At 45.8% G+C, this 142303-nt stretch overlaps 5 protein-coding genes across 9 annotated transcripts in view; 4 read left to right on the forward strand and 1 right to left on the reverse strand.

The window, feature by feature from the left end:
• Positions 1–36440: 36440 nt before the first annotated feature.
• On the forward strand, positions 36441–47680 carry CDC42EP1 (CDC42 effector protein 1). Its single transcript, XM_051961843.1, has 3 exons — positions 36441–36762; positions 40898–41697; positions 46009–47680. Exons 2-3 carry the CDS (start codon positions 41238–41240, stop codon positions 46668–46670), a joined length of 1122 nt encoding a protein of 373 aa, XP_051817803.1. The 5' UTR covers positions 36441–36762; positions 40898–41237; the 3' UTR covers positions 46671–47680.
• A 914-nt stretch (positions 47681–48594) lies between these two features.
• On the reverse strand, positions 48595–92186 carry LGALS2 (galectin 2). 5 transcript variants are annotated; one of them, XM_051961850.1, is made up of 4 exons: positions 92088–92186; positions 55035–55117; positions 49849–50008; positions 48595–48818 (listed from the first exon to the last, which is right to left on the reverse strand). In XM_051961850.1, the coding sequence occupies exons 2-4, from the start codon at positions 55109–55111 to the stop codon at positions 48672–48674; spliced, it is 384 nt and encodes a 127-aa protein (XP_051817810.1). In that variant the 5' UTR covers positions 55112–55117; positions 92088–92186; the 3' UTR covers positions 48595–48671. The 5 variants fall into 5 exon arrangements, with proteins under 5 accessions (XP_051817810.1, XP_051817806.1, XP_051817805.1 ...); XM_051961846.1 differs by lacking the exon at positions 92088–92186 and adding an exon at positions 73110–73226; XM_051961845.1 differs by lacking the exon at positions 92088–92186 and adding an exon at positions 63197–63511.
• Positions 92187–92289: 103 nt separating this feature from the next.
• GGA1 (golgi associated, gamma adaptin ear containing, ARF binding protein 1) lies at positions 92290–103649 on the forward strand. Its single transcript, XM_051961844.1, has 17 exons — positions 92290–92536; positions 95208–95292; positions 95419–95494; positions 95829–95927; positions 96357–96480; positions 96607–96707; positions 97001–97081; positions 97383–97520; positions 97608–97689; positions 98156–98263; positions 98504–98653; positions 100672–100736; positions 100962–101122; positions 101358–101539; positions 101829–101998; positions 102220–102330; positions 102518–103649. Exons 1-17 carry the CDS (start codon positions 92506–92508, stop codon positions 102626–102628), a joined length of 1875 nt encoding a protein of 624 aa, XP_051817804.1. The 5' UTR covers positions 92290–92505; the 3' UTR covers positions 102629–103649.
• A 13073-nt stretch (positions 103650–116722) lies between these two features.
• SH3BP1 (SH3 domain binding protein 1) lies at positions 116723–136631 on the forward strand. The gene is made up of 18 exons (XM_051961874.1): positions 116723–116985; positions 119691–119733; positions 120170–120274; positions 122524–122600; positions 122833–122944; positions 124799–124875; positions 126552–126687; positions 127855–127923; positions 128285–128375; positions 129311–129456; positions 130470–130581; positions 131429–131510; positions 131773–131853; positions 132014–132130; positions 132675–132772; positions 133728–133866; positions 134902–134999; positions 135680–136631. The coding sequence occupies exons 1-18, from the start codon at positions 116924–116926 to the stop codon at positions 136108–136110; spliced, it is 2076 nt and encodes a 691-aa protein (XP_051817834.1). The 5' UTR covers positions 116723–116923; the 3' UTR covers positions 136111–136631.
• Positions 136632–138636: 2005 nt separating this feature from the next.
• Positions 138637–142303, forward strand: part of PDXP (pyridoxal phosphatase) — a 10955-nt gene continuing 7288 nt past the window's right edge. The window contains exon 1 of the mRNA XM_051961875.1: positions 138637–139284. Within this exon, the coding sequence (XP_051817835.1) occupies positions 138732–139284 (553 nt within the window). The 5' untranslated portion in view covers positions 138637–138731. The remainder of the gene's footprint in view (positions 139285–142303) is intronic.

Raw genomic sequence — 142303 nt, forward strand, 5'->3', positions numbered from 1 at the left:
GAACAACTGGAAGGAAAGCTGGAGCTTCCTAAGAAAGAAGGTAGAGAATAATAGTTTGAGGGAATGGCTGGGCCAAGTCAGCGGCAGGGGAGGGTGTCGTTTGTTTGAAGACTGATGGAGACCAGGGCATGTTTGTAGATGGCAGGGAAGGAACAGTGGATAAAGAGAGATGAAAGATGAGATGGGAGAGAACAAGCTTCAAGAGGAAGCAGAAAGAAATGGGATCAAGGACACAAAGAGAGGGCTTGGTCTTGGCAAGAAGAAAGGTCAGCTCTTCCTCAGAGCAAAGAGGACAATGGGGAACAGGGAAGATGTTTTTCTTTTGTGGAGTCAGGGGAAGACTAGGGCTCACAAAGGATGAGCTTGATGTAATCAACAAAGTTGGAGGGGAAATCCTCTGCCAAGGGTGACATCAAGACTTAGGGAAAGAAGACAATGATTGAAATAACTGCTCCACACTTACTATGTCTAAAGCTATCAAATTGAGTGTACCCTTTGATCCGGCAGTGCCTCTGTTGGGTCTGTATACCAAAGGAATCATATAAAAGGAAAAAGGACCCACGTGTGCAAAAATTTTTATAGCAGCTCTTTTTGTAGGGGCAAAGAACTGGAAACTGAGCCCCTCAATTGGGGAATGGCTGAATGAGTTATGCTATATGAATTCTATAGAATATTATTGTTCTGTAAGAAACGATCAGCAGGCTGATTTCAGAAAGGTTGAACTATGTTGAGAGAAGTGAGTAGAACCAAGGGAACATTGTATACAGCAACAACAAGATTATGTGAGGACCAATTCTGATGGATGTGGCTCTTTTCAACAGAGATCATTCAGGCCAATTTCAATAAAATTATGTTGGAGAGAGCCCTCTGCATCCAGAAAGAGGACTGTGGGGAACTAATGTGTATCACCACTTGTTGTTATTGTTATTGTTTAATGGCTTTTTTTTTCTTTCTCATTTTTTCCCTTTTGATCTGATTTTCTTGTGTAGCACGATAAATGTGAAAATATGTTTAGGAGAATTACACATATTTAACATCTATTGAATTACTTGCTATCTAGAGAAGAGGGGGAGAAAAATTTGGAACACAAGGTTTTTCAAGGGCAAATGTTAAAAACTATCTTTGTATATATTTTGAAAAATAAAAACTATAATTATAATATTTTTTTAAAAACTTCTCCAATGTTGGATAGAATCCATAAGACAAGAGTAAAGAATTACCCTGAAGTAGGGTCTCCAATGAAGCTGAAATAACATGCATTGGTACAAGCTGAACAGGGTTATATGGTCTCTTCCATCATTAATCAGAAGTATAAAAAGAGGAACAAAAGTGGGGTGACGACTTGTTGGGCCACTTCTAACAGAGACGTAGGGATTAGTCCCTAGGTGCTTCTCACCTCACCTCTCCAGACCTGTGATTCTTCAAGAAAGGAGGCAGTTAAGGGAGAAAAGATGAAGGATAGTGGAGCTGATCAAATATGGGTCATGACATCAGGGAGGAAAGGAGGGGCCAGAGCAGGGTCTGTAGCCCAGTTAAAAAAAAAAGTTGGATGGAGGTTGAAAAGAGGAAAGACTGAAAGTTGCAGGAGAGGTAAAGAATAAATTTATGAGGAGTAAGGGAAAGGAAGAGAGGGAAGAACAGATTATTATTAGACAGGACTGTTCATCATCATCTCAGGTGAGGTAGTGAGATGATCATCCTGATGCAAGAATGGAAGATAAAGATGTTGGGAGTTGAAGCACCTGATAAACTCTAAGCACCCTCCCAGTTCTGACATTCCAACAACCTCTTCTAAGGCCCCTCCTAGTTCTGACACCAGTTCTAAGCTCTCTCTCAGCTCTGACATTTTGGAGTTTTTTTAACTTTATTTTCAGTAATTATTTTCTCTCCATCTCACCTCTTCTCCCACATCACAGAAAAACAAAAAGAAAACAAAACTTTTATAATAAATAAGCAAAACAAAATCCCGCATCATTCACAATCAAAAATCTACATATGTCCCATTCTGCACTTGGAGTCTATCCCCTCTATCAGGAAGCAGTAGTAAACATCATGATTAGTCGGCTGGATTTGGTCATTGAATTAGCCAGAAGTCATAAATCAGATATTTTGTTCTAAGAGTCTAACCAGCTCCCCACATCCCTCAGGTTTGACCTTCTGTATTTTGACACTTCCCCTGGAGGAACAGCCTACTTATAGAATTGAATACTAGATTTGGAGTCAGAAAGACCATTTACCAGCTGACTGCCTCTGGGTCTGAGTTGAATAGATCCCTATAGAGAAATTTATAAGAGATGTGTAAGCAGGTATATTTGGATATAATTTGATCAATGGAATAACTATCCAAGTCAATGGTATCATAGATCCATTTGAATGACTTTAATCAAGTCCAGAACACCTGTATTTCCTCATCTGTAACATGGAATTAATACTAGCACCTACCTCCCAGAATTGTTGCAAAGATCCAATAAGTGAAGAGCTTTGCAAATCTTAATTTTTTTTTGTCAATGGGAGTTATTTTTTAGAAGTATAAGATAGAAAGTGAGTCCTGGTGTCAGAAATACACATTCAGGTCCTGCTTCTGACAACTCAGCCATGTGACCCGATTAAATCACTGAAACTGTCAGAACCCACTCCCACCCACCATCAGCCAACTATTTTATCAGCAAGGTGATCCAGCGTATTACTCAAGGGAATTTCCCTCTCTAGAGTGACCTTCTTCTTCAATGAAACCTAACTTAAAGCAAATCCTAAAAAGAACCTCCATGTTCTGACATATAATCGTGAGAGCTTAGCTTAGGGAAGACAGACAATAACTCTGTCAAAAACCCACATTGGTTTTTTTTAAGGAAACTCAATGTTGAGCCTTACAGCACTCTCTAAAGAGATTATTATCATGCTATCATTAACATAATATCTTAATATATCGAATTATTACCAATAGTTTTGTTTTCATCGAATAGGCAAGTGTTTTTTTTAAATTATTATATCTCCAAGCAACAATCCTCAAAGGGTCTTTTCTTTGATTCCCCATCTTTTCCCAAAAGTTCTGGAAAGCTGGAATGGATGAGAAAAAATATCAACTTTAAACGAAAATAATAAAATTTTAACGAGGAGTTAACAAGTAACAATTTAACAAGTAGAAAGAAAACTGGATTTGGAGTTAGAATATGGAAATTTGAGCCCTAGCACTATCATTTATTGCCCATGTGACTTAGAGCTAGTTATTTGCCCTCAGTTTCTTTCTCTGTAAAAGGAGGGGATGGGATTATTCCCCTGAAAGAATGTCTCACTTGGAACCAATAGACCTGGGACGATCCCAATCTGGCTGTCAATTATACTCTCCCGATTTGGGAATTCTCAACTCTAAAGTGAGTTTATGTGAGTGGGGGGGGGTGTAGGGGTATGGAGAGTGTTGGAAGTGAGGTTCCCCAAGGCTGAGAACCCCAAGATTCTTTCCAGTTCTAAATCTACGGTCCTTTGGGAGAGGTCCCCATCTGAAGGCTAAGGCTCATGCTTGCACTTACCCAAATCGGCCACAAGGTGACAGTCTCCCAGCATGCTTCGAACAGTTCCCCAAGTCCCAGGTTGGCTTCTGAAAGCATTATTTGGATTTTTGGAAGAGACACAGATTGATGAGCAGTGATTATATTAGGGTGAGGAAGAAAAGTGGAAGTTTGACCAATAAGTCTTTGAGTCACCCAGGAAAAGTCACTCAGCTGAACATCACTTTCTGTAAGGATTGGGCAGCCTTTAATCATCAGACCAGGATGATCCCTAAAAAGCTAGTCATCAAATAGGGCAGGAGAGACCTGAGTTCTAATATGGCCTGGCTACTTTAAGTTGCCATGTACTCTGAATCTCAGGTCCTGCTTCTGACAACTCAGCCATGTCACTGAAACTGTCAGTGAAATCAGTTGATTTCAAATCAAACTTTCTATCTGAACCCTAGTTCCCTCATATAGCAAAGGAGAAAAAAGTGATTTGTTAGACACAGCCCTAGTTCATGCCTTAAGTTCTCCATCTCAAAAATGAGAGTTAGAAATCCTAGAATGTCAAAACCAAGGGAAAGCTAAGTAGAAATCCAAGGGTGGTAGTTTGGGAGCTGAAAGGACCACATCAAACTCTAGTCTAAAACCTCTAATTTTACTGTTGGAGAAACTGAGGTCTAGTCAAGGAAGTATCACATAGTTCATTACCTTCAGAGACAGGATTTGAATCCTGAACCTCAGATCTTAATTCTTTTCGATCCAAAATTCTCTCCTCATTTTACAGATGAAGAATTTTATCTGAGTCTGAGGAAATTATTTATTTCTCCATGGTCAGCCAAGTAATGAGACACAATCCCAATAACAGTCTGTTACTATATCCCTGCCCCTTTGAGACAGCCCCTTTGTTCTTACCTCTATGCCTCCAGAGTAACAGAACAATATCTTTCTTTTCTTTTCTTTTTTTTTGGGGGGGGGGGCTTTAAAAATAATAGCTTTTTATTTTTCAAAATATATTTTAAAATTTTGATATTCACCCTTGCTAAACCTTGTGTTCCATTTTTTTCTTCCTCCCCCTTCCCTAGACAGCAAGAAATCCAATATGGGTTAAACATGTACAATTTTTCTAAACATATTTCCACATTTATCATGCTGTGCAAGAAAAATCAAATCAAAAGGAGGGAAATGAGAGAAAAAAAGAAGCCAGCAAACAAACAACAACAACAACAAAGGTGAAAATACTATGCTGTGATCCACACTCAGTTCCCACAGTCCTCTCTCTGAATGTAGATGGCTCTCTCCATCACAAGTCTATTGGAATTTCCTTGAATCACCCCATGACCACATCTTTCTTAGTAAGTAACTCATATAAGCCTGGGTAGATTTCAGATTTGCAGAGTCTTAGCCTCTTAACAAGCCTTGCACAAATTATATAAGGATTATTATCCCCATCTTACAGATGGAAAAACTAAGGCTCTAAAAGGTAAGGGCTGAGGTGATGTTTTGTGTCTTCAGCCACCTAGGTAGAATTCCCCCTTTTATAAATTAGTCTCATGAACAGAGGAAGATAGCCATGAGGAGGAGAGAGCAGGGATCACAACCAAAGGGGAATAACTAAGAACATTGGCCCTGGAATCAAAGGACCTAGATTCATATCCTAAATCTGATGGCTACTGCATGTGTAACCTTGAACAGGTGATCTGACTTCCCAGAGCCTCAGTTTCCATGTCTTTATAATGAGGGAACTAGATTAGTCCTTCCACCTGAGATTCCTTCCAGCTCTGGCCGTATGACTCTATAAGTAGAGAAGTCTAAAAATGGGATGAGGCTACCTTGTGAGGTAGTAAGATCCCAAGCTCTTGAAGGAGTTCAAGAAGAAACTAGTAGTCAAAGGATATGAACAGACAATTTTCAGATGATGAAATTGAAACTATTTCCACTCATATGAAAGTGTTCCAAATCACTATTGATCAGAGAAATGCAAATTAAGACAATTCTGAGATACCGCTACACACCTCTCAGATTGGCTAAGATGACAGGAAAAAATAATGATGAATATTGGAAGGGATGCAGGAAAACTGGGACATTGTTGGTGGAGTTGTGAACAGATCCAACCATTCTGGAGAGCAATCTGGAATTATGCCCCAACCGTTATCAAACTGTGCATACCCTTTGATCCAACAGTGCTACTACTGGGCTTATACCCTAAAGAGATACTAAAGAAGGGAAAGGGACCTGTATGTGCCAAAATGTTTGTGGCGGCCCTGTTTGTAGTGGCTAGAAGCTGGAAAATGAATGGATGCCATCAATTGGAGAATGGTTGAGTAAATTGTGGTATATGAACGTTATGGAATATTATTGTTCTGTAAAAAAATGACCAACAGGAAGAATACAGAGAAGCTTGAAGAGACTTGCATGAACTGATGCTGAGTGAAATGAGCAGAACCAGGAGATCATTATATACCTCAACAACGATACTGTATGAGGATGTATTCTGATGGAAGTGGATTTCTTTGACAAAGAGAAGATCTAACTCAGTTTCAATTGATCAAGGATGGACAGAAGCAGCTACACCCAAAAAAAGAACACTGGGAAATGAATGTAAACTGCAATTTGGTTTTTCTTCCCGGGTTATTTTTACCTTCTGAATCCAATTCTTCTTGTGCAACAAGAGAACTGTTCGGTTCTGCACACATATATTGTATCTATACTGTGACATATTTAACATGTATAGGACTGCTTGCCATCTGGGGGAGGGGGGAAAGAAGGGGGGGAATCAGAACAGAAGTGAATGCGAGGGATAATGTTGTAAAAAATTACCCTGGCATGGATTCTGTCAATAAAAAGTTACAAAAACAAAAACAAAAAAAGAAGAAGAAAAAATCAGTAGGTGACTTTCTGCCAGAAAGTGCTATACAGGGTTGGAAGTTAGACTAGATAACCTCAAAGATTCCTTCCAACCTCAAATCTACAATCCTGTGATGGCCCTAAAACCCTTCTGGAATATTCAGGGTTTGGGCCAAACTGTAGCCATCTCTCTCCTTCCTTAAGCTTGCTCCATCAAGCTCAAGTTCCTGCCCTGCTGTGCCCTTTCCCCTACAATGGCATTACCCAACCAGACTCCCTCCTCAAAATCAACAATAGATTTCACTTCACACACTCTCAACTGTACTTTCTACAGTTTCCTGGAATGAAATCTCTCCTAGCCCCTAAATACCCCAGGATCCCCTGGGATAATCTGTAGGTGGTACCTGGAACCTACTGTTCCTGGTTTCCCTCCTTCCTTTTGTCTCTTTCTCCCTCTTTCCCAACCTCTCTTGTATGTCTTCATCTCTCTGTCTCTGTCTCTATTTTCTGTTTCTGTCTCTCCCTGTCGCTCTGTCTTCTGTTTATCTGTCTGCGTATGTTTGTCTGTCTCTGTTTCTGTCTCTTTGTCTCCCCCCTTCTCTCTCTGTCTCTATCTCTGTCTGTCCCTCTGTATCTCTGTGTGTCTCTGTCTCTGTCTTTGAGTGTCTGTCTTTGTGTGTCTGTCTGTCTCTGTCTCTCCCTCTCCCTCTCTCTCTCTCTTTCTTTCCCTTTTCTCCCTCTCTCTCTCTCTCTGTCCTTCTGTCTCTCTCTCCCTCTCTCCCTCTGTCTCTGTGTCTCTGTCTCCCCCTCTCTCTTTGTCTCTTCCTTCTCTCCCTCTTTCTCTAGCTTACTCTGTGTCTCTGTCTATCTCTGTCTCTCTCCATCTCTGTCTTTCTGTCTTGTTGTCTGTCTGCCTCTCTCTGTGTCCTTCTGTTTCTCCCTCTCTCTATCTGTCTCTGTCTCTCTCTTTGTGTGTGTCTTTCTTCCCCCCCCCTTCTTCTGTCTCTCTCTCTCTGTCTCCCCCTCTCCCTCTTTGTCTCTTCCCTCTCTCCCGCTTTTCTAGCTTACTCTGTGTCTCTGTCTCTATCTCTGTCTCTCTCCATCTCTGTCTTTCTGTCTTGTTGTCTCTCTCTCTCTCTCTCTCTCTCTCTCTCTCTCTCTCTCTCTCTCTCTCTGTCCTTCTGTTTCTCCCTCTCTCTATCTGTCTCTGTCTCTCTCTTTGTGTGTATCTCTCTGTCCCCCCCTCTGTCTCTGTGTCTCTCTCTGTTTCGTTGTCTTTGTCTCTCTATTGCTCTGTGTCTTTCTGTTTCTCTCTCCCTCTGTCTCTATTTCTGGGAGTATGTTTCTCCCTCTGCCCCTCCCTCTGTCTCTATGTCTCTGTGCCTCTCTCTTTCTCTCTGTGTCTCTGTCTCTCTGACTCTCCCTCCTTCCCTCCCTTTTTCCCTTTCTCCCTCTGTCTCTGTCTCTGTCTCTGTCTCTCTTTCTCCTCTCTCTCTCTCTCTCTCTCTCTCTCTCTCTCTCTCTCTCTCTCTCTCTCTCTCTCTCTTTCTCTCTTCTCTCTCTCTCTCCTTTTCTCTGTTTCTCTCTCACTGGAGGATAAGCTCTAGGTGGGAGCGGCCCTGGGGGGAAGGGGGAGGGGGACCTCTAGGTGCGTCATTTGTTCTAAGAGATTGTAAACTAAACCCCAGCAAGATTAAAAACTTGGAACCTGGGGTGAATCAGAGCCCAGGACGCCACCAGAACCAGACATGTCAGGGGAGGCAAGCAAGCCTCCTCTCCCTCCACCCCCACCCTGACGCCTCCAGCACTGCTGGTTCCAGATGCTTGCAGCTGCTCTGTTCTGAGGGCTGTTGCAGCTTCTGGCTCTGGGGAGGGCGTCTGTCTGTCTGATGCAATTAGAAGGGAAAGGGTATCACCCCATTACCACCATGGGTAAAGACCTTGGCTTGGAGTAAAATAGAGCCTCAGGAAGCTGGAGGGTGAAAATCAAGTCCAAATCAGCCAAAAGTAGGGGGGTGATTCTAATGAGATCACATTAACTGGACGGGACCTTTCTGGTCCCTCATTTTACAGATAGGGAAACTGAGGCTCAGGGAATAGTGACTTTTCTAACAGTTAACACATAGAAGAGAACTAGAATTTAAACCTGCATCCTCTGACTCCGAATCCAATGTACTTTTCTTTATATACGACTCCATCACTCACCACCTCCATCTTCATGCTTTCAGCCTGGTTATCCCATTTGTCCGGAGTCTACTTGCTCTACATCTTTGCCTCTTGGAATCCCTGTTTTCATAAGATTCCGCTCTAGCCCCACTTCCTTTTCTGAGGCCCCTCCAGATCAAATGGGGGACTTTTCTCAAACCTTACATAAATGCTAGCTTTTGTTATTAACATCATCATCAGGAACTAATGGCCTCCCTCCCAAACAACCATGTTTTGTATATTCAGTTTATATCTGACATTTTGTTTCTGCTGTTAGAATGTACGTCCTTTGAAAATAGGTTCATTAATTTTTATCTTTTCATCCCCAATGTCTAACTAGTACTGTGCCTTCCATGCAGGAGGACCTCAATAAATGTTATTGAACCTCATGGGCCCATAGGAGAAGTAGAATCCTTGTCCCTGCCTTCAGGGCTTCCACGAGTCAGTTTGAAAGTGGCGTTTAATGAGGACCAGGATGTTGGGAGGGATGCACTCAGGAAGAGAAGCATGGGTAGAGAGAGCAGGACCTCTCACCTTTATCTCCCCCTGGTTGTCTGTCTCTTAAATGGAGGTAGGTTGGTCCAAAGGCTCCAGTCCTGTAACTCTCTTTTGTGGAATGGGAGAAAGGGAGAAGAGTTACCAGCAAAGCTTGGAAGGAGGGTAAGTCCTCCTCTGGTGTCTTCAGAGTGATCTCTATCTTGCCATTGGACCCAGATGGCTCTGGAAGACAAAGTGAGGCTAGTGACTTTGTACAGCCCACCCTCACTTCAATCCAATCCACTTGCAAGTCATGGTATCAATTCCCTGATATCATGGGTCTCTACAAGAACAGAGGGCAAACAATAACAACAAAGATTCTTAGTCTCTCCTGGATTACCTGCTTCTCTGTCTTTGAAGCACCATAAAAACAAATAAACAAACTCACTTTCAAGAAAGGCTCTGATACACTCATTTACACTCCAGTATAAATGACTGAGGATGGTCTGAATGAATAAATTAGTCCTCCCAGCTTAGGACTGAGTAAAAACACTGGGATTTGGGGTAAAGCCATAAGGCAAAGGAATGGCTAGGGGCTATAGACAACAGGATCCTGTTATTCAGCTTGGATCTACAGACAACTCTGGTTGTTCTAGGGGAGAAATGAACATCAAACTGGATCCATTTCCTGCCATCAGGTAGTGGAATATAGGACTATAGTTGGATACTTACACCTGTTTGACCTTGGGCTAGTAGCAGTAGCAGCAGTAATAGATAGTAATAGTAATAGCAGCAGAAAAAGCAGCAGAAGCAGCCAAAATACTAGTAGCAGTAGCAACAGTAGCAATAGTAGTAGAAATAACAGCAGCAGCAATAAAAATAGTAATAGTAGCAGTAGTAAGAGTAACAGCAGTAATAGCAGCAGCAGTAGCAATAGTAGTAGAAGTAGCAGCAGCAGCAATAAAAATAGTAATAGTAGCAGTAGTAAGAGTAACAGCAGTAGTAGCAGCAGCAGTAGCAATAGTAGCAGCAGCAACAACAGTAGCAGTAGTAGTAGAAGTAGTAGCAGCAGCAGCAGTAGTAATAGTAATAGCAGCAACAACAGTAGCAATAGTAGTAGAAGTAGTAGCAGCAGCAGCAATAAAAATAGTGATAGTAACAGTAGTAGTAGCAGTAAAAATACTAATAGCAGTAGCAGCAGCAACAGTAACAATAGTAGTAATAGTAGTAGAAGTAGCAGCAGTAGCAGTAAAAATAGTAAGAGCAGTAGTAGCAGTAGCAGTAGTAAATAGTAGCAGCAGCAGAAGTAGCAGTAGTTTAGTAGTAGTAGTAGCTAACTGTACTTTTACAAATATCATCTCATTTGATCCTACAACCCTACAACATTTTACAGTTGAGGAAAATGAGGCCAGAAGAGATTCAATGACTTGCCCAGGATCACACAGCTAATAGGTATCTGAGGCTAAACTTGAATTCAGGTCTGTCTGACTTCAGGCCACTCTATGCACCCTAGCTGCCACCCTTCTGGATCTCAGTTTTGTCATCTGTAAAGGGGGTCCGATAATATTTGCATCATGCACCTCACAAGAATTATGATGAAATTAAGAATTAGAACTTTCAAATAATATTTCTATTTGCTCTGCAAAACTTAAAACATGGCACAAATGTGAGCTATTGTTATAGGAAGAATAAGACAAACACAGATAAAATATGAGTTATAGTAGCATGGGTACTGGTTTATATATTTCAGATGCCAAATAAATTTGTTGAATGAATGAATGAATAAATGAATGAATGATGTAGTGGTTGGAGTGCTGCACTGGGAATCAGAAATTCTTCCTGGAACTCTTATTAGCTGTGTCTCCAGGCAAATCATTGAACTTCTGTCTGTCTCAGTTTTCTCACCAATAAAGTGGGGATAAAAATAGCACCTACTTCACTGGATTGTGTGAATCAAATGAAACACTATAGAGAAAGTTTGGCAACCCCCCAAGCACCATATAAATGCTAGCTATTATTATTATTCTCATTATTATGACCCTTAATGAATGCTCCACCAGCAGGTTGGCTAACCCGTTTCCTCGCCAGGTCCCAGTGCCCCCAGGGCATCAGGAGAGTCCCTCCCCTCACTGATCCTCAGTTTCCTTTTTTTTTTTTTTTTTTTTTTTAAATAAGCACTAAATGGCTTCTGAGATCTGAAGTAGTAAGGGAGGGAGGGTCCCAATGCAGATAAGAGGTTCAGGGAGGGAGAGATCACTCACACCTGGGAGCAGAGAAGGCTTCACGGTGAGAGAAGATCTGTTGGTCTGGGAAGAATTCCACCAACTGGGGAGAGTCGATTCCAAGTATGAAGGATGAGCAAAAGGAGCAGAGAGAATGTGGGGGGTGGGGGTGGGAGGAGAACAGAGAGGAGGGAAAGAAGGAGGAGGAAGAGAAAGAGGAGAAGAGGAGGAAAAGAAGAAGAGGAGAAGAGGAGGAGCAGAGGAGGAGGAGGAGCAGGAGAAGGAGAAGAGCAGGAAAAGAAGAAGAGGAGCAGAAGAGGAGGAGGAGGAGGAGGAGTAGAAGAAAACCAGGAGGAGGACCAGGAAAAGGACCAGGAGGAAGAGGAGGAGGAAAGGAGGGGGAAAGAGGAAGAGGTGGGGAGGAGAATAGGGAGGAGGAAGCGAAGGAGAACAGTGATTGGCCCAATTTGACTGGAACACAGAGCATGACTCAAGGGATAATGAGATAAGGCTAGAAGGATGGGCTGGAATCTGCTCTGAGAGGGCCTTGAATGCCAAACTCTGGGAAGCTGCATGGGGTGTTAACAAGAGCACTGGACTTGGCATCAGAGCCTCCCCACCCAGTTTCCAGTCTGGGCCTTGATCCTTAAAATTGGAAGGATGTGTTGTGCACGTTTGTCTCGCTCCTCTCTGAAATGGAAATAATTAATCACGTGTATATATACACACTACCTCCCCCCCAGGGCTATTGCCAATCACGTGATCTATCAACAATAATTTATAGAGTGCCCACTAAATGGCAGCCATCGCACAGAGAGCTGGTGATGCTTAGACAAAGGTGAAATTAGTCCCTCTCTTCCAGAAGATTGTACTCTATTGAGGCCATATATGAGCAGAGGCAAAAATCATTTGCAATCAAGAGACACCAGCCAGTTTGTGTGTGTGTGTGTGTGTGTGTGTGTGTGTGTGTGTGTGTGTGTGTGAGAGAGAGAGACAGAGACAGAGAGACAGAGAGACAGAGACAGAGAGAGACAGACAGACATACACACACACACACACAGGGAGAGAAGGAGAGAGAGAGAGAGAGAGAGAGAGAGAGAGAGAGAGAGAGAGAGAGAGAGAGAGAGAGAGAGAGAGAGGTCTTGTGTGCTCTTGGCCCAGAATAGGACAGTGGGACAGCACTGGGGGCGTTAGAGCCAGGGGACCTGAACCCTTCTATTACTGGTGTAATCTTGAGTAGACAACTTCACTTTTTGAGCCTACATTAAAATTCTGTTTTAGACACTAACTAATAGTGTGGCTTTGCTAATAATAATAATAATAATAAGTAATAGGATGCAAATAGTATTTTAGGACTTTGTGGGAGCAGCAAGATAGTGCAGTGGATGGACCATTATGCCTGGAATCAGAGAGATTCACCTTCATAAGTTCAAATATGGACTCAGACACTCACTATTTCATAACTATTGTTATTCAGTCATTTTTCAATTGTGTCCAACTTTTCGTGGTCCCTGGAGCTGGACACAGGACAGGATTGGGGGGGAGGGGGAATGTTCTCAGGGAAGATTGCTTGAGCTGAATTCTGACTGAGCAGATGATTCTAGCAGGCAGAAGAGAGCGAGGAGTGTGTTCCCAGCATTGGGGAGGTACCACATATTAGGAACCTCATGAAAGGCGGCTTGACTGAACCCCAAAGTGTACATGGAAGCAAGGGAAGTCCAATAAGACTGGGAAAAGAGGCGAGGACTGGGTGGGGAATGCTTTTAAACTCCAAACTCCAAACATCCAAATGTTGATGTTGTGGGATGGAGGCTTTGTAAATCAGAGAGAAAGAAAAAAAAAAAAAAAAGGAGCTGACGTCATTATTGGATTTCACAAGTAATTAACAAGGCAATGGCGACACTCCGGGCGTACAAGTGATGTGGCTTCCATAGCTTACAACTCATCAGACAAATAGAATATTCTCATAAAGGACCAGCAAAGGAAGCGGGTAGTAGGAGGATCACAGAGCGAGACAAAACCACCCAGAAGCTTTCAAGGGCATCAAGGAGGAGCATCTTTCAAGCTCTGTTCCCCTGCCTCCTCTCCTGAGAAGCCTTCCAGGATTCTGCCAATTGGGCTCTCTCCTTGCTCACCCATTTATTGTTCCATGAAGGAGAGATGCCACAGGGCCAAGTGGGCATTCAAATTCTTCCTATAACACAGCCTGACTGTGGGATCTTGGGTGGGTGAATTAACCTCTCTGATAACTGTGAGAGCATCAGTTAGAGATGAAGTGTCAGTCTGCCTCTGTGGATAGATATTCCAACTAAGGAGTTCTTAACACTGATGAAATCACAGATTTCTTCCCTCCCAAAGTGTCACTTAGCTACATAAATATTGTAGCATCTCCCCTCCAGGACAGAGACTTGTCACAGTGAGTTTCATTTCAACTTCATCTGGTTCTTAGCTGAGAGATTCTGGACAAGTCACTTTAGCCTGTTTGCCTCAGTTTCCTCATTTGTAAAAGGAGCTGGAGAAATGACAAACCACTCCAGAAATCATGAAGAGTTGGACACAACTGAAAAATGACTGAATGATAATAGTTATGGAACAGCTAGAGAGTGTTTGAGTATAGATGTGAACGTATGAAGGTGAATCTTCTTGATTCCAGGCATGGTGGTCCAACCACTGCACCACCTTGCTGCCTCCCAGCAAGCTTTAAAATACTGTTGACATGCTAGTTATTATTATTATTTGCAAAGCCAATTATTAATAAGTATCTGAAACAGAATTTTAACCTAGGATCAAAAAATGAAGCTAACGACCCAAGATCACGTCAATAAGAGCAGAGATTTGAACCCAGGTCCCCTGGCTCTAACTCTAGTGGTCTAGGAACCCAATGGTGTCCTGCCTCTCAATATCTCACTGTCCTATTCTGGGCCAAGTTCACCCAGGGAACAGTCCCAGACTAAGACCAAAGTGTGACCACAGAATCATACATTGCCAGAGTGGGATCTTGGGAACTATCCCCTCTCCATTTGACAAAGGAGGAAACTGAGGCACTTCAGAGCAGGGAGATGATTTTCTATGGGAAGAGTACTGGGTTTGGAGACAGGGAACCTTAGCAAGTCATTTCGACTGTCTCAGACTCAGTTCCCTCCTTTGTACAATCGGGATAAAAATCTTGAACACAACTCAGTGTCCTCATGAGAAAAGATGGTTCAAAATGGACCAATGAGGAGTCTTCTATGGCTGGCAGGCTTGAATCCCAGATTACAGTAAACATAAATCTTTCTCTGTGTGTATGTGCGTGTCCATCTCTGTCTCTTAGACTTTGTTTCTGTCTCTGTCTCTGTATGTCTCTTTCTTTCTCTGTCGCTGTCTCTTTCTGTGTCTCTCTGTCTCTTTCTGTATCTCTCTGTCTGTGTGTCTCAGTCTCTGTCTCACTTTTTCTTTGTCTCTGTCTCTCTGTCTCTCTCTCTCTTTCCTGTGCTCTCAGTCCCACAAAAATCAGGCTAAAACAAGGTTCTGGGACTGAGAAGGAGTCCAGAGAGACGAAGCAGGAAGGCCTCTTGTCTCCAGGCCTAGTGGGAGGACTAAGCCTCAGAGAGCGGAGAGTCTGGGGGACTGCTTCCTCTAGACATTTGACTCCCACATTCCTGACCATTCCCAAGGCGTCTCCTCATTCCTGGATTCCCAGCCAACATACCCGTCCATCCCTCCTCCCCCCCTCCACCATCCTGCCCACAGAGATGGCTCAGGCCAAGGACAGAGACAGAGAGGCCCAGTGGGAAAGGGAGAAGAGTCCCCAGACTCCAAAAAGAGGAGGTGTAGATACCCCCACACACACACGCACACCACGGGGAAAGGTAACTGAGGCTGGAGTACTCTAGGGCGAGGGGCTGAGGAGTGGGGAGATGCCTGGCCCAAGGGGCCCAAGAAACAACCCATCCCCCAAGACTTCCCCCTTCCCTCCCCTCTAGGGGGTCTGTGAGTCTGATAAACAGGAAGAGGCCACCCTCTCCTTCTCCTCCACCCCCCCTCCCAATCTTTCACTGCTGGCAGATGAAGTCCTTGTGTTGTGCAGACGCCCCGGGGGAAGGCGCTGCTGCTGTCCAGCCCCTGACCTCACTGGCTCGGTTTCCTGTCCCTCTGGAACACGAGCGAAAGAGAGGAAAATGGGAATAAGAGAGATGGGAAGAGAGTGAGCTTGGAATCCATGCTAGAGTACTGATAGTGAGGAGGGGCGGGGGTGCCAAGGAACTGACCCCCTGGGAGGCGGTCAGCTTCAAGTCCTAGCTAGAGAGGAAGAGATGAGAGAGAAGGAGAAAGAGAGAGAAGGAGAGAGACAGAGAGATGGAGAGAGAGAAGGAGAGAGACAGAGAGAGAGAGAGAGAGACAGAGACAGAGACAGAGACACAGAGACAGAGAGGGGGAGAGACAGAGACAGACAGACAGAAATAGAGAGTGTGCATTAAGATAGCATTTTCTATGTATCAAGCACTGTATTAAATGCTTTTACAAATATTGCAAATAATAATAACTAGCATGTAAATAGTATTTTAAAGCTTGTTGGGGGGCAGCAAGGTGGTGCAGTGGTTGGACCACCATGCCTGGAATCAAGAAGATTCAACTTCATACGTTCAAATCTATACTCAAACACTCTCTAGCTGTTCCATAACTATTATCATTCAGTCATTTTTCAGTTGTATCCAACTCCTCATGGTTTCTGGAGTGGTTTGTCGTTTCCTTCTCCAGCTCATTTTACACATGAGGAAACTGAGGCAAACAGGCTGAAATGACTTGTCCAGAATCTCTCAGCTACAAATTTCACAACAATACTAGGGGATAAATGCTATTATTATTCCTCTTCTACAGTTGGGCAAATTGAGGCAGAGGTTAAGCGAAAACTCCAAGTCCAGCACTTTATTACTCATTGCCCTACTAGCTGCCTCAGAGAGACAGAGAGAGAGAGACAGATGGGTGATGGGGCTGGGATGAATAAGCAGAGTAGAAAAAAGAGAAGGGGAAGAGATGATAGAAATAGAAGAATGGGAAATAGATGGAGAAAGAGGAATGTAAAGGAGAAATGGAAGGAAAAAGAGGGACAGCTAGAGAGGGGTAAAATGAGATGGAAAATAGAAATGTAGGAAAAGATGGGATGAGAGAAATAATAGAGAGAAAGGAAGAGATTGCAATGAGGATAAATGGAGAAAGAAGTGGAAAGCCATGAGAAGAAAGTGAAGGGGGAGGGTCCAAGAGTAAAGTGAGAATAGAGAAACATTTGCATCTGTGGAGACAGTCCATGCTGGGAGCCCCTGGCTTCCTTCAAAGAAATGCCTCCAGCCTATCTCCAAGTTGTTTGTGCTAATGAACAAGTAAACAAATGAATTAATGAACGTGTTAAAAAGAGAAAAGATTTGCACTTAATCTATACCTCAGTTTCCCCAACTATAGAAAGGGAATAATAATAGCATCTACCTCCTCGGGCTGTGGTGAAATGTAAATGAGATAATGTTTATAAAAGCATTTAGAGCAGTGCCCGGCACATAATAGGTGCTTTATCAATGCACATTTTCTGTCTATCACTCTCTATTTCATCTCTTCCTCTCCAGCTGAGACTTGAATAGATTTTGAATCTACTTACCTGTAGAGGTGAGGTTTCCTCCTAGTAAAGGCCCTCTGAAAACAGACTCTAGGTCCAGTGCTTAGTCATTTCCCTACCAGCTGCCTCAGAGAGACAGACAGAGATGTTTAGAGATAGCAGTCCCCCAGGCTTTGCATGCCCAGTCCTACTATAGGTGCCCTGCCCATATTACCTGCAAATCAGTTTATATGTTCTGGTTAAATCGAATCAATTAATAAGGAGGTAGACCAGCAGCCTCAGAGGCACCCAACGCCTTCATTTGATGGAGGAGAAAACTGAGGTACAGAGACATTAAGGGATTTGAGGCAATCAGATAGTGCTGTGGACCTGGAGGCAGACCTGAGTTCAAATCTAGCAACAAGGAAGCAGACACACACACACACACACACACACACACACACACACACACACACACACACACAAATGGGAGCTTTCAGAGATCCCAAGAGCAATTAGAGGCAAATCTATGTCAAAGAGGTAAGCCCCATTGTCCTTTCTCCTGGGCACCCCAGTGGCTTCTTTCTCTAGAATGAGGTTGCTGGGAAGGGGAGAGGGCTGCTAGAGTGGGGATTGAGGGGGACTTGGGGTAAGCTCAGGGCACACTGGAATATCAGATTCTCCTCCCCCACCCTGCCTCAGACCCCCCACCTACAAGATCTTGTGGTCCAGGCTCTGCCTTAAGGCCCTTTATTTTTAAAATCCCTGTGGGTTCCCTCCCCAAACCAAAGACCACACTATGGTAACCCTGGCCTTGGGCCCAGGAGACTGGGGTGGGGCATCCGGCCACACCACCCCCTCCCTGGGGATGGCCGAGGGCCAGCAGAAGGGCAGGGAGGCGCCTGGTCCCAGCCTCCGGCAGCTCAGCTGAGAGCCCTGGCATGGCCCTAGCGAGGCGTAGGGAGGACTACATTAACCCTCCCCTGCAAAAAATAATAATAATAATAATAAAAGCATTTATAGAGTTCCTAGTCAGCAAAATAGTTTACATGCATTGTCTCACTTGATCTTCACGACATTTAGAGGGAGGTGCCATCATCCTACCCTTTTTGCAGATGAGGCAGAGTTTAAGTGACTTGTCTAGGGTCACACAGTGACACAGGTCTTCCCGACTACAGACCTATAGGAATACAGGGTCCCTATACTCTGGGCCCAGCTCCTTCTCTTGACTAGCCTGTTTCCCCTGTCTGTGTCCCTTGCTTCACATATTAGTGTGTGCCTGGGCAGAATCACACAATCTGTGATTCACGGAATCATAGAACAAAAGATCCTTAGAATAGAAAATATTAGAAAATGGGATGTCAGAGCTGGAAAGGAGCCCGAACCTAAAATATTAGACTGTAGAATGCCAGAGCAGGGAGGGGCCTTAGAACAGGGGATGCCAGAGCTGGGAGGGGCCTCAGAACAAGGGATGCCAGAGCTGGGAGGGGCCTTAGAACAGGGGATGTCAGAGGTGGGAGGGAGCTTAGAACAAGAGAGGTCAGAAGTAGGAGAAGAGGAACCTTGGGGATCATCTAATCCATTCCCTTCTTTTAACAGGTTAGGAGTTATAACTGGGTTATAACTAAACCAAAGGGTTGTAAATCAAACCAGTTTATAAGACCACGGCCTGGGAGTGCAAAGATGAAAACACTAGAGTCTCCTCTCCTTAGACTGGATGGGAGAGATGATGGATCAAGAGCCATCTTCAAAGTCAGGAAGGCCTAGAAACAAATCCTACTTCTGACACATAATGTTTGTGTGACCTTGAGCAAGACACTAACTTGGATCTCTCAACTTGTTTATCCAAAATATTGTGAAAATGCTATTAATTAATATGATTGGTTCCTTTCTAATTTTATATCCATCGTCCTCAAGAATTGAAACTGTTGACTTTCTTTGTATTTCTAGGGCTTAACACAGAACTGTTTTCTCAACAAAGATACTGTAGTGGTTTATCATTTCCTTCTCCAACTCATTTTACAAATGAGGAAACCGAGGCAAACAAGGTGACCTGCCCAGGATCACACGTCTGAGGCTAGGTTTGAACTCAAGAATTGTATCTTCCTGATTCCAGGTCCAGAGCTCTATCCATTATGGCGCCACCTAGCTGCATTTTGACACATAACAGTTGTTTAATAAATATTGCCCAACAGACCATTACTCAATATTTAAAATATTTTGTTTTATGTATTTAAAAGAATATTCCTTTGAGAAAACGCCCGTAGACTTAAGAATTCCCGATTTAATTTCACAGATCCCTCAAGCAATTCCCTGAAGACATGTTCCAAATAAGGTGCTAACCTTTATTGGTGGATCGAGTTTCCTCACCTGGAATTTCCCTCTCCTAATGAAATCCCCAGTCTAGTCCCTATGTCTCTTCTTCCTCCTTCAATGAACTCACAGCGAAGTGAATAATCATTACCTCCCACAAATACTCAGGCATGCTCGTACATGCATTTTTATTTTTAGGGGAGCAGACAGGTATGATACATATTTTTCTAGACAAGATTTACTCACATGAGGGATACTTGGACTGCCACATAGGAGGTGAGAGAGATTTCCCTCAAAGCAGACCCCGTCAGGTCAATAGAGTCAAGTTCCCTGCATTGACCCTCAAAACCCTTCCCATGCTCACCTGGAAAAACTGTCTTCAAACTGTCACGTGCTTTTCACTTTCAAAAGTATTTTTTCCCATCATTCCCTCCTCTGAACCAATCTGCAAAATAGCAGAATGAGTATTAATATTCCCACTGACCAGGTAAAGATGCTAAGACCTGGGGAAGGTCACAGAACAAATCAGTAACAGAGTTCCTATTGCTTATTTTTTGGGGGGGAGGTGTACCCACAATCTGGAACCCCAAATATAACAGCCACAAAGACAATAAGTAACACCCGATCACAACAAGGCATTTTTATCCTTCTCTATAGTAGTCCATGGAATATTAAATATAAAAGAACAGCAAAATGTGGTGTGTCTCAAGACCATTTCTATGTCAATACCATCAAAATAAACAGAGAGAGAGATTGAGAGAGATAAAGAGAAAGATTAAAAGAGTATGAGAGAAAAGAGAGCGATTAAGAGAGAAAAGAGAGATTAAAGGGGGAAGGAACAGAAGGAGGGAGGCAATTACCAACCACAATAGTAATTATAATAGCTTGTACAGGATTTTAAGTTTTACAATGCATTTTCCCCAAAAAAATTCTGTCTAGATCAACAGTCAAGCCTTATTAAGAGTTTATTATGTCCCAGACATTTGTTAAGTATGGAGGATATAGGGAGAAAGGTAGCAAATCTTATTGCTATTTTACAGATGATTTAACGCTGGCTCAGAGACAGGTTATGCTCAAGGTCATAAAGGGAATGCCAGAGTCAAAATAATCTTTCATCTGAACAGCTTTGGACATGTCACTCTGCTCAGAAATCTTCAGTGGTTTCCTATCGCCTCCCTCAGTAAAGTTCCATTTCCTTTGTCCAGTATTCAAAGCCCTTCAGAATTGGATCTTACCTTCCATTACTGCTCTCCTAGGTTCTACCCTTTTCATGCTGAATCTGGCATCAGAAAACCCTGAGTTCAAATGCAGCCCCAGATTCATGCTAGCCGAGTGACTTTGAGTAGGTCATTTCAACTCCACTGACCTCAGTTCCCTCCTCTGTAAAGGGAGAATAATAGCAGCACCTACTCCCCAGGGTTGTTGTGAGGACAAAATGTGACCATGTTTGTCAAGTTCTTGCCAGCCTTAAAACATTATATAAATATTAGCTATTATAATTCTGTACTCCCAGGAACAGGTTTTGTCCCTGGAATGTCTTTGTCTCTCTTAGTCTGTGGCACCCATTTTCTCTCCCTTTCTTTTTCTTCTTCTTCTTTTTTATTTTTTTAAAGACCAGATTATTTGCGATTTCATTTGATATGGGGAACATCAATCTGGTCTCTGGGTAGGTTTCCATACCTTTCCTCCCCAGTTCCATCCATGCTTTATACGGTTACACGACCATGTTCTCAAACATAGATCTGGAGGTCACTCCTCTTCTCAAAAGTCTTCAATGGCTCCCTATTGACCATGGTTGGTACCAATCTACCTTTCTAGATTTATCTCTTCTAGGCAACCCAAGGTGGACATCCAGCCTGAGGTCACAACTCTATATTCCCCAGAAGAAACCTAGTTCCTCCTATCTCCATGACTTCGTTCACACTGCTCCCTTTACATGGAATGCCTTTCTATCTTTTCAAGTGAAATGCAGCCTCCTCCAGGAAGGCTGCCTAGATCCCAAATCAGGAACGGCCTCCTTCAGACATAATATACACTCGGTTTGCACCTTTCTAATGTATTTTGTAGGAAGAACTGGTCAGCTAGACACCTACTTTTTTAGCCTGGGCAATTTACCTTAATCCACTAGACAAGGAAATGGCAAAGCACTCCAGGGTCTTTGCTAAGAAAACCCCACACAAGATCATGAGGAACAGGACACAACTGAACAACCACAATGTCCTCTAGGCAATAGAGTGGACAGATGACTTGGACCTGTGGGTTCAAGTCCCTTTTCTGGTTGACATATTGAGCCTGGGTAAGGGGCTTCAACTCTCAGTGATCCAGAGAACTCCCCAAAATGAAAGTTTTGGAGAAAATACTGCCCTACAGCAGTGAAAGGACATTTCTCAAAAAAAGTTCCCTCTACCAACGAGATCACAGGGTCAGTCTATCAAGCCCCACCTCCCATCCCAATAAATCTGAAATGTGTCAACATAGTGGGTGTTTGTTCTTTATCTCCTAGCACTCAGAAAAGCACGGACCCCTGCTATCTTATCTCAGTTTCGTTGCTCCTTGTACCTAATCCCATTCTCTGGCTAGCGTTTGGTGACTGAATAACCGAGAAACAAAGGCAGTATTCAAATTCAGAGTTTCTGCTTCCAGCTCCAATGTTCATCCCCCAGGAAATGTTTCCGTGGATGGACTCAAACCCAGTCTCTAGTCGCTAGGTTAATCACCCTTTCTATTAGGGAAAAGATCTGGTCTTATCTAAACTTTGGGTCTCCCCCAAGAGATTCTCTGCACTAAGTAATCAATGCTTATTAGGCAAAGAGCTTCCAAGAACCACCCTAGCCCAGAGCCATTGTAGGCCCTTTCTTCTAAAGGACACTAAATGGCTCTTAACTCTCACCCTGCTCAAGGGCATCCTGGCTTGCTCTCCAACAGAAGGGAGCTCCAGGGTGGTGTTAGGGTTCCAATAGCCTGTGCTATTGTACCACCCCCTCCCTCCCTCAAAAAGTGACTGAAAATTACATGTGGAAACTCAGGGGCGGCAGGGACCTTGGACATGTCAGCTGCCAGCTAAGTAAACAAAATGACTCTGGCAAGCTTTCCAGCTTCAGTGTCAAAGACCTTGAGAAGGGCCCAGCCCCCCTCAATGCCCTGTCCCAGCCTGTCCCAGTTCAGCATACACATTCACCACCGAGACTGCCCTTCCTCTAGGGAACATCAAGCCTGCTTAACTCCTTCTGGCAGGACTGGGAAGCGACTCTAACATTTATCAGACTTAGAGCTGGAAAGGATCTCAGAGGTTATAAAGTTTAATTTAACAAAGGAAGAAACTGAGGTCCAGAGAGGTAACCCATTTCACACCAAAAGTAGCAGAGCCAGATTTCCAGCACAATCCCTAAAATCCAACTTTCTATCCCCTTTGAGCAATAGATTACAAACTCCCTGAGGGCAAAGATTTTATTTTACTTGATCTTTTAGTATTCTCCAACTCTTTGAAAAAGAAAAGTAGCAAAGGATTACCTCACAGAAAAGTGGAGTGTATATATATATATATATATATGTATATGTATATGTATATGTAAAAATAGTATATACATGTGTCCACATTACGTGTATATACATATGAATACATGTAAACTGTGTCCATATGCATACATCTATAATCTAAACATATATACACATTATATGTATACGTGCATATACATATATATTACAGATGTGTACATGTGGTCGTGTGCCTCAGTTTACCTATTACAGTTGGGCAGTTTGAGAGAGTTGCCTTGATATTTTCTCTGTATCCGAGGAAGAGGAAGGATGCTTCCAGCACTTTAGGCAGACCTCGTCAGTGGTGAATTTAATGGGAGGACGAGTACAGAGTCCACAGAGATTGAATAAATGTGGGAGAGTTGAAATATCTCTTCTTGAAGGGAGTAATCAGCTTGCTGGAATATCTCCCTCTACATGGAGCACGGGGTTCTGTATGCAGAACTTTGGAATTGATTACATGACCTGGGAGATACCAGCAAAGCACCGCCCCCATCAAAGCCCACATTCTGTGCCCAGTGATCGAAGCAGAATTTGCAGTAGTTCAAAAGAAATTCAGGAGGCACAGATCCAGACACATGTCCACTCCAAATGCCCTGACCTGTCGTAGCCCCTTCCAAGCTCCTATTGGTCTGGTCAGCCACAGTCAGACACACAGTGATGTCATTTTGATTCTCTTTGAGAACAAAGGACAGCTTCCATAAACCACCAGAAGAAGCCAAAAATATCTTTATTGAATGAATGAATAAATGAGTGAATAAATGCATCTCTCTGTTTCTTACCATTGCCAATATCTGTGTCTGATTCATGGAGATTAAGATGAGCTGATAACATGTGTGATAATATCCATATCTTCTCCGGGCTATTAGCATCTTATCTAGATGTTTATAGCCCGGAGAAGATAAATGGGAGGGATATGTTCAAATAGCTGAAATAGAGTGTGGAAAGAAGAGTTAACTTCATTCTACCCAGTCCTAGAGAGCAAAGTAGAAGGCCAGGAGGCAGTTACAGAGGTGGATGTCAACTGGACATGAGCCGTTTGCTGCTGATTCAAGAAAAATGAGCAGAAGCATTCAAGGCTTGATGATCACTTGTTTAGGATGCACAAGGAGGTTGGGTATCAGGGACCTCTAAATCATTTGTAAAATGCCTTAACACAGAGCCTGGCATTCAGTAGGAGCTTAATGTCTCCTTTCCCTTCTGCTCTAAGGAGATTCCACTTCTTTTCTAAAATGCTATGAATCTGATATTAAATCACATACCCTGATAAAGCTAGCTTAAAGTCCAACTAATCAAGCATTTATTAAATGCCCACTGTATGCCCGGGACTAGGAGATCCCAAACCAAGTCTTTGCCCTCAAGGTGTTTCGATCCTAATGGCTCAGTTTAGGATTGCTCTCTGCCAAGGGGGAAGATCCATTTGGTCTCTTTGGGGAGCCCATACTCTCCTTAGCACTAATGATACCTAGACTGGAGACTGAAACACACATACACACTACATTGGGTGAGGTTAGGCAAGAAGTTCTGTAGAAATTCAGAGGAGGGGTAGATCAGTGTGGATGGGAGGAGCACCCTTCCTCTGAGACTATCTAACAATTACTCCCCATATAATACCATCTAATTAGGGTTGCTAAGAGGCGCCATAGTGCACAGAGCATCCGCTCCTAGTCAGGAAAGCCTGAGTTCAAATTTAGCCTTAGATACTTTACTGTTTGCCTCAGTTTCCTCATCTGTAAAATGAGTTGGAGAAGGAAATGGCAAACTACTCCACTATCTCTGCCAAGAAATGGCACGAACACCGAGTTATTTACTAGAATTCTCTAAGGGCAGGGGCTCCTCCCCTACCTTGTGTGTTCAGTGATTAACACATAGTAAGTGCTTAATAAAAGTTCGGTGATTGACTGTGGGACTGAATACTAATCCGAATCTCCCGGAATCTTGATAAATTCCTGGTAACTTAATGACTAGCTTTGTAATGTTTATTCTCCTTTGCCACACAGGGCTAAAGAGGATCAAGATATTCCCTAGTCCATTCCATATCTCCCATTCTCATTCTTTTAAGAATTAAGACCTTATTGGGAAAAGATATAAAACCAGGACATGTTTGGGAAAGAGGGTGATGTCAGAACTGGGAAGGGGCCTTAGAACAGGAGGCAGACCCTGAGTTGGGAGGATCAGATGGGCTAGGACTGTGGAGTCCCTGGAGAGAAAAGATGGGAGACTGCCAGAGATAGAAAGGCCCAGAGATCACCTAGTCCAATGTCTCATTTGACAGAAAAGAACATTCAGTGCTTTGTTTACAATTATGCAGAATTCTCCGAGGTCATCTCAGCCCACCCTTGACTAAAGTCTGATTCCTCCAGCAAGAAGCGCCATCTTGATCTCAGAGATTTTATTGCACATTGCTCCCCTTCCTATGCTGCATGGTCCCACCAAATGGTCCTTCTCAGTGTTCCTCCTCTGCACTGGCTAGCCCACATTTTTCCACCGCCACACTTTAGCCCAGGCTATCCCTTATGCTGGATATACACACACCCCCATCCCGGGCTGGGTATTCCCTCCTAGGTTCCACCACATTACATCTGATTCTTCACATCCCCATTTGAGGTTTTCTTGGGGAGACTAGATGGAGTAGCTTGCCATTTCCATTGTTAGCTAATTTTACAGAGGAGGAAACTGAGGCAAATAGAGTTAAGTGACTTACCTAGGATCATACAGCTAAAAAGATGAGTCTTTCTGATTCCAGGCTCAGCACCCTATTACTGCTCTGCCTAACTACTTTAAAAGGCTTCCTTCAAAGCTCAACTGGAACATCTCTTCCTAATTCCCAGTGAATGCCTCCCCTCCTCCTCACCCCCATCCTTGGTATCTCTCTTATATATACTCACACAAGTACAGCTTGCTTCCTCAGAAGAATGCCAGTTTCTTGAGGGCAGAATTGATATTTCTGATTTAGCATCCCCAGTCTCTATCATAGTGCTGGCATTTAATAAATTTTAATTTATTTAATAATTTAATTTAATACATTTTAAAGACTGGAAGATTGAAGAAGTTGTCCATCCTTTACTTGGAGCCCCCATCAGTGAAGGGGAAAGCAGCTATCCAAAAAGACCTTTCCACTCCAATTGCTGGAAAATAAAATCGTTCTCATTGTAACTTTCCCCAAATTGGTCCTAGCTCCACTGCTTAGGGCAATGAAGACTAACAGCCAATCAATAAGCATTTATTAAGCACTTACTAATCCCACATAAGTAGCTGGAAGGGGAGAGAGTTGCAAAGAAAAGCAAAAATAAGGTACTTGCCCTCAGGGAGCTTGGGAGATGGGAGAGACAATACACAAAAACTATGTTCATGCAAGAAATAAAAATTAGAGATGAAAGGCATTTTCAAAGGAAAGTCACTAATGGTAAGGGGATCAAAGAAGGTCTTTAGAAGAGGTGGGATCCTAATTGAGTCTTGAAGAAGGACAGGGAGGCTAAGAGGAGGGGATTAAATCAGGCTCCAGGCAGCCAATGAAAAGGAATGAAATTAGGAAATGCAAGTTAATGGAAGTAAACTAGGTTATAAAGGGCAGCAAAATAGGACAAGACTGGAAATAAAAGGAGCAGGTTGTGAAATGAATTGAATACTGATCAGATTCTAGAGGTAATAGGGAGCCACTGGGATATTTTGAGTGGGGCAGGTGACAAGATCAGACCTGATCGCTTTGGAAGCTGGGAGGAGGGTAGACTGGAGTGAAGTGAGATCCAAGGGGAACAGATCCCCCAGTAGCTATTGTACTAATGCAGGTATAAGGTGATGAGGATCTTCACCAGGGGGAAAGCTGGCCAACTGATAGACAGTGAAGGGAGAAACAAGAACGTTTGACAATGGATGGAACATGGAGGGTGACTATGAATCAAGAGTTGAGAATGGTCCTGGGGTTTAAGCCTGGGAGACTGATACCCACAATAGTAATAAGGAAGTTCCACCAGTCGGTTAGTCAATAAGCACTCTTTAAATTAATTAATTGCTATGTGCTAGGCACTGTGCCAAGTTGAATGGTTGAGTGCTAATGGAGCCATTCTGGGAGAAAGGATAGCGAGCTCCATTTTGGACATGCTGAGATGCCTACGGGATGCTCAATCTGAGGTGTCTAACAGGAAGTTAATGATGCCGGACTAGAGCTCAGGAGGGAGATCTTTTTTGTCTTTCAGTCATTGCGGTCACGCGGGATTCTTCGTGATCCCATTTGGGGTTTTCTTGGCAGAGATACTGGAGTACTAGAGAAATGGGCACAGTATAGATCCTACCCAAATAAGGATCCAGCAATGGAGATTGAGAGGTGGTCGAATGGGGAGGAAGGGAACCAGAGAGAGCAACGCCATGAAAACTAGAAAGAACAAAGAATCAAGGAGAAGATGGGGATTGACAAATGTTTAAGACTGCAGAGAGGTCAGGAAGGATGAGGAAGGAGAAAAGGAACTTAGATTTATGGAGTCGCTCTTCTAGGAATTATGTGATCTCCACACATGGGCTTTCTGTCACGTTGGGGTGGGAGGTACCCACATGCCAGGGCCCACGTCAAGGTCAGAGAGGAGGGTCTTTGTCTTCTTGTCCTGGTCCCCCGGACCGAAGGGGTCCTGGAGGTGCTGAGAGCTCTGGCCCGGCCCCTGGCTCCCCGCCCACCTCCCTATCACCGCCTGACAGGCCCAGACTGGACAAAATGACCCATTGTTCCTTAGCTCTAACACTCTTCCTGTCCCCTCGGGGGACTAGCCAAGAACAAAGGGCAAGAGAGTCCAAACCCTGAGTCAAGGACCCCCTCCTCAAGCAAACCCCTCCCCCCACCATTCCCCAACCCCCGGCCCCAGAATAGCTCCCAGAAAGCCAACTCAGCTAGAAATACAACCTCTCGGCCTCAGAGCAGTTTCTGCTGAACCTTCCTGCTCCACCACCCAGCTGACCAAACCAGAGGTGCTGACCCTGCCTGGTGCAGGACGGCTCGGCCTGACAGGCAGTAAGGGGGGTGGGGGAGAGAAAGGTATTAACCCAGTTTCTTTTCCTATCCCCAAATCAATTGAGAACTATAAATGGGGTCAGAACTGAGAAGGGCCTTGGAAAAGGGGATATCAGAGCAGGGAGGGAGCTTAAAATAGGGGATGTCAGGGCTGGTAGGGTCCTTAAAACAGGGAATGTTAAAACTGGGAGGCAGCTTAGAACAGGAAATGTTTGAGCTGAGAAGGGTTTTAGAAGAGGGAATGTCTCCAAAGCAATCCCAATAAACTTTGGACAGAAAATACCACATGCATCCAGAAAAAGAATTATGGGGACTGAATATAAATCAACACATTGCTATATTCACTTCTTTTTTCTATTTTATTTTATTTTTTAAAATTTTCTTTCTCATGTTTTTCCCCTTTTTTCTGATTTTTCTCTCCCACCATGATTCCTAAAGCAATGTGTATTAAAAACAAATAAATTCATAAAAGAAAAATAAAGAACAGAGAATGTCAAAGCTGGGAGGCAGCTTAGAACAGGGAATGTCAGAGGGGTCTTGGAACAGGGAATGTCGGAGCTGGAAGGGACATGGAATCTCAGAATTGGGTGATCTTTAGAACCTGGAATGTCAGCGCTGAGAAGGACCTTAGAACAGAACAGAGTCAGGAAAGATGTCAGCAATTATCTGTTTCGATTCCTTCTTTCAGGGGTGAAAAGACTGAGCCCCACAAAGGAAGACTTTGTCCAGCTAACCTGTGACAGAGTCAGGACCACCTCCAATTCTCTGACTGGCTTAGGAATCCAGGACTTCCCCCTGCCCCATCACCCTGACTCCTTTCTTAGCTGTCCTTCTCTAAAGGAAGACAGTAGCTAAAGGAAAGAATCCCTCCCAAGCGCACCCTCCCCCACATCACTACTTCCCTGGAGCCACAAAGAAGCTTCTGGGACTGATGAAGTCAGACTCGGAGTTCAGGTCTGAGCAAAAGCTTCCCTCCCGGCCTTCCTTCCCCAGTGCCTGGACGTCCAGGGACATTTCCGGTCCCTGACAGCTGTTCCTGCTCCAATGGGTGTCTCCTGCAGAAGCTCAGTCGGTACAAGGCCCCCTCCCCACTGATGTTTACAGTTGGCCGCCCACTCTGACCCTCCCTCTCCCAGCCGCACACTCACACTCCATCTCACACACTCACTACACGCTTCATTCCATCCCCACAGGCCTTTTGAAAGTCACGGCCATCTATCTTCATCCCTGCATCTCTCATTTAGTCTCAGTTGTATCATTCTCTGTCTCTGTGACTTCAGGAAAGAGGTCTTAGTTTCCTGGTCTCTAAAATGAGGCTATTTACAAAAACAAGACCCATTTCCTAGTAGATAAATGGTAAGAGAATATGAACAGGCAGTTTTTAAAGAGAGAAATCCAAGTGATCAGTAGGCAAATGGGAGACAGAGAAGAATGCTCCAGATTACTAATAATTAAAGAAATGTAAATGAAAGCAATTCTAAGGTGATTTTTACCTCATACTACATCAGACTGGCAAAGCTGGAAAAAAAGAAAAAGGACAATTGTTGGAGGGGCTGTAGCAAAACAGGCACGTTCAATGCACTGTTGGTACAACTGTGAATCGATTTAGCCATTCTAAAAAGCAAATTTGAAGCTACCGACATGCCTCATTTTATAGTGCTTCACGGCTAGTGCATTTTTGTTGTTGTTTTGTTTACTACTTGAAGGTTTGTGGGAACCCTGCATCCAGCAAGTCTACTGACACCATTTTTCTAACAGTGTGTTCCAATAGTTGTCTCTGCATCCCATTTTGGTAATTCTCACACTATCTAAAACCTTTTCATTATTATTATAATTGTGTGTGACCGGTGGTCTTTGATATTACTCTTATAATTCTTTTGGGGGTCCAACCCTAATAATTACCCATGCAAGACAGTGAGTTTAATTGATAAAATGTTGTGTTCTGTTTCACTGATTGGTCATTCCTCTCTTTCTCTTTGGGTGCCCCTATTCACTGAGACACAATAATATTGAAATTAGGCTACCTGATAACCCTACAATGGTTCGAGTGAAAGGAAGAGTGGCAAAGTTCATTATTTTCTTGTTTTAAAAAATTGTGGGGCAGTTAGGTGGTAGAGTGGATAGAGCACCAGCCCTGAAGTTAGGAGAACCTGAGTTCAAATCTGACCGCAGACACTTAACATTTCCTAGCTATATGACCTGGGCAAGTCACTTAATCCCAATTGCCTCAGCAAAAAAAAAAAAAAAAGAAAAAGAAAAAGAAAAAGAAAAAAAGAAAAAGAAAAAAAAAGAAAGAAAGAAATTGCTACATCCACCCCAGCCTTCAGCAACCATAAGCCTGGTAGTCAGCAACCATCGAAGCAAGACCCTCCAACACCAAAAAAGATTATAACTTGCTAAAAATCCAGATTATGGTAGCTTTTTTTTTTTTTTAGCAATATTTTTTTTAAATCAAGGCATATACATTGTTTTTTTTTTAAGACAATATTTTGCATGCTTAATAAACTACAATATAGCATAAGCATAATTTTTATTATCACTAATTATATGTATTCTTTGATTGAATGATATCACTACTTGGCTTATACTCTTCAGAACTCAAATGAAGAAGAAAGATAATAAAATAATATTTGTGGCAGCTCATTTTGATGTACTAGAAATTAAGACAGGGCCCATCAATTGGGAAATGATGTTGTATTATAATATAAGAATACACTAGAATGTTAATGCTCTATGAAAAAAATGATAAACCAGTTGGTGTCAGAGAATTTAGGGAAGATGTGGGCAGGTAGTTGGTACAGTCAATAAGAGTGCTGGGCTTGGAAGACCTGAATTCAAATCCAACTTCAGAAATTTCCTAGCTATCCTATATATAGGATAGCTATTATCCCTGATTGGCTCAATTTCTTCATCTGTAAAATGGGGATAATAGTAGTACTTACTACCCAAGGTTATTGTGAGGATCACACAAAATGCTTTATCGTGTAAAGCATGCAAAACTTAGAGAACAAGATAAGGGTTAGTTATCATTAATAGTAGTAGTTAATAGAAAAACTCTTTTGAGTATTTACAGTATTGATTGTATTAAGTACATTTGATTGTGCTACGTATTTGCCTTCCTGCTTTTACTAGCTCAGGTCCGGCCTCCAGAAAGCTCTTAATCCTAATTCTGGACACCTTTTCCTTAGTTCATCCGAGAAAAAGGGTGTGTTTGGCAAAATATCTTCACTGATTCTCAGGAGAGATAGAAAAGCAATGTGCCAAAGATAGGCTTATGAAGTGACTGGGGATAAGGGAAAGGGGAGCCACCTCTATTCTCTAGAATAGGACCTTACACATAGCAGGCAATTAGTGAGTCCTTTTTGGTATAATAATGCCTGATATGTATTTTACATATATTATCTTATTGGAGTCTCAAAACAAAACCAAGATGGAAACTCTCCAGTTATTATAACCAGTTTATAGATAAAGAGTTAAAAAGAAAACAACTAAAGTTCAATTTATCACACACAATTTATCAGTTGTGACTTACTGAGATCACACTGCTGGTAAGTAGCAGAGCTAAGACTCAAAGCCAGTCAATCAATCAACACTCAGTCAATAAATGTTTATTAAGTACCTACTATGTGTTAGGTGGGCAGTTGGGTAGTACGGTGGATAGAACACAGAATTAGAAGTAGAAAAAGAGAGAATAAGAATGGTTTCATGTAGAAGGTATCACTCACAATGAGTCTTTTTTTTAAAAAAAGAATTCTAAGAGGTAATGGTAAGAAGGAGTGCATTCTAGGTATGGGGTATAGCGTAGGCAAAGGCAGGGAAGTGGGAAATGGAATATTATAAATGAGAAATAGCTAGTAGTCCCCTGGTACTGAATCATGGACTACATTTAATAAGCATGGAAAGCTAGTCTGGACCTCAGAATCCCATTCAATCCTTGTTCTGTTTCACCACAGGAAGGGAAGGGATTTAGGCAAGTCCTTGACAGCAAAAGGGATTTGGATACACAAAGAAATGTGGGAAAGCATTCCAGGCTCACCTCTCCATCACAAGGAATTGTTTACTAAGTCCTTCAAAAATCAATCAAAACTATATATAGAATTCCTACACATTCAGAGGAGATAGCCAATATTTCATATTTCAATATTTCAAGAATGTTGGCTCTATATCCAAAGGCCCTGAGTTCAAATCCTCTAGTTCTGATGCTACTTGTGTGATCTTGGGCTAATTATTTCTCTGAACCTATTTCCTAGATGATAAAATGAGGAGGAAGGTCTAAATAGTCTCTGAGGGCCCTTTCAGCTCTGGATGTAGCTTCTCATGACAATTCCTTCACCAGCTTTTCTCAAGGCAGGCTTCTAAACAGAGAATGTCCCAGTGTCCTCCTCTCCTAACCACACCTTTTCCTGCTTCCCCCCCTCAAAAAAAAAAAGGATAAATGTCCCATTGTTTCAAGGCTTAGCATCTTTCCCACCAGGCTGCACAGGCTCAGGTAAAAACTAAATCAATATAGCAAACCTCCACAGACAAAGAGGGGCACGGGTACTCCCCCTGCTCTGTCCCACAAAATAATAATCATAATCAAAAATTATCAACCATTTACTGAGCATCCCCTGGGAGTCCCAGTGGCAGTGGGTACTATAGAAGAAGATCCCATCCTGCCCCGGGAGAATTGAACAATGTGATGGCCGAGACAGGAAGCAATACCAAATTATGGAACAATAGCAGCTGGGATAGAAAACAAAAGCCTTGAATATAACCATCGAATGTTAGAGCTATAACTGGCCTTGGAGAATGGACTGTCACGCCTGGGAGGGGCCACCTTAGAACAAAGGATGGCAGTCCTAAGAGGGACATTAGAAAAGACGCTGTAAGAGCAAGGGGAGCATAGAATGTCCGAGTTCTGAATATCAGGATTTTTATAGAAATAACGTGAGAGTTGGGAGAGATCTTAAAATAGGTGATATCAGAGGTGAAAGAAGTCTTAAAGCAAATAATATCAGAGCTGGAAAGGAACTTAGAATATAGAATATTGGAGCTGAAAAAATGTCAGAGTTGGAGAGAACAGGGAATGTCAGGGCTGGGAAGAACTTTAGAACAGGGAATGCCAGAACTGAAAGAGAGCTTAGAACATGGACTGTCAAAGCTGGGAGGGAGCTTAGAACCGGGAATGTCAAAGCTAGGAGGAAACCTAGAACATAAAATGTTAGAGCTGGGGGGATTTTAGAACAAGAAATTTCATCACTGAGAGGGAGCTTAGAACAAAGAATGTCAGAACTGGATGGGAGCTTAGAACATGAACTGTCAAAGCTGGGAAGAAGCTTAGAACCAGGAATGTTAGAGCTAGGAGAAAACCTAGAACATGGAATGTCAGAGCTGGGAGGATGCTTAGAACAAAAGAATGTCGGAGCTGGGAGGGGCCTTAGAATTTGGGGTGTCAGAATTGGGAGGTGACCTAAAGCCTGGGCAATCCAACCTGTTCAGTGATGTAATTACAGAGTCTAAGGGCTGTGACCATTGCAAAAAGAGACAAGATTGAGGACAAGAGGTGGAGTGTAGCAGAGGGGAAGTCTTCCCATTATCCCAGGTCCTTCTGTGATTTTCTAGGCAACAAAAACTCTCCTCCTCCCTTCCCTCTCTCTCTCCTACTTCCCTTTCCCAACTGTTTCCAGAGTAGGGAGGGCCTGAGCAGCCCAGCAGCTGACTTCACGTGGGTATGATGGGGCGAAGGCAGGCCTCCTGCCAATGGCCTCTGTTGACTATCACTGGCCAGAGACAAGAAGTTTTTACAGGCAGGGAGACCAAGGGCTGGGCCTATAGGTTGACCAAATCCAAGAGCAACTTAATGCCTAGGGATTCGTGTGAGTGTAAGTGGATGGATGGACAGACAGGCTGGTGAACGGAAAGCTAGATAGAAGTAGGTATAGACAGGCAGAGAGACAGAGGCACCTGCCACCAGGTGAGCTGACAGACGGATGGAAAGTAGAAATAACAAACGCTACAGTAGAGGGACAAAAGTGGAAGAGATGAACAGCACCCTACTTTTAATTAGAGGCCACACCTGAACTTCTTCATGGGTGGCCATCAGGGTAAAGAGTTGAACACTAGCATTGAGGAGTTGAACAGTCCCATCTCCAGCCCCCATGTTCATTCCCTGAGTCCCAAATCCCTCCCATACATTCCCTACTTTGAATCCACCTGGTCGAAGACATGGAAGCCAGCTAGCCAGGGGAGTCAATGGCCACTGTCTGAAGGGAGGCCCCTCTTTCTTTGGAGAGGAAAGGGATGGTGGAAGTGGGAGCGCAGGCAGCTCTTATCCCAAGGTAATCTCCCCCTGCCCCCATCTGGAAGGGATTCGTTCTGCATTCTGCAGTCCAGGGATAATGACTGTGCAGCCCACATTTAACCCTTGGGTTGCACCCAGACTGCTGGCAAAGATGTGCTGACGATCTAGCTGGTCTGTCCTTATTCTAACCCTATTCAATTAGATTGTTTGGAAGAGGATCATTAGTAAGACAGGTTGGACCTGCCATATTCCCTTCTACCTCCTCCAGAAGGAAAAAAAAAAAAAAAAACTAAGAGAGAAAAACCTAAAACAAAAGTATATATAGATGCCATCCCACAAGCATTTTTACATGCCTACCACAAATACTGACAAACACTGATGAGAGAGACAGAGAAAGAGGGAGAGAGAGAGAAAGAAGAGAAGAGAAGAGAAGAGAAGAGAAGAGAAGAGAAGAGAAGAGAAGAGAAGAGAAGAGAAGAGAAGAGAAGAGAAGGAAGAAAAGTAAAAGAAGAGAAGGAGGAGGAGGAGAAAAAAGAGAAGAGAAGAGAGAGAAAAGGGAGGAAGGAAGGAAAGAAGGAAGGAAAAAGAAAAAGAAAAAAATTCATTTCTTGAAAGTGTTATATTTTAATTAGGGAAGCCAGTATGCATAGGGGAGCAGTGCCCACATGAAATGGTAAGTGGGACAGTCACGTTCAAGAGGTAAAGGAATTAAAACCCAAGGGTATAATCTCTGGTTTAGGTAGCAAAGCAATTGGCAAGAATATGTTCTGGATCAAGGAAAGAAGGATAAATGGATGGAACTAAGGGTGAGTAGGGAGCCATCAACTTCTTCCCCAATCATGGCCATTCTTTTATATATATATATATACATATATATGTATATATATACATATATATATATGTATATGCATATACATATATATATAACTTTTTATTTACAAGATATATGCATGGGTAATTTTTCAGTATTGACAATTGCAAAACCTTTTGTTCCAACGTTTTCCCTCCTTCCTCCCACCTCTTCCCCCAGATGACAGGTTGACTAATAGAGTTAAATATGTTAAAGTATAAGTTAAATATAATATATGTATACATGTCATGGCCATTCTTTATAATAAAAGAAAAAAAAATCTGAAAAGTTATCCCATTCATATGGTATATTCAGTGCTCCTCACTCAGAGACCTCCACAGTCCTAAGACACATTCAGTGCTCTACATCCAGAATACTTCACTTCTGCAAAGAAGGCTGAGAGAAGGCTGTCCTCTGGTGTTTCCTCCTCCCTGCCTTCCTCTGCTCCATCTCCCCCTGCTTCTCTCTGTTCTTCATCTTCTTGCTTCCTTCTGGTGCAGTAATATTCCATGACACACATGTCCCACAATTTGCCTAACCATTCCCAATCAATAGGTATCGACTTGGCCCCCAGCTCTTGGCTTACTACAACAAGCACTTTAAAGTTGGCCACTTGAGCTCTTCCTAAGTGCTGGGTGGAAATAACAGGGTCATCGATCTGAAACAGAAAGCATCCTTAGAGAGCATCTCATCTAATCTCAGCTTAAAAAGCAAGAAACTGAGTCCAGAAAGGACACACACACACACAAACACACACACACACACACACACACACACACACACACACACTTTATTTGAGCTCCTCTACAAGTCCTGAATAGAAGTCACAAGATCCTTTCTCCTTTTGTACCCTACTCCTCCCCATTTCCCTGCAGCTCTCTTCCACCCAGCCACTCTCATCCTAGTGGCCCGGGGCATACAGGAGGGATGGAGTCACTCCTCTAAATCTGTCCCCAGATTCTACACACACACACACACACACACACACACACACTTCATCCCTCTTCCAAGTTCTCCAGGTGACAGAATCATTGATCAGTAGGATCATGGATCTTAGACCTGGAAGAGTCTGAGCCTCTGATTTTACAGAAAGGACCACTGAGCTTCAGAAAAGGCAGCAGTCTTAAGGAAGTGGCTAAGACCGGATTCTCGTTCCTGATTCCAAGATCTACCAGGTCCCACATCGCCTTCTCTGTGACCGAGGAGGAAAGGGGAATGGGGGGGGGGGGACTTCTACCCAGAAGAAGTATCACGGGAGTAGGGGTTCCACGTCAGGGTGCTGGCAAATGGGAGGTGGCCACCCCAGGCCCGCTTGTTGCCACCCGGCCACTACCGTCTGTACCACGGGATCGGAGGATTATATTTTTAGAGTGGGAATAGATGGTAGAGGTCAGTGAGCAAGCCCTGGCCATTTTACAGATGAGGAAACTGAGGCCGAGAAAGGGATATCGCTAGCAGAAAGGGACGCTTGTCTGATGTGTGTTTGGAGAAAGGAGACGACGGACGGAGAGTAAAGGCCCGAATTCCCCTCCCCCGGACGGCCCAAGCAAATTCTTGCTGTCTCAGTTCCTCGGAAGGCATTGGCCACTAGCGGCTGAGATCCCGCCCCGCCCTCCACGCCCCCCTCCCCCTTTCCCTCCTGCGCCCTCCTTCTCTCCCACCCCTCTCGCTTGAAAGCCAGAACTTCGGGTGGCCGGGGGACTGTCCCGGACAGACGGCCGGCCGGCCGCGAGAGGGCTGGGCACTGCCACTGGAACGGAGCGGCCCAACCAGCCGGGGAGGAAGGAGCTTTTAGTATCCCCCGCCCCGCCCCGCCCCACCCCACCCCCAATCCTGCCTGCATCTGCCTGGAGTGCCCGGGGGCAGGGCGGCCGAGACTCGCTGGGGAGGGAAAGAAACTGCAGCCGCTCCAAAGTTTCTTTTCCTTTTCTGCCGGGAAAACAAACCGAGAGAAAGAAAGCCCGAGACGCGGACCGAGGTAAACGTGCACGTTGCCGCGGGGCGCGGAAGAGGGGCAGCCGTCTAAGTGGGGGTCGGTGTGCCCACACGGGGAGGCTGGCCGGCACTGGGCCGGGCGCTCCGGGGGGAGGCACTGTGCCCCGAGCAGCGTTTGTGGGAGCTGCCTGGGAGAGGCAGAAAGTTGGGGGGGGGGGAAGTAGTTACTATGGGTGAAGGGGTGGAAAGGCGAGTGAATTAGCGGGAAGGAAGAACAGACGTAAGAGAGAAGAGAAAGGGGGAGCCACGGAGAGCTGGGCATAGGGCTGGAGTCTGCTCCCCACCACCCCCCGCTCCTCATTCCTGCGTCTCAGACAGGAAAGGGAGTCGCTGCGGGGAGGGGGGGGGAAGAAAGAGGGGGAGCGAAGGTTGTGGGAAGGCGGGGGAGAGGAAAGTGTTGTTCGAAGACTTTGTCTGCTACTAGGAGTCGGCGGCGGACAACACCCCCACACCCCCATTCTTAGAGTCGGCCCTGAGAGCTGGAAGGAAGGGGGGGAACACAAACCTAGAGGCCAGCCCTAAAACTTCGCCCCCCCTTAGTTCTTCTCTCTCTCCCCGCCGACTCCCTGTCCCGACTAGCAGCCACCGGATTTGGGGAAAGCCGATGAAGTCATCTCCCGTCCAGTCCCGTCCCCCCATCTCTGGTGGGGATCTCCCTAATTCTAAAATCTCCTGAATTTATTCCATCTCCTAACACACAAGAAGATCTTTCCTTGTTGGGGTCCCCTCTCCCCTTCCCTGCCCACTCCCCGGCTAGCAGCTGGATAGACGGACCCTTTTCCGAGACAAGCTAGGAAGGAATTGGGCGGAGAGGGGAGGAGGGAATAGGGGCAAGGGCGGGGGGAGGGGAGAAGGCTTCTTTGCTCTAGGTGACAGGAAAAGAGAAAGGGTGGGACGGGACTGCACGGGACTGGACCGGACGGGACGGAAAGGGAAGGGAAGGGGAAAGAAAGGCAGGCTGGGGAGGGCTGGCCAGCCGAGCTGGAGATGGAAGAGTTAATTCCAGATGTCGGTGAGGTTCTTGTAACTGCTCAGGTACAGTTAGGGATGTCTGGGAGTTCTGAGCTTGGGGCACAATCGACGCTTGCTTCCGTCCTAACTGGGGAAGGGGGGGAGGGGGGGAAGGGGTCTCCGACAGACATGGCAAGAAGTTTGAAGTCTTCCGAAAAGTCCCCGTGCGGGAGCTAGAGATCAGGAGGTGCTATCAGAAGGCCCGGATTCGAGTTCTAGCTCTGAGACATATTCGCTTTGGCAAAGCATCTCTGAACCTCAGTTTCCCCGTATGAAAATGGCGGGGGTGGAAGGCTAGAGAGGAAGGCAGGAATAGTCTTTGCATTACCTGCCTCGCTGGGTTTACATCCAGAAATATGAAAGGGCGAGGAAGGACGCCTCTTTCATCCCCATTCTTCGGGACTCCGGGGGGGCACTCTCCAGACCTCCCCAGGGCTGGCCCATTAGGCCTGTGCGCGTGGGGGTGGGGCAGAGGGGTGTAGGAGGGAGGGCTGCCCTGCCCTGCCCTAACTGCCCTCTCCCCGCCCCCCTCCCTAACCCGCCTGCGGAGCCCTCGCGCTCCCTGGCACCCTGGCACCGCGCTCTCGAGCTCTGCCCGGCTAGCGCTGGGGGCCGGAGCCGTCTCCAGGCTATGTGCCCTCTCGGCCCGCGGCCCGAAGGACACGTGGCGCCCGGGCGGCGGCTTGACCCATACACGGCCGGGACAGCGCCCAGGCAGAGGAGGCGTGGATGCATTCGCCCGGCTCTCCGCGCTGGGTGAGCCTGGGCAAACCGCCGCCCCTCTCTGAGCCTCAGTTGCTTCCTCTGTAAGTGATTTCCCATGGACCCTTCTAGCTTTTGGTCCGAGGATCCCGAGGGTATTTTGGTCCAAGGCAGTCCTGGAGACCCGCTTGGACTCTTCCCCTTGTAGTGGGTCCCGCTGCCCAAGCCCGACTAGCTTGGAGCCCCCAGCTCGGCGTTAACAAGTCTCGGCGTGGCACAGGCCCCCCCTGCTGGCGGCCTGGGCTTCTAGCTTGGGATTTCGAGCTGGAAGAATCCCCTAGTTCAAGGTTCTAAATTAACCTGGGTCGGGGGACCTTTTAAAAAGATCATCTTTATAACTGGTTTCCTGTGCAACCAGTCCACCACCACTTTTTTTTTTTAATTAACAAAAGAGAAAACCAATTCAATTCGATTCAACAAACATTTACGAAGAGCCTACTGTGTGCCAGGTATTGTGTTAACTTAGGTTCAGGGAGTTTGTAAGTTACTTAAGGTCACTGTTGCTCCTGAACTGAAGAATTACAAAGCACTTCTAATAATAACCCTGTGCCAGGCTTCTCATGTCCATTTTGCAAATGAGGAAACTGAGGCAGCGAATGCCCAGCGTTACATGGCTGCTCACTTAGAAATGCAGGATTTGAAACTAGGTTCAGTCCCTTCTCTTATTCCTTCTGCCTCTCAAGGGGAGACAACCCTGTAGGCAAATAAGGGAAAATAATAACCCCTCTTAGGTATATACTTAAGGCACTTTCCCACCAGTTATCTCATTAGGTCTTTGGGCAGGGCAGGGCTGATTATCCCCATTCTACAGGTGAGTAGATTTGAGGTGATTTTATCAGAAGTCACTCCACCAGAAAGTGGCAGAAAGGATTGTGGGAATTCAAAGGAGGTCGATGGGAACTGAAGAATTGGGGGGGGCTTCATTTGAGTAGGGAACTCCCCAGGGAGAAAACAAAGACCATCTCCTGCTTGGCAACTTACATAATGACTGCCCGGGTCATTATGATCTCACCCATTCTAACCCTGTCATTTGACAGATGAGGAAACTGAGGTTTAGAATGACTCATCCTGGACTCAAATTCCGGAAATAGTGGGCTAAGCTCCCCATCAATGATCCTGTGTGTCAGAGGCATATTCTGAGACAGACTCTCTAACCACTGCACCACAAGAACTCCTAAAGGAAGAATTGGGGCTTATATAGTGGAGAGTAAGGGAGCTGGCCACACAGAAGGATCTTTAGGAAGGAAAGTCTTAGAGGGCTGCCTGGGACTGAGACACTGAGAAATTACTTGCCAAAGTCAAAAAGAGTCAGAGGCAGGTATAAATAGGTAACAATTTATAAAGCACTGACTATGTGTTATGCACTTTATAATGAGCTTGGGAGGTGTAATCGGCTCTATTTTATGGATGGGGAAATGTGAGGCAAATAGGTCAAATGACTTGCTCAAGATCACACAAGGTCAGACTCCAGCTCAGGACTTCTTGATCCCCCAAGCCCATCACTCTATTCATTCCACCACCTCACTGTCTCAAATGTTCTGACTTGAGAGGCTGAGGGCTCTTCCTATCTCAGGAAATGACCCCTAGATGACTGATTGACTTCAGGGAGATCCACCATGAAAAGGGGGATTGGAAACAGTAAAAACAGCTGACTTTAGAATCAGGATCAGGAATCAAATCCTGCTTGGATTTCCTCCCTTTTTCCTACATGGGCAAATACTGATATTCTCTGGATCTCAGGTGCCTCATCTGTGAAATGATGAGATGATGAGATGGAGATCCTTCATGAAATGGGGGATTAGAAGCGGAGCAGTATGGTAACAGTAGACACAGCTGACTTCAGAGTCAGGATTTGGAATCAAATCCTGCCTGGATTTCCTCCCTTTTGTTCTCTAGTCTCCGTTGCCTCATCTGTAAAACGAATGAGTTAGAGAGCTTCCAAGGGCCCTCTGCCTCAGTTTCCCCATTTATAAAATTGGAGGGAGGTGGAAATTGGGGCTGAGGATCTCTGAGATCCCTTCTAGCCCTAAATCCATAATCTTGGGATTTTAAAAACTAACATTTTCTCGTGTTCTGGATAGACTAGCTCACTGCCTCCTTAAAACAAGGTGAGGTGGGTGCTGTCAATATTTCCATTTGATGGAAACTCTGAGAGATGAGTCACCTACCCTTAGGACTCAGGACCTCTAGAGTCCAAGAGCCTGGGTTCTCACACCTGGTCGTTCCCTGTTCTGAGGCCCCTCCCAGCGCTCCCATTCCCTGTTCTCAGCAGCTGGGTGACCCGAGGCAAGTGGTTGTCCATGACTGAGCCTTGTCTCGTCGCTTTCCACTCTGTCCTCCTTCAGGTCTCCACCCACTGGAATCGGCCAGCTCGTCCCAAGCCAACCCCCCAGGAAGAAAGAATCTGGCAGACTAGGCCGCTAATCCCCCAGTCAGACCTGCTCCAGCTACATCCGGGAGAGCTGCATCCCGAGGCCTTCCAAGGCCATGGCTCCCCCACAAGCCACACCCTCCAGGGCGGCACCTGTCCCCTAAGAGAAGGCCAAGGAACGAGAAAAGGGGACTGACCGCTCCCTTCCCCCAACGCTCCGGGACAGCCCCTAGCCCGGAAAAGCTGAGGTCGGTAGGAGGAAGGGGGTCGTCTCGCCCCTCGACCATCCATCGCCCTCCAAGAAACAAGTCAGCATGGACATGAGGAGGGTCGAGCAGCCCAAGGCCGCCGGGCCAACCCTCGGCTGGATGTCCGGCTCCCACAGGAAAAGGAGACCCATGAAAGCCGAGCTGACCACAGACATGATCAGCCCGCCCCTGGGAGACTTCCGCCACACCATGCACGTGGGCCGAGGCGGGGACGTCTTCGGGGACACCTCCTTCCTCAGCAACCACGGCGGGGTGGGCCGGGGCGGCGGCCGCTCCCCCAGAAGCTTCCTGCTCCGGACCCTGCGGCAGGTGCGGCGCGGGGGGCTTCCTTCCCGGGGCTTCAGCTCCTCGGCGGCCTCTCCCGACCCACCCGCCATCTCGCCCATAATCAAGAACGCCGTGTCCTTGCCCCAGCTCCACCAGGCGGGTTACGACAGCGTGGTGGTGAGCAAGCTGAGCTTCCGAGACAGCCCCCGGGGGTCCCCTGATGGGCACCATGGCTACGGTAAGGGAATTCTCCGCACCCACCCCATCCCTTCTCCTGGCCCCCTCCAACGGCCCCCTTCTCTCATTTCAGCTGACTTTGCTTGCTCCTCGAACCCCTCTGAGGCTCGGTGCCCGGCCCACCAGATGGGCTTAACAGATACTTGTTCAGTTTGGGGGGAGCGGACAGGGATGCTAAAGATTTTGGAGCCCCAAGACCTGGGTTCAAATTCAGATTTTGTTCTTTCTTTAGGAAGGGGCTGGAGAGGCAGGGTCTTGCCTGGTCTGGAGACAGTCATGGAGCCATGCTGCCATCTTGTGGCCAAAAAAAACCATAACCCCACTGAAATTAGGCTCATTTCTCCATAACTGGAAAGTATTTTTAGTCCAGTCCCCCCTCCCCCATTTTACAGATGAGAAAACTGAGATTTAACAGGGTGGAGTATTTGTCCACAGGGGGAGTAAGCATGAGGGGTGGGATTTATACCCAGGTTCCCTTCCTCTAGAGCAGTGGTCCCTTACCAAGTACCAGGCAGAGAGACCTTGGGATCTAGGTTTGATGACCTGACCTAACCAAGGACAGTAGTCCCCCGTTTCTCCATTGGTAGAAAGTAGCTCTCAGTGACTCAGATGAGTCAATTCAATTCAATGGTGATAAGACATGGTCCTGATGACCTTGAGTAATCGTCAGTCCTTTTTGTCTGCTTTCTAAATAATCAGCTAATAATATTTATTTAATAATAATAAATTATTATAAAATAATTAATAATAAATCAAATTTCTGTGAGGGCAGGGCATTATCTTTTTAATTTTGTATTCCTAGGTCCTCTCACATAGTAGGTGCCTAAAGAAACTCACTGAGTGAATGTTGAATGTGTAGGTCATTAGTCTGGTCTATAAGCAGACAGTACCCATAGAGCATTGGCCCAGAGCCAATCCATTTGAACTCAGGAAGACTCCAGGCTTAACGCTATCCACCTTGCCACCTAGCTGCTCTTGGCAGATTCAAATGCAGACTTAGGCACTTAGCCGTGTGATTCTATACAAATCACTTCACCCTATTTGCCTCAGTTTCCTTATCTGTAAAATGAGCTGGAGAAGGAAGTGGCAAACTACTCCAGCATCTTTGCCAAGAAAATCCCAAATGGGAGCACAAAGAGCCAGACATGACTTAAAAAAATGGACATAATAATAGCACCTTCTTCTTAGGTTGTGGGGAAGATCAAATAAGAAGTGTGTGTGTGTGTGTGTGTGTGTGTGTGTGTGTGTGTGTGCGTGTGTGTGTGTGTGTATGTGTGTGTGTGTGTGTGTGTGTGTACAATGGTTTGGATAGAGAATAATATCAAAATAATCTGGGTACCTAGAATTTGCAGTCCACAAAGGTCTTAGAGAGAACCTTTACTCCAGTCTCATTTTATAGGTGACTTGCCCCTATACAGTGCTTTACAACTCTTAAGATGCTCTATAAATGTCAGTTCTTTTCCCCCCTTTTTTATTGTTTTTTTTAAACTGGTAAATCATTATGTCCATTATTATCATGTCCATTATTATGTACATTAATTTTTTCTAACTACACATTTCTTTATGAACCACATTGGGAAAGAAAAATCAGAACAAAAAGGAAAAACCACGAGAAAGAAAAAAACAGAAGAGAAAGGGGGGAAAAGTGAACATAACATATGTTGATTTACATTCAGTCTCCATAATTCTTTATCATCATCATCTCTGACCTGTTCCATACATATGGGAAGTGGAGGCAACATAATATTAAGGGTGGATGATCAGCTTCTTGAGTTAAGAAGTTGTGGGCTTGAGTCCCACTTCTGACTCTTCTTGGTTATATGACTCTGACCAAGTCACTTATAAGTGTCCAGGAGAGAGAATTTCCTCACTAGGAATCTGAGGAAATCACAGATGTAGTCTAAAAATAAAATGAGTCGGAAGCACTAGACTAGGAGACATGGAGTCCTTGGTTCAAGTTATGTTATCTCTCCTTAATAATTATGTGATCTGAGAGGAATTATTTAATTCCCCAGTTTTAGTTCATTTATTTATAAAATGTGGCTCCAAATGGAAGGTCCATCTGCCTCTCTGGAGGTATTAGATGAGATTAAGTACTTCATCTCACGACTCCATGCTTCCTTTACTCTGGCTTTGCCCCATGCCAGGACCTCTGTCCCTCTTCCATCTTTCCCTCTGGCTTCCTTGGCTTCCTCCAGTCTCAGTAAAGGCCCACCTTCCACAGGAGCCTTTTCCTGAGGCCTCTGAACCTCCAGGGCTCCCTCCCCCCCTTCTGATTAGCTTCAGTATCCCCTGTCTGTGTTCCCCATGGGACTATGACCTGGAGGTCAGGAATTGTATTTGCAGACAATTCCGGGTACATTTGTTTTTAGTCAGGACCCCACTGGAGTGGTTTGTCATTTCCTTCTGCAGTTCATTTTTCAGATGAGGAAACTGAGGCAAACAGGGTGAAATGACTTGCCCAGAATCACAGATAGCAAGTATCAGAGGCCACATTTGAACTGAGATTTTTCTGACTCCAGGCCTGGAGTGATGTGCTCCAGAGCACCATTCAGCTGCCCTGCCTGACCCTAATGTCAGTAATTTCCATAGAACTCTGAATTCATTGGTGTGAGTGATAATAATATACCCAAATTTCTAAGATTTTGAGGTTCACAAAGGGTTTTCTCTCCAAGTATGAGGTAGGTAGTATCCCCATTTTAACAGGTAGGCAGACTGAGGCTCAGAAAGATCCCAGATCAAACAATTAGAAAATAGATGCTTGGGCTGCTGCCCACAGTGAGTCCTTCATCATTTTTTCATTCATTCAAACTTCTAGTCCAGCCCTGGTCCCACTCTAACTGGGAATTTCTGCCACCCACATAGGCAGGCCACAAAGCCTGGCTTTCTTCACCCAAACAATTGAAGGGACACCTTCCCTGGTGACCAGGACCAGGCCTCTGACCTTTCCACATCCATCGCTGGCTGGACTGCTTAGCCGGGGCCTCTTGCCCACACAGTAAAGGAGTATGGGAGGAGCTCCAGTGAAAGCTGAAAAGCCTCAGGGATTGGGACTCTTATTTGCAGGCTCAGTGGAAGGCAATGTCAGGGGACCTAGATTCAGATCCTACCCTGCCTATTGCAGGCACCCAGATTATTTTGACATTATCCAAACTAATTCTAGCTTAGAAAGAATCAAAATCCTCCCTCCATCTCCCGCCATCCACCGCGACTCTAACCCACAGAAAACTCCAGCTAACTTTTGTGGGGATCTTGACCAAGGCAAAGAGATTTCAAAATGCAGCTTGGGTTATTATCAGTCCAGAACTGAGCAACCGAGTCACTTTCTCAATCCACCTCTCCTCTGGAGGTCAACAAAGGGACCTTTGTCCTTCCACTGATAGCCTGATCCTTTCTCTAAGGAGAAAGAAGAGTGTCAGCCTGCCAATTGCTTCCCGGCAGGGGGCAGGCAGAATTGCTTCTGCCCTAGCTGGATCAATCGCCCCATTGCAGCCTGGAAGGCAAGATTATGGTTATCACCCATAATCCTTTAAGTAAAGAACCTTTTAGTCCCTTCCATTTTTCCTAGGGGCTCTTCCAAGTCTGGGAAGGACTTTGGAGGAGTATTACTGTATTTCATTATGGGGCAGTTAAGTGGTACAATGGTTAGCGCACAGGGTCCCGCCTCAGGCACTTAGTAGCCGGGCAAGTCACCTCACCCTGGTTTCCTTTGTTTCTTATCCGCAAAAATGGAGATATATTGGAGAAAGAAATGGCAAAAGCCATTCCACTAGCTTTCCCAAGAAAGCCCCAAGGACACGGTCTTGTAGGATCAAACACAACAACCCCACCACCATTTTTTTTTCTTTTTCTGAGGCAATGGGGAGTAAGTGACTTGCCCAAGGTCACACAGCTGGGAAGTGTTAAGTATCTGAGACAAGATTTGAACTCGGGTTCTTCTGACTTCCGGGCTCGACTTTATCCCCTGCGCCACCAGTACTTTTGCTTCCTTACCTGAAGGAGTCATTTTTAATCCCCATTCTAAATCGGACTTCTTCTAAGACTGCTTCACGGGTTCTAGGTCCCCTCTGCCTCTCTCTCCAGATGGCCTCAGTCCTAGCTCTGAATCTGGGTCGTGGAATCCAATCATACCCCTACTATGGTTCCACACTAGGTGCCCGGGGAAGAATGAGTGGCTGCCTGCTCTCCAGGTGCGCAGGATCACCTCGGGAGAGACGGCAGCCACGGGGAGGAGGGCGGGGCTGGGCGGAGGCTGATGGACCGGAGCGGCCCCTGGAGCTCACGCAGAGCCTGTCTGGTCTCTCCCTTCCAGGCCTGGATTCTGGATTCTGCACCATCCCCCGCCTGTTAGCCCCCGAGAGGCCCCTGGACAAGGACAGCTCCTTCCCTTCTGAGTCCGACCTGCCTCACTCCAACTCCCTGCCTCGATCCGATTCGGAACCCGAGCTGCTCCGCTCCGATTCGGAACCCAAACTCCATCGCTCCGACTCCATGCTCTCCTTCCGCTTAGACCTGGGTCCCTCCCTCCTCAGCGAGCTCCTCAGTGCCATGAGCCTGTCCGAGGTGCCTGGGAAAGAGTCGGGGCCGGCCCCGCCCGCAGAGCCCCAGCCCCCGGCCCCAGAGCCCCGACCTCAGGGACACTGCCCCAACGGGGTGTCGGTGTCAAAGGGCCCCACCGGGGAGAAGCCGGCCGAGAAGCTGAGGGCAGCCGTCAGTCTGAACCCAGCCAGGGGACACTGGGTGGGCAGCTGGGGTCCTAGGCCCCACTATAGCGAGGCGACCGCCCGGCAAGAGCTAGCGGGAGTGCTGCCTCAAAGCCGGGCCTCGTGGGAGAGCCAGGATGAGGGCCTGGGGGTCTCCCCTTGCTGGACAAGGAGCGGCTCAGAGAGGGAACCCAGGAGGGTCCCGGTCCCAAGCACAGTCCAGGCATCCTCGTTCCAGTTCGCGGATGAGGATGATGAGGTGAACATGTGAGGGTGGCCCTCCTGGGCCCTCAGCCCAGCACCTCCATTGAAGTCCCCCCTTTCCCACCCCGCCTTGGAGGGCAGAGGATTTGGGGTAGAGGGGAGTGATCTGCTTGACCCAACAGGACAAGCAGCAAAGCCAGGAGCTGGAAGGAAATGGAGAGTGGGGGAGGGATGAGAAAAGGAACTGGCAGTGCTTCCAATAACCCCCCCCCCACTCACCCCCAGGCCCTGTCCCACCACCTCATTCTCCCTAAGCCAAAGCAGTCAGGGGAGTGGGGGGGGGGGCGGCCCCCAGAGACTTGGCAGGAGTCGCCTCCCAGCCCATTCCACTCTCCCACCCTGAGGACGATGGGGAGCAGGACAGGCTCGCCCCCTCACCCTCCTCCCTTCCATGGTCAGATGAGGCTTCCCAAATAGGGGCAGCTAGGTGGGTGCTGAAAGAGGAACAGCTGAGAGGGATTTGTTCTGGGAACCGGCTACCCAGTGTGCCCGACAGCCCGCCCTGACCCCTGCCAGCCTTGGGCATTAGATGCCCAGCTCCCCCCCCTCCCCGCCACACCCACAACCCAGCCGGGGCCATACAGTGGAGCCTTTGTGACGGGGAAAAGAGGAAAGGGAGGACAGCACAGGAGCCCATTGTCTTCACCACCAGCACTTTGCAGGCCAGTCCCAGGGGGTCCATTCCAGGCTGTGGGAGGGGGCCTCCCTCATCTCGGTGGGTGCCTCCTGCCTGCCAGTAGGAGTCCCTGCTGGGCACCGGCGTGGGCTCTCTTAGCCCCTGCCCCCTGGGATGATGGACCCTCTCCTGAATCCCGTCCGACATTGCCACCCGCTCCCATCTCTGTTCTAGAAGCCATAACCAAAGGCCCCCATGACCTCAGCCGGGAGGAATGCCCACCCCCGGCCTTCTGGCCATCCAGAGTTCTCTGTCCAGTCTGATTAAAAAAGGAGGGTTTTTTTGTTTGATTTTTTATATATATACACAAATGTCCCTCAAGATGATGCCGGAAAACTGTCTCTTCTTGTCTGTGTCTTGTCTGAATGGTGGAACATCCATCCTTGGCCCCTACTTGTGGGTGGATGTCATGGGGGCAGGGGCTCCAGGTGCTGCTCCCCAAAGGTTGGGAACAGGTCTCCCCAGGTGTGGGTGTTGGGGGCAGGGGGAAGCGGATAGGTAATGAATAACAAGGCTGGAATGTTCCAACCGATAAAGGTGCAGGTGTGTGCCTGTGTGCGAGAGATGGGAGAGCGAGCCTTATCTCCCTTTCCCGGAACATGGGGCTTAGACCCTCCCCTGCCTGCCTGCCCCCAGGTGCCTGGCACAGGGTGCTGCCAGAAATAACAGCGGCTCACATTACTGGAGAACTTCAAGGCTTACAAAGCTCCCTGGGAGACAGGAGGGAGGAGTCGTCCTTTTTACAAAGCAGGAAACTGAGGCCCAGAGAAGTGATGAAGTCACTCACTCAAGATCACAGACCTCCCCCAGCTAGAAACAGACCAGCTTCCTCCGCCCGCCTTCCCCCCCCCCCCCTTTCCTCCTGATCCCTTAATCAGAGCAATGGAGACCTCAGGGGCGAGAGTCTTAGTTCTAAATCTGGCTCCAGACCTGGATATTTCACCTTTCTGGTCACTTGTGCTCTTGAGGAAGCTGTTCTAGATGAGTTCAAAGCATCCTACTAGTCTCGCCTTCTAAGATCTTTTCCAGATTTGTCATTCTAGATAGGAATTCTATTGCTCTTGCATTCCCTGTCCTAAGGCCCCTCTCAGCTCTGACATTTCCCTATTCTAAGCTCCCTCTCAGCCCTGACATCCCCTGTTCTAAGTTCCCTCTCAGTGCCCATTATTGGCTATGATGATCCAGGGAATGGAAAAGAACCAAGGTGGAGGTTGGCAAAAGCAGACATGCCAGAACTGAAACAGCAGAGTCTGGGTGCTGAAAAAAAAAATCTTTATTAAAGTCATGACTTCTGTGGGGCTAAGAGGGGAGGGGGAAGCTGCCCCGTTGTCCTCACTCCAGCTTCAAGGAGGTGAGACTGAAACCGCCCTTCACGCAGCAGTAGGAGACGTGGTAGCAATTATCCCGGTTGGGGAATGTCACCTGGTGACCGTCAGGAAGCTTCACCTGAAATTCATCTTCATCAAAGGTCACGAGAAGCTGCAGGGAGGAGGAGAAGGTAAGGAAAGCCAGGGATCATCCGAGAACCCCAAACAAGCAAAGGACCATGGGTAGATTATAAATCTGGAGCTCGAAGGGGGCCATCTGAGTCCAATCCATTTATTTACAAATGAGGAAACCGAGACCAGATGAAATGATTTGTCCAAAGAGTACACAAAGGGTAAAGTCGGACATGGCTCAGCTCCAGAACCTGTGCACTCTACCATGTGACTCACTGCACCTGTTGGGACTGGCGGGTAGAGGTGGGGTCTGGCAGATGAGACAGGAGCCATTTCCTCGTAAGTAACAGAGGAAAACTCTTCTTCAATGTGACCTCAGACACTTTCTGGCTACCTGACCCTAAACAAGTCACTTCGCCCTGTTTGCCTCGGTTTCCTCATTGGCAAAATAGGAGCAGGCGATGGTGTCCAAGTCTCCTTCCATCTTTAAGAACTAGGATCCTAATAGCTCAAAATTCTATGGGGCCCTTTAGATTTATGAAGTAGTTTTCCCTCATAAGCATTTATTTTATGCTGGGGGTGATCCCGGCCCTCAGATAACTGATATTCTAACTGTCTGGACAGATAACTGTCCAGAGAACATAAAAATTATATGGATCTAATCCAACTCCCTCAATTTTATTGATAAGGGAGCTAACGCAAACAAGTGTCACAAGCAAGTAAGTGATGGAACCCGAGTTGGAGTTTGGTCTCTCAGGTTCTAAATCACGGACTCTTCACACTATGTCCTTTGTTGCCCGAGTCACCTGATCTTCATCTTTGATAATCTTATTAAGACTTGTTAGCACTTGAAGGTGTCTAAAGGGTTTCACACACTGCCCTCCCCAGTCATCCTATTGCAGAGGCATCATGGGTATTATCCTCCCTGTTTAACAAAACTGATTCCAAAGTGAAATAACCCAGTGTGAGGGGTGGGATTGCAAAGCAGGCCTTTTTTGCTCCTAGATCCACAGCTCTTATCATCAGCCTTTCCTCCTGGACCTACCCCTACTTCCACTCCACGTTCTCACCTTTATCTCATCCCCTGGTTCAAAACACAAGTGATCGTCTCGATGCTCCTCCTGCCACTTGCCTAACAGCTGGGAATTGCAGACGATGGTGTCCTCCTCAAATCGGGGGTTGAAATGCAGCGCTAGCTCTTTGGGGCTGGTGCCCAGATTGATCACGAAACTGTCGAGGTGAAAGGACAAGAGAGTGAATGATCAGTCTGAGCCCTGAGAATAGGATAGGAGAAGTGGTTTGTCCTCAAGAGATCCCAGAGAGTCAAAGCTTAAAGGAGGCTTGAAGGCCGAGTGACAGCAGTTTCTTTTACATGTTAAAGAACCAAGTCCTAGCGTGCTGCTTAAGTAGCTTTCCTAAAGCTATGCAAACATAGGATTTGAACTCCGGTCTTCTGACTGGGAAGGCCTGGCACTGACCAGAGACTTTCTCCAACCCAAAAGAGCCTGAATGGTCTTTGGCAAAGGAGGAGAATCCCAGACAGATTTACCTTTTACTAAAAGTTGAAAGTTCACGGACTAGCTTTTCCTGTAGCTGATGGCATTCATGGGGAAAAATCAGCGTTTAGTGCCAGTCTGGATGGGACAAGCATCAGCAATGTCAGGAGTCTCTCTAGACAGCCCATGCCAAGAGGCACGGGCACAGAGGAAATGGGGGACAGTGGGGGAGACAATGGCAGGTCTGCAATTATGAGAGATTTTTGTATTTTTTGGGGGGGTAAAGTGATTGGGGTTCAATGTCTTGTCTAGGGTCACAGAGGTAGTATTAACTGTCTGAGGCTGGATTTGAACTCAGATGCTCTTGAGGCTAGTGCTCCATCCACATTGCCCTCTAGGCGTATGGCCTTCAAGTCCTTAATCTTTCTGAGCCTCGGTTTCCACATCTGGACTTGTACTCCCCATCTGCCATGATTGGTCCCCCTAAAGGGACCTGGGATTTCCCTGAGAAAGGAAACTCGGGGCTTCCTGGATACTCCCTCAGGCTGGCACTTCTCCTACAACTCAAGGTCTCAGAGAGTTGTCCAGAGAACTAAGGTTAGTGATTTGCCCAATGTCAGACAGTCAGTAAGTATCATCAAAGATGGGACTTGGACCTTGGAGGCCTGCTCTGACTACTATCCCACACCGCCACCTGCAGGGGCTCTAGAAATTAGACTCTCAATATCATTCATTAGCAGGTTTGCTTTTCCCTTTGAGGAGACACAAAGCGATGAGTTGCAGCAGTCTGTTTGATGGGCAGAAGGCAAGGACCAGAGGGTTAACCAAGCCAATCCCACCAGCTTGGGGGAAGTGCCCTTCTACTAAGGGCTAAAAACCAATGTCTGCCCTCAAGGAGTTTTGGTTTTTGGGGAAGGGGGGGGGAGGGAGAAACCATGCACACTCTGTACAAAATACATATCCTCGTTCCCCTTTCCTCCTAAACTCTCACCTCTTCTCAACTCTACTAATTATGGCCAATGGCACAGCCACCTTGCCAGTTCCTCAGGCTCATCACCTGGGTGCAATCCTTGACATCTCATCGGTGCTCATTTCACAGTCGATACCTTGCCAGATCTTAATATTTCCATTTCTACAAATCTATTTTTACAAAGGGGCTCTCGTTACTTCTACCCCAGCTATTGCTCATCCGTTGGTCTCTCTGCCTCACACCTCACCTCTCCGATTTATCCTCTCCTCACCAACCAACATGGTTTTCCTAAAACCGGGTGGACCCGGCCACCCACCTGCTCAGCCTTCAGTAACCCTCAATTACTTTAAAGATCAGTTATAGAAATCTCTATGTGGCACTGAAACTCTTCCCACCTGGCCCCTACTGCCTTTCTGGTCTTCCAACACTTGGAAGATTTCCCTCCAATCCCCTGGAGGTTATTTTGTCTTCTTGCTGCTCTGCATTCTATCTCCTATGAAAAGTAGCAAATGTCTCTCAAAGCTGGACCCTCAGCCTTTGAGTTCCCTGGTTTTCTTCAAAATCCAGATCAGATCCCAGGATTGAGAATTTGGACCATTCTTTGTATCCCCAGAACTTAACACATTAACTGGTACATAGTAAGCACTTAATAATTGCTCACTGAGTAACTAGATCTCTACATGTACACATTGTTAATCCATCTCCCTCTCCCCAGTAGAACTCTTTGAGGTAAAAATTTTTAGTTTCATCTTTGACGTCATAACCCAAGTTCATAGGCACATATCAAATGTCTGGCTTAAATAGCATCTATATCTGTTCATATATCTATTATATAATTGGTTTGTTGATAGCTCAGTTCCAAAGTCATAGCATTCTTTTTAAAATAATTATTCATTTTAACAGCTTTTTTTTTTTTTTTTTAATTTTGAGTTCCAAATTTCTCCCTCCTTCCAATACCTTCCCCACCAAGCAAGCAAAAATATGAGAAGATTCTAAGATTCCAGAATGGTCAGATTCTAATGATCACAGAACTAAAGAGCTGGCAGGGACCTTGATGGAATCATTACAACGCACCCAAATAATGGTCAGCCAGCCAGTCTCTGTCTGAAAATCTCCATGAAGGGAAAAACTTTCTGTCTCCAGAATCATTCCACTTTGGGATAACTTAGTACTCAGGGTTAGAAAGTTTTTCCTACATTCAAGCCTAAATGTGTTATTTTGACATTTCTATTCAAGGGGATGGATTCCATTCCACAAATCTAATCCTTCTTTCACATACTAAATGAAGCTGTTCCTGGAGTCAAGAAGAGCTGAGTTCAAATCCAGCCTCAGACACTTGCTACCTGAGTGATCCTGGACAAGTCCCTCAACTTTTATCTGACCCAGTTTCCTCAAATAAAATGGGAATGATAATAGCATCTACCGCATAGGGTTGCTGTGAGGATCAAATGAAAGAATATAAGATTCTTAGCATAGTGCCTAGCACATAGTAGGTGCTATATAAATGTTATTAATATTATCTAGAAGCCGAAACACCCGATTTGAAATCTAATCCCAGATACTCATTAGCTACATGACACTAGACAAGTCACCTAATATTGGTCTCAATTTCCTCATTTGTAGAAATTGGGACTTATTCTCATTTGACCCCACAAAAGTCCTGAGAATATCTGTAAAGTGCTATAAAGATGCTAGCTATTACTGAAGACAACTATCCCATCTTTCATTTAGACATACTGCAATGGACATGGACTCTCTCCTGGTTACATCCTCCATAATTTTTGAATGTCCTTCTTAAACTATGGTGTCCAGAACTGACTCAGAATGCTCCTGAGGAAGTCTAATGAAGCACAGTATATTAGGGCCATCACTTCCCCATTCACAGAAGTTGACTCTACCAATGTTTTATTAGCTTTTATTGTTGTCTGACTTTACGTAACCCTATGACAAAGTCTATGTGGTTTTCTTGGCAATGTAAATGGAATACTTTACCATTTCCTTCTCTAGTGTGTTCCCATTTTACAGATGGGGAAACTAGGCACATAAGGGGGTTAAGTGACTTGCTCAGGATCATACAGCTAAGCCAAGTGTCTGAGGCTGGATTTGAACTCAGATTTTCCTGACTCCAGACCTAGGGCTCTATGCACTATACCACCCACTGCTGCATTAGTTTTGGGGCTGCTATATCACATTGCTGACTCTGAGAGCTTACAGTTTACTCAGACTCCCAGATGTTTTTCAGAATGTCTAGCCTCCATCTCACACTTCTGAAGTTGATTTTTTTTTACCTAAAACTTTGTGTTTATCTCCATTGAATTTCATCTTATTACATTCAGTCCAATGCTTTAATCTATCAGGATCTTTTTGGATCTTGACTGCCATTCATTGTGTTAGCCAGCTCTCCCAGCTTTGTGATATGTGCAGAACTAATACAGTCTGTACCTTTATTCAGGTCATTGGTAACAAAACAAAACAAGTTAAACAACACAGAACCCCGGAGTCCTTCATTGGAGATTTTTTGTCATATTGACAATGACTTTCACCCAAGGTCTGTTTCCATCTGACTACTGTCTAATTCTACATTTATAATTCCATTTTCTTCACAAGAAGAATAGGAGTTATTTTTATGACTTGATTAAAAAATTGGTTAAAATTTAAGTAAACAAGATTTTCATCTCCCGAGTTCAAAATCAGCCTCAGACACTTACTAACTGTTATCCTAGGCAAGTCACTTACCCCTGTTTGCCTCACTTTCCTTATCCATCAAATAAACTGGGGAAGAATATGGCAAATCACTCCAGTGTCTGCTGGTAGAGACTGGTAAGAGAATCCCAAATAGAGTCATGAAGAGGCAGACATGACCGAATGACTAAACAATAATACCAAACACTATTCACAGCTTTCTACAAGTTTAACAATTAATAAATACACTTTTTTTTTTTTAAAGCAATGACTTTAGCCTGGCATGACGTATTCCCGATAAACCCTACCCTAATCCTGCTGGCTTGTTGTAATCATCACTTCCTTTTCTAAATGTTGTCAACCATCTCCTTCATGATCTAAGATTTTCCTAGGTATCCAAGTCAGTCTCAACTGGGCCAGAGTTTGCAAACACTGTTCTCTTCCCTTTTTCGAAAATCAGGACTAGCTTTGTCCTCCGATCTCACAGTCCTTTTCTTGTTTCTCATAACCTTTTCAACATTTCTGCCAGTGGCCCCATTATCCCACCTTTCAGTTCTTTCGGCACCCAAAGAGGAAATTCAACTGGGCCAGGCAAATAGAATCAAGGACAGGTGAATATTTCCTGATTTATTGTGGATATAAACACCCTGTTAGTTATGTCATGTCATTTTCTTTTCCTTCCTTCCTTTTTTTTTTTTTTTTTTGTTAATGCCATTGGATTAAGTGACTTGCTCAGGATCACACAGCCAGGAAGTGTTAAGTGTCTGAGAACAGATTTGAACTCAGGTCCTCCTGACACCAGGGCCGTTGCTCTATCCACTGCGCCATCTAGCTGCCTTTTGTCGGATCATTTTCACCTCCTTTGCAGCAAAAATTGAAAACAACACTCTGAGTTTATTGTTCTCTGATTTGTGGCATTCTAAGAGTCAAACATTCTATTATTCTGTCACTTAGAATTCTAAAATGAGTATAATATTCGATGATATGCCTCGATTCTGCCACCCACCCCAAAACTGAGGACCTTCCTTGGCAGGGATTCAAGTGTGCCCTCTGAGAATTCCCAGCTAATCCCCAGCTCGCCATCCCATCCCCCAACCCATATATTTACCCCTCCGAATCTTCAGTAATTTTCCCCTTCACCTTCAGCGTCATTCCCGGCATCATCTCCAGTTGGTAAGCTTCCATTTTATCCTGCCCCAAAGAGGAGAAATTTGCACTGATCCAGCATCTTTAGTTTCCCTGCCATGTCCCCAGCTGTCACCACCCATGGTCCCCCCAACCTCAGAGGGCAAAGGAAAGCATTCAGGGGCCAATATGGACCCAGGTTTTTTTTTTTTTTCAATCACATCCTCGTCTTCTCTCTTTGCTGACTTCTCCATGTTCACCCCCAGAGATCCTTCTGCTTCCCAGTAGCGAGAAAATGGATCTCCCCATAAAGACATTTTCTACCTGGGTAACCTGGGGCAGACTTTAACTCTCTGAATCTTGGTTTGTTATCTATAAAATGTATATAATAACATATATACTAGCTACCTAGCATCCATTAAGAAGCCTTTCCCCATCCCCTTAATGCCAAATGTCTTTCTCTTTTGATTACTTCAAATTCCTCCCATCTACATCTTTATTGTACATAGTTGTTGGCTGTTGCTCCCCCAACAACTTGTTCTTGAGAGCAGAACCCATTTTTTGTCTCCCAGTGTATCCTAGTAGTTATTTGTTATTCATTTTCAAAGAGAACAAATAATGTCATGGGTCATATCTTGACTTGTGTGTGAATGAGGGAGCACAAGGTCATCAGCCTCCCTCTCTCTTCTACAATCATCAAGATCCAGCGGTAAGACAAAAGTCAATGGGCCAGGATGCAGGGATGACACTGGAGTCCTCAATGTCTGACCAAGCTCTAAGCACTCCCCATTGCCTGCTTCAACTGCCTTCGTGGCCAGTGGAACAAACTGTTCTTATCTACACGTTCTGTCTGGGAAAGTCTAGGCACTTCCCTAACTCACCAATGGGTGCGAGATCTGTCGGTTATTTTCAACCCGGTTTAGACCATCTGCCAAAATGACTTACTAGGGTGTGGCTGCAGTGAATACAGTTTTTGGGGGTCATAGGTAAGGGCTGAATGAAGGTGGACACCAAAAGTCAATGAGCAGCCGTCCCAGCCGAGTTGCTAATCCTCCCTGAACACCCCATACACCCCTTTAAAGCAGTATCTGGTAAATAGTAGGTGTTTAAAAAATAAATACTTAGTTTAAATCAACAAAAAAAATCAACTAAATAAATTTTAAATCAATAAATTAAATCAATAAATTATTGATTTAAATCAAGCTGGGAGGATATTTTGAGATCTTCTAGTCCAATCTTATTTTAGAGATGAGAAAGACTCAAAGAAATGAAGTGATTCACCGCAGATCCTGCACCCTGTACCGTAAGTAGCTACTGTGAGGAAGGCACAAGGAAACCACAAGGTGCCTAGCATTGAGCTCCTACAACAGACATAATGTTGAACGGATTAAAGTAGCACAGTAAGCAATTGTTGTTATGATTATCTTATAGAGCTAATCGTTATAAGGTGCTGTGTACTCCCTCATGCTTCCTCCTCCTGGGGGCCTTGATATTTTAAATGAGAAGGCTAGGGAAGGCAATCTCTAGAGAAGGCAAAGAAATTAAGCACTAATGGTGAGATTTCAGGCATGCTGACACATGAGAAGGGAAGACTGGTTTGTTTTCCTACCCTAAATGTACACAGACATCCCAGCCTAGACATGAACTGTCCGTTTTCCACTCAACAGCCTGGCACAGAACAGTCAAAACAGCAATGGATTTGAAGTCAGAGATGTTGGGTTTGAAGGCCACCTCTTCCACCTCCTATTTCAGACTAATCACCCTCTCTTGCTCAGTTTTCTCATCTGTAAATGAAATGGGGTTGACCTAGATGACCTCAAAAGAACTTTCTAGTTCTACATCCTTGCTCTTGTGAGGATCTTTGTGCTCTCCCTCTCTCTGTCGGTGTATATCTCTCTCACACACATCCCAATCACAGAATTTGAGAGTTGGAAGGAGCCAGAAAATCTACAGAATTCTGCCTATAGTAGAAGAAGAAATGGAGGGGGGAGTAGAGTCCCCCAGAGAAGGTCTCCATTTGTCCAATGGCAATTTTGGGAGCCAAGAGCAGAGAAATTAGTAAGGACCGAATTAACTAATCAGTGAGAATTTAACACTTGGCATATACATCAGGGGGAATAACATGTACACATACAGCCATGTACAGAATTTATACAAAAAAAGCTGCAAGGTAATTGCTGACATTTACTAGCTGTGTGACCTTGGGCAAGTCACTCCACCCTGTTTGCCTCACTTCCCTGTCAAATGAGCTGGAGAAGGAAACGGTAAACCATTCCAGTGATTTTGCCAAGAAAACCCTCAATGGGCTAATAAAGAATAAGACATGACAGGGGGCAGCTAGATGGCACATTGGATAGAGTACCAGCCCTGGTACAAATCCAGCCTCAGACACTTAACACTTCCTAGCTGTGTGACTTTGGGCAAATCACTTAACTCTAATTGCTTCATCAAAAAAGAAGGAGAAAAGACTGAAAACAATTAAACAATTACTGAGGGGGGACATTAGCAATGGGGACACCGGGAAAAGTCTCAAATGGAAGGTAGTGTTTAAATTGAGCTTTGAAAGAAGTTGGGTGTTCCAAGAAGCAAGGATGAAAAAGGCATGCATTCCAGGAATGAGGGGGTCAACATTTTGTTGCATAAAGCAGAAGGGTCTGATGAAAAGGATCCCGGGGCCAGAGTCAGGACCTGAACCGGAAGAATCCTAATTGCTATTGAATCCTTTGGGTGAACTGAGTTCTTTCTCGGAGTCTCATTTTCCTCATCATTAGGTTCAATAATCAGAGCCACTTTCTCGTCCCTTCTCCCACTGGGCCTCACGACCCTTTCTTAGAGACAGGTTTGGTAGGGGAACAGGGGTTTCCATATAAGGAAACTGCAGCTCACAGAAGCTCTATGACTTGTCCACCTCACAAAATGACATTGAGAAGGACTTGGACTGTCACCCAGGTGTCCCGATGCCAAATCCAGGGTCCTTTCCGTGATCTCATTCCCCAAGAATTGGCAGAGTAGGAGCGGGATAGGGAGACCCAAAGGAAGATAGATAAACAAGGCAGAGGAAGAGTGGGAGAGAGCCCTCCCCACCCCAGCTTTGAGGTTACCTCCAATACCTTTCTTACAGATGGAGTGTCAACTGCCGGTCGCTGTTTATGGTAACTTGGGGAGATCTTTTCTAAACTCCAGAAGAAGCATGGAACTTACAGCTCCCAATTGTCCAGGTAGAGGATTACACATTAACTGGGGGAAGGTTACAAACTTGGGGACTTTGCCCAAAGAGCCTGAGCTTGCCAAGACTATATCCTTTTCCCATCTTTATCTCCTGCCTCTATCTATATCTATATCTATGCCTCTTCCTTCCCACATGACCTTGGGTCAGGTACTTTCTGCTCCCCTCCCTCCCATCTGCCTGTCAACAATGGAACTAGAATCCCATAGGATTAAATTATTTAGTTTCCAAGTAATGTTTAATCCATCTTTCCATGGCCCTTTATTACATGTAATTTTTATTATATTATCTGAAAATTATGCTTTTAATATTTCTGCCTTCCTGCATTTGATCCTGAGGTTCTTATGGTTTAATATAGAATCATTTTTTTAAGTAGGAGCCATGTACCACTGAGAAAAAGATATATTCCTTTCTCTCCTCATTCCATTTTCTCTAGAGGTCTATGCTATCCAAATTTTCTAAAATTCCATTCATGTCCTTAACTTCTTTCTTGTTTATTTTATGGCTAGATTTATCTAGTTCTAAGAGTAGGAGATTGAGGTCCCATACTAGTATAGTTTTGCTGTTTATTTCTTCTTGTGATTCACTTAACTTCTCTGAAAATTTGGATGCTATATCACTTTTTTACATATATGTTTAGTATTGATATTACTTCATTGTCTATGGTACCTTTTAGCAAGATATAATTTCCTTAATTAGATCTATTTTTTCTTTTGCTTTATCTGAGATCACTATTACTACCCCTGCTTTTTTTTTTTTTTTAAACTTTTACTAAAGCATTATATTCTGTTCCAGTCTTTTACCTTTACTCTGTGGGTGTGTCTGCTTCAAATGTGTTTCTTGTTAATATATATATATATATATCATAAGAGCCTGTTTTATCCACTCTGCTGAAGAACAAACGCAATATCTATTCCTCTTCCTTCCCACATGACCTTGGGTCAGGTACCTTCTGCTCCCCTCCCTCCCATCTGCCTGTCAACAATGGAACTAGAATCCCATAGGATTAAATTATTTAGTTTCCAAGTAATGTTTAATCCATCTTTCCATGGCCCTTTATTACATGTAATTTTTATTATATCATCATCTGAAAATTATGCTTTTAATATTTCTGCCTTCCTGCATTTGAAGGCAACCTACAAGGTTGTTTTCATGTTTTCTCCCACATTGGGACTATGAGTTCCATGAAAAACAAGAACCTCTCTTTGTATCTCCATCCTTAACATGGTACTTACCGTGTATACAGTAAGTGCTTAATAGATATAGTGGCCAGATTACCTCTCTGGAGGATCTTGGAACCAGATGGTGGGCTACAATTGTTAGAGATAGACTGAGGAACTGCCCCGAGGCAAACAGATGGGAGATCAGTTTAATCTTATAGCCCTAGCTTGTTGTGTCCAGCTGAGAAATCCAAGTTATGACAAACCCCGAGATCCACCCTCTGTGGGAGTCATGGACAGCCTTTTCTTGCACTGTCCTGTCAGAAATCCCATGATTTCTGTTTGCAAGGTTAAATTTCTCCTATAAATCTCTCTATGGTCTATGCCATCTTTGCTGAACACCTTTGGGTCAATCCAGCATGACATTCTGTTCATGGCGTCTTTCCTTTTATCACTCCCCCACGCCATATGGCGTTTCTCCACTCAAATCCCACCATGCCGTAAGGTGTCCTTCTTATAGCTAACTAACTCTCTTAGGGTGCTGCCATACTCCGGTCTCATGGGGTATTTCCTTTTTCCCAGCTAATTGTGAGTTCCATTAGGGAACTTGTTTTTTCCATCATTAATTATTAAAACCTCTTTCCTTACTCTGTGCTCTCCCAACTCTATTTTTGTAAACCCATTCTTCTAAATAAAATGACCTTTTGCCAAAGAGAGTGGCTATTGTGAATTCATCGCATGACCAAACCCCAACATTTGGTGCTCTCCTAAATCACATTATTTGGCGCCTAAGCCTACATTATTTGCTATATCAACCACATCATCATGGAGGCTAAGGCAGTGTGGTATGGAGGAGAGACCTCCGGATTAGAAGCCAGAGGATCCAGGTTTGAAGCTCACCTCTATCACTTGTTATCTCTATGATTTTGGGAAAGCCCCCTTCTCTAGACCTGCTTTAAAAATCAGCCTAGAGCATCCCTAAAGGTCCTTCCAGCTCAAAGCCTGTACTAATGCCAATTCCCATGTAAGAAGTGCTCTGAGGATTACAAAGAGCTTTCCTACCTACTACTCAGTGAGCTAAGAAATCCAAGTGTTATCCAATTCAGTTCAGTTGTTTTTCCCATTGTGTCCCACTCTTCATGACTCCATTTGGGGTTTTCTTGGCAAAGATACTGAAGTGGTTTGCCATTCCTTCTCCAGCTCATTTTACAGATGAGGAAACTGAGGCAAACAAAGTCACCTACCTAAAAAGTGTCAGAGGCCAAGTTTGAACTGATGAAAATAAGTTTTTCTGACTTCAGGCCAGGCACTCTATGCACTAGACCTCCTGGCTGCCTTTTAAGTGTTAGTTACTACCATCCCTATTTGAAAGATAAGGATTAGAAAGAATAGAGCAGAAATCAGCTGGTTTGCAGAAAAAGGATCTGAGCCAGGACTTGAAAAACAGGTCTTCTGATTGCAAAGCCCGCACCCTTCCCCATGTTATCTCTCAACCAAGGCACTCTCTACAAGCAAAACAAATCTGGAGGCCACTGGACTTATCAGCTCTGGGGGCAGAATTCTTTCTTTTTAATAAATTCACAGGATCCTACACACAGAGCTAGAGAAGACCATCTAGTCCAATATGCCTCATTTTACAAATGAGGAAACCGAGTCCCAAAGAGGAAAGTGACTTTCCCAATGTCACATAAGTAATAAGCAACAGAACTTCTAGATCAAGTCCTTTGACTTCTTCCTTCAGAGCTCAGATACATCCTCCCCTTCTCTGAGGAACTTTTTCCAATCCTCCTTAACCTTAGTGCCTTCCCTTAGAGATCGCCTCCAATTTATCTTATGTGTATCCTATTCATGCTTCTGTAAGAATAAGATAAATGTCTTCCCCCTTAGACTGAGAGCTACTTGAAAAAAGGGATTTCCCCCCCCCTTTCTTTGCATCCCAGTACCTGACACATATGGTGGATACTTAATAAATGCTTTTGGATTTGGCCGGTTTCCTCTCGAATAAAATCCTGTGCCCTTTCCATGGTGCACTCCCACTTTATTCATTCTTTTCATCTTTATAACTATTTTTGGAAATAGCGACCCTCTCTGCTCCTCTCCAGATTGAGCTTTCCCTTGTAATAAAGAAAATAACTAAGAAAAATGGACCTTGCCTAACAACGTATATAACATTTTGATCCAATAGCCACCTTCCGCCCTCTCCTGAACAGACTGGGCATTTTCTGTAGAATATGTATGGGAAACAACACACTGCCCCTGAAATGGCCTTGGATTGGGTATCAAGAGAAATGGGTCTTTACCTTACCCCGTCTCATTAACTCTGTGGCCTAGAAAAATGATTTTTCTGGGACTCATCTATAAAACGAGATTGATTCTCCATAGACCAGTATTAGGATGAAAGGAGAGGACCTGCCATCACCTAAATGTAAGCTGTAGAATATAGCTCTGAATAGGCTGAATATAGATCTCTAAAATGAGATCTCACAGGCTCCCAATAATAAGAGCTAAGATTTATATAGTGCTTACTATGTGCCAAGCACACAAGTGCTTTATAATTATTGACGTATTTGATCCTCACAATAACCCTGGGAGAGAAATGCTATTGTTGTCCCCATTTAACAGTTGAGGTAACTGAGGCAGAAGATAAGTGACTTGCACAGGATCATACAGCTAAGAAGTAGCTGAGGTTGGATTTGAACTCGGGCCTCCAAAAGATAGAAGGTATTATTAGAGATCATCTAGCGCCAGCTTCTGTAACTATGACAGAGACAGACGGGGTAGAGGGGAGAGAGTCAGACAGATATAGGATAGGAAAAAGAGAGACAAAGACAGAGTGGAGGGAGAGACGGAGACAGAGACAAAAAAAAGGGAGAGAGAGACAAAAAGAAGGGAGACAAAGGCAGAGATAGAGATGGGGGAGAGACAGAAAAACACAGAGAAAGGGAAGGAGAGAGGGAGAGACATGCCCTAAAAAAATGACTCCTCATAGGCTATACTTGGATTTTGGAGCAAGTAGCCCACAATTTCAGTGACGACATTATGTGAAAGCCTTTGACCAGTACAAAGAGTATGGTCTTATTTTAATGATTGAGGGGGTAGGTAGCCCTAGCACAGTGCTAAGCACCATGGGGGAGATAACAGCAGCACAGGGCATGGAGCTAAGCAAGGCTTTTGAGGAGATGAGACGCTGACACTCAACAACTGGAGAGGAAATAAGCCACTAGCAGGAGTCACTGCTCAAAAGGGCTACAGGAAGCTGGGTCTAAGGACAGCGCAGGAAGGGGAGCTAGGGTCTCTCCATCGTTTTGAGGATGAGCCTTAATTGTAGAATAATGATGGTAGTTTTAGTTGTTGAGTTATCGATTTTACCTTTTGCACCTGACCTCCTGTCACTACTCCCGTAGCCACTACTCTAATTCATCCTCCTCCCCCTAAAAGAATCTTCTGAATGGTCTTCCTACCTCAAAGAAGAAGGGGAAGGAGAACATCAGAAGGCTTCTGGGAAAAGGTGGGATTGAGCTGGGCATTTAAATCTAAAAAGGGGGGCAGCTAGATAGCACAGTGGATAGAACTCCAGCCCTTAAGTCAGGACGACCTGAGTTCAAGTCCACACTCAGACACTTAACACTTCCTGGCTGTGTGACTCTGGGCAAGTCACTTAACCCCCAATTGCCTCAGCAAAAATTAATAAATAAAATAAAATCTAGGATTTGGAGGAGACATGCCCTTTGAGGTGGGACAGAAACACTGGAAACTTACCGCCCTAGATGATAAAATGGGAGAAGCTGCTTTGTTGGAATTCACAGGAGGGCTGCTGACACAACAGGGAACCACTTGGTTGCTGGAGATCCCTCCCAGAATGATACAAGGAGACTGAGAGGCAGCTGCTGTTCTCTGACCTTTCTGACCAAAAGGCTGTTGCGTTGTCTGATCTCCCTTCTCTTCCCCAGCCTCCAATTTATCTGATTCAACATCTACGTCAGCAAAGGCTGCCCCTCCTTTAGATGCTATGATCCACAGCTGTGGAGGCTCTCGGAGAATTGACCTGCTCCTTAACATTGCTTTCCATAGAAAGGCTGTCCAAGTGTTAACCAAAGGTCATCATAGATGATAAGAAGAAGCTGACTGGCACCTAGAACCTCACCAATCTCAGGAGAATGGTGCCCACCAAGCTCCGTTAAGTGACCTCTGAAACCTTATAGGATTTACACTTGGAAGTAATCGTAGGCCTTCAAAGTCAATGCCTTCACAGAAGCAGCTACACCCAGAGAAAGAACACTGGGAAATGAACGTAAACTGCTTGCATTTTTGTTTTTCTTCCCAGGTTATTTCTACCTTCTGAATCCAATTCTCCCTGTTCAACAAGAAAACTGTTCGGTTCTGCAAACATATATTGTATCTAGGATATACTGCAACCCATTCAACATGTAAAGGACTGCTTGCCATCTGGGGGAGGGGGTGGAGGGAGGGGAAAAATCGGAACAGAAGCGAATGCAAGGGATAATGCTGTAAAAAATTACCCTGGCATGTGTTCTATCAATAAAAAGTTATTAAAAAAAAAAGTCAATGCCTTCATTTTAAGGAGGATTTCCTAGAGAGAAGAATCAATTGGCCTCCATCATACAGAAAATAGCAGAGCTGAGACTTGAACCCAAGCCCTCTGACACCCAAGTCGGTTTCTACACTAAGCTCGCGATGTGCTGGGCACTATCCTGGGAGACAAAAAGATAGAAGGTACATTTTGCATCTCAGACCCATGTATGCCCTGGGAGCACCCATGCATAGGGAGAGTGAAATCCATCCAAGCCCACGATTCTCTTCTAGGCCTTCCCATGAATTTGCCACAGAGTCCACCCAAAGTTCTGGGAGCCTTCCCTGATATTACATTGTGGCTCTCCGTGGAACCCTGGGACTCTCCCCAAGAGGATCTTTCAGATTTACAACAGGACTAGCCCATTTTCTCCTCCCAGCATACATTTCTCTCCACACCACTCCTTGGCATATCTTCCTGGTTATAGGTTGCACCCGTTCCCACCCACGAAAAGCCTTTCCATTGCCCTTGGGATGAGCCTTAACTTCAGTCTGATAATAGTATTTTACAAACAGCTATGGAATCTTATGGATTTTATCATTTGCATGCAATCCCTTATCACTACTCTCATAGCCACCACCCGGATTCAGCCCTCATCCTCTCTCCCTCGGGTTACTGAAAGAACCCACTCTTCCTGCCTCCAGTCTCTCCCTGCTCTAGCTGATCCTTCCTTTAGTTGCCAAAGAATTGTCCCAAAGGGCAGCTCTGACTAGGTCATGCCCTAGCTCAAGAAGTTGACTGGATCCCTAAGGCCTCAGGCATATCACATGTAAAAGTCTTTCATAATCTGGCTCCAACCTGTTTTTCAAACATTTCTCATGAATGACTTTCACATATTCCACGTTTCAATTATACTGATATACTCACTTATGTACCCAACCCCACCACACACAAATCACACTCTACCTTCAGACTGGGTGTTTTGTCTCCCACGCCAAGAACACCCTCCTTTCTCTCCAACCCTTGGGATTCTTACCTCCTTTTAAGGCTCAGCCTCTCAAAATTTCTATATATGCATTCCAGATTTATCTGCACTTATCTCCTCCCTCCCTTTTCTTAGTAGAATAGAAGCTCTTTTAGGGTAGGGATAATTTCATTTTTATTTTTATGTCAGTACTATATAGCTCAAAGTGGGTGCTCGATAACTACTTGGTAAATTAAAGAGAAATTCCAGAGCATCCTTGGAATGATAAGGACATTAAAATCACTTAGCTGGGTCATAGGATGGTGATTGAGGTCTTCTAGACCATTGAGTTCACCCCTTTTATTTTTCATAGCAGGAAACTAAGGCACAGAGAGATTAAGTGATTTGTCCTGTGGTCACTTAGCCCATAAGTAGCTGAGATATGAAGCTAGATCTTCTTGACTCATCCTCTTTGAGGGAAAGAGTTGGAGGCCCTTCTTTCCCTTATTCATAATGCAGATACCCATAAGACACTTGGATAGCCTCAATGGGATGCTGGCATAAAAATAAGACCACCTTTCAGGACAGTTCCAATGGTCTTATGATTGAGAGAGCCATCTGCACCTAGAGAAAGTACTGTGGGGACTGAGTATGGATCACAACATAGCATTTTCATCTTTTTTGTTGTTGTTTGCTTGAATTTTGTTTTCTTTCTCATTCTTTCCCTTTTTGATTTGATTTTTTTCTTGTGCAGCACAATAATTGTGGAAATATATATAGAACTGCACGTGTTTAACATATATTGGATTACTTGCTGATGAAGGGAGGGGGTGGGGAAGGGAGAAAGAAAAAAAATTGGAACACAAGGTTTCGCAAGGATGAATGTTGAAACTTTCTATGCATATGTTTTGAAAATAAGAAGCTATTAGGAAAGGACCCCCATACCAAGATAAGATCAAAATGGGTCCATGACCTAGGCATAAAGAACGAGATTATAAATAAATTAGAGGAACATAGGATAGTTTATCTCTCAGACTTGTGGAGGAGAAAGAAATTTGTGACCAAAGATGAACTAGAGACCATTACCGATCACAAAATAGAAAATTTTGATTACATCAAATTAAAAAGCCTTTGTACAAACAGAACGAATGCAAACAAGATTAATAGGGAAGCAACAAACTGGGAAAACATCTTTACAGTTAAAGGTTCTGATAAAGGCCTCATTTCCAAAATATATAGAGAACTGACCCTAATTTATAAGAAACCAAGCCATTCTCCAATTGATAAATGGTCAAAGGTTTTGAACAGACAATTTTCAGATGATGAAATTGAAACTATTACCACTCATATGAAAGAGTGTTCCAAATCACTATTGATCAGAGAAATGCAAATTAAGACAACTCTGAGATATCACTACACACCTGTCAGATTGGCTAAGATGACAGGAAAAAATAATGATGAATGTTGGAGGGGATGCGGGAAAACGGGGACACTGATGCATTGTTGGTGGAGTTGTGAACGAATCCAACCATTCTGGAGAACAATCTGGAATTATGCCCAAAAAGTTACCAAATTTTGCATACTCTTTGATCCAGCAGTGTTTCTATTGGGCTTATACCCCAAAGAGATACTAAAAAAGGGAAAGGGACCTGTATGTGCCAAAATGTTTGTAGCAGCCCTGTTTGTAGTGGCTAGAAACTGGAAAATGAATGGATGCCCATCCATTGGAGAATGGCTGGGTAAATTGTGGTATATGAATGTTATGGAATATTATTGCTCTGGAAGGAATGACTAGCAGGATGAATACAGAGAGGCTTGGAGAGACCTACATGGACTGATGCTAAGTAAGATGAGCAGAACCAGGAGATCATTATACACTTCGACAACGATATTGTATGAGGATATATTCTGATGGAAGTGGATTTCTATGACAAAGAGACCTAACTGAGTTTCAATGGATAAATGATGGACAGAAACAGCTATACCCAAAGAAGGAACACTGGGAAATGAATGTGAACTATTTGCATTTTTGATTTTCTTCCCGAGTTATTTTTGCCTTCTGAATCCAATTCTCCCTGTGCAACAGGAGAACTATTCGGTTCTGCAAATATGTATTGTATCTAGGATATACTGCAACATATCTAACATATATAAGACTGCTTGCCATCTTGGGGAGGGGGTGGAGGGAGGGGAAAAATCAAAACATAAGCGAGTGCAAGGGATAATGTTGTAAAAAATTACCCTGGCATGGATTCTGTCAATATAAAGTTATTATTAAATAAAATTAAATTAAAAAAAAAAAAAAAGGAAATAGCTGAAAGTGCTTTATTATTCCTATTTTGGAGAAGTGTGAGTAGTATGGATCTGGTTCTCCCTTTTACTGATTATGTATCACAGAAGTTCTTGCAATAACTTCCTGAAAATAGTCTTTCCATCTTCAATTTTTTCCACATTTTAATTAATCTTGTACTTAGTTACCAAATTAATGATCAATCTGCTAACAAACTTTAATGCTATTACCTTTAAAATAAAACTTTAAAACTATTGCTTTCAAAAAAAAAAAAAAAAAGAAGCTATTAGAAGAAATAAGATCGCTTAAACCAGATTTTCATCTTGTGTTCCAGCCCTGCTGGGCACTCTGGTGAAGGACTGCTTCTTATAATGGGGTTTTTAAAAGTAAGAAAATAAAATACATAGAATTAGAATCCTGTCCCATCATCATACATTGGAAGAAACTGGGTCTGAGAACAGGGCCTTGCCAACTAAAGATCTTCCAAAGAATCACAAGTCCTATTCCTTGCAGAGGATGTATTAACAATGGGAATGGAAGCTCCAAATGCCCCAGGCTCCAGGGTGAGGGGTAAAAATGAGGAATGGAGGGAGGGATCCTGAGAGCAGATTCAGCACCAGTCGGGGTCTCTGTAAGCTCATTCCTTGACTCCCCCTCCTGCTCTCTTGCTTTCCCTCTCCCAAGAGCCCCCCTCCTCCTACCAGCTCCTCCAGTCCTCAGGCCCAGAAATCACAGTGGAGTGTTTTTGTCCTCCATCTGCATCCTGGCCTTGAGGGAAGAGACCCGGGAGAGATTAAGGCACTTGTTTCCTAGGACGATGCTGGATACATTTTTACAAGTATATCAAATTTTACAGGGAAAAACACTTGGAAAATTCATTCCCAATGCCAATTTCATTTTTAAAAAAATTTTTGAAAGCCCCAGAACACAGCAGAATCACCTAAATGATATCCAAAAGTGCTCAAAATAGTACCAACTATTTGAAGACAGGACAGTACATGGGAGACAGGCAGGGGCCATGATGGAGGTTGAAGTCTGAGGTTCTGGATGTGAATCTTGATTCTGTCATTTACTCTGTATGACTTTGGGCCTTCACCTCTTTGACTCCGTTTTCTGATATGTGAATGACACGATCGTCAGGGTCCCTTTCAGTCTAAATCCTTGAGCTAAATCATCAATCAGAAATCAGATCAATGCTCTTATCTGCACAGGAAAAAGTGGACAAATCAAAGAATTGTAGAATTTTGAGTGTTGGATGGTACCTCAGTGGCCAATGAGTATTTTTTTTAAAATTTTTATTTAATAATTACTTTATATTGACACTCGTTTCTGTTCCGATTTTTTTTCCCTCCCTCCCTCCACCCCCTCCCCTAGATGGCAAGCAGTCCTTTATATGTTGGATATGTTGCACTATATCCTAGATACAATATATGTTTGCAGAACCGAACAGTTCTCTTGTTGCATAGGGAGAATTGGATTCAGAAGGTAGAAATAACCCGGGAAGAAAAACAAAAATGCAGATAGTTCACATTCGTTTCCCAGTGTTCTTTCTTTGGGTGTAGCTGCTTTTGTCTGTCATTTATCAATTGAAACTCAGGTCTCTTTGTCAAAGAAATCCACTTCCATCAAAATATGTCCTCATACAATATCGTTGTCGAAGTGTATAATGATCTCCTGGTTCTGCTCATTTCACTTAGCATCAGTTCATGTAAGTCTCGCCAGTCCTCTCTGTATTCATCCTGCTGGTCATTTCTTACAGAACAATAATATTCCATAACATTCATATACCACAATTTACCCAGCCATTCTCCAATTGATGGGCATCCATTCATTTTCCAGTTTCTAGAGTGGCCAATGAGTATAACCAAGACCACAAAGAAATCCCCTCTATGATCTACTGTTTTGCCAAAGTTCCCTTTTAATGTCGTGACCCAGTTTCTCCAATTGTCCTATTTAGTTATTCTGCCTCAGGTTATAACCTTTCCCTCTTAATGTTTGATGAGATAAAGATCTATCTCAGTTGCTCTGCCCCCAAACCCCAGGCTTAAATGGTTGATGAGATGAAGATTTTATATCTTTAGGTTATAGACATTCCTTCTTAATGTTTGACAGGATAAAGGTTTATCCATTTTAGATGTCATTAGAATATCAGTAATCCCCCTCCATTGCATCATTCTAAGGGCCTCCCCCACCATTAGGTTATCCTCATCTAGGTATGTTCCCCATTATGTCACTGTTCTTGTTATCCTATAAAAGAGTCTTGCTGTCTAATGCTCAATGCTGGATTCTTTGAGATGCTAGTCTCATCCAGCCCTGGGACCAAGATCCATCTGGTCCCAATATCTCTCTCCATTTAATAAACTATTGAATTGGTCTCTAACCTCTGTCTTGCTCAGTTTCTTTGGCATTACACTACTACACAAGTCATCATCTCTGCTTTGGTGGAATTTATGACTTCTCAAGGGAGGCAACCCGTTACACTTCTACCCAATCGAAATTGTTTCCTCATTGTCATTCAATCATTTCTGCTTGGACTCATGATCCCATTTGGGGTTTCCTTGGCAGAGATAATGGAGTGGTTTGCCATTTTCTGGTCCAGCTTATATTACAGGTGAGGAAACTGAGACAAACCTGGTTAAGTGATTACCCTGGGTCACGGTTGGCAAGTGAGACCAGATTTTCTTCCTAACTCTAGGTGTCCAGTGCTTTAACCACTGTGCCAACTCTAGTTTAAACTGGTCTCTTTTCAACTTCCACCCACTATTCTTGGTTCAACCCTTTGTAGCCAAGCAGAAGGAAGAGTGATTCACATGACAGCTCTTCAGATACTTAAATCATAAAATCAGGTCACCTTGAGGCTTCTCTTCTCCAGCCTTTCAATTAATCTTCCCATGACATGGTATCCCACTGCTGTTCTAATCTATATCTATATCTAATCTATATTATATCACGGGACCCAGATGGCTCTGGAGAAGAAAGTAAGACTAGTGATTGTGCACAGTTCTCCCTCAAGACTAGTGATTGTGCACAGTTTCTCCCTTGCTTAAATCCAATTGCTTGTAAGTCATGGTGTAACCTCCCAGATGTCATGGTCCTCTTCAAGAGAGAAGGACAAAGAACAACAACATGACACAGACTTGAGCCTCTTCATCAAACTGTTCTCCCAGAAGAGAACACTATTCTACATGAGGTCTGACTAGCACATAGTACAATGGGACTATCCCTCCTTAGTTCCAAGAAGTCAGTGATTCTGTTTCCACATTGTATTACTGTCGCATTGGGTTCAATACTGTATTTACAGGACCATGACAGTTTTCTATTTGTCCTCTTACTTGCCTTTTCTTTCATCATCTATATAAGGATGAAATTATCATTCAGGTAAGTCAAGAAACTATTGTCTCCTTTGTTCTTGGCACAGAGAGCTCCAGAAGAGGTCTGGACAGTTCAAATTGTTCAATTATACATCATATCTTTCTGCTAGACTTATGATCTATTCCCATCCCCACCCCCAACTCCACATCTATAACTGCTTTCTGTCCTGGTGGTCTGTTGTCTATTTTAATGACAAAATGACTTTTTCTTTTTCCATTGATCTTCACTCAAATGTTCTGCACTATGTTTTCCTGCTCTGGTGCCTGAATTTCCTCATATACAGTAACATATACATACACATTTTAATATACAATACAACCTCTCCCTCCTCTCTCTCTCTCTCACACACACACACACTTTTTTAAAAAATCAATCTCATTTCTTTTGAATAAGGTTTACTTATTTACAGCCACATTCCAAATGTGGATTTCATTCTATCAAGTCTCAGCAATATCTATTAGGTACGATTTGCTTTTTTGGAGGTAAACCTGTTTCCTCTCCTTTATTGCCCAAACTTTGGAAGAAGAATGACCATTCTTTTCAACAGTGGGGTGATTCAAGCCAATCCCAATAGGTTTGTGATGGAGAGAGCCATCTACATCCAGAAAGAGGATTGTGGGGACTGAATATGGATCATAACAGTGAAAAAAACTGTTATGTTTGTTGCTTTTTTTGTTGCTATTTTCTTGCTTTGTGTTTTCTTTCTCTTTTTTCCCTTTCTGATCTGATTCTTCTTTGTGCAGCATGATAAACGAGGAAATATATATAAAAGAATTGTACATATTTAACATATATTGGATTGCTGGCTGTCTAGGAGAGGGGATGGGAGAAAGGAAGGAGAAAATTTTGCAATACAAGGTTTTGTAAAGGTGAATGTGGAAAATTATTTTTGCATATGTTTTGAAAATAAAAAGCTATCATTTAAAAAAATAATGACCATGTCCACTTGTGATATAATATAATGATATATAATTATAACAGCTGTCATTTATATAGATTTTTTAAAAAGTTGTGAAGTTCTTTACATATTATCTCATTGGATCCTCAAAACAACTTTGTGAGTTAAGCATTACAGATAGCCTAGCTTATTAGGGAAGGAAATAAGCATTTACATTAACTTACTATGTGCCAGGAACTGTGCATTAACTTTGCAGGAGTTAATTAACTCCTTTGATTCTCACAATAACCCAGGGAGGAAGGGGCTTTTATTATCCCCAACTTACAGGAGCAAAAAGAAGCAGAGAAAGTTAAATAACTTTCCCAGGATCACCCAGTTATAAATCAGAAGCTGGACCTGAACTCAGGTTTTCCCAACTCTAAGCCCAGGGCTCTATCCACTACTTCACCTAGTTGCCTTGTATATAATTACTATAAATTCCCACTCTCAGTGAAGAATGGGACAATTGAGGCTCAGATTGTCTGGTCATTCCAAAGTCAGGGGCAAGATCTGAACTCAAATCTTTCTGACCCCCAAGTCTGGCACTCTATGATGCAATTGCTTGAGTGACCCATAGAACTGATCCATTGATTCATTCTAGAGCAAAGAACCTGAGAAATTGAGCCTCCCCTTCACCAAGGAGGAGTGACAAGACAAAAGAGTCCAGATAATACCTACTGACTTCCCTCTCAGGCATGTCTGGATTAATGGGGCTCTATTGAAATAACACAGTTGTATTTAGCAGACAGAATTTTCTGCTCTCTGCTCTCAATTTTAATAGATAAGAGAAAGCTTGATTTATAAGTGAGACAAACAGCCTCGGCTCAGTAGCAGAAAGTGACCTCCCTGGGATTCTGGTCCATGATTATTATTTATGGTCAATTCTGAATCAGTGCTGACAGCCTCCTCCTGAGGCAACATCTGGAACAGAGCTGTTACTCCCCTTGGCTCCCCACCACAATGGGGGAGATCTGCAATTCTGAGAAAATAAAATACCCATCACAATACAGACCAGGAAATAGTACTTGTGGCTGAACGCGAAGGGGGAGGGGAGGGAAGATTAGGAGAAGCAGAAGAGGAAAGTTAGATAGAGACAAATGGAAGAGGGGAAGAAGGAAATATCCCTAATTAATTGCTACTAATCACTAATTAAATTCATTAATTCCTAGGGATGGAGGGTAGTCCTCTCAGAATCTGAGAGTCAATTGTGTTGAGCTGAGAGCCACTGCTCTGAATCCTTTGAAATTAAAAAAAACCCTTGAAATGAGGCAGGGAGGGGAAGCTACTAGCCATACTTTTTTGTCTAAGTGTTAATAGTTGAGGGAAGAATGTAAAAGGGGAAAAGCCAGACTCTAACAGAAGAAACTATGACCTTCTCAAGCCAGGACAGGTTTCAAGACTCGGCCTTTCCTTTCTATGTCAGTGTCAGTAAGTGGTCATCCCCCATCTTCCAGGCTTGCGCCACAGGAGAGAGATTAGGCTCCCAGGGGAGTGAGGTCTCCAACCCCTCCCAACCCTCATGTTACAGAAGAGGAAACTGAGTCCCAGGGAATGTCAGGGACTTTTATAAGGTCATACCGGTAATGAGAGAAGTGGGATTCCAGCCCCGGTCCTCAGAAGTCAGAGCCAAGATTCCTTCCAACGAATCTTTTATCCCCCAAGTCTAGGAAAAGCGAAAAAAGAAAGCCGACTAGGCTGATCTGAGCATGCTCAGGAGGTGGTGAGCTGGTTACGCAACATTTGCAAGGCTGGGGCCGCTCAGGCCGGGGCCGCTCATGCCGGGGCAATGTTGACAACTCAAGGCTGCAGCACCATCTGGTGGCCCGTGACTGTAATGCACCCCGATCAGTTTCTCTAGCTGTACCTCTCAATGCGACCGTATCTGAAGGGCAGTCCCCTGTCTGGAGGGGTACACGCCTTCACTTTCTCTTTACTCTAATCACTCTCCTTCTAACTCCAATCTTTCTGCCTATAGCACCTCCATTTACCCTGGCTCCCTCTATCTTAGTCCTGAGGTTAATGGGTTTTTTATTGCCAGCTTTAGATACATCCAATTGGGCCTTTCTGCTCATAATTCGAATCCCCTGCAAAAATAAAAAAATAAAAAAAAAAATAAAACCAACTTCCAGGCAACATGAAATGTTTTCCTTCTCCATTTTGGCATGTAAGTCCATTTGGACTAACCCTCCAGTAATTTGTCCTTCCCTTACAGGAAAGACTATTTCAGAGGGGGAAACTGAGGTCCAGAGAGCTAAAGTCATGTTAGAATATTATAAGATTTGAGAAAATGAAGACACCTGAGAAGTCATTTAATCTAAATCACATCAAGAAAGGAAACCTCACTATAATATATTTGGAAAATAGTCATCCAATTGCATGTTGAAGATCTCCAGTGAAGAGAAACCCCCTGCAGGCAGCCCATCCACTTTGGAACAGCCCCAATCGCAAGATTTGTTCAGGCTTCAAGTCTAAATTGCAATTTCCACTTAATGCTTCAGATTCTTGCCTTAAGGGATAAAGAGAACAAGTCCTCTTCCTTTCTAAAACCTGAACGTAGAAATCATGTTCCTCTCTTCCTCACCCCAAATCTTTTCTTCTCTAATCTAAGGCTTCTTTAACTTTTCCCACTCATGACCCCTTTTTGCCTGAGATTTTCACCGAGATTGATTCCAGGTAAATAGATACATAAAATAGGTATGCAAATCAAAATTTACTGATAATAAATCATAATTTTGCAACCCTACATTATTACATAACCCCAGATGGAGTTGCAACCCATAGTTTAAGCTTTGATTTAAAGAACAGAATGAGAAGAGAGTCTTTAAGATATATCTACCTTTAGGGAACTGGACATGGGCAATGGAGTCAACAAATCCATTGGAGACAACTTGCCATCTAGGGGAAGGGGTGGGGAAATTGGAGCACAAGATTTTGCAAGGATTAATGTTGAATAATTATCCGTGCATGTTTTGAAAAATAAAAAGCTTTAATAAAGGAAAAAAATTTAAATAAAAAATAACAAATCCATTTGAAAAAGAGCTCTCGGAAGCAGGAAAGAGTACTCAAATGAGCAGTTAAATGCAACAGAAGATTGAGAAAAATGAGAATTTCAAAGTTATTATAATTTATTCGACAAAGATCAATTTTCTCTCGCTCTTACCTCCTCCTTCCCTATCAAAGAAAAAAAAGAAAAACAAAACCCCCATTATAAACATGTTTAATCAAACAAAATACTCCTCTACTGACCATGTCCAACAAAATATGTTACAATCTGTACCTCTCTGTCTACAGGTGGATAGCATGTTATTAAAAAAAAAAAAAAAAAAAGGAAGAAAATGTTGAACAAGATTTCATATTGGGGATTGAGAGATAAGTGGTTGTCTTGGAGAGAGAGGTTTCAATTGAGTGATGAAGTCAGAAGCCAAACTGAAAAGGGCTGAGAAATGAGAGGATAACTAGAGGCTTACTACACTCATTAGTGTAGTCGACTCTTTCTAAGGAAGGATAGGAAGGAGCCAGTATTTACCAAGCACTCTTTGTGCCAAGTGCTTTATAAACATTATCTCCTTTCATCCTGACAACAACCTTGGGAAGAAATGCTATAATTCATCTTCCCCCACTACCACCAGGATCCTTTATTGATTATATTCAATGTATTTGGCTCCTTACTTTAAGCAAGGAAAGCATACCCAAATCTCATCTGGTTGCCAGATATAGTTGATCTGCCCATTGTAACTGCTCTTTATCAAAGTGGATAAGGGAAGCCTGGGATGGTCTAGGAACTTCCTTCCTTTTGCTTGCCCTCCTAGCACAGGGTGGGCAGGCTGAGCAGAGAGCAGTTTCCTGAAGGAAGTGTGGGTAACCTCCCAAACTCAGATGGATATCTTCCTTCCCCTCCCCCCCTACTCCTATGTACCTTGAACTCGGGGTCCCAGGACCCTGAAAGGTTGAGGAAAAAATGTTAAAGGATATTGAAGAATGGGGAGAGAAGTACATTTGATACCAAGAGACTAGATGATGGTTCAAGTAGAGAAGAATAAGAGATGTTCAGTTTGGGGCTTGGCATATAATTTTATTACACATATGTATACAGACATATGTGAGCATGTGTGTATATATGTATCACACACACACACACACACACACACATATATATATATATATAAGCAGCTAAGTGGCTCGGTGAATAGACGCTGAGCCTGGAGAGTCAGGAAGGCCTGAGTTAAAATCCAGCCTCAGACACTTACTACCTATGTGATCCTGGGTAAGTCACTTAACCTTGTTTGTCTTAAACTAATAGAGAAGAAAATAACAAACCATTAGAAGACCTTTGCTTTAAAAAAAAAACTCCTGAACATTATTGGTGTATTGTGGTCCCCAGAGCCATGAAGAGTTGGACAACTATACATGTGTATATGTGGATGCATGGATATATAAAGGTATATATTATGTGTACATATAATATATATTATATATATACATATATATATACATACACATATATATATATATATATACATACACACACACACACACACACACACACACATATATATATATATATATATATATATATATCTTGGAACCAAGCAGAAAGATAGGCCTCTAAGAATCTAGCTATCCGGACCCAAGGAAAGAGACAAGACTTGGAAGGAGAAATAAACATTTGTATTTTTACCAGCTGGCTGCATTTGGGGTAATTATTGATCTGAACTGATACTAAAGCTGCCTCCAAGAAAACCTCCCCAAGAAACCTGTACTCGCTCCCAGAAAGAACCATCTTTTATATAAAGAAGAAAAAGAATAACCACAGTCTAGCTTAAGTTCTATATATAGCTTAAGTTCTTAACACTTCCTTTCCTTGGTAAGTAGGGTCCCTAGATGATGAACAAACCCTCTAGATGCTATTGCTCTAGAAATAATTTAAAAACCGATAAGAAGATGGGAAATTGCAAGTCTTTCTGATGCTTTGAAGCATGAGAGTTTCTACTCTGGTGTGTGTGTGTGTGTGTGTGTGTGTGTGTGTGTGTGTGGTGTGTGTGTGTGACTATTCTTTGAAACAGTAATAGAGGAGATAGGGAAAGAAACAAAGAGATACAGAGAGAACACATACAAAGAGAGGGAGAGGGAAAGAGGGAGAGGTAAATTTAGAGATCTGGGATATTGAAAATTGCACAAAATCACTTAGCTGAAGTATTTATGCAAGGTTCAAGTCCCTAGTCTTTATCCATTCTGCCAAGGTGCCTCTCTCATATTAATATAGAGTTAACATACATACATATATATGTGTGTGTATGTGTGTGTGTGTGAATTATACACAAAACAATAACAAGAAAAACCCAATTTTTTGCAGTTATTTTATCATTGAGAAATCAAAAAACAAACAAATAAACAAAAACCTCCTGAGGAACGTATCTACCCATTGGACAATGAAAAATGAGAAAACTGAATGGAAGCATAGTGAAGTAGTTTTCTCAAGGTCAAATACTAGTTTAATGGTGGGACAATGGAAGAACACTAAATCCCTGAATCCAAGACTAATTCCTCTCCCCTTTGCTATTCTGCATTCTCAGTGCATAGCCCATTATTCAAGCTATTAGGAAGCTCTAGCTTCTGTCTGTGCTTTACATCACTTGGTCACCCTACTTCCAGGAAGATAAATTAACACAAGAGTATAATTTCCATACATTTTTTCTTTTCATTGAAGAATTTCTTTGGGGATTCACAAAGATCAGGCATTAATTTTGTTCAACCCAAGGAAACAATGTTTAAAGCACTCCATGATTATTATTTCATGGAGTTATTACTGTATTAGATATGACATTTATTTTACATATGATTACAACAAATGGCTAATTTCAATGTTGTTTCCCTTGCTCATGAAGTCAATATAGAAGACTCCCATATCTAAGTAGCTATTCTCTTTTGAAGTATTTTCTTTTCTAAAATCATTTAGAAAAGCCAGAATTCAGTGGTTTTCCACAGAGTGAAAGGAACAGTTGCAAACTGAGTGTGTGCATAGTGGGTTAAAACAGTGATACCTCAGGCCCTAGCATCTCATGGTACATAAAATGTTAAGTTTGTTCCCACTGTAAATAAGCAAGTCGAAATGTTCATTTCAGTCAGTCATCAAGTCTCTGTTCAGCACTCGTTCTTTGTCAGAGAGTGTACTAAGATTTGAGGATAAAAGAAAGATCAAAACACTGTAGGTGTGTGTATACATCTATATATCAGTGAACAAAGCTCCTCTCTTTACTTCACCAAATATCAGTTCATTTTATTATGTGGGTCAATTGTAGTAGTCATAGGCTTCTTAAAAAATAAAGACTATTTGAAAACAGAGAAATGAGCTTCCTGACCAATTTTCTAATTTCTTTTGGAAGGTCGTTAAGATATTTTATAAATTATTAGTTGCTATGGTCTCAGGGCCATCAGCAGAAAGGGTATTTTATATCATCGCTGCTACCTTTTGCCCCATCTTCCAGGGCTTTCTGCTATAAATCCAATACTGCCTGACATTGCTGATGTTATTTCCTGGTTCTCTGATCCAGGCATTAACATGGCCAACCAATATCATCCACATTTAAGCCATCCGTTCCCAGATTGTATAGTCTTTGAGCATATCCTGCACGTAGTTTCCTTCCTATTCAATAACATTGCCCTTCATACTGGGCTCAGTATTTATCTTCTCCTTAAAGAAATGGGCCTCTATAGAGGAAGCAGCCATCTAAGAGTGAGCAGAAATATAGAATTAAGGCACAGAGATTACATGACCTATGCAGGGTCCAGAGATAGTAAAGAGCTGGGAACTTAGATCAATGGTGAACAGAAAGAAAGATGGGCAGACTGGATCTCATGGAGTGAGGGCTGCTCTCAGAGTAGAAGAAGAGAAAGGGGCAGTGGGGGGGCTAATGTCATTTGTGCATCCCTGGGACTCTAAAAACTCTGTACTAATTCTATGGAACTCTCTACAAATTCTATGGGCCTACTAAGCCAGGAGTTCTTACTCTTTTGGGTGTCCTGGGTGCCTTGGACAATCTATGAAATCTACAGATCCCTTCTCAGAATCATGTTTGTGCCTATATTCATAAGTAAAAGAAATTCACATTTTGAATTGAAGGTTAGGAAAAATAAAGATATCTATTTTTCCATCCAAGCTCATGTACATCCTAGTTTAAGCCAAAGCAAAATATTAGAAGAGAGCTTTTGTACATTTTAATACTTAAGAAATGATTTTTTTCACTCATTCACTCATAATGTTCTCTTAGTGGAAGTCTCTAGAAAAGCTTGGGTCTTGACTCAAGCCAGGATGGGAAAGGGACAATGGGAAATAAAATGGAGGCAGCACTTTGAGGAGAGAAGGGGGAGGCTTAAGTTTGTCCTCAATGTTGGTCTATTTGTTAGGAGGGAAGAAAAAGGCAGGAGGGGAAAAATAGCTGATAAGGTTGGGAAAATTTTCTTTGGTTTCAAAAGGGATTAGGGAAAAAGTGGTGGGGGAGGAAATTAGGTGGTACAATGAATAGAGCACCAGGTTTTGAGTTCAAAGCTAGAATTAAACCTTTCCTAGCTGTGTGACTCTGGACAAGTCACTTAACCTTGTTTATTTCAGTTTTTCATTGTAAAATGATCTGGAGAAGGAAACGGCAAATCACTTTGGTAACTTTGCTGAGAAAACTCCAAATAGAGTCGCAGAGAGTTGGCCACAACTGAAGGGACTTAACAATAACAACAACAAATTAAATGAAGAACACGAATAAATAGGAAGGGGAAGGAAGCATTTATTAGGGACTTACTTTGTGCAATGTAATTGTGTTGCGTGCTAGAGATCCAAATAGAAAAGACAGATATTGTTCTCAGGGAGTTTGCATTCTAATGGGGGGAGACAACCCATGTGGAATTTCAACTTTCCCCCAAAAGTGAATCACTCAAACATCCCCAGTTCTTACAGCGAATCTGGCTGGGATGAGCCAAATTGAAGGCTCCCAGGAAGGACACAAAGGAAACCAAAAGGTAGAAATGGCTCCCAAGGAGTCCTCCTGCATCTATAAAAACATGAAATCACCTCTTTTGGAGTGAGTCACCAAGTGATCACTGAGTCGTGTGGGTTTTTTTAATGATCATTTTGTCCCTTTGCATTCCGGTTTAGAGACAAAAACGTCCTTCCCAAAGCTCATCTGAGAAGAATGTCAGGCATTCTTTGTCTACTTCAGGGATCCTTAAATTGATTTCTGGGAATCTGTGAACTTGGATGGAGAAAAAAGTACATCTTTATTTTCATTAATCTTCTAATGTTTGTTCACATGCTTCCCAAGACTGCCAGAGTGATTCGGGATACACGAAAAGGACCCCTAGATTGGTCTTTCATTTTTAACTTTTTTGGGTGTTGTTTCTCAGATGCCACATTGGGATATTTTGGCTTTTTTCTTCCATACTATTTGATTTGTTGACCAAAATGCTACTCTAGTCTCCCTTCTCCTCCTTTCCTCTCAAAATTCTCTGAAAGAGAAAGCCTCATTTGGCCCTCTGAGCACAAATGGCATCAGGCATCATAAATGCATGCGTGGTTGCCACGCATAGGAGAAGATCCAATATGGAGCCCAAGGGAAGGTTCTTTATGGATGGGAAGATCCTCCAAATGCACTTAAGTACACAGAAAACAGTACTAGTGCTAGAAGCAGCAGTTCTCGGATTACTGCAGAGTCTCCAAAAGAGAGCCAATATTGTCTAAAAAGTTTGGATTTTCTATCCCCAAAGGAAAAAACAAGGAGATGATGAATGTTGCCCAGACTCTGCTAGGCAATCGGCTGAGCTAATTACCTTTAGAGGTCCTCCAGAAATATCTTTAGCTCGAGCAGAGACTGCAAATGGATAACAAGCTGGGCAGAGAATCAATCACCACTGGAATATTGTCAAGATCTTTTAAGGCTGCTTTGTGTCCCTAGCATTTACCACATAATATGCGCTTAGTAAATGCTTTTTGGCTTGACACTAAGCATCTCCCTGAAAAAAAAACCATGTCTTTAAATGCCTAAATCCTTCTGGAGATGTGTGTGGATTTTAAATCACCGGACACTAGAATTTCTGAGGAACTGAAAATTAGTCTCACCAGGTGATGGAGTAGGTGTGATCAGACTGTACCAGATTACAAACAAGAGATTAGAAAAGAGAAGCAGAGTAAAGATCATCAAAGAAATGTGTAAGAGGGAAAAGCCTATTAAGAGCTGAGAATAAAGGATTGGCAGGAGACAGCTCCTAACATTCATTAGTAGCCTGAGATGCTGTGGGAAAACAAGGAAGGCTAACAACTTATTTGGGTAGAGCCCCCACTAGTGAATCTGCAGGAAGACATGCCTGGGTGGTGATTTACACCATATGAGAGGTCTGTCAATGACCTCCTTACAAGATGTGTCCAGGAATCGGCTTGCTAGGCCAGATCTCCCAAAAATCTCTATTATGTGCATGTTATAGAAATCACATATCTACTTATGTGAATTTAAAATTTGTCTTTTATTTATTGATGCCTTTGTTTTGATATCACATTCATTTCTAAGTATCTCCCTTAAGATCTATTTTCACAAAAGTTTTTAAAATTAAAGTGTATATGTAGGAAGGGGAACAATTCAGCAAAAGCAAGGTATAGATGACATCTGGCGGTAGAAACAAATCCCTCACACCTGTGGTTCCCACTCCCTTCCTACTCATAAAGGGAAGGAGAAAAGTCCACTTTTCTCTCATCCCAAGCAAATAGTGATTCCATTTACACTGTGGTCATTGGGCATGTTGCTTGTGATTCTGTTTTCTTTCTTTCTTTCTTTCTTTCTTTTTTTTTTTTTTTTTGGCTTTTTCCTGAGGCAGTTGGGTCAAGTGACTTGCCCAGGGTCATATAGCTAGGAAGTGCTAAGTGTCTGAAGCCAAATTTGAACCCAGATCCTCCTGACTTCAGGGCTGGCGCTCTATCAGCTGTACCACCTAGCTGCCCCTATTTTATTTATTCTAAATCCATTCATTTCTTGCAGCAGAATCCTATGCCATGTCATTTACAAATCACACACAATTCTGTTTAGCTCCTTTTCCAGTGGATGAGTACCTACTTTTGTTCCCATTCTTTGTCATCACAGAATGTGATGTTATGAATATTTTGGCAACTGTGGAATCTTTCTTCTGTTTTTGGCCTTTTCGGTTTTTGCCTAGCAATAATGTGAAATATTAATCAATTAATATTGATTATGCACTTTGTACTAATGTGTATAGCCTTATTATATAGTATTATATTTATATATTTTATATAATTATATTGTAATACAATGTATAATTATATTCCTATAGGATTTTATGAATTTAATATTATGAATTAATCATTTATTTTTAATCACATTCTTTAATTATATATATATAGTTTAGTTCTTATAAATCACAGTAGTGTGTATGAGATTCTGTGAAGGCTGACAAGACAATTAACAGGCCTGTCTATCAGGTAATTCTCTATTTTGGCACAGCTAAGCTCCTGCAGAGCTCGGCTTACAGGCTATATTTTTCATTTCTACTAAAAGCAAAGCTGCAGCTTATCGGTCACACTGACAATAGGTCATCTAATACTGGAAAACTTCCAGACCTAAATGATGCTTACCTGTCAAAATTCCCCAATCCTGCAGAAAGTTCCCTCTTCTTGACACAAAAACAGCTTTCCATGAAGACAATGGAAAATCCCCACAAGAATCAATATCATATTCCTCAATTTGAGATCAGTTTCTCATTTGTTTCTGTCCCCCATTCTGATGTTATAAATTTATGATTTTATATAAATTAATTATATATATAATTTTTATATTTTATTTTATATTATGTTATATACAAAATTAATATATAAATTATATGTATATATATAAATATGTAAATTTTAAAATAAATTTATTGTCTGTGTGGATAGAGCACCAACCCTGAAGTCAGGAGGACCTGAGTTCAAATCCGGCCGGCCTCAGACACTTAACACTTCCTAGCTGTATGACAAGCTAGGGCAAGTCACTTAATCCCAGTTGACTCAGGGAAAAAAAAAATGTTCTGTCAACTTAGATCAAGGTTCTTTCTAACAATTGAGGTGGTCTTAGACCTACTTAATCAGCAAACTGTTAGTCATTACTAATAAACAGATAATTCTTGGAAATTTTGCCTCAGTTTTCCTTATTTACAGATTTTTCAGTCACCCCAAGAAGGATCTCTAGTATACTTTAGTCACTTTCATCACCTAACTTTCATCACCTATTGCTTTCCAGGATGATTCTATCATTGCAGCTCTACCAACGATATATTGTTGGGTATGAGGCAAAAACCTCAGTTGTATTCAGTTGCATTTCTTTGGGATTTGAACCAATCTTTCACATAAGTTTTAATTGTTTGAAATTCTTTTTAAAGTGCTTTTAATCATATGTGATTATTTAATTACCATAATGTTAAACATAGTAAAGGTTCTCTTTCTCTCTGTGTCTTTGTGTGTATGTGTGTGTGTGTGTCTCTGTCTGTCTTTCCCTCTCTGTGTGTCTTTCTCTCTCCACATGTCTGTCTTTCTCTCCGCGTGTGTCATCTGTCTCTCTCCGCATCTCTGTCTCTCTGTGTCATGTGTCTCTCTCTGTGTCTGTCTGTCTCTCTCTGTGTCTGTCTATCTCTCTCGGCGTGTGTTATCTGTCTCTCTGTGTCTATCTCTCTGTGTGTCTGTCTATCTCTCTCGGCGTGTGTTATCTGTCTCTCTCCACATGTCTGTCTCTCTGTCGTCTGTCTCTGTGTGTCTGTCTGCCTGTGTCTCTCGCTGTCGTCTGTCTCTCTCCCTGTGTGTTGTCTGTGTCCGTCCCCCTGTCTCCATCTCCGTATCTGTGTCTGCCTGTCTCCCTGCCTGTCTCTGTCTGTCTCCCTGTCTGTCTTCCTATCTGTCTGTCTGTCTCCCTGTCTGTCTTTGTCCTGTCTCTGTCCCTCTCTGTCCCCCTCCCTCTCACCTCTTTCCCTCCCTCCCCCCAGCTATCCATTCAAAAGTCCTCCAATTCAATACCATCACAACCATCTCTTATCTTTTGCCCCAAAATTCTTGCCCCTACTACATATAGTAAATAGCACAAAACACTCACTAGCTTTTGAATATTCAAATCTCTCATATTCAAGTAACAGCCGTGATAAGTTTATTGTAGTATATAGTATAAGCTCAACTTAATTTCTGCTCATTTGCTTTAGAGTTTTCAAAACAGATCTTGTCAAATAAGGAATCTTCCTGATTACATTTCACCTACCCTATCCCACTCTACATCTCTGAGACACTCGATTCCTTAGTTTCTGTCATTCAGTTATCTCCTTTGTTCCACTGATCACTTTCCTGATTTTTTAAAACATAGATTACCGATTTAGAATAGAGTTTGAGGCCAGTCTCCCTTTACTAATACTTGTCCCCCCTATTTATCTTGAGATTCTAGACGGTTTTATTCTTCCAAATAAATTCGGAATTGGAGGAAAAAAATATGTCTTATGAAACAAGCTTTTGGTGGTTATGATTCAGCAACAAGCCTGTAATTTATATCTTATTTCTCACGAGATTAACTGAACCCAAGCTGAATCTTTGCGATCCTTTATTCCTGGGGAAAACACTTTGTTTTTAGACAAATCCTGCACGTCTAGCTAGGTGAGCTTAAGATAGTTTATACATTGGATAGGTATTTTATATAGGTCTTCTTTTTAATTTCTTCTTATTCTTAGGACATCTCTGAGCTGCTAATGATTTCCATGAATTTACTGTCTCCTGCTACTTTTTGGAAACTGTTATAGCTCTCTGGGGGGTTCTAAGTACATCATCATTGCCACATAAAAATTGAGATCAAACTGTTCAGCATTTTTGTTAATGTTTGACAAGGCAAGTAGGTGGCGCCATAGTATAAAGAGCCAGACTTGGACTCAGGAAGACCAGAGTTCAAATGTGGCCTTGGACACTTATTAATTGGTGATCTTGGGCAAGTCATTGAAGCCTCTTGCCTCAGTTTCCTCATCTGTAAAAATGAGCTGGAGAAAGAAATGGCAAACTCTCCAGTATTTTTACTGAGGAAACCCCAAATGAGATCACAAATAGAGACATGACTGAAAAATGAATGAATAACAATAAGTAAGGGCATCGTTTTAGCTATCTGTAGAGGTATGAGCTTTGGAACCAGTCAGTTCAGTTGGCTTCTTTTAAGGAGTAAAAGAAAACTCGATACTCTGCTTATTTGATGCCTCTGTCAACATGATCTAAATTTAACCATCTCAGGGCAGCTGGGCACCACAGTGCATAGAGTAGCAGCCCTGAAGTCAGGAAGACCTGAGTTCAAAGTTAGACTCAGACACTTAACACATCCTAGCTGTGTGACCCTGGGTAAGTCACTTAACCCCAACTGCCTCAGGAAAAAAAAATTTAACCATCTCCACTTAGAGAGGGAGAAACACAAAGTTTCCCAGTTAACTAAATGTCTTTGACCCAAGATATTCTATTAACAAGTTACAGAACTCAAGAGACAGACAAAATTCTATAGTCAAGATTAAATAAGATTACAGAGTTTAAGTTGGAATATTTGAGTAGTTTAAACATAATAGTCAACTTAATTTAAAACACCATAAAGAATCACTGCTACAGAACCAAGAGAACACTGTACATGGTAACAAGATTATATGATGGTCAACTGTGATGGACTTGGCTCTTCTTAACAATGAGGTAATTCAAGGCAATTCCATTAGACTTGAGATGGAAAATGTCTTCTGCATCCAGAGAGATTACTATGGAGACTGAATTTGGATTGAAAAAAATAGTATTTTCACCTTTTGTTTGTTTGTTTTCTCTCACGTTTTTTTTTTTCCTCTTTTGGGTTGATTTTTCTTGTACAACATGAAAAATATGGAAATGTGTTTAAAAGAAAAAAAGTTTAACCTACATGAGATTACTTCCTGTCTTGGAGAGGGAAAAGGTGAGGGAGAGAAGAACCAAATTTTGGAAAATCTTACAAAAATGAATGTTGAAAGTTATCTTTCCATGTTTTTGGGAAAATAAAATACTATTGAAATTTTTTTTTTAAAGAATCTGTTAAGTTCATAAGATGCAGGCTAATATGGAGAAATAAAAAAAACTCTTAATTGGATGAAATTAAAGAGGCTGGTCCCCTGCCTAGTCATCAAAGTTCCTCTAGGAATTTATACTGTCAACTTTAAAAAAGGGATTGGGCTTTTCATGAAACTATAATTCTAGATCTGAGCATGGACATTTGAAAAATTATACTGGCACAGCCCTGCCAGGAACACTGACCATTCCTCCAACTACGTAAATTATTCTTCTATTTCTTTTTTTAATTTTTATTATTTTATTTTCCCCAGTTACATGTAAAAACTTTTTGTGCTATACATTTATTTCTTTTTTTAACATTTACATTTTATTTTGTTTTGCTTTTTATTAAAGCTTTTTTATTTTTAAAACATGCATAGATAATTTTTCAACATTAACCCTTGCAAAACTTGGTAATCCAATTTCCCCCTCCCATTCCAGATGGCAAGTAATCCAATATATGTTAAACATATATATGTTTCTTTATAAAACATTTGATAATTGAACTTACAAAAATGTTTTGTGGTTGTTGGTTAATAGACTCCCCAAATATTTTATGCATTTTGTAGTTAATCTGTTCCAGGGCTTGGATTTTTGATACTATGTAGAAAGGTTGCTGGTATTTATTCTTAACCTGCAACTTTGTTGAAGCTATTAACTGTATCAATATCTTTGTTTCCCTAGGATTTCCTATATAAGCCATCATCTCGTGAGTAAAAGGGATAGTTATATCTTTTATTTGTTTCTCTTTATGGCTTTTTTGTTTCTCTTTTTAATTGCTATTGCTAACATTTCTACAACTATATCAAATAAAAGCAAGGAGAACATCTTTATTTTAATGCCGTCTTTACTGGGAAAGTTTATACTTCTAATAGCATTTATAGAGAGAGAGCTTTGTTTACAAAGCACTTTAAATATCTTAACTCTTGATTCTCAAGGCTAGCTAGGAGATAGGTGCTACTGTTTTTCTTGTTTTACAAATGAAGAAACTAAATCTGAAGATGTGAAATGATAGCTCTTAAGAATCTGAAGCAGGACTCCAAACAATCAGTTCAACATCTTTCTCCTGGCCCACCTAGCTTCTAGTACATTCCCATTGCCTAGCATGCTTTACTTTTGGTTTCAGACAGATACTTTTAAATTATATTTTTATTTTAATTTACTTTAATTAGATTATTAGATTTATATTTATTATTATATTGTATAGAAATATAATATTTATATATATTATATATTATAAATATATAAATAAATATTAAATATATTTATTAAATAAAATTAAATAATTAGATTTATTTTAAATTATATTTTTAAAAGGTCTTTTTATTACAATGGCCTTTCCCTTTCCATTGGTATATTGCCATGGGCATCTTCTTTGATCTATTTAACCCAAAGGGGAATTTTCTTAATGCTCAGACAGAAAAAAAGCAGATTTGGGGCACTGTGCTGGAGCAGTCATTGGCACTCTCAGCACCTTTAAGAGCCCTGGAACACATCCTCCACCTAGCTGGGATTCTGGCGTGTGTGTGTGTGTGTGTGTGTGTGTGTGTGTGTGTGTGTGTGACACAGAGACAGAGAGAGGGAGGGAGGGAGAGAGGGAAAGAGCAAGGGAGGGAAAGAGGAAGGGAGGGAGGGAAGGAGAGAATAGGGGGGACAAGAAAGCAAGAGAAAAGGGAAGAGAAAAAGAAGGGGGGAGAGAGAAAGAGAGAGATGGGGGGTACATTTTAACTGCAGAACTACTGGGACTCTGCTTGCATGGAACAATCCTTACTCAACCTCCTCTTAGATGGGCAAGTGCAAACATGAACTCTTTGGGCCACAAATCGCTTCTCTTTTAAGAGGGAATTATTGCTCCACTTCTAGGTTCTTGGCCAAATGGGGGAAGGCCATTCTTCAGTCAGTTTGTCTGAGACTCAATGACGGTAAACTCTGTGGGAATGCCTGTTTTCCTATCCCAAGCCTGTCTTGTATTCCTTCCCTGCACAGCCCTTTGTCCTCTGTTTTCATTTCTATCCCCATCTACCTGGAACATCTGGCATCTTCTTCCCTTTACTTATCAAGATTTATAGCCTTCTAGCAAGTGCCCCCTAAATTAGACTGAATATCTTCCCTGTTTTCACAAAGCCTTAATGCCAGGGCTAGGACTTACTTAGGAAGAAAGAGAGAATGAGCATTTTTTAAAGGTGATTTTGAATTTGTCTTTTTAAAAGAAAATCGTATATGTATTAAACTTATCAAATGAAGGAAAAGATATAGATATAGATATAGATATATAAAGCATCTAGCTCTAGGCTACTTTCCCCTGTAAGAAGGTAAGTTTCTGAGGGCAGGACATATTCAAGGCACAGAGGTACTGAAACCATGTGGAAGGACGGTTGAGTGGGCATCTTTTGGCCAAAGAGGAAGGGTGTCCCAATGATAGTACTATTCTCTGTGTTGCTCCTATCAGTCTGTCAGTTAACAAGCATTTATTAAGCACTATGTGTCAAGCAGCAGACATGGATATTTTATGGCCAGTGGACACTGGCCACCTTACAGGGCAGGCATTCCCCTCTTGGGCAGCTCCAAGTTTGGGAAAGTTCTTCCTCAGTGAGACCACATGGATCCCTCCTGATCACGGGAATCATGACATTGCCTCCCTCTCCCTCTGGTGTTCTTCTCTTTTACAAGGTTTCATTTCTCTGCCCTGGAGAAATTTCTGCCTGGGACCTTGCAGTCCTGATGCTTGGCTATCTGTCCTGGGCCTTTCCTTCATCAGCTCTTCAAGCCTACCAAACAGGAAGGAAATTCCTGCAGGGTTACTCTCCTCAATAGGCAGAAGCCAATGGAGAAAACTGGAGAAAAGAATACCCCGACCAAGAGCAAGCCAAAGGAGAGAGACAAAGACAAACCTGGAAGGGAGATGGAGGAGAGAAGGAGGCACCCCTGAAGCAGCTCTGCCAGGAAGTCACATGGAGAGCAACAGCCGGGTCAGGGAAGGAGAGCCAGAAAGGTCAACCCTGGCCCCCGATCCAGTGCCACGAGGGATGATTGATTCTTCCTGCCATTTCTGCTTTTCTTTCATCATCATATCATCATCATCACTAACATTTCTATAGCATTTTCAAGTTTGCAAATCTTATCTTCTCATCCAGAGATAGAACTGTGAAGGCTGAAAGGGGTAATCAAAGGATAACATTTTCACCTCTGTTGTTGTTTGCTTTGTTGTTGTTTTCTTTCTCATATTTTTCCCTTTTGATCTGATTTTTTTAAAACTTTTTCATTTATTTCGATTACATCAAATTAAAAAGCCTTTGTACAAATAAAACTAATGCAAACAAGATTAGAAGGGAAACAACAAACTGGGAAAACATTTTCACAGTTAAAGGTTCTGATAAAGGCCTCATTTCCAAAATATATAGAGAACTGACTCAAATTTATAAGAAATCAAGCCATTCTCCAATTGATAAATGGTCAAAGGATATGAACAGACAATTTTCAGAGGATGAGATTGAAACTATTACCACTCATATGAAAGAGTGTTCCAAATCATTATTGATCAGAGAAATGCAAATTAAGACAACTCTGAGATACCACTACACACCTGTCAGATTGGCTAAGATGACAGGAAAAAATAATGATGAATGTTGGAGGGGATGCGGGAAAACTGGGACACTAATGCATTGTTGGTGGAGTTGTGAACGAATCCAACCATTCTGGAGAGCAATCTGGAATTATGCCCAAAAAATTATCAAAATGTGCATATCCTTTGATCCAGCAGTGTTTCTATTGGGCTTATATCCCAAAGAAATACTAAAGAAGGGAAAGGGACCTGTATGTGCCAAAATGTTTGTAGCAGCCCTGTTTGTAGTGGCTAGAAACTGGAAAATGAATGGATGCCCATCAATTGGAGAATGGCTGGGTAAATTGTGGTATATGAATGTTATGGAATATTATTGTTCTGTAAGAAATGACCAGCAGGATGAATACAGAGAGGCTTGGAGAGACCTACATGAACTGATGCTAAGTGAAATGAGCAGAACCAGGAGATCATTATACACTTCGACAACGATATTGTATGAGGACATATTTTGATGGAAGTGGATTTCTTTGACAAAGAGACCTGAGTTTCAATTGATAAATGACGGACAAAAGCAGCTACACCCAAAGAAAGAACACTGGGAAACGAATGTGAACTATCTGCATTTTTGTTTCTCTTCCCGGATTATTTATACCTTCTGAATCCAATTCTCCCTACGCAACAAGAGAACTGTTCGGTTCTGCAAACATATATTGTATCTAGGATATACTGCAACATATCCAACATATAAAGGACTGCTTGCCATCTAGGGGAGGGGGTGGAGGGAGGGAGGGGAAAAAAAAAATCGGAACAGAAATGAGTGTAAATATAATGTAATTATTAAATAAAAAAATTTATAAAAAAAAAAAAAAAAAACAAAAAAAAAAAATGAAATGAGTAAACAATTACACAGTTTCTTAAAAATATATATATTTTTGAGACTCTTGAGTGCAGAAAACTTATAACAGGTGAGATACTGAGTTTAGATGGCAGGTTTTTTTTCTTCCCTAAATCTATGTGGATCCATTGTATGTGTGGGTATTTCTCCTGCTTATGGTCTAAGATATGATGTGGTTTGCTGTCTGATCCTCCAGCATGTAAGGCAATAGGTTTTCATCACTGATAATTTGTTATTGAATTTAGGTTTAACAAGTGATAATTTAAAATGGTGGTCATAGATGTGTTTGACAGTGAGCTCTGAATGTAATCTATGGTTAATAAAATAACTCAACTGTAAAAAAAAAAAAAAAAAAAAAAAAAAAAGATGACAGGAAAAAATAATGATGAATGTTGGAGGGGATGCGGGAAAACTGGGACACTAATGCATTGTTGGTGGAGTTGTGAACAAATCCAACCATTCTGGAGAGCAATCTGGAATTATGCCCAAAAAATTTAAAACTGTGCATACCCTTTGATCCAGCAGTGTTTCTATTGGGCTTATATCCCAAAGAAATACTAAAGAAGGGAAAGGGACCTGTATGTGCCAAAATGTTTGTAGCAGCCCTGTTTGTAGTGGCCAGAAACTGGAAAATGAATGGATGCCCATCAATTGGAGAATGGCTGGGTAAATTGTGGTATATGAATGTTATGGAATATTATTGTTCTGTAAGAAATGACCAGCAGGATGAATACAGAGAGGACTGGCGAGACTTACATGAACTGATGCTGAGTGAAATGAGCAGTACCAGGAGATCACTATACACTTCGACAACGATATTGTATGAGGACATATTTTGATGGAAGTGGATTTCTTTGACAAAGAGACCTGAGTTTCAATTGATAAATGACAGACAAAAGCAGCTACACCCAAAGAATGAACACTGGGAAACGAATGTGAACTATCTGCATTTTTGTTTTTCTTCCCGGATTATTTATACCTTCTGAATCCAATTCTCCCTATGCAACAAGAGAACTGTTCGGTTCTGCAAACATATATTGTATCTAGGACATAATGCAACATATCCAACATATAAAGGACTGCTTGCCATCTAGGGGAGGGGGTGGAGGGAGGGAGGGGGAAAAAAAAATCGGAACAGAAACGAGTGTCAATATAAAGTAATTATTAAATAAAAAAAACAAACAAACAAAAAAAACTTTTTCATTTTTATTTACTTTTTATTTTTTTCTTGTGCTGCATGACGAATATGAACTAGAATACTAAGTAATAATAGCTAATAATAACTAGAACGTTAGAAGAACTGCACGTAGTTTGCTGTCTTCGGGAGGAAGGGAGAAAAAAATGAAACAAAAAAGTTTTGCAGATGAAACTACCTTTGCATGTATATGGAAAAATAAAATACTGTTAGAAAAAAAAATTTTTTTAAATTGTTGATCTTTTACAACAACTCTGGGAAGGTGTAGTTATTATTATCTCCATTTCACAGATGAGTAAACTGAAGCAGGCCTCCGTGAAGTGACTTATTCAGGATCACACAATTAATGTCTGAGGCCGAATTTGAACTCGGGATTTCCTGACTCCACCCCCAGAGTGTGTAAAGAGAAGTACATCCCCTCCTCACAACGAAACCACTGCTAAGTGCTTCTCGCTGTTTTCTTTTACTGGGCTAAAGCTAATTTTATTGTTGGAACTGAGGTACGACCGACATACAGTAGGGATGGGCGCTGGATCTGGGTTCGGTTCAAATTGGGCCTTTGCCACATAACAGCTGTGTCTCTTTGGGTAAGTCATTTGGCCTCCCCTGGCCTCAGTTTCCCCAGCTGTAAGAAAGGTTTGGATTGGATCAGCCTCCAGGGGCCCTTCCAGCTTCAGAAGTCCGGGGTCCGGATCTTTCTAAGTAAGGCTACTTCGGAAGCCCTAAGGACGACATCAGGCCCTCTTTAGAAAGTCCCGCCCCACCACCCAGCCCCTAGTGCTCTTCAACCGGAAGTTGCTACTCACCCACGGACGGAAGTGCGTCTGATGGACCCCCAATTAAACATGGCCGCCGGCTGCTCTTCCGGAAGCTGCCTCTGGGGTTCCCAGGGCCACTGTCCTCTCCCGACGCTCTAGTACTTTACAGCAGCTGTCCATGGTGCCTGTATCGACCTCCGGAACCTCCGTTTCCGTTCAGCTCCAGGCCGCCGGGTGGAGAGAGAAGCCGTTGAGAGGTGGCGGGCGCCGTTTGGACTTTGACGCTCTGGCCCGCTTCCGGTCAGTCTCGATGGTCGTGCGGGAGACGCTCTAGGCGCGCAGCCGCGCGCTCTCATGGGTTGCCTGGGTGCTCGATGATCTGCTAATCCGCCGGGGGCGGGGCCGAGCAGTCTCGCGAGAGCCCGGAGGGGGCGGGCGCGTGGTCCCGCGGCGGACGGAGCCCGAGATGGAGCCGGAGAGTCTGGAGTCGAGGATCAGTGAGTGACCCCCCCCCCCCCCCAACCCGGGGGGCGGGCGCGCGGGCCGGGCCGGAAGCGGAACCGGGGGCCGTGCCCCTCCCCCACGTCCCCTAGAGAGACTCCTCGAGTTGTTCTCGGGACCCCCGAACCCTCTCCTGACACCCTCAGGAAGCTCCTCCTTATATTGGTCCGAGGATCCGAAAATTCTTGCCAGCCCCCCCAGAGCTGTCCCCAGATATGCGCAGCCCTCTCCCCTCAGGCGGCCTTCAGAAAGTCATCCAAAGGGGCTCCCAGAGAACCCCCCGAATCTTCCCCAAACCATAGCTTCCCCCCTTCAGTCTGCTTCCAGGCCCCCCAAATGCTTCCGGAGATCCCCGCCCCCCAAGTCTTCCCTCAGAAAGGGGTGTGCTCCACTGAAAGTGCCCCAGAATTTCTCCCATCCTGTTATAATCTCCATCTGCTCCCCTGAATGCCCCAGGAATCCCCAAATCTACCTGTGGGGCCCTCCAAATGTTCCATGAGACCCCCCCACCTGTGCTCCAAGTCCGTCCCAGAAAGGGGCACTCGCCACCGAATGTGTCGCCGGATTCCTTCCGTCCTCTCGTCCTCACCTGTTCTCCTCAAAGTGCCCCAGAAACCCCCAGAGCTCCCAAATGCTCTCCCAGATCCTGCCTATCCCCCTAAGGTGCCCCAGATTGCCCTTACATATCAGCCTCCAGAAACTCCCCAAGCTCCCCCCCATGCCTCTAGCCCACCTAAATCCGTCCCCCAAATGCCTCAGGCCACCCCACAAACTTGTCTCTGCATCTTCCCAGGCTGTTCCTGAGACTCCGCCCACCCTCTGAAATAGGGCTCAGAGCTCCCACTGCCCCCAAACTGCCTCCCAGATGCCCTGAGTGCTCCTCATCCTCCCCCTTCCCAGTGCCTCTAGCTTAGCTCTGCTAACGCCACCCTAAATTGGGGGCTGTATCCCCAGAAACCTCACTTCTTTCCCCAAATCCACCTCAAGTTCTCCACTTGCACACCCTGAAGCCAGGTCTCCCTAAATGATCTCACGCTGTCCCCTCACTTCCTCCCCCAAACAGCATGTGGCCCTCTGACCTCCACCTAGGCTTCCCCTTGGGACAGACATCCTCCGGCCCCCCCCCTGCGCCGAGCTCACGCTGTCCCCTCGCTTCCTCCCCCAAACAGCCACGTGGCCCTCTGACCTCCACCTGGGCTTCCCCTTGGGACAGACATCCTCCGGCCCCCCTCTCTGCTCCGAGCTCACAGTGTCTCCTCCCTTCCTAGTCTCAACCTCTGGGGCATCTTTCTACTCCGTCTCTTCCCAGATACGCTTTCAGGGCTCCCCAGATTCCTCCATGATGTCTTGGATGCCTCTTCCAGTTGCACCTGCCCACATCCCTGGGCTGCCCCCAAATTTTCTGTAATTCTGTGGCACCCTACAAAACCATGACACTGATCTCCGCACCTCCCCCGGGGCCTGTCGCCCAGGAAGAACACCCTTGCGTACTATACCCTGCCTGGGGTTTTCAACATTGGGGGGAAAGATGGACTTGGGGAGCTCATGCCCCTGGCGGGGAGGCTTGGGAGAGACCACGTGATTGAGGGGGATAGACCTTGGAAGCTGAGCTCTGGGTGATGGATTGGGAGGACCCCGAGTACCTGGGGACACCCAGGAAGCCCTTGGGGAGTGCTGCGTTGGGGAAGGGCTCTTGTGTGACCCCCCATCCCATCTCCATCCTCCTCGGTCCCTCCCACACAGCCCCATGCGTCCCTGCCAGCTGCTGTCCCCATTTCTGTCCCTTCATTCCCGAGTAGGTGACACTAATCTCTGGGCTTCTTCTCCCTGCCCCACCCCCCTGGGCCCTCCTTGGGCTTTGTCTGGGCTTCCCTCCCCCCCAACATTTGGGAAATGGGATGTCTCCTCCTGGAATCGGGGGTCAGGGAGCCACAGGGAGCGCCTCTGGGGTCTGGGCCTGGGCTGGCTCCTCAGGAATGGACCTCAGCCCCCTCCCCAGCACCCAGCGTCTGCCTTCCAAGGGAGAATTAGGGGGGCAGAGAAGCTCCTAGAGCCAGCCTCCTCTGAGGGCTGTTCCTGGCAGGGCCTACACTGGCCGGGGAGCCTTCTCCCCCTTGGGCCCCCGCCCCTGCCGAGCTGGTCCAGTGTGGAAGAACCCCCCATCCTCCCCCCTCTATTTCTTTTTAGAGATGGGACTTTGTGGGGCTCGTGCCTCACAGCTGCCCTCCAGGGTTTCAGGACAAAGGTCACCGTCAGCATCGGACAGCTGAGGGAGGGAGCTGAGGCCGGGCCAGGTGGGGGGGCCAAGGGCTTCCGGGCCTCCCCTTCCCGCTCATTCTCGCAGAGGCCGAGCTGGTCGCTGCCCAGCCGACCTCCTCATCGGAATACCCTCTCCAGCTTAGGGTCTAGGCTGTGATCCTTGAAACTCCCAGCTCCCAGTTATGGCAGCCCCGTGAGTGAGGCAGGCAGGATCATCACCTGCATGGAGAGGTCAGGGGACTTCCGCAGGGTCACAGGCCCGGGGCCGCTGCCTCTCGGGACCATTTCCCAGACCCCCTGCTGAGCGTGCCCAGGACCCTGGGGCTCCGGCAGGGGCCATCCTTGTGTGAGGGGCCCTGGGAAACCCTGGTGCCTGACCACGCTCCCTGATTCCTCCCTGTGGTGCAGACAGAGCTACCAACCCCCTCAACAAGGAGCTGGACTGGGACAGCATCGACGCCTTCTGCGAGCAGCTCAACAAGGAGCTGGAGGGGTAAGAGAGTGGGGGAGGCAGGGCCTGGACCCCAGCAGCCCCGACATGCTGGCCCATAAGAACTTGTCCCCTTCCCCCTCTTTGCACCCCCCTCCAGACCTCAGAGGCCCCCTGTTTCTCCCGCAGGCCGCCCCTGGCCACCCGGCTGTTGGCGCACAAGATCCAGTCTCCACAAGAATGGGAAGCGACCCAGGCCCTGACGGTGAGGAGAGCCGAGGATGGGTCCGAGCTGGCTGCTGATGTGATGGCAAAGGGGGCAGCCCAGGGGGCCTGGTGGGACAGAGAGGTGGGGGCGGCCTCCAGGGCAAGAGCTTTTAAATCACAGCCATTGACACCTGCCCTGCCCTGCAGCCCCCAGCCTCTCACGCTAGGAGAGAGGTCCATTTTTTCCTCTCCTTAAGGGAGCTTGGTGCCCTTGGTCCGGAGAGGCCATGGGGAGAGCAGGGGACCGAGGTGCCCACCGGGAGGAGCCTCCCTGGCTGCTGCTCCAACGGGGCTGGGGACAGGGCGCTTCCTCTGACCCTGCCCTGTCCTAGGTCCTGGAGACGTGCATGAAGAACTGTGGCAAGCGCTTCCATGACGAGGTCGGCAAGTTCCGCTTTCTCAACGAGCTCATCAAGGTGGTATCACCGAAGGTGGGTTCCGGGAGCCGGGCGTGGGCCTCCGTCCCAATGGGCCCGGGGACCCGGGAGGAAGGGCCGCCCCAGCAGGCACACGGCTGAGAGTGGCTACGGGCAGGGATCAGTGCTGAGATGGGGCCTTGTTTCTCTTCCCCTGCCTTCCCTCCCTTCCTGTCTGTCACTCTGTTGCCCCAATCCCACGTATCCCCCTCTGTGCCACCTCCCGGGCCCCCCGCGCCTTCCACAAATCAGCAGAGATGATTGGGCGCCTCCAGCTCCTTCCTCTTTCTCCTCCGTCTTGGGAGAAGGAATGGCCCTGAGGGGCGCGCCGAGGACTGGAGGGCCCCTGAGAGACTTGTGGGGGCAGAGACCAGGTCTGGGGTCGTGGGGGGGCCAGGGACAGAGCTGGAGGACTCAGGGCTCCTCTTCCTCCTCCCTGGGCAGTACCTGGGCACCCGCACCCCCGACAAGGTGAAAGACAAGATTCTGGAGCTGCTTTACAGCTGGACTCTAGGGCTGCCTCAGGAGGTCAAGATCGCCGAGGCTTACCAGATGCTGAAGAAGCAGGGTAGGGGGGAGCTGGCGACAGCTGGGAGCGGGCCGGGGGGTGAATGGCACATTTCCCTGAATGGGGCTGGGGGGCCTCTCTGGCCCGGGCCCGGTCACAGCGGCCCCATCTCTGCCGCCCCCACAGGGATTGTGAAGATCGATCCCAAGCTCCCCGATGACAGCCCCTTTTTAGCACCTCCCACGCGGCCCAAGAACGGGATCTTTGAAGATGAGGAGAAGTCCAAGGTGAGGAGGCTGCGGCGGGCAGCAGTCCCTGCTCTGGGAAGGGTTTGCCAGGGCCTGTGGGAGTCTGAGGCTGCGGCCGGGGGGGCCAGGGAGGGGTCCCAGCCCCACCAGCACCCACCTTTTCCTCTGACCCATGACCCGGGCAGGTCTGGATCAGATTGTCTAGTCTTGCCAAGGAAGGTCCTCCCCCTTTGAAGTGCTGCAGCCCCCTCCCCACTTGCCCCTGGCTGAGTCTCTTGGTCTCAAGCCTCAGGGGGCCTGCCCCTCACACCCCCGTTCTGCTGTGTCCCCAGATGCTGGCCCGCTTGCTCAAGAGCTCCCACCCGGAGGACCTGCGAGCCGCCAACAAGCTTATCAAGGAGATGGTCCAGGAGGTGACTGTGCAGTGCATGTCCCCCCCAGACAGGGGCGGGGGGCTCGCTGCCTCAGAGTCCCGGGGAGGGGCCCTGGAAACGCACACACACTCTCCTTGGCACACTATTCATCATCTCTGGGGACCCTCTCACACCGTCTCACCTCGGCCGACCCAGCGGGATTTGAAGCCGGGCCTGTCCCACTCACAGAGCGCCCCTGAGCTGGGACCTCCCTAATGGGGCAGAGGAGGGGGCTCAGGAGTCCCCCGGGCACACAGGCGTGCCCACACGAGCCTCCAGCCTTCACTTGGTCTGTCCCCAGGACCAGAAGCGGATGGAGAAGATCTCTAAGCGGGTCAGCGCCATAGAAGAGGTGAATAACAACGTGAAGCTGCTGACCGAGATGGTGACCAACTACAGCCAGGGCGAGTCCTCGGACAGCAATGACGAACTCATGAAGGTGAAGCCCAGCTCCCGGGGTCCCCAGGCACCCCTTGGGGCCGGGACGTCCTCTCCAGCTCCCCTTCCTCTTCCCCCACCCCTGCAGGAGCTGTACCAGCGCTGTGAGCGCATGAGGCCCATGCTCTTCAGGCTGGCCAGTGACACCGAGGACAACGACGAGGCCCTGGGTGAGCCCCGCAGCCCCGTCCCGCCCAGACCCGGCCCCTTGCTTTGGGCCAATGGCACCTCAAGAGTGGAGGCTCCAAAATTTGGCTATGGCCAGACCTCTCCCCACCGGTCCCCCATCCCCTGCAGGGTTCAATAGGATTTTGTTTACGCCACTCCTTTTTTCATTTACATTTCATATGCTTTTTATGGCACGGATAATTATGAGTACAAGGGACATAGTGAGTAAACATACAAGTCGTGGAGGGTACGCTCCGATGATAATCAGAAATGTTTGGAGCCCTGGGAGAAACTCCCAAGTTGTGAAGGCCTGACCTCGGGCCTCCAGCTCTAGAGGGGCAGCCCTGGCTCTCCTGGCCGGAGGCAAACACCTACTGTGTGCAGAGCTAGCACTGAACACTGGAGGAGTGTAGCCAGGGGAGACCCCGACTACCTTCCTCCTCATCCCTCCCTCCTGCCCAATCCCAGCGGAGATCCTGCAGGCCAATGACAACCTCACCCAGGTGATCAACCTCTACCAGCAGCTAGTGAAGGGAGAAGAGCTCAATGGGGAGCCAGCCTCTGGCCGTCTTCCAGGTGAGCAGACTAAAGGGGCCGGTCTCCATGAGCCCCGGGAGAGGGAGGGCACAGTGATGAGCCAGGGTTATCCGAGGGGAGGTACAGAGAAGGAAGAAGAGGCAGCTTGGAACTTGCAGGTGGCAGGGAGAACCCAGGGATGGGGGGGAGATGAAGGACCAGTGTTCTCTTCCCGCTTACACTCAGTCTCCTAGGATGCACGACTTCCCCATTCAGGGCCCTGCTGTCTCCTCCCTGCAGGTAGCACCTCTGCTCTCCTGGACCTCTCTGGCCTGGACCTGCCTCCAGCAGGCTCAGCCAGCCCGGCCCTCCCTAGCCTGGCCAGTGGCTTGGCCGGGCCAGAGCAGCCCACCTCACTCTCCCTGCTTGATGATGAACTCATGTCTCTAGGTAAGAACTTAGGGGGGGCGGGAGGAAGAGGGGCTTGCTTCCTAGCAGGGCAGGGGTATGAGGCTAAGCTCCAGGATTCAGCCACTTGGGGAGGCCCTGCTGGGCCCTGACAAGGAGTGGGATCCCTTTGCTCTTGTCCTTCTAGCGACATAACTGAGCTCCAAGTGTTGCTGGGGGGAGTCAGGCCCAGAAGGGCCTGCTGGAGAGGCCTAAGGGAAGAGACCTCAATGGAGGGCCAGGGACTTTAATAGCCCCCAATCTGGCACATACCCCACAAAAACAAAGGCAGTTTTCGCCAAACTGCGTCCCTGTCCACTCAGCAAAGGCTTCATGAGATTGGAGGCAGCAGCAGCCAGAAGCGGGGAGGGCAGGGGTGACTTGTTGGCTCAGAATCCCTGGTCCTTGTCTGTCTGGGATGGGGGGCTGCCGGCTGAATCCCTCTCCCCACCATTAGTGAGCATGAAGCAGCAGGAACTGTGAGCCCCGAGGCAGGTGTCGCCCCCACACTCCCAGACCCTGGGAACCAGAGCAGGCAGGGCCGGGTCTCCCCTTGAGGTGGGGTGGGGGGCCAGGGTCCTTGGGCAGCTTCTGCTCATGCTTCAGGGCCTCTGGCAGATGGCAGCTGCTTCCTTCTGGTTTCTCTCCCTGAAGCTTCTGCAGCCAAAGGGAGCTCTGGGGCAGAGCCGGGTCCAGGCTGCCCAGGTAGGGCTGAGTCTTTGGTCCTGTGCGCAAGACCCCAGGTTTGGGCCTCCCAGCCTGAATAGACAGGAGAAAACATGGTCGTGGATCTTTGGACAAAGCTTGGCAATTTATAGGTCAGGAAACCAAGGCCCATGGAGGGGAGCCACCCTTCCTGAATCTGGCCTTCAACTAGAGGAGATTCTCATCCTTAAAGCTGGGTCCAGGCTGGGCCACAGCTCCTTTCTGTGCTGCCCGCGGAGCTGAGCTGGGCCGGCTGGCCTCAGGCAGGAGGCGGCCGTCCAGGGGCAGCTCTGTGCAGGGCCTCGAGGCCAAAGGTGGCTGGGCCCCAGCCCCCGGCAGGCTTCCCCTTCCTCCTGCCGGCGTTCGGACTTGGCGATGAGTAGAAATAAAGGAAGGGGAAGATGTGGTTCAGCTGGGCCTCAGAAGCTCATCCAGGAGGGAGGAAGCTGTGGGTACCCGCTGGCTACTCTGCTCTGCAGGCCTCTCTGCGAGGGCCGGCTAAGCTTGGGCCCGGAGAGCAATGGTGACCGGCCTCAAAGAGAGTGTAGCACGTTAGCCTTAATATCAGATGGTAATGCAAGGAGGGCTAGAAGCCATCCCTGTGCCCATTCTACAGATGAGGAATGACTCCTGGGGCCCTCTGTGGCTGAGAAGGACTTTGGCTACAGCATCCCTTTATGACAAGTAGTGAGCCAGCCACCCCCGAGCTCCCAGCAGAGCAAGGCTGTGACCAGGCCCTGGGCTCTGGCAAAGGCAACCCCACCAAAGTGACATTGGGAATCATGACTTTGGTGGGCAGTCTGGGAGGGTCACTTCCAGCCCCCTGTCTGTGAACCCCACAGTTCAGAGCAAGGCACTTGATGCTTCATGAGGCTTTTTCCTCCTTTAACATGGGGGGGGATGCTGTTTGCAGCAGCTGCCACACAAGGATTGGGGAGCTTAGGAGGGGCCTCAGAGGGTGGGTCAGGAGGACTTGGAGCCCTGAGCAGCGCCCCGGGCATCAGGAATGACCAGGCTGAAGTTCTCCAGCTCCTGGGATACCCGCAGAGAGCATCTTTTCTGGGGGAGACCTCCTTCAGCTCGCCTGTCACTCCTGGGCCATGGGGCCGGGGGAGCCCCGCAGCAGAAGCCTCTCTTCTCTGAGCCCTTTGTATCATCACAAATGGGGGTCTCTTATTTGGCCGTCTCTACCTTCCGCCCCCGTGGCCTCTCAGAAGTCCTCCAGGCTCCCTCTGCACACCAGAGTTCCAGTCCTGGAGCACCAGCCCTCCTCAATCAGACCCTTTTCTTCCTCCCTCCCTCCCTTTTGTCCTCAGGCCTCAATGATCCTACACCCACCTCAGCCCCAAGCCTGGACAATGGAGGATGGAATAGTTTCCAGGTAGGAGGGGGAGGAGTGTCAGAGGTCCGGCCACCTGGGGAAAGCCCAGGCCAAGGAGGGAGGCGGGAGACAGACCCGATTCCTTGGGCGTCTCATCTCTGACCATGGGCTGGCCTCTCAGCATCCTTCCGACTGGCCCAGCCTTCCCCCGGTATGGGCAGGGGAGTCAGTGGCCCTCCAGCCCCTCTCTCTGTCTTCCACATGTGCTCTGCCTTGGCCAAACAGTCATCCGAAAGCTCAGAACTCTCCGCTGCAGCTCCCAAAGCCGAGAGCCAGCCCTTGCCCCCCGTGCCGCCATCGTCCTCCAGCGGGCTCGATGACCTGGACCTCTTGGGAAAGACGCTGCTGCAGCAGTCTCTGCCCCCGGAATCTCAGCAAGTGCGGTGGTGAGGATGGGATGGAAGGGGACTGGACCTGAGCGCCCTTGGTGCCCGCCCCATTGTCTGGCACCATCGGGCATCCCCCAGTACTGACTGAGGCACCTGCTGGGTGCTGGGGAGAGGGGGAGATGGAAAAGGTGGGCGCCTTTCTTGGGGTGCACACAGAGAAAGGGGCCACAGGGAGAATGAGACTCCCTGCAGCCCGATGCAGATGAGAACTCCCCGCCTCCTTTCTCTGAAGGGAGAAACAGCAGCCTGCTCCTCGGCTCACCCTACGTGACCTCCAGAACCAAAGCAGCGCCAGCGCCCCGTCGCTGCTTCCCAGCGGCTCCTGCGAGCCCCCCGTGCCCCCCCGACCCCCAGAGCTAGCACAGGAGATCTCGCTGGCCAACGTCACTGTGCCCTTGGAGTCCATCCGACCCAGTAAGTGAGGGCAGGGCTGGGGTGCCACAGGCTTGACCCATCCTGAAGGATCCTGGTCTTAATATGACTCCTTGTACCTCTCAGCTGTAGAGTGGAGCTAACGGGGCCTTCCATGTCCACCGGGGGTAGCGAGACTCCCAACCCTTGCTCTTGGTGCACGAGTCCATAGTCTGTCTAGACGGCTGCAGAGGGTTCAGGGCCGGGGTCAGTCTGACCCCTCAGGAGGGTGAAGCACTAAGCTGGGCCCTCACCCGCTTTCTTCTCCCCTGTCCCCACGCCCTGGCTGCAGGCAGCGTCCTGCCCGTGACCGTCTATGATCAGCACGGCTTCCGTGTCCTCTTCCACTTCGCCCGGGACTCTCTCCCCGGCCGGCCTGACGTGCTGGTTGTGGTTGTTTCTATGCTGAGCACGGCCCCAAAGCCGATCCAGAACATCGTCTTTCAGGCTGCTGTTCCTAAGGTAACGACCTGGTGGGGGAGATGGTCAGGGATGGGTACGGGAGGAGGGCAGCTCAGGTAGGCCTCGGTTTCTACGTGTGTTCCCTGAGGATGTTGGCCCAGAGGCCTCCCTTAAAACCCATAATAAGAGAAAGCTTTGCAGGTGCCAGGGGAAGGCCTTCGGTGGTCTCTGACCATGGGGGGTAGGGCTAGGAGGATCACCGCCCTGTCCTGTGTCCCCAGGTAATGAAAGTGAAGCTGCAGCCCCCCTCAGGCACCGAGCTGCCCGCCTTCAACCCCATCGTCCACCCCACGGCCATCACGCAGGTCCTGCTGCTTGCCAACCCCCAGAAGGTAAGGGTGCTCAAGGGCAGGAGACCTATTCCCGGTCCCTGGTCTGGACACTCGGCTTGACCCTCTGCACCTCGCTTTCCTCTTCTGTAAACTGGGGCAGGGAAGAAGGGCAGCGCAGGACCCCCCGCTCCCTGCCTGCCGCCCCTTCCCTGTGCTGAGGCCTCCGATTCTCCCTCCGCTCCCCCAGGAGAAAGTCCGCCTCCGGTACAAGCTCACCTTCACCATGGGGGACCAGACCTACAACGAAATGGGAGACGTGGACCAGTTCCCTCCGCCTGAGTCTTGGGGAAGCCTCTAGAAGCGGGCCAGGGAAGGTTGGGGTGCCAGAGGCTCAGGGGAGGCGGGCAAGGACTCCCAGCCCCTCCCCTCCGCAGGACCCCCTGCCCCCTGTTCCTGTCCTCTTCTGGTTAGGACCCACTTGGAACCTTGTGCCCCGGCAGACAGGAGCAGGGCCAGCTTCCCTCTCTGTAGCCATACACACTGGGATTTGGGGCTCTCCCTGGTGTTTCTCCAATGACTAGCCCTTCCCCACCTTCCTCTCCCTCTCTCACCGAGCTAAACCCAGAAGGAGAGACCGAGGCCAGGACTCCTTTCCCCAACACAGCAGCCTCATCTCTTGGCCAGGGACGTCCTGCTTTGTTCCGTGGAGATGGGGGAGGGTGGCAGGGCGGTCCCTTCTGGGCTCTGGGAAGGATTTGGGGGGCCTTGGGGCCCTCAGCAGCACTGTAGCAGTCCTGGGAAGGGGCCGGAGCCCTGCTCTCTTATGCCTTATGGGAAGGACTAGCCATAACCCAGGGTGGCCTTAGCGGGCGCAGAGCCTCCCTTGGAGGGCCGGGGGGAGCACCCCAATAGGAACTGGGTTGAATTTGGGGTGTTTACCTCCAACTGTTTGCACTTCTCTGGTGTAGGGTTTGATTTTCTTTCCTTTCATTTGAGTCTGTCTCTGTCCACAGAGAGAGTGGAGAGTATGGAGAGAAGGGGACCCCTGAAACTCCCTCCTTCCTCTACCTCCCATGTGTCTCCCTTGCTGCAGCATGGCTGAGAGGAGATGGGCGATGGGTGGGGCGGTCTAGGCCTAGGTCTCCAGATGGGCTAGGGGAGGGGTGGCGGGCCCAGATATGCCTTGGGGGAAGAATGGCCACCCGTGGGGCGGGGCTTCCCCATGTATGGCCTTGGGTCTTCTGGGCTTCTCCATGTCTCTCTTCTGTCAGAGGCCTGCAGGATTGCCTCCCAGGGCTGTGGCTTACGGGGTCAGAGGGACGTTGTACTGCATTGAATGTGGTGTATTTATGGGATATAATAAAGAGTTCTTTCCTGGATTCATTTAGAATTGCCAAGGGTGGGGAGCTCTCTGGGGGCTCTGGTGCTTCCCCGGACCAACCCCAAGCCACCATGTTGAGCCTCAGATGGGCCTCTGGCAGGGGCACTGGGCTCCCCATCATTGCCTTTGCTGTGGTCTCTGCAGGGGGTGGGAAGGGGCCGCTCCCTCTGCTGTTAGGCCGTGATAGGATCAGGAGGCCAGTGCCAGAGGTCACCCACACTTCCAATAAGAAAGCTCAAATGAAAAGTGGTGCCATGAACAGAAAGTAGTGAAGTCAGGAGAAACAGGTTGCCCCAAAGGCAGTACTCCAGCCTGGATGTCCTCAGCGACTTCACGTTCCCTTGCACAAGAGGGTTTCCAGAACTTCTAGTGACGCGGTCCCCCTCGATACTGAGCCATCTGCTCCCGGGGCAGTCTGACCAGAGTAGAGCAACGTCCCAGCAGGCTCCCCGACAGCTTCCCTCTATGTGTGGGCTGTGACATCCAGGAAGTGCTGTCAGCTGGTGCTGAGTTGTGGTGTGGGGAAAGAGAAACACAAATTATATTGTCGTTAAGCTGTGTCTCACCCTGACTCTATTTGGGGTTTTCTTGGTTTGCCATTTCCTTCTCCCACTCATTTTACAGATGAGGAAACTGGCAAAGAGGGTGAAGGGACTTGCTTAGAGTCACACAGCCAGGAAGTGTCTGAGCTCAGATTTGAACTTGGACCTTCCCGACTCCCAAGTTCCACAAGCTTCCGTACTACCTCCGAGAAGCACAGTCAGAGTTGGGGATTTGTGCCCTCACTGCTGTAGGAAGGGCGCGCTCGCCTCCATCAGCTGCCCAAGCTCCCATGAGTTGGGAACTGTCTCAGGTTGAGCTGGTGGTGTCCATACTGGTGATTTCATGTAAATCCCAATTTCCTAAACTGGTTTGTGACTGCCTATGGGGTCTTGTTAACTGAATGTGGGGGTCACAATTATAATTTCCTATCGTTAAGTGTTTGATCTTTATACCTGTCTTATATACTGATTCATCAGTCAAGTAAGAATTTCTCTGGCAAAAAGGGGTCACAGGTGGAAAGAGTTTAAGAAGCCCTGATGTATTCAAGTACCCTCCTACCTCCAGCTTTTTTATAGGCTGTTTCCCCGTATTTATGATGCTCCCCCCCCCCACCTCTGCTTAGAACCCTTCACTCCCTTCAAGAGTCCAATCCTGATTCCCCAGTTGTATTTCATCACTATGTTCTGTATTATGTTCTCCATGAACCACTAGAAAGACTTAATTGGTTAATTAAGTCCACCCACGCAGCCAATCACCTCCCCAGAAAGACAACTGGGACTCGTTTCAATTCATTAATTTTTCAGTGTCCTCCAATTTGTTCCATGCTAAGGACTGAAAGACGAAGTTTAATAAGCTATAGTCACTACTCTCGGGGAGTTGACAATTTAATAGTGGGATAAGACAATAACAACACAAAATAATTCAGAGGAGGCCCAGAAAGGTTGGAAGCAAGGTCTCTTGTTTGAGAAAGAAGGGCTTTGCTCGCTGGAACAATCGAGGGAGGCTTCCTGGAGAAAGTGAAATGTGAGCAGAACTAAGGGAAGGCTAGAAATTCAAGAAAGGCTGTAAGGACCGTGCAGCCATCAGAAACAGCTTGAGCAAAAGCAGGGAGGTAAGGAAATGGAATCCTAATGACGGAGTTGTCCTGTTTTGCTGGAGTGGTTATATTGAGAAGAATGGGAAATGATGCTAGAGGGGCAAGTTTGTGCAACCCCTCAAACATGAAGAGATCGGCACTCTCTTCATAGGCAGAAGGAAACATCAGCTCCAGGGAGGCCCTTAAGCAGAGCTTAGTTCTTTTGGAAAATACATTCTTTTATGGGTAATAGATTTGAAAAAAAAAAAAAAAGCCTTATTTTCGAAATATTAAGCAGATAATTTTCAACATTCACCCTTGTAAAAAAGCTTGTGTTTCAAGTTTTTTCTCCCTTAACCTGCTCCCTACACAGCAAATAATCCAATATATGTTAAACATGTACAATTCTTTTATACATATATCCATGATAATCACACTGTACAAGAAAGGTCAAAAGGGGGTGGGAAGAGATGAGAAAACAAAAAGTAAAATGCTGAACAAGAAAAATCGGATTAAAAAGGGGAAAAAAATGAACATTAAAAAAAGCAATCAAAAAAGTGAAAATACTATGTTGTGATCCATATTCAGGCCCCATATTATTCTTTCTGGATGCAGATGGCTCTATCACAAGTCTATTGAAATTGGCCTGAATCACCTCATTTTGTTTCCCCCAAAAAAAAATATGCATAGTTTAAGATTTACCTTTGCAAAACCTTGTGTTCCAAATCTTTTTCCCCCTCAAACAGCAAGTAATTCAATATATGTGAAGCATGTGCAATTCGTCTACACATATGTCCACAATAATTACAATGTACAAGAAAAATCAGATCAAAAGGGGGTGGAGGGAGATGAGGAAATAAAAAGCAAGCAAAAAGTAAAAATACTATGTTGTGATCCACACTCGATCCCCACAGTCCTCTCTCTGGGTGTAGATGGCTCTCTAAACAAGACCATTAGAAGTGGCCTGAATCACCTCATTGTTGAAAAGAGCCACATCCATCAGAATTGATCAGCGCATACTCTTGCTGTTATTGTGTACAATGTATTCCTGGTTCTGCTTGTTTTGGTCAGCATCAGTTTATGAAAATCTTTTTAGGCCTTTCTAAAGTCAGTTTCATCCTTTTTTATAGAACAATAATATTCCATTACCTTCATATACCACAACTTATTCAGCCATTCCCCCCATTGATGGGCAGCCACTAAATCCCAAGAAAAAGAGCTAATGATAGTGAATGTAAATCAATACATGTTATGTTCACTTTTTGGGGTTTTTTTAAATCGTTTCCATGGTTTTTCCCTTTTGCTCTGGTTTTTCTCCCCCAACATGATTCATAAAGCAATGTATATTAAAAAATAAACTTCCTAAAATTAAAAAAAAAAAAAAAGCCACGTCCATCAGAATTGATCATTGTGTAATCTTCTTGCTACCATACAATGTTCTCTTGGTTTTACTTCAATCGGCATCAATTCATGCAAATCTCTCTAGGCCTTTCTGAAATCATTTTGCTGATCGTTTCTTATAGAACAATAATATTCCATAACATATAACTTTTTCAGCCATTTTCCAATGGATGGACATTCACTCAGTTTCCAATTCCTTGCCACTATAGAAAGGGCTACTACAAACATTTTAGCACATATGGGTCCTTTCCTTTTTGGAAAATGCATTTTAAAAAAAATTTATAGGCTTCAATTCTTTTAAATTTTGTTTATATACATATGTATGATTATATTATATATATATATATATATATATATAATTCTTTACTCATTGAGAAGACAAAGCCCACTTATATATGTGTATGTAGTCATGTAAAAGATATCCCAATTTTATTCCCCCCCCAAAAGGAAGGAAGAACATACTTTGATCTGGATAAGCCTGTTATTTCTTCCTTTAAGATTGAGAAGCCTATTTCATCTTAGAACCATAATTCCAAAGGATTCAAGTTGCTTTGATTTTTTTTTTCCTAAGGACATTGTGTTTCCCAGCTCAGGAATTAGTAGGAAAATTGAGATTCCCCACTCTCAGTACAGTCAGGCCTAAGTAGAACTATGAAGCAAAGAATCATATTGTTGACACCTGGGAGAGACTGCAGAGGCCGATCTGGTCCAACCTTCATTTTATAATTAGGGAAAGTAAGGCTCAGTGAGCTTGAGTGATTTGGTCAAGGTGCCACAGATAGCCGAATCCTGTGATCTCAGCGATCCATCATGGCAGGGAGGTATTGGCAAAGTAATCTTTGGGAGACTCGAGCCCAATAGGAAGAAGGTAGTAAAGGGAGAGCAGAAGCAGGGTTTGCATTCACTGGACTTGGGGTCAGAATGGCCTAACCACGGGGGAGGCCTCTTCTGGGGAGCACACTGCTGCATCAAGTTCTGTCTGAAGTGTTGCCTCCAAATGCAGAGCTGGAGACCCCTGTTCACCATTCAAAACCACATCCTGTCCCCTACTAATCTACCCAGAAAAACCTAGTCCCATTCAGCTCTTTGCCTGAACTATAAATATTTATACATACATCACACACACACAGTGTGTGTATGTGTAACTATTTCAAAATGATTGGTTTCCTTTGTAATTCTGCACATGCTATTTTGTGCTTTTAAAAATGCGAAGGCCATATGGGTTGAGGAGAAGAATCCCTGCTCTGGATCAAATCTCTACCAAGAAAAGAGCCATAGACTATAGTCTAGGCTGCTTATGGACATCATCTGCTCCAAGGTCCTCCTTTCTCCTCTGGAAAAAACTGGAGAAAGAGAAAGTGGGACCAAAGGACAGATTGGCATCCTAGACAGGGAGCATCAGCACCACGTACCAGTTCTGTCTGTCACTTGCTGTTCCTTTCTTGGATCTGTTTCCTCAAAAAAAAAAAAAAAAATTTGGCAATTGAAGTACCTCTAGTTTTGACAGCCCCTTTTCTAAGACTCCTCTGGGCCCTGACATCCCTTGTCCTCAGGCCTCATCAGCCACTGTTCTAAAGGTCCTCCAGCTCTGACAGAATATAGGAGCCACGGATTTGCCTTCACATGTCCTTAGCTCTCCTCATTCCTGTGTTGTCAGTTATTATCACGGTTAATTGCCAATAGCTGCCATGCCCACGGTTAGGAAGCATTTGCACAGGTATTGCTCGTTTGAGAAATCTGAGGCTGGGGGAGGGAAGTCTGGCCCCAGGCCTCCCAGGTGTTATGAAGCAATGAGAGAAACAGTTGAGAAAATGGAAAATGAGGTAGATAAAGAGGATGAAAGGAAAAAAGGGAGTTTTTTTTTCCTATAATTAAATGAAAACTAAAATGATCATTTTTATATACAATGTAGAAAGGAGGAGGGGAAGGGCTAAAAGTAAAGCTTCAAACATCTCTTACATTCTGCTCGTTTTTCATTTTAATGACATAAGAGATACAGCTCGTCACTTTCAAAGCTGTCCTATTTGTCTTGTGTTCTGCACATTAAAAAACAATACTTTGATTACTCATTTTTTTTCAACTTTATCACTATTCTTTCCTCCCTCTCATCTGCTCTCATCTTTGAAAAAAAGAAAAGAAAAGCAAAAGCCTTTGTAACAGATCTGTCCAGCCAAAGGAAACAAATCCTCCCATTGGCTGTGTCTGGAAACATGTCTCATTCTGCACCTTGAGCCTATCCTGTTGAAATTTGCAAAGAAAAAAAAAAGCCAGAGGGAAAGTAAGCTGAAGGACTAGGACCCTCTTCCTAATAGATAAGGGAAGTACTTTTGTGGGAGGCTATGGGTATGAAACTTTGCCTGCTATAGTTATGTTGATCGGTTCTAACTTGTTTTTTTTTGTTTTGTACCAAGGAGAGATCCTGGTCAGGAGAGGGAGAGAAGGTAGAGGGATATATCAGGAAATGAATGTGATATACAACCAAAAGACACCATTATATATAGTCTTTCGATACATTTAAATTTATATAGTTTGTTTTTACAACACCTTGATTTCTGAATGTATCCCTTCCCTTCCCTTTACCAGGTTTTGTAAATAACGCTAAAAAAGAAGAGCTAAAGGAACCATTTGAAAAAACTTATCATGAATCTGATAAGGTATGCGACGTTCCACATCCCTAGGCCTCCACCTCTGCAAAGAGGGGAAGGAAGTAACATTTCTCGGCTCTTCTTTGAAAACAAATTGGCATCACTAAAACTTTTTTAGAATTAAAAAAGGAGGAAAAATTAGATATATAAGGGAGGAAGAATGGGGGACAAGGGCCTGGCCATGCCTCGAGTGTGATATTTCCTTTTGAGAAACAATGGCCACAGAGAGGGTTCAGATGGGGAATGGACATTCTCTTTACAAAAAGAGATTCTCCCCTTTAGGAAAGGCCCTCATTGAGAGGCTTCTGATGTCATCATGTTCAGCTTTCCAGGGATGTGTTTATTGTGTACAGCAAAGCCTGCCTGTGCAATCCTTCCACAGAGATTGTAATACCTTAAGCCCTGGCCCAACCCACAGCTATTTGTGCCATAAAAACACACCAGAGCCTCAGTTTCCCCACTTGCACATACCATTGGGTTACTGTTGCCAACTCATGCCTCTGGAGTGCTTAGGGAGTCTTAAAGACAAGACTCAAACAAGAGGTGTTTCCAAGATGCCCGTGATTAGAAGTTGAGTCATCCCTCCAGAGGCTGACATTGAATGATCTAACCTGCCCAGGTCGGGGAGCACACCCAGGTCCTTGTCATCGGGGCCTAATAATAACCCCAGCTCACATTTTTCTGAGGTTTCATAGTTTACAAAACACTTCCGGCCCAGTACCACCCCCGCTCTTCTAGGGACCCAGGATTGGGAACCATCAGAACTCAAGAGGAGGATGCTGTCCCAGGGAAATTCATCCCCTGTTGGCTAATCTCCTTTGGGAGGAGGGAAGTCCCTGTTAGGCTGAATTCATCATTTGACAGATGGAGACACTGAGTCCAAGAAAATGAACTGACTTGTCCCATGACCCACAGCAATGAGTTCTCCCACTCTCAAACCCTGCCATCACCTAGAAGGCCTAGCTGCTGTTCCCTTAATCAATCACCAAGCATTTGTTAAGGGTCTACTCCACGTTCTAGGCACAGCCCCTTTCCTCACACCCAATGTTCCATCTTGGAGATTTTCCACAGACTGGGCCCCCAATCTTGGAGCAAATGTCCTTCTTCCACCTTCATTTCTTTCAAAGCTTGCACCCTCCCTCTCCACGCCTTTTCACAAGCTGTTCCTGATGTCTGGAATGCTCTCCCTTCTAAACCTCCCCCTTGCAGGCCCTGGCTCCCTTCAAAGTTCAACACCCCAAGAGATGGGACATGTCAGACCGCATTTCAATGGCATAGTAGAGATTAGTGACTAAAAGGGCAGCATTGTCTCAATATTTTACAGATTTGGACACTAAAAAGTGACCGCCTAGGAGAGCAGAATTTGAACTCAAGTCTAGTGTCCATGTAACCTTTCTTTCTTCCTGATCTTCTAAGATTGGACTTAGGGGAGGGAAAAGGGGGAAAGCACTGAGTGCGTCTGCTTGAACCAAAGGTGGGACCTCACATCCCAGAGACTGAGAATTCGAGTTGGGGGTCAGAGTGGCCCTCGTTAGGATATCACGTTTTTTTCTCAACTTTCAGGCATTTTGGATCTTAATCATCCTCCTCCCTGAGTGTAATAGTTACAGCACAGAATACTGACAAAGATATTCTTCTCTATCAATCCCACGAAGGAGCTGGTAGAGGTAGAAGCTTTGGAGCACAGGCAGAGGGCCACAACTTAAATCCAGCCCTGCCACGCGGTCCGTCAGACTTTGGGAGGGAGGCGAGCTCTTGGCGTAATCATCATTGCCCACTGCCACCTCCCGCTCCCATTCCCACGCAAGTGCTACCCTGAAGTGCTCGACCAAGTGGGAGGTGAGAGTCACAAACTGATTTTTAAAAAATCCTCCTCCTTCCCACTCATAAGACTTGTAAAAGTCAATCTATATTTAGAATTTAGAGGTTTATTGTTGGTCCTGTCTGGTAGGTGGGGGCAGGGCAGGATAGAGGATGAATTTAGGACCATAGAATTTAGTTTCTGGAGGGTACCCCTTTCTCTCTAAGAGATGGAACCTAACTATATAATTTTACATTTGGGGAAACTGAGGTTCAGAAAAGAGGAAGAACATGTCTAAGATTGAAGAGGTAGTTAAGGAGAGCCAGAGGCCAAATCATCTGCCTGCCACTGTCTTGCCCTGCTTCACCACGGAAGCAATGCCCTGTGCTGTCCTCGGTGGGATGCCAGTCTAATGGAGAGTGAGGAGGAAAACCATGGGAAACAGTGGTCGGCAAAGAGAATAATGGGATACGCCATGGCGCCCGGCCTTATCAACAATAGAGAAACTGAGTGTGGAGCACAACATAGCATTTTCCCTTTTTTTGGTTGTTTACTTGGATTTTGTTTTCTCATTTTCCCCCCTTTTTGATCTGATTTTTCTTGTGCAGCATAATTGTATAAATATGTATGCATATATTGAATTTAACATATATGTTTACCATGTTTAACATAGATTACTTGCCATTTAGGGGAGGGGGTAGAGGGAAGGGAAAGACATTTGGAACAGAAGATTTTGCAAATATCAGCGTTGAAAAATTACCCTTATATTTTGAAAATAAAAAAGCTTTAATCATATATATATATATATATATATATATATTAGAAGGTCAGGGGGGAACCAATCAGTCTGGGCTGGAGCAATCAGGCCATAAAGGCTTTGTAGAGGAGGAAGGAATTGGTTTGCCCCCTGGAGCACAGTCATCAGTTTTCAGATAGAAATCTTGAAAATGGCTTTCCTTATTTTCTAAAAGTGGAAACCGAGCACAGGTTTTATGATGAGGCAGTATAGAAAGATTGCTGGGATTTGTTGTCCACATGCCTCGGGCTAAATTTTGGCCTGATCACTTATTCTCTGAGCAAGGCCCTCTCTGTCTCTAAGACTCAGTTTCCTCTTCTGTAAAGAGAAGGGGTTGCATTAAGCATCCAATGAGGTGCCTTCTGGTGTACATCTAAACCCTTGTGACCTAGGGTAAGGCTATTTCTATCTGGAAGGGTCTTGTGATGTTGCCTTCACTTTACAGATGAAGAAATTGAGGTTCAAAAAAGTTAAGATAGTGGAAGAAGGAAAATTGGAGTCTTGATTCTGTCATCGATGAACTAGGAGGCCTTAAGTCTGCTATAACCTTTCTTAGTTTCTATTTTCTCATCTGTAGGATGGAGGCCGTGATATTCCTGAGGAACGGACCTTATAAATCGTTAAAATCTATAGAAATGTGAGCTTTTATGATTGTGCTCACTATTACACCCATAAACTCATAAGTAACAGGGCTGGGAGCCCAGATTATCCTACTTCCAAGTCCAGAGGGCTTCAGTTCTCTGAATCATCCTACATTCATTAGTTCAACAAGTACGAACCAGGCACAGGAGATCCAAAAAGAAATGTCGTCCAGGAGCTTATATTCCACCTGAATGTTTTGCTTCCCCTGGGTCACATGATATTATTTGGAAGATTAAAGAGCACGGTTAGAACTCAGGAATTCTAGATCCCCCACTCTCCAGTCTAAGAAGCCATTCGATACTGGACATGGATTTCACCACAGAATATAGGGTACTTGAAGTCACTCTTAAGTTCTGGTTATTGTGGGATTTCTTCCAGGAAGAACACATCATGGTATGAAGATGATCTTGGGTTCATAGAGGCTATTATGTGCCTTCTATGTGCTAGGGAATATAAGAACTACCCACAGAGCTTTCATTCTCTTGGAAAGGCAACTAACTAGCAGGAGATAATGGAGCATGTCTGTGGGCCAAGGACCGAGTCTTAGGTTCTTGCTCCGTATCTGTTTCATCTTCATTTTTCCTCTATCTGGGTCTCAGATTCCCCAAATGATTGTATCTTAAAGGAGCCTCCCACTTCTAAATCCATGTCCCCGGCCACAGAGGGAGGCATTTTGTGCCCACAGAAGCCAGTTACAAAATCATTGAGGGCTGTGATAATAGGACCCTTCCACACCCACATAATTAGAAATACTGGAAGTAAACCACGTGTCTTTGAGCTGGAAGCCACCACAGAGTTTATCTAATCTGCACCTCTTAACCTGGAGTGAGTGAACTTAAAAAAAAATGACAACTATCTCAAGAGAGTTGCTTTCCTTGGAAATCCAGTGCATTTGATTTTCTGCATTTAAAATCATGATTTTGGACGAGCTCCCTGGGCTGACAGACAACTCAAAGGGTCCGGGCCACCAAATAGAGGTGAAGAACTTCTTTACCCATCCAGTCCCTGCCCAGAGACCAAAAAAGGATCCACCCCTTTCGTCTTAGATCCCCAGATCTTGAGATTCAAACTTCCATCAACTCCTAATGCTAGACACTCGCTGGGATCCTGTGCCCGGAAGCATGGGTTTATAACAGTTAGAGCTAAAGCCCTAGTGAGGTGATTTCAACCTCCTGGGGAAGTTATCGAGGACCCGCCCTCCCTTCCTTTCAGAAAGTCCTCCTCTATTCTTGGCTTCCACCCTCCATTTTTCAGTGGGGGATGGGAAATCCACTCAAGCCTCCCAGGCTGCTCGCCGGTCCTGGGCCAGAGCTTTTGATGCTTCGCCAGGAGTTCCCTTGGCCCCTCTCTCTGTTTTCACACCCTTTGGAGATCCTTGAGGCTGTCAGGAAGTAGTTGGTCTGTGAGTGCTCTGTAATCAGCATCTGAGGCCTCCCCACTGGGGATCCTAGACTTCCACTGGGAAGAGATCTGGGGTTGGAGAAACCCCAGTTCAATTGTCCATTATTATTATGTGACTGACTCTGGCTAGCAAGTTTAATTTCTCGGCTTCAGATCCTTCATCTAAACATGAAGAAGTTGAACTAAATAATTGTAGTTCATCGAAAGGATCCCCAAGACCATCTATTCCTCTCATTTTACAGGTGGAAAAACTGAGGTCCATAAAGGTAAAGGTGACTTACTATCATAGAATCATAGGGTGAGAAGGTAGAAAGGAACTCAGAGGGCATCTTTTCCAACCCTCTCATTTTACAGGTGGGAAAACTGAGGCCCATAAAGGTAAAGGTGACTTACTATCATAGAATCATAGGATGAGAAGGTAGAAAGGAACTCAAGAGAGCATCTTTTCCAACCCTCTCATTTTACAGGTGGGGAAACTGAGGTACAGGTGAAAGTGACTATTAGAGAATCATGAGAAGGTAGAAAGGAACTCAGAGGGCATCTGTTCCAACCCTCTAATTTACAGATGGGGAAACTGAGGCCCATAGAAATGAAGGTGACTTGCTATCATAGACTCATGATGAGAAGCTAGAAAGGATCTGAGGGTATCTAGAGGCCTAGAGAAACGAAACATTTCCAGCAGTAAGAGCAGGGGATTGTAACCTGGCTTTTTGACCCCAAGTCCAGAACACCCTTTCCACTATTTTGTCTCCCTCCGTAAGGTTTCCCAGCTCAAAATATGGGACCCTATGATTCTTCCTCAGGTCTGGGAACTGAGGAGAAAGGGGGGAGAGGGAAGAAAAGAAGGACAGAAGGAAGAATCAGCACATGAACATCAGGCTCGTTCCATCAGTAGTGAGATCTTAGGAACCTCTGGCTCCGCTGGGTGGCTCACTTTGGTGTGGGCTGTGATAAGAGTCTGGAGTTAGGAGCCTCAGGTTGGTCTCCTGGAGTTTGCACGAATGTGAATCTCTTTCATCTTTAAAATGAGGGCGTTAGACCAGATGACCAGTGATGTTACTAATCCTCTTCCAAATAAAGGAGGCTTTAAAGGGAAGGAGCACTGGCCAGAGCTCAGTGAGCTAAAGGTAGAATCTAGAGGGGTTTGGGGGTGGAAGAGGGAATCTAGCTCCTACTTCCCTCCCCAGGGGCCCTGGCGGGAAGTCCCCTGGGGTCAGTGGCATATTACACTGAGGCCCACTTCCTCTTCCTGGTACTCGGTGCAAACTCCTGCTGCTGTTGCTCCCCTTGCAGCCCCAACAGCCTGGGCCGGAGATGGGAGAAGTGGGTGGCTGTGGCTGTGGGAGATGTGAAATATCTTGAGGAAGGGAAAGTCTAGCTCTTCAAAAAGCTCAGTATCTCTGCACGTCTGTGAGGTCCACTGTATGCCCATTTGACAGATAATGAGACTGAAGCCCAGAGAAGAAAAAGGCTGGCAGAATCACCTGTAAGAATCTTTCTCCCCCTTTTAAGGTACTCAACACTAATCTCACAAGAGCTTCCATTTTTTTTGCTAGTCACTTAAAATCCCCCTGCAACATTCTCCTGAGGTGGGGAGACAGTCCAAATGTAATTCTCCCCATTTTACAGATGAACAAACTGAGGCTCAGAGAGTCATAGGAGCCTAGATCTAGAACTGGAAGGAATCTTTCCTCCCTTCTTTTAGAGATTCGGAAGCAACAAGTGGCTGAAGTGGGACTGTAGCCCGGGACCTCTGATTCCAGTCCAGGGCGCACTGTTTGCATGGAGCCCAGCTACGGGGCCAGAAGGGGGAGGCTGACAGGGCAGGAGGCTCTGAGAAATGTAGGAGGGTATTTGGGAATTCCATCTCTAATACTGGCTCTCAGGGAGAGGAATTCTGGGACCCTCCTCTTCCCTTGTGGGCCTGTTTGGGTCCAAGGTGTCCTGTTGACAGCACCAAGTCAATGCCAGGAATGGGAATCTGCAAAGGAAAGGGGATGGGATCTCCACCGCCATCCTGGGCTCCAAGCCACAGATTCCCTCACGTTCTTACGCCGTCCTCCGAGAGCGCTTCCAGAGGTGGAGGGGAGACCTCGGAAGCCTAGTGCCTGAGGGGCTAGGATTGTGTGTATGTGGGGGGGAGTAGCAGGGTGCAGACCAGATAGATCTCACCCCGAAGGCAGGATTTCTGGTCTTTGACTTTGAGTTTTGAGAGCCAGTCTATACGCCCCGTGGTTTTTACAGATGAGGAAACTGAGATCCAGAGAGGGGCCACACAACAGAGCTGCCTCGGTGGAGCCGAATTCAAAGCCACGGCCTCCAGGTGCGAGTCCCTCCGCGCTCAGGACGGCTTCGGGTCTCAGGAGACGCCCCAACAGGCCCTAAGCGGAGCGAGTGGGTGAGGGTGAGGGTGAGGGAGCTCCGTGCCCGGGTCACAAGCAGGCCCGGGCCCCGCGCGGGCTTGTCCCTCCGTTTCCCCCTTTCGGGCGGAGCCCAGGAGTTCTTTAAGTCGGCCACAGGTGGGGACAGGAACAGCTAGGGGCACTCCAAGGCTCGGGCAGGAGGCGGGGCGAGGGAGGACAACCAGACGGGAGCACTGACAGACGGGAGGACGCTCAGTTAGGCGGGCGAACGCACAGACGAACGGACGGACAGACGGAGGAAGCAGGGTTAGCGGAGGAGGGGAGGGGAGAGAGAGAGGAGAGGCAGGGCCGGAGGGAGGGGGAAAGGAGAGGGGGAGGGGAAAAAGGAGGAGGGGGAGGGAGGAGGAGAAAAGGGAGGAGAAGAGAAGAGAGCCTCTGCCAGGAAGAGGAGAGAAACTGCCTCCGACAGTCCGTCCGTCCGTCAGTCTCTACCTCGGTCCAGCCGGGCAGAGCGTTGTGTGCCATTCTCCGAGTCCCATGAGCAGCCCGGGGGGCAGCCCGCTCTCTGTAGCCCGCCCGCAAGTTGCCCCCGCCAGCCCCCCAAGATGATGAAGAGGCAGCTTAATCGGATGCGGCTGCAGCTGTCCCAGACCGGGGGCTCGGCACGGTGAGTGCGGCTTGGGCCGGGGGGACGGTGGGGGGCTACGCGAGCGCGCGCGTGTGCGTGTCTTGGGGTGGGGGTGGGCTTCGGTATCAGGACTGAGAACTCCCGGGCTTCAGTCCCAGCCAGCACCACCCCCAAGCCCCAACTTGGCTTGGAAGCTCTTCCCTTAAGTTTGCTTTCTCTTTCGACCCTTCCCCCCACCCAAAAGAGGGCCTCCTGGGAAGGGAATTCTCGTGAGGTGAGGCCCCAGACCTCCCCCATCCCAACCCTTCCAAGCGAAGGAAGGATTTGGAGTCCCCGGCCCATCCCCCCAAGATGTTAGGGAAGGGGATCTGGTCTGCTTGGGAAGAGGGGGAATCTCCACCCATGGAGGAGGGGCCTTGAAGTTGGATGGAGGGGACTGGGAACCGAGTGCCTTAACTAGGAGGGACTTTAGAACTTTGGAGGTCAGAGTTAGGAGGGGCCTTGGCTCTGAAAATCTTAGAACTACAAAAGAAACCAGAACATCGAGTATGGAGCAGCCTAGGGCCTCCCAGCGTGGATTGGGAGAGCTGGGAGAGGTCTTAGAAAAAGGAACTTCAGAATTGGGAGCCTTAGAACTTGGCAGGTCAGAGCGGGGAGGACCCTTAGGAAAGAGATGTCAAAACTGAGAGGTCCCTTAGAACAGTGGATTTCAGAACCTGAAGGGTTCTTAGAACGGAGGAAGTTACTTTTTTAGAGCTAACAGTTTAGATCACCTGGTTTAAGTCCCTCATTTACAACGCAGGAAATTAGGAACTGTTCCCTGAAGAGACCTCCCCTTCCCCTCCCCCCTCCAGGTTTCTGTAGTTAAGTTTTGGAGGGGAAGGTCAGAGACCAGACTGGCTAGCTTCTCACTCTGCCGGGGGATTCTGGGGCTAATTTTCTTCCTTCCCCACCCCCCATCCCCATACCCCTCCAGCTTCCATTATCCAGCTTGGCCCTTGTAAAGAATTTAAATTTCAGGATTTTTCCTGGAGAGGAAGAAGGAGATAAGACTGAGACCTCAGGGAGGGTAGGGAGGGGAAGAAGAGAAGGGTCTGGCCTGATCACAGCTCCCTGGAGAGAATGACTCCTGGGGGACTTCTTAAGAGCGCTAAAAAGCCATCCATGTGTTGCTTTTCCCATATGTCTGCTTTTCCTGTCTCTTCCCCACCCCCACTCCTCTCAGGATTTTAAAACTCGGAATTCTTTGCTTTTCCCAGGGTCAGGTAAAAATCCAGCCCCATTCCCAAGGCCTAAGTTTTTAAACATCTGCTTCACAAAAACCAAAACCAGATGGTCTTGCCCTGATTCCCTTGCCATCTCCTCCTTGACCCCCTCCCTCCCCATCCCCATCTCCTCATGGAACCTAGAATTTCCCTCTCACATTTTGGGAGGAAATGACTGGGAACCAGAATACCTGGTTTGTAATCCTGTCTCAGTTACCTGTGAGCCATTGGACAAGTCACCTCTCTGGATCACAAGTTCCTCATCCTTCAACTGAAGGATGGAGGTTGGACTCGATGATGTTCTGGAATCCTACAATTCTGACTTCAGTCTGCATTATGGGCTGTTCTGGAGGAGCAGGGATGAGGGGAGAAGTGAGGAGAGGGATCCGAATTTCAAGCTGACAGGGACCTTCGAGGCTATGGAAGCTTTTCCCCCTTCCCTCCCCTTTTTTCCCCAAAGAAGGAAACTGAGACATAGAGGGGAAGTGATTTAGAATCATAACTTTAGAGCTGAGAGACTTCAGGGACCAGCTAGCCCAATCCGCTCATTTTACCGAAGATGCTGAGACCGTAAAAAAAATGAAATGATTTATGACTAGAGGAGCATAGATAAAGGAGCTAGAAGGGACTTCCAAAGCCATTTTACAGATAAGACAATTGAGACTATAGGCATGTTGGTCAAGAGCACAGAGACAACAATCAGAATTCTCTGATGACAAATCCAATCAGTTCTCATGTTTTTCACCGTTTCTTATATCCCAAACTGAAACCCCGTGAATCTTTCTCCCTAGATGTCTCCCCCTCTCCCTGATGTCTCCCCCTCCTCCTGATGTCTCCCCCTCCCTCTGATGACTCCCTCCCTCCCATATCTCCCTCTTTATTTTACTCGGGACTTTATTCCGGCTGTTCCCTATCATGGCAGCCCTCACCGGTTTGGTCTGGGGCCCCTGAAGAGCTCTTCCTGCTGCCCTGCCCCACGCTCTCAGGTGCAGCTCTGGGTGGAGAAGGAAGCGGCTGACTTTGGATTCCCAGCTGCTTTGGAATGTGCTCTGGCTGGAGGGGTGTGGGGTAGAATGGGTGAGAGACAGGAATGAATAGCTGGATGAGGACAGGCAGGGATCCTTCCTGGGAGGCCCCGTCGGCTGGGGGTCCTGTCCTCTCCATCCTCAGCTCCGAGTCGGTCACCCCGAAGTGTCCCCCCAAGTCCAGACTTGGCAACTGGTTACGGGATCATTGATTTGAGAACTTTGACGGGTCTCGGAGGACAGCTAGCTCAACTGCTCAGTTACAGGAACCGGGGCACAGATACGGTCAGAGACTTGACCTGGATCAGAGATATCATGACCTATGACTTTAATCTAGATTTTCCTTACTCCAAGTGCCTTATGTCACGATGTCCATCAGGGAGTTCTGGGGAAGCAGGAGAAAGTAGGTTGAGTAGAGAGGCCTCCACCCTCAACCAGTCTCTGTCCCCCACAGTGTCCAAGAGACTGCTGAATTTCTGAGCGAGGACCTGCTCCAGGTAAGGACGTGGGCTCCAGCAGAGTGGCGAGAGGCAGGCCCGTACAGGAGTTGGGAAGGAGAAGGGAGGTGGCCAAGTGGGTGCTATGAGTCACCAGAACCTCCTGGACTGGATTTCCCTTCGAAGGAAGATGTCACCCTGGGGAAAATAGGGAGTAAATGGAAGGGAAGTGTCCTTGAAGGAGGACCTAGTATTGGGTATGTGGCAGGAGATTACCAGGGGAGGGGGAGGAAAAGGGAAACCAGTCAATGCATGGATAAACATTTATTAAGCACCTACTGTATGCCAGGTGCTATGTTAAATTTTGGGGATATAAAAAGAGAGAGAAGATACTCTGCCCTCAAGAAGTTTACACTGTAACTAGAACTGTAAGGGGAGAACACAGGCCCCATCCTGTGAGCACTTCTCCCTCTGGGCCTCTTTCTGCCACCTTCAGGTAGAACAGAGGCTAGAGCCAGCCAAGCGGGCTGCTCACAATGTCCACAAGAGGCTGCAGGCCTGCTTACAGGGCCAGAGTGGGGCAGACATGGAGAAGCGTGTGGTGAGTAACCACGGAACCCTTTTCTTGGTTTGGGGGTGGGTGGGTAGGGGAGAGAGCCGACTTCAGAGGGGGAGAGCGATAGGAACTAACGTCAGGGGATGGTAGAGCCCAAGCCACAAGAGGCCTTGGAATCCAATCTCCTCATTTTACAGATGAGGAAACTGAGGTTCAAGGAGTTAATGACTTGTTTTTAAGGTCACAGAGAAAGGAAATGTCAGAAGTTCCTCAGACTTTAGATCCTATGATCTTTTCCTTGGGACCTTCCTCCCATTCTTTGCTTCCGGCAAAAGAACTCTCTTTCCCCTGTTCTGCCATACTCCAAATACCCAAATTGAGTTCTGTGATATTCAGCAAGCACTTACTAAGTGCCAGGTATCATACAGACAGAATGCTGGGGTTACAAAGACACATAAAGCAAGCTTCTAGGCCCAGGGGCTTGTTTTCTTATCTGTAGAATGAGGGGGTTGGACTGAGATCCTTTCTAGCTCCAGGATATGTGATCCTGAGATCCTTCCCACTGTACCAAGCTGAGAAGTGAGGGTATTGGAAAAGGCTCGCTTTGGGGGATTCTTAAGGGGTAGAGATAAGAGAGGGTACTTCAGGTGTCTGAGTAGCTTGTGCATAGTAGGGAGAGACGCAATCTGAGGGTCAGAAGGAAAGACAGTCTGTCTGGAAAGTAGCGTGTGTAAGGGGGGAGTACTTTAGTGTTCAGTCTGAAAGGTAGACTAAAGGCAGACTGGATGGCTTGAAAGGCCCAAAGGAGGAGTCCGTATCTAAGGCAAAAGGGAGCTACTGCAAGCTTTCTCTTGAGCAGCAGAGTAATACGTATTATTGAGTATTGGGACTATTCATTTGGCAGCTATGTGGACAGTGGAGTGGAGTGTCATGTTAACAAGCATTTATCAAACACCTTACTAAGTACTGGGAGATAAGGAAAGCAAAAAACAAAACAAAATAAGCAAAAACAACAAAAAACCTCCAACTCAACCCAGCCTCAAAATGTTTACAAAGTGTTAGAAAATGTTTTGGAGATTACTATTCTTGATTAGACTAAATAAAAAACAGGAGCAGCCAGGTGGGACAGTGGATTGAACCCCTTTCCTGGAGTTAGGAAGGCCTGAGTTCAAATTGGATCTCACATTTAACTGGCTATGTGATCCTGAGCAAATCGCTTAATCCCAGTTAAGTGCCTCAAAAACAAACAAAAAAAGGATTGTTAATCCCCTGTCCCACCTCGCCCAGATCCTGCCACCCTAGCATGTTTCCTTCCCAACATGCCCTGCAAGCCTCCCTCCACCTTTCCCGTGGGCTGACTGATAGAAAAAGCCTTGCATGGGAAATCAGAACATCTGGGTATCGGTCCCACCTCTACCACTGGACAACCTACTTGGGCTCCCCGATCCTCGGTTTTTCACCTGCAAAATGAGGGTTATAATAATGTAGTAATGGCCACAATCCCCAAATCCCCAGCCAGTGGGATATTCGGCCTCTGCCTGGAGACCTCCAGGGATGGAGAACTAACTCCCTGCCCCTGGAGGCAGCCAACTCCACTTTGATTAATTCCTAGGAATTTTTTTCCTTATATGGAGTCCAAATCTGACTCTCTCGGCCACAGTCCCCATTGGCCTGCCCCCTCGATCCTGCTTCTGCCTTCGGGGGCCAAGCAGAGAAGGATAAGCCTTTTTCCCCACGACAACCCTCAGCTACTTGAAAAGAGCTGTCCCATCTCGCTTGTCCCCCACTCTAATGCTTTACTTTTCCTCAGATACTATCTCATCTCTGACTTTATCCTCCTGTTCCTTTCCTCCTCCCTCAGAGGGTATTGTGAAGGCTCTAAGAATGCAGACTTGTTTTGGAAAGTAAGAAGCACTGGAAAAATAAAAATGCATTATTCAATGTTGAACAGATGTATTTCTAGCACATATGTTTCTGGGCTTTTTTCACATATATCCCATTCTTCATTTTGTGTGAGACATCCCCGGGGCTAGGGGCGGTAGAAAGAACACTGTCTCAGGAGAATCTTACAATTACAAGGGAATTCTTACATTTATCATCCTTGTGACTTTGGACAAGTCTCCAGGGTCTCCACCTGTAAAGTGAGGGGATTGGTCAGATTGACCTCTGGAATCCCTCCCAGCTATGGATCCCTAGATCTGGGATCCCTTGGAGGACCTAGACTAGCTCTGGGCTCGGTCTTTGGTGGATGAGACTAGCTCTCAGCCCCTCACCTCTCCTTTTTGGCTCTGCAGAAAAAATTGCCACTCATGTCCCTATCCCACACAATGGCTGAGAGCATCAAAGAGTTGGATGCGGAGTCTAGCATGGGGTAAGTGAACTGGGGAGGGATTAGCTCATGGAATTCCAAAAGTTACCCCCCTCCAGATGGGCAGAGAATGGGCCAAGATGAGAGGGTTCCCTTCTAGTGGAGAAGAAGAACAGGGCTGAGGTGGTCTGTTTCCTTCCCCCCGCCCCACAATGGGATGGAGAACTGGGGTTGGGGGGATGCCCAAAAGGAAGAAAGGGGTCTCAATCTGAATGTGATCACTTGATCCCCATAGGAAGGCTTTAGAGATGAGCTGTTCCATCCAAAGTCAGCTAGCTCGCGTCTTGGCGGAGTTTGAGATGGCCCTGGAGAGAGATGTCCTTCAGCCCCTCAATAGGCTGAGTGAGGTAATCATTGTTATCTTGACCAAGCCATGCTGTCAGTTTTGCTAAAGATTTTACATGTATTATAGTGATAAGACCCACCAAAGTCATACTCCCAGGCTTCATAGTAACCTAGAAATGATTCTGGCTACAAAAGGCTCTGCTACTAGATCTGATCAAGCTGGAAAGGCTTTGAGAAGCCTTTCTGAGGACTTGCCTAGTCAATTATTAGAAGGCTTTTCCCCCAGGGTTCTGATCCCCAGATGATGAATTCATTGCTAAGTGTAACCCCTAAATTAATGATATTAATTAACACAAATTAATATCATTAATGTTATAATTGTCACTTAGTTCTTTTAAAATATTATTAATACCTTTTGTTTTTTCATCATATATTTTTTCACTACATCTTCATTATCTCAGAGATCCAACTTTAACAGATCATTTCATTTTTCCTCCTTTGTCAACTGATGGGATGGAATGACTTCTAAAGTTCCTCCAGCTCTAAATATATGAGCCAGTTAACAAAGAAGAAAGATTGGAAAAAATTAGTTTTGGTAAAAATCATCCAACATATCAACCAAGTATAACATCATAGGGGCAGCCAGGTGGCTCCGTGGATAGAACACTGGCCCCTGGGGTCAGGAAGACCTGACTTCAAATCTAGGCTCAGACATTTGAATCTTACTAGCTGTGTGATCCTGGATGAGTTGCTCAACATCTGTCTGCGTGATATTTCTTCATTTGCAATATGGACATGATAATAGCACTTCCCAGGTGGTTGAGAATATTTGTAATGCTCTTTGCAAACCCTAAAGCCTATATTAGTGCTTTTACTTTTATTCAGAAGTTATACTTCCAGACTATAGCTCCAAGGTGTCAAAAATTATAAAGCTTCAACTATATTAAAATATTTATAACTGTACTTTTTATAGTAACAAAGAACTAGAATCTGAGGAGATTCTTCTTCCCTAACTTCTACTAAAATATGACTAAAATGGTGACACTTGATTTTAATGAAATGTTGCCATGCCATAGGAATTGATGGCCATAAATAACTCAGCCTGATTTATATGAACTGATGTAAATTCGTGAAAACAATATGTATGATGATCAAAATGCTGTAAAATGAAAGAAGAAAAGGGACCCAAACTGAATTGTGCAATTATAATGGGTCCCAAAGAAGATATGAGACAAAGCCTTACCTTCTCTCTTCTTTGTAAGGGCAGGGACTGTGGGCCTGGACTATTCCTATACTGTGTGATTTAATTGACATATTAGTTGGTTTTGTTCGATTATTTATTTATTTATTTTTTAAAAACTCTTTGTTAAAATGAATCTCTGGGTAATGGAAGGATGAGATGGTTTCATATCTTTTACATTCAGATGTCAAAGTGATTTAAAAACAAAAGACTGGCAAAGAAGAGAAAGTTATTTGTTTACTGATAAATGGATGATTTACCTAATGGGGAAAACCCCAAAGAATTGGCAAATAAACAAATTGAGATAGAATCAATTTTAGTGAAGTTGTCATTTACTTTTTATTTTATTATTATACTTTTTATTGACAGAACATATGCACAGGTAATTTTTTACAACATTATCCCTTGCACTCACTTGTGTTCCAACTTTTCCCTTCCCTCCTTCTACCCCTTCCCCTAGATGGCAGACAGTCTCATACATGTTAAATATGTTATAGTATATCCTAGATGATGTCATTTATGTTTGTCCATCTCGGGAGCAAGGAGTCAGCCCATATTCACATCTCAACTCCATAACTTCCTTGTCTTCTCTGATGTTCTATTTTCTTTTTCTGTGAAAATCAACCGAAAATCCCCTTCCTTACCCTGGGTCTATGCCTTTTATCTAATCCATCAGGAGGAGCTTCCATCCATTCTCAAGCACAAAAAAAACCTTCAGAAATTGGTATTAGACTGGAATGCCCTGAAAAGCAGGTGAGTGGGTGGAGTTGACTTGGGTTTGGACCCATAAATTAGGTGACTCGTGTCGAACTGTGTATCTGGTGGGCTCTGGGATCAGAGCAGGGTCCCTTTTCCCTGCTCACTCTGCTCTATTTCCCAGCCACAGGCCATATCCTTGATACTACCCTGGGCATCCTTCCTCTGACTGGAGGGGACCTAGGGGGACCACCCTCCAACAAGGGTCTGTTCTGCCGATAAGTCCTTCCTATTGTCCTAAAAGACAGTAGACCACCTTTCCAGACAAAGGGCAAGGCATTTTAAAAGTATGTGTACATCCTTCTGTGCACACGTGTGCTTATGTGTGTGTGTGAATGCAGGTGTAGTCATGAGCACATGTATGTACAAGCATGCTATTATATACTCCCGAGTGTGCGCTTGTATGTTATATAATCATCCAGAGATTTGTCAGTGTTTTGTGCAGATGTGTTGCATGAGAACATCTCATGTGTTATCGATTATACATGCATATACATATGTACTGTAGAACTGAGAGCATGTGCAAGCTGTGTGGACTAGTATATGCATGGGTGTGCTCACCAGGTGAACACCTGCACACACCTGTTTCTGTGTGCCACGTGTAAGCATGTATACACCGTGACACGAACATGACTAAGCCATACATGGTGCCATCTTAGCAAAAGCTCTGCGGCAAATCACTTCCTGTCCCTAAGTCTGCTTTTTCCTCTTGAAAACAACGATGGTTATAATGAAATTCATGCCAGCCCCCGTCTCTGTTGTCTTTGGAGGCTGAGCCAGCGCTTTGGGGAGGCTTCCCAATTCTCCGGGGAGGTGGATATAACCGGGGCGGCTCACCCCTCGTTGCTGGAGGGTCAGAACCTTGCTTTGTAAGCTTCCTGATGTCCGTCTCGGCGGCCGACATTTGTGTAGCCTTGCAGGTCTGGCTGCTGCCTTGGGTAGGCATGAGGGGGATAGTCTAAAGAAGGAGGTTCAGAGAGGCTAATTAATCGCTCAGTCACACATACAGCTAGGAAGTCTGGGAGGTTTCCTCTCCAGACAGATACACCTGAAATGTGGAATCTCTGAGAGGATGCTATTAAAATTGCCTGCGTGTGTGGGATGGCGAGCATCTATCCTCATGCTTGTGTCTTGTACCCCGGGGGGGTTTGTGTTTGGGGGCCTAGGATGAGCTTGTCAATTGGAGAGCCAGACCCTCTGGGTCCCCGAAGGGAGGCTTTATCCGCATTTTGCTTCTTGGAGACTATGAGGGCATCTGATCTAAGTATCCCTTAGGAGAAGGCTCTAACTAGACTGTGCTCAGGGCTCACAAGGGGACATCTGGCCCTCTCTGTCCCCTAGACCATCTCCCCGAAGCCACAAGGGGACGTCTGGTCCTCTATATCCCTAGGGGGAAGGCTCTAACCTGGCCTTACTTCTCAGAGGCCACAAGGGGGCGTCTGGCTCTATGTCCCTTAAGGGGAAGGTTCTAAGGAGGCTGTGCTTTGTAGAGAGCGCCATGGGGCGCCCATGCGCACATCCCTTTCCTAGCTAAGTTAATACTCAAGTGACTTCATTTGCATTGGGACTCCAGGATTCCTTGTAAGCTGTCAGAAACCCAGATGACTTGAGGAAGGGTGCAGAGGGGAGGAGATTGGTCATTGTGTCTTTTTCCTCTCGGACCCCTTCTCCAGGCTCAGTCAGATGGCCAAAAATTCAAGCCTCGGGCCCGGTGTCGGGGGTCCTGGGGGTCACAACCCCATAACCAATAAGCTGGAGACCTTGAAGGAAGAAGAAGAAGAACTGAAGAAGAAGGTAGAGCAGTCCAAGGTGAGGACTTCGGAGGTTCCATGGCTCTTGTTGGAGAACTCTAAGAGGAAATTAGTCCTACCCATCTCTGAGCCTGTTTCCTCCTATGTAAAATCAAGAGAACTCTTTTTTTTTTTTTCATTCACTACCTAGGAATACATGGGGAACTAATTTTAAAATACAATTATAAAAATATTTTTAAAAAACTAAAACAAGTTTAGAGTCTCTGAATAAGAACCCTTAATCTAGAGCTAAAAGGAACTTTAGAAATTTAATCTAATTCAACCTTCCCATTTTACAAGTGAAGAAACTGAGACCTGAGAAGGGATGTGGTCTCATGGGTAACAATTGACAGAGGCAGGATTTGAATCCAGTCCCTTTGCCTCCAAATCTTAACTCCTCTCTACTGTGTACCATTACCCTCAAGGTAGTAACCATGAGAGGAATAATTTGAATCCAGGTCATCTCTCTTCAGAACAGCCTTTCTTAACCATTAAACCTAACGATATTCCATTAGGCTTTAAGGTTTGCTAAATTTTTTCTCTCCATTCTCCTGTTCGATCTTCCCAATAATCTTGTGAAGTAGGAGCTATTCTTGTTCCCATTTTACAGAGGAGGAAACTGAAGTCTGGAAAGGTTATATCACTTTTAGTCAGGCAAAAGATAGTTCCTATCCTTGAAGAGCTTCCCGAATCATGGAGAAGTAGCCAGGGTCACACAGTTAAGTGCCTTAAGTTTAAGACTCTGGTCTTCCTGACTTCAAATCCAGTGTTCTATTCAGTAGACCTCAATGTCTCTCAAAGTGCCCACAATGACAAAATGATACCTCTTTCAACTCATCTTAAGAATTTATTAAACTTACATATTATTATGTGCAAGACACTGGAATGGACATAAAGTGATTTGTCCAAAGTTGAATAGAAGGGAGTTAGTTCAAATTAACCTGTATTTATTTAGTGCCTACTATATGCCGGGTCTTGTGCCACATCTTGGGAATAGAGAAATCAGAACAAAGTAGTTACGGTCTGCAAAGAGCTTATAGTCTTCTGTTGAAGTGGGGTGGTCATCGTGGGGGCCATCTTGGCTCTCAAACAAGGGGCAGGTTCAGGAAGAAGGGATTGGGGGAAGGGGGAAGGAAGAGAGGGACTGACCCTAGAGCTATTTGGAACCCTGCTGCATCTCTCCTAGGATGAATATCTGTCAGATCTGTATCACTTTGCTACAAAGGAAGACAGCTACGCAAATTACTTCATCACTGTAAGAATCCCCCATCCTTCCCCCAGGGGCTGTTATCAGAATGGTGGAGAGAGTCCTGAGGGCAGTAGGGTGGGAAAGGCAGCTGCTTCCTAGCAGAGGAGCCCTGGAGGAGGGAAGACATAGAGGGTACCCAGAGGCCTCCCAGTTGGAAGAGAAAGGAGTCTACAAAGTTCCCATTTTCCCATCAGGGGTCAGTGACCTTCTTTCTTCATTGTTGGAGGCCTCCCACTCTGGGACCTCCCAGGATTGGGTTAGAAGAGGTGGGAGAGGAGCTCTGACAGGGAAATCCCCAACTTCTGGGCCTCTAAGAGTCACCCTATAGCCTTCCTCTCAAGCCCCTTATCTTGCTTCTCTCACACAGCTTCTGGAGCTGCAGGCTAGTTACCACCGTAAATCCTTAAGTTCACTGGATTCGGCATTGGCTGAGCTGAAGGAGAGCCATGGCCACACAGGTATTGCTGGTAGAGGTTAGTCCCTTCCTGACCCTGTCCAAGGTGCTGGAGATTATAAGGAGTTCACCACTCGGACTTCTTCCCTTTAAGGCCTATGCGTCTCAACCAAGACACTTTCCACCCTTAATCTCAGTTTCCTCACAGCACAATAGGATAGGAATGGCGCTGGAGACCCACGAGCCGGCCTCAAATGCTGCTTCTTGAGAGCTTTTATACCCAGGAATAAAACCCAGCAGGGAGGGGAAGTTGAGTAAAATTAATGAACATAGCAAACAAATTTGACATTACATGAGATATAAAAAACTATCATCCTCATATCTGCTCCAAATAGCTCATAGAATGTGCCTTTTGTCACTCAGCAAGATGTCTGGCACCAAAAAGTCCCTTGATAAATTCTCATTGGATGCAAACAGATTGTTGAATTGCCCTTGAGCGTGTTTACGCCCGGGCTCTGTCCATGGTTCTGGAAAGACGGAGATAAAATGAGAGCAGTTCCTGCCCTCGGGTAGCTGTTATTTACTGGATAAATGAAAGGCAACATAGAACATATACATAGTATATGGTAAAGAAAACTGCTACAGACACTGGAGGAGGAATTATATGATATATTTTGTTTCTGAATCAACCAAGTGACATGAGATTTAAAATAAATGCTGAAAAAATAAACAAAAACCATATTCTCATTCTAAGTCTACTTAAAACTTGAAATTATGGGACTCCCTCATTTTCTGAATTTGCCATCCATTCTTCACATCGTCTCCTCCCTACCAGTTGCTTCCAAATTTCCAGACATTTTACATGGGCCCTTGACTAAGGGGAGGAAGGCCTGAGGTCCCCAGTGGTTGGTCAGTCTTATGTCTTGCCTCTGAGGCTGTTCTTTCAGAGGAGGGGAAGATGAGGTACTTCCTTCATCCTGTCTCATCTTTCTCCCACAGAGAGCGGCACCCGGGTGTTGGATGTCCCCTCCACCAAAGTGTACGGGGTGGCCCTGAGGACCCATCTGCAGGAGACGGGCCGGGACATTGCCTTGCCCCTGGAGGCCTGCATCTTGATGCTTTTGTCTGAAGGCATGAAGGAGGAGGTAAATGGGAAAAGGGCACCCGCAGAGATCACCTCACACCTGGGAGGGAATGGGAAAACCTTCTAGGTGGCAAAGTAAGGACACTTATCCCAAGTGGCAATGGAGAATTGCAGAAGGATTAGTTCTTAGTGGTTGATCCAGGGCAGCTAGGTGGCACAGTGGATAGCGGACCAGCCCTGAAATCAGGAGGACCCAAGTTCAAATCTGGTCTCAGACACTTGACACTTCTAGCTATGTGACCTTGGGCAAGTCACTTAACCCCAATTGCCTCAGAAAAAAAAAAGAGAGAGAGATTGATCCATCCAGCCCTGTCAGTTTACAGAGAAACTGAGGTCCAGAGAAGGGAAGGGGCTTGCCCAAAGCTGTAGATTGTGATCGAGCAGCAGGGATGAGATCAAACCCAGCTGACATGTTTATAAAGGCCTTTCATGTGCATCTCTCAGTAGCTCTTTGAGAGAATAGAGTAGGGCTTTTTCTACTGAAAGATCAGATGATCTGACCAAGGTCACACAGCAGATTAGTGACAGAATAGTCACTAAAATCTGGCTCTTCTGATACCTTCCTGCTACTGAAGTGAGCCACCTGCTGGCTGGTCACAATTGTTGGGAATCCTATCATATAGGTCCTCGGGTTAAAAACATGGTCCCCTGCTAATACAAATGTTTTAGAAAAGCTAAGCTATTATCAGTTGTTCCCACCTTAGTGTGAGTGGATATGTGAGATCTTTTTCTAAGTGTACAATCTCATGTGGGGAGGGTAGAAGGCATGTTGCCAACCTTAGAGGCTCGAGGGTGCAGGGAGAAGCTGCTTTTCATGGAGGGTTGGGGACAGGTTTTTGTTTCTCCCCATTCCCCTTGGCAGCTAGTCTCGCTCCTTGACTGGATTCACTTCTTTCCATCATCCATCTATTCTCCTCTTCCTCAGATCTAGGGATTCTATCAGCCCCTTAGCTCCCTTCCCCTTGGCCTCTTTGCCTCAATGGCCTTCAAAACCATGATTTTCTATTTCCCTAGGGCCTCTTCCGCCTGGCAGCAGGGGCCTCGGTGCTCAAGAGACTGAAGCAGGCCATGGCCCTCAACCCCAGCAGCTTGGAAGAATTCTGTTCAGACCCTCATGCTGTTGCTGGTACCAGAGCCCCAGGCTGGGCTGGCTATTAGATCACCTAGCTTCCCTGCCCTCCCCTCTCCTTCCCCCTCCTCCCCCTCCCTTCCCCTGCCCTCTCCTTCCCTCTCCCCTCCTCTTCCTTCCCCTCTCTTTTCTTTCCTCTCCTTCCCCTCTCCTTTCTTTCCTGCTCCCCTCCTCTCTCCTTTCTTTCCTCTCCCCTGCCTTCTCCTTTCTTTCTTTCCCCTCCCCTGCCCTCTCCTTTCTTTCCTTTCCCTTCCCTGCTCTCTCCTTTCTTTCTTTCCCCTCCCCTGCCCTCTCCTTTCTTTCCTTTCCCCTCCCCTGCCCTCTCCTTCCCCCTTCCCTGCCCTTCCCTTCTTCCCTCTCCCCTGCCCCCTTCTTTCTTTTTACCTTTTAGCTTTTACATCACGTTCATTTCCTAGGCTAGGCTACCCCTCCCTCCCCTCATCCTATGGACCATCCCTTATTATAAAAATGAAAAAGAAAGGCAGAGTGGGTGTGGGGAGGAGGGAAGGAAGTAACATTTAGCAAAAACTAACCAACAAAACAAGCAGACACAATAGGATGTGTATGTTGTATCTGGGGCATCCCTTCAGCGGAGGAGAGACAACACTTCGGTAATTTTGATATTGATTTCGGGAGTCCTCTGGCCTGAAAAACACTTAGCTTTCCAGTCGCTAATCCCACCAGTTAGTTCCATTCCTTCGGATGGAACATTTCCCCTGCTGTGAGCCAGTGAGAAGCTGCTGTAGAGCAGGCTTGAGGAGAGGTGGGCCCGAGCCGGAGATCCCGGGCTGAGGATTCTGGGCACAGCAATGACATTGCCTCTCTGCCTTCCTTCTCTCTTCAGGGGCCCTCAAGTCTTACCTCCGTGAGCTTCCCGAGCCTATCATGACATTTGAACTCTATGAGGATTGGATGAGAGCTGCCAAGTGAGTGAGGGCAAAAAACCAGTCCAGACAGAGTGAGTGAAGGAAGGTCGGCGTTCCAGTCTCCCTCCCCTCAGATGCTTCCTAGCTGGGGAGCCTCAGCAAAGAGGAACTGACCTCAATGGCATCGAAGTGCATTCTAGTTCCAAATCTATAAGTTTATAAAAATGAATAAGGAAGTTGGAGGCCTTCCCTTCACTGTGGCTTGCCCTGACCCAGAATCCCACTGTCTTTTTAAATTTGTGATCTTTCTTTCTGTTTCTAGTCTGAAGGATCCAATGGCCCGGCTTGAGGGCCTCCGAGAAGTATGTGGGAAACTGCCCCAGGAAAATCTCTGCAACCTGAGGTGGGTCCACAATGTAATCTGGTGATTAGGCTGAGTAGGGGCTGGGCTGGGGGGAGGAAGGGGGCGGGAGGGGACCAGGGCTCAGGGAAAGCCCATTCAAATCAGGAAGGAAAAGGACTTGAGTCAGGATTCCCTTCCCCTACTCTTCTCTCCCACCCAGGTACTTGATCAAGTTTCTAGCCAGGCTGGCCAAAGAGCAGGAGGTGAACAAGATGACTCCGAGCAACATCGCCATTGTCCTAGGGCCAAACCTGTTATGGCCACCCACAAGAGATGGGTAGGAGTCGAGAACATAGGAAACTTTGACCTAGAAGGGAGAACCTGACCAGGGAGGGACTTTAGCAGAGAATATTGGGATGTGGAATGTCAGAACTGGGAGGGACCTTAGAACAGGGGATGTTAGGTTTTTGAGTTTGGCAGTACCTGCTACATAGAGCCTTTCTTTTTCTTTCTTTCTTTCTTTTTTTTTGACTGAAGCAATTGGGATCAAGTGACTTGCCCAGGGTCACACAGCTAGGAAGTGTTAAGTGTTTGAGACCAGATTTGAACTCTGGTCCTCCTGACTTCAGGGCTGGTGCTCTATCTACTGCGCCACCTAGCTGCCCCTCTATAGCCTTTCTAAAATGGGATCTCTTCCAGATCATGGGATGGTATCAGAGGGAGGAAGACTTTAGTGGAGGCTAGGAATAGAGAGATTATTTGATTAAAGGCTTGAAGTCCCACCCTCCTCTGCCTCTTCAGAGTGTATTTGTGCTCAGGTGCCATCATCGCCCTGAGCCTTCCCTGACTAATGCTAACCTCCTCTCTCCTCTGCATCTCAGAGACCAGGCTCAGCTGGATGCAGCTTCGGTGTCCTCTATCCAGGTGGTAGGTGTGGTGGAGGCACTGATCCAGAATTCAGACGTCCTCTTCCCAGGAGGTGAGTGTGTATGTGTGTGTGTGTGTGTGTGTGTGTGCGCGCGCACGCGCGCTTGCACGCTCACAGGGCTTGTGTGCTCAGTCCACAGAAAAGTCGGGGAAATAGGATTATCCTAGTTGGAAGCAGAGAAGGGGTGGTAAGAACCAGCCCTTCAGCCCTTACATGATCCATTTCCTGGTGTGTGTGTGGGGGAAGAACTACTCTGCTCCCCCTTTTGTTCCTACTGGATCTTTTGCTCCTTCCCCAGCCTTCCAGATGTGGAGCCTGTCCCTGACCCAGTAGAGAGATTCTGAAGAATTGGAAGACAGAAATTAGCTTTAAACCCATCCCTTTGATGACAAACCTCAAAATTGAGTTCAAATAGAACTTAGTAATAAAAGTTATCATTTTTTAAAGCAAGAGAATTGAGTCAGGCAAAAAGACATGCTTAAGGAATGAATACTTAAGTCATATAAAAAAGACATGCATAAGAAATTATTTCTTGGGTGGTGCAATGGATAGCTCACCAGGCCTGAAGTTGGGAGAACGTGAGTTCAAATCTGGCCTCAGTCACTTAACACTTCCTAGCTGTTTGACTCTGGGCAAGTCACTTAACCCCAATTGCCTCAGCAAAAATAAATAAATTAATTAATTCTTATTTTTGGCTGAGGCATTTGGGGGCTAGAAAGCATTGAGTGTCGGCGTCCAGGTTTGCGATCAGGTCCTCCCGACTTCAGTGTCGGGGCTTTATCTGTTTCGATTCACTTAAGGAGTGAATTCTTAAAAAGGAGAGAGAAGTGATCACAAAAGACAAAATCAGTCATTTCAGTCCCGTGAAATTGGGAGACTTTGGCACTGACAAAGCCAATGAAGCTGGGTTAAACAGTAAGTTGGGAAGAAAAAGGTGTTCGTTGAATTCTGTTCAATCGGCTCTATCTTGGGAAGACTCTTGATCCCCCTCCTCTTCTTTTTGCAGATATCAATTTCAATGTCTCAGGCTTGTTTACTTCCCCCGCTATCCTGTATCAACCCCATCCCCAGGAACAGTTTTCGGACAGCCCCAAGTCGGAGGAATTCCCGGCTACTACCTCGCCCTCTCCGGTGGCTAAGGAAAGGTAAGAACATTTGGATTTCAAAATGGCCTTGGGGCCAGCTTGGGTCTTTGACAGTTTGGACCAAAACTTCTATCTCTTCCAACTCTAAGGATTCCTATTGGGGAACAGAGGGAGGTAGGAGAGATGACCTTGTGAGCTTCCTTTGTTTTATGCTGTCGGGCTATCCCCAAACATCTCCAGCCTCTCTTATTGGTGACGATATTCATCATCATCATCATCATAATGACAGCTAGCATTTATATAGCTCCACCAACATGCCATGTACTACGCTAAGTGCTCTACAAGTATCTCATTTAATTCTCAGAATGACCCTGTTTTTGTCCCTATCCTACAATTAAGGAAACAGAAATGAAATGCCTAGCCCAGATTCACACAGCTAGTGTCTGAGTGGATTTAAATCCGGAGGTTTTCTTGACTTTGAAGCCAGAAGACTACATACTGTAGCTGCCTCAGTGGTAGATAGGTGTTATTGTCCCATTGTTCTGAATTGTTTCAGGGCTGTTGGGAAATTTACATTACCTAAAAGTTAGTTGGAGAACAGTTGAGACTTGGGGTCTAAGAGTCACAGATCCTGACATAACTATAGAATCAGAGGATTGGGGGGGTTGGAAGTGGACCCCAGAGACCATTTAGGTTCAGTCTTTTCAATCCTATTCCAGTCCCACTTGGAGACCCCCAAGATTGCATATTCCCTTGCTCTCCAACTTTAGGCCCCCATGGTTTGAAGAATTGGGCAGGAATATCCAGGATAAATAGCCTAGGCATTTAAAACTTGTTTTGATTTAATGAATCCAGAGCTATTGAGATGTCCTGTCTCGGTTAAGTTCTAGAAACCTCAGTTTCCTCATCTGCAAAATGAGAAGATTGAAATACTTTGAGGTCCCTTCCAGTTTTATGTATGACCCTGCTTGCTGAGAAAGACTTCAACTTGAGAGCCGGGAGTTTCTTGGTATTCAGGAGACTCTTGGAAACCTGCCGTTAGGGTCCTTGTCTCTGGCCGAGACCTGTGTTCTCATCTCTCTCTCTATCCTTCAGTAAGGTAGAGTTGGAACCTCCCCCAAGGCCTGGCTCCCCAAAGTTCAGCAAGAACCCCACAGAAGCACCTGCATCAGTCGAGGATACGGCCCGAAAGAGTGAGTGTCCCTATGGCCAAGCCTTGGGGAGGTACCATGGGAAATGTGTCCTTGAGAACTAAGAGTTTTAGAGGCCGAGATCTTGATCAGAGATGGGGTTGGGACTGCTAAAGCCGAGTCTAGATGGAGACACGTGACACGAGCATATAAAACGAGAGAGAAACAAATACTCTTAAGAATAATGGCACGTCTGGGCTGAGTAGGACTTCAGAACAGAGGCTCCTTGACAGCCAAGGGCAGTTTCACTTCTATGGCATTCAGTGGGTTCTTAATCAATGCTTCTTGATTGACTGGAATAGAGGATGTCGGGCTGGGAGAGGCCTTTGTGTCAGGGAGCTTTGGGGCTGTAAAATATCTCATGCCAAAGCATGCAAAATGGGAGGAACCCTGAAAGCGCTTCTAGGCCACATGACCATCCAGAAGCCCACGGAAAACGATGTGCTCAAAGTCACGCTGGACTTTTGTCGGAGTCAGGACCAGAGCCAGGATTGTGGATGCTTGCCCCTGCATCCATCACCTCAGTGCTGGAGGGGCCACTGGTGTTGGGCCAAGGGCAGGGAGGCCAGAGTAGAACAGAATAGGAGCCAGATCTAGAGTGATGGCAAGACCAAGGTCAGAGATCAGGATGGGTATCTTTGGATCTCCAAGCTAAATTTCTTTCCCTCTGACTTTCTCTACAGCCAAACGCCCAGCCCCTGCCCGGCCCATGGTGCCACCACCTCAGGTCCTGAATCCTCGATCTTCGCCCCCAACCGTTCCCTCTACAGTTTCTCCCCCAACACAGCCTCAGCCCCAGCCCCAGTCCCAGTCCCAGTCCCAGTCTCAGTCCCAGCCTCAGCCCTCCACTCCAGGGAGTCCGGCTACTCCCAGGGCACTCCCCCGACGTCAGGCGGGCAGCAATATTAAGGCCCCCTCTGTGCCACCCCCGCTGCCTCCTCAACCTCCCCAGCCTGTTCGACGGCTGAGTCGACCCTCTCCTGCTTCTCCCAGTCCCCTCCTCACCCCCAGCACTGAGACTGAGGTCCCTGGGGAGGACAGCTGTGCCTCCCCAGGAGGGGGCACCACTCCTCCCCAGCCTCGGCCTAGAACTCTCGCCTCAGATACTGACTGAGCCAGAGGCGGTCTGACCGCCTCCATCCACCACAGTGCACTGCCCCTCCTCTTCTTCATTCCCCTGCCTCTTCTATTTTTCTGGGGTCCCTTTTCCCTCTGGCCCCATCCCATCTGGGAGCTCCGGTAACTCAGCCCTCAACTGCCCATGAGGATGGAAATCTCCCAGCCACAAGTGCCTCTGGCCCTTAGCCCCAGCTGGGCTGGTCCCGTGCCTTGGGAGCTGAGGAGGAGCCCTGGCCTTTGTACTCCCTGGTGACGCCCCTGGTTCTGGGCGTCCAGAGCCTCTCTCCCCATTGCCTGGCAGGGTCCAGTCAGGGAGGGAAAGAAAAGAATAACGGGGAGGGCCCTTACTTTGACTTTACTGGGAGAGCAACTCTTTTCCTTTCCCAGAAACGGTTTTTGATTTTGTTTTTGTCTTGCTATGGTTTGTAAGTTATTTTGGATTGAACTGGAGCACACTTAGTGTGCAGTCCACTGCTCCTCTTGTCTTCCAATTAAAGGTGATTATTGAGAACCAGAGTGGCAGCAGCTTCTGTCTCTGAGGGTCAGGCTTATTGTGGAACCAAGACAGGTCACGGTTTGTTTGCTCGCTGGATTCCTCCGGCTCCACAGCATCCCTGGCTGAGAGTTACGTGTTACACAGCCTGTTTGAACACTTCTGGTGATGGGGAGCTCACTGTCTCATAGTAACAGTACCGGCCAAGGACTTTACAAATATAGTCTCGGGACAACTCTGGGAGGTAGATGCTGTTATATTGAAGAACCCGAGGCGGCAGCAGTTAAGCAATTTTACTCCATCACATAGCTAGTGTCAGAGGTCATAGTTGAACTCATGTCTTGAGAGAGAGAGAAGGGAGAGTAGGGGAGAGAGGGGAAGAGGGGAGAAGAGGGTGGGAGGGGGAGGGAGAATAAGATGCAGATTACATAACCATTATTCTATATAGATACAATTATTGCCTTTCTTGGTATGTGTATATACAATGTATATCATATAGACATACAAAGTATATATGTGTATATATACACATATAAATATGTATATCTAAATATAGTATCTGTATACACAATATATATTATATAATGTGTATATACATTAAATATATAGGATGTGAGTTATAGGCATATATATATATATATGCATACATTACTTCCTTTGTACATTCACGGTTTGGTACAGTGCCTGCCACATTGTAGCCACCGTAGCAATGCTTATTCACTTCCCCTTCATCTCCACGCCGGGAAAGTTCCGGATTCTCACTGACGATGGGATCTAAATCCAACCAAACTTCCTAAGGGTCCCTCTTCAAGGAGAGCCACGTGGGCAGAAAGGAACGAGCCACCTCCTTTTCCCAATCCTTCCAGAGGCGGCCACGTAGCTCTGCCCACCCAAAGGCATTTTCCCGGGAAAAATCAGACCCTAGCCTAGCAACTACCTCTTCCTCGCTCCTCATTGGCCGCGGCATCCGCGGTTCTCGTTTATTATAGCCTTCTGGTTCTTATTGGATAGTTTCTCCTTCCAATCCGACCTCTAATAGGGGAAGTTTAACGTCAATCTCAGCTCAGGTCCAGCCTTAAGGACAAGCCCACGAGTAGCTGGGATTAGTCAGCTCCCTCGTTCGTCCTCTTAAAGTTTCTCCGATCTAAACTCGGGCCATCATCCCCAATCTCTCCGTCCCTGAGCTGCCACCTCGAGCCTCCCCTTCCTCAGTTCTGATTTCTCCTTCGGAGGAGACGCTAGTCACGGATTGGTCGGAGTTTTTGGTAAATATCCAAATTTGCTCCCCACAAAAATTACTTTTTTTTTTTTTTCCTATCGCCGCCATCGCCAATCCTTGGATTTCGGCTCACGCTGTGGCCTGAGTTCTCCCATACCGCGGCGCTCGCTTCCAGAGGGAGCGTCCAGTGGCGACCACAACTAAGCTAAAGAACGCTGTAGTTCCCGAAGAGTCTGGCCTCGTATCTGTCCATTGGTCAGTTTTACCATCAGTTTTGGCTTCGGTCCCGCCTCCCCTCGGGATGTAGGCTTCGGGAAAGTGCATCTTTCAGAGCCGGTTGGCCCGTTTTTCCATTGTAAGGATTATGGCTCCACCCACCTTCTTTCCTCTCCTAGCTCGCATCTTTGTTCGCCCTTTGGCTGTCACTTCGAGCCGTGTCCCCACCCCTTTCTGACACTCACTGCCCATTGGTCTCTTTCTTCGTCGAGGCCAGATTGTAGCCGTTCTGGAGCCCTCTAGGGAAATACTATTCATCCATTGGTTAGCTCTTTCAGTCCCCTGGGTCGATTGGTTCTTTTCTTTCCCCTTAGGCCTCTTAAGGCCTCTGCAGCTACTCAAGTGGAGGCTAGGATGTCTGGGAGAGGGCGGTGGAGGCGAAGCTCTTCACCCATTGGCCCACTGTTTTGAGCCCATTTGTAAATTTCCTGACTGTTCCTCCCATTGGCCATCATCCTCGCTCCGGACCCCACCCCGCAGGGATGCTTTATGCCCATTGGCTCCGGGGTGCTGGGCGGGGCGGTGGGGAGGCGGTGGCGACGACGTCATTCCCGCGGGAGAAAGCCCCGTGGCTGGCCTGGGCTTGGCTGGGCTGGGCCGGGCCGGGCCGGGCCGGGGGGCTGGCTGCATGGCGGCCTGCGAGCGGCTGGGCGGAGGCGCCCTCCGGGACCTGCTGGCCCGCACCCAGGGCGTGCTGTTCGACTGCGACGGGGTGCTGTGGAACGGGGAGCGCACAGTGCCGGGCGCGCCGGAGCTGCTGGAGCGGCTGGGCCGCGGCGGCAAGGCGGCGCTCTTCGTGAGCAACAACAGCCGGCGCTCGGTGGCCGAGCTGGCGGTCCGTTTCGCGCGCCTCGGCTTCCGCGGCGTAGCGGCCGAGCAACTCTTCAGCTCGGCGCTGTGCGCGGCGCGCCTGCTGAGCCAGCGTCTGCCACGGCCCTGCCCGCCGGGCGCCGTCTTCGTCCTGGGTGGCGACGGGCTGCGCGGCGAGCTGCGGGCCGCGGGGCTGCGCCTGGCCGGCGATGAGCCGGGGCCCGTGCGCGCCGTACTCGTGGGCTACGACGAGCACTTCACCTTCGCCAAGCTGAGCGAGGCCTGCGCCCACCTGCGCGACCCCGACTGCCTGCTGGTGGCCACCGACGTGGACCCGTGGCACCCGCTCAGCGACGGCCGCACCACCCCGGGTGAGGGGATAGGGGCGACTCGGCCCGACGGCGGGGCGCAGCCTGGGGGGGATGGACCGAGCCCGGGATCCCAGCCCCAGGAACACTAGGAGAGAGAAGGGAGGGGGAGGTGGACCAGGTCGGAGAGAGAGCTCAGAGCGAGGGACTGGCGCCAGGCCACGTTCGAGGCTCAGCCCGGAGGAGGGAGGTAGCCCAGGATTCTTTCCAGTGTGTTTGGGATATCTCCCCAGATGCAAGGTTCTTTACAGTCATGGGGTGGGGAGCCTACCTTCCTAACTACAAGATACTGGGAAAGAGGAAAGGAAAAGGTGGCCCTAGAGGAGGCCAGTGGGCCAGGGTATGTTCAGGACTCAGCTGGGGGTAGCCCGGGATTGTTTACAGTGGGGGAGGGGTATCTCCCCAGCTGCAGGATCCACTGGGCAAGAGGAAAGGAAAGGATGGACTTAGATTGCATCTAGAGGAGGCCAGGGGGCAGGGAGTGGTGCCAGACTAAGGTCTGGGCTCTCAGCCTGTGAGGAAAAGGGGAAGGAGAGACCCTGGGACCCTTGGAGAAGGACCTAGGAGGAGGAAACTCTGGAGGGGATAGAAAGGGACAGAATTCCTAAAATGAAGGGAGGATGGATCTAGGATGGAAAGAAATCAGAGACCCTGGAAGGGAGTGCTGACCTAACATTTGTGCTCAGGATTGGCCATCAGCCCTGATGGGATGGTATCTTTCTGGCTTATGATCCCTGGGGGGAGGGGAAAATGAACTTCAGATGGGGAGAAGGGGGAGCAGTACAGAGCAAAGGTCAGAGTCCAGCCTGGAGAAGGTGCAACTCCAGAATCTGCTGAGTCAGCCCCCCAAGTATGGTCTACCTTCCCATTGCAAACTCTCTGGCAGAGGGGAGAAGAGGCTGGACCTGGGGATGGAACAGGATGGGGTGGGGAAGGCGAGGGGCAGAAATTCTAGCACAGCCTCTCTGGGGAAGATAAAGGGATAGAGAGAATAGTTGATGTTGGGGATAGAGACAATCTTGGCTGGAGCACTGTCCAATCCAGGGTGAAGGGAACCAAGGATGGGGAGGAGAGAATCTAGTATCAGGGAGGAGGGAAAGGGGAATTGTCCTTGCTTGTAGACCACTACGCCCTGGGGACCATTTTGACATATCCTCTAGATTTGCTGGAGAGAAAGTTGTAGGGAGGCTGATATGGGATAGAAGGGGGAGGAGGGTGTGGGTAGCACCTTCTAATCACTGGGCCAAGGTTCAGTTTCTGTTTCAGGACCTTATGGGATAGAGGGCAAGCTGGATCGGGGAGGACTAGGGCAATGTGATGACCCTTACCTCTGATCAATTCTGAAGGCTTTCGGGGAGGTAGAACAGAGCTGGGCCCAATGCAGGCACCTGTGGCCAAAGGCTGGTGAAACTTTGCATGAAGTCATGGGTATAAGGTAGAAAACCCAGGCTTCTCAGTGATGAATGACTGCCTAGGTTTCATGGGCCCAGGATGACGTGAGGGGCAGCATCCACTGTATAACTTTGTAAGACCCACCATCCTATCGAGTCGGAGAGCTCTTAGAACCTAAAGTGAGGTTGGTCCCAAGCCGGGGAAGTGGCAATGACTACCAGCCCCTGAGAGAGTGAACAGAAAGTCTTGGACCTTTATCAAAAGTTCTGTTTCTTTACCATATTAAGGTTTGTAAAACACTTCTCCAGGACGACCCTGTGATTCTAGAGGATTGCAGTTATCAGTCCCATTTTTGCTGATGAGGGTGGTGGGCACAGAGCAGGTAAACCACTTGCCCCGGGGTCACGGTGTAAGAGCTTCTGCCTCTGATACCAGGGAACTGCCCTCACACTTTGCTTTGACAGGATCATTTTAGGCCAGAGGCACATGGTAGTTTTGTGTTACTAAGTTACCATCATAGTGCCTGGCATAAGATGGTGTCATGATAGGCACTGATATTTTTTGCATGAACACATAGTTTTCTGAAATGATCAGGAATGAGCTTTACTTGTTCCCCCCTTCCCCCCTGCTTTTTAACAGTCAGGGAAACTGAGGTTAAGAAGTCACATGGTTAATGGCAGAACAGAACTAGATCTCAGGTTTACCCTGGACTCTCATTAGCATCTCTGATCCTAGCTCAGGAAAAGAATTAGCTTCTAAGGAATCTATTAGATTCTAGAATCATCCTAGCTAGGGTTCTAGGAGAGGTATTCAGAGAGAATATTGAGTGGAAATGGGACGCTGGTGGATTCCAGGATGAAAAGGTTCCATTTTGATGGATTGTCAAGAAGTTCCCAAGATAGGGACTTGGAATATTAGCCATAGGAGAGGAAAGTCTCTATCATGGAGATAAGAGCACAGAATCTGCAAGGGACTTCTAAGCCAATCTGTATTGGAAAAGAAATTGCCACTCCAATCAAACTGCCTCCGATGGGAGATTTACCTCCTCCCTAGCTCTCCTTCTTTTACAGAGGCCTGGTCACCCAGGCCATTCAACTGTTGGTCCTTTAATGGAGGAAGGCTTCTGGCTTTCCTGCCTCCACCCAGTTTCTGTCTGCATCTGGGTTGGATGAGGTAACTTCTGAGCTGTCCAGTTCAGTTTCCTGGTGCATTTTGAATGGAGAGATAGGCTGGAAAGCCAGAGTGACAAGGCTTGGAAATGATGGGTTGGGGGAAATAAGGACGGTTAGCCTGGAAAAGAGACTTAGGGTAAAGAGCCCATGATGTCTGTCTTCAAGAATTTGAAACACTCATAGGCCCTTGTGGTCTTGCCCTCTGAGGTCAAACAGAGCCATGGAGATCAGTGGAAACAGGCAGATTTGGGCAAGAAAAAATTCCCAACAAGTCATGCCATCCTAGAGTGGGGTGGCCTGCCTCTGGAGGGGGGCCAGGGGTCACCAGTTGAGCTGGATTCCCTTCGTAACGCTCTGAAACCCTCTGAATGGGAAAGTATTCCTACACATATGGTTGGGGGAGGGCAAGGGAGAGCCATCAGAGAACAAGTTGGAAAGCATCTAGTTTTATGGCAGAG

This window comes from Antechinus flavipes, chromosome 5 (assembly GCF_016432865.1).
Source record: "Antechinus flavipes isolate AdamAnt ecotype Samford, QLD, Australia chromosome 5, AdamAnt_v2, whole genome shotgun sequence".
Classification (NCBI taxonomy): domain Eukaryota; kingdom Metazoa; phylum Chordata; class Mammalia; order Dasyuromorphia; family Dasyuridae; genus Antechinus; species Antechinus flavipes.

Excerpts from the sequence above, each read along its gene's own strand:
- CDC42EP1 (XM_051961843.1), top strand. The coding sequence starts at position 41,238 with ATGGACATGAGGAGGGTCGAGCAGCCCAAGGCCGCCGGGCCAACCCTC. Across the intron at positions 41,698-46,008 it reads TGATGGGCACCATGGCTACG|GCCTGGATTCTGGATTCTGC; the intron begins GTAAGGGAATTC and ends TCTCCCTTCCAG.
- LGALS2 (XM_051961845.1), bottom strand. The coding sequence starts at position 63,496 with ATGTTAAGGAGCAGGTCAATTCTCCGAGAGCCTCCACAGCTGTGGATC. Across the intron at positions 55,118-63,196 it reads CCATTTTATCATCTAGGGCG|GATAAAATGGAAGCTTACCA; the intron begins GTAAGTTTCCAG and ends TCTTTGGGGCAG. Across the intron at positions 50,009-55,034 it reads ATTACTGAAGATTCGGAGGG|TTTCGTGATCAATCTGGGCA; the intron begins GTAAATATATGG and ends TCACCTCGACAG.
- GGA1 (XM_051961844.1), top strand. The coding sequence starts at position 92,506 with ATGGAGCCGGAGAGTCTGGAGTCGAGGATCA. Across the intron at positions 97,521-97,607 it reads GCAATGACGAACTCATGAAG|GAGCTGTACCAGCGCTGTGA; the intron begins GTGAAGCCCAGC and ends CCACCCCTGCAG. Across the intron at positions 101,123-101,357 it reads GAATCTCAGCAAGTGCGGTG|GGAGAAACAGCAGCCTGCTC; the intron begins GTGAGGATGGGA and ends CTTTCTCTGAAG.
- SH3BP1 (XM_051961874.1), top strand. The coding sequence starts at position 116,924 with ATGATGAAGAGGCAGCTTAATCGGATGCGGCTGCAGCTGTCCCAGACC. Across the intron at positions 131,511-131,772 it reads GATTGGATGAGAGCTGCCAA|TCTGAAGGATCCAATGGCCC; the intron begins GTGAGTGAGGGC and ends TTCTGTTTCTAG. Across the intron at positions 135,000-135,679 it reads CGAGGATACGGCCCGAAAGA|CCAAACGCCCAGCCCCTGCC; the intron begins GTGAGTGTCCCT and ends CTTTCTCTACAG.